At 46.8% G+C, this 144,179-nt stretch overlaps 1 protein-coding gene across 5 annotated transcripts; it reads left to right on the forward strand.

Annotated features, from left to right (window-relative positions):
• Positions 1–1,179: 1,179 nt before the first annotated feature.
• On the forward strand, positions 1,180–105,942 carry TXN2 (thioredoxin 2). 5 transcript variants are annotated; one of them, XM_075320911.1, is made up of 4 exons: positions 1,180–1,262; positions 39,475–39,740; positions 83,205–83,328; positions 105,605–105,942. In XM_075320911.1, the coding sequence occupies exons 2-4, from the start codon at positions 39,475–39,477 to the stop codon at positions 105,719–105,721; spliced, it is 507 nt and encodes a 168-aa protein (XP_075177026.1). In that variant the 5' UTR covers positions 1,180–1,262; the 3' UTR covers positions 105,722–105,942. The 5 variants fall into 5 exon arrangements, with proteins under 5 accessions (XP_075177026.1, XP_075177027.1, XP_075177028.1 ...); XM_075320912.1 differs by lacking the exon at positions 1,180–1,262 and adding an exon at positions 23,242–23,364; XM_075320913.1 differs by lacking the exons at positions 1,180–1,262; positions 105,605–105,942 and adding exons at positions 32,367–32,536; positions 101,944–102,014.
• Positions 105,943–144,179: the final 38,237 nt, after the last annotated feature.

The following is a 144,179-nucleotide window of genomic DNA, read 5'->3' on the forward strand; positions in this document are numbered from 1 at the left end:
TACAATTTAACGGAAATGTGAACCTAACCTAAAGGCCGCTTTACACGCTGCGATATCGTGACCGATATCGCTAGCGTGGGTACCTGCCCCCATCGGTTGTGTGACATGGGCAAATCGCTGCCCGTGGCGCACAACATCGCCCAGACCCGTTACACTACTTACCTGCCCTGCGATGTCACTGTGACGGCGAAACGCCTGCTTTCTTAGGGGGTGGTTCGTTCAGCGTCACAACGACGTCATAGCTGTGTCACTGAACCACCGCCCAATAGAAGCGGAGGGGCGGAGATGAGCGGGACGAACATCCCGCCCATCTCCTCCCTTCCGCATTGCGGGCGGGAGGCAGGTAAGGAGAGGTTCTTCATTCCTGCGGTGTCACACGGAGCGATGTGTGCTGCCGCAGCAACGAGGAACAACTTCGTTACTGCTGCAGCAACAATATTATAGAATGGACCCCCATGTCACCGATGAGCGATTTTGCACGTTTTTGCAACGATGCAAAATCGCTCAAAGGTGTCACACGCAACGGCATCGCTAATGCGGCTGGATGTGCGTCACAAATTCCGTGACCCCAACGAGATCGCTTGAGCGATGTCGCAGCGTGTAAAGCGGCCTTTAGTGGAACAGGAACAGGCTAAATCCCAGTGTGCAGAAGGACCTGATTATTTTTCCAACTACTTCATGTCATAAAAATATGGGGGAAAAAAAAAGAGCTGAAAATTGACAAGCGGTGAAAGGGTTAAAGCACTCATTGGGACCTGCATGGAAAAAATATGTGGTTGTGAAATCCAGAAAAATTACTAGTAGTAAATCAAATGGGCCAGGGATGTGATCGGTGCAGTGTATTGTAGAGATTGAAAACTCCAAGGTATAAATCGGTGATCAGACGTCAGATCTAGTCATATGCGAATAATAATGACAGGGATCTGATGTATCTATATACAATAAGTATCCTTCATCCCACTGGGACTTTCCATTGTTATATGGACAAAGCGACATCCCAGTGGCTACAAGGCCCTGGTCCCTCTGCCCACTGGGAAACAGCCGGCTCTGTATAGAGAAAGCTAAATCCCAGTGAAAGGAGGGACCAGGGCCTTGTAGCCGCTGGGATTTAGCCACAACCATTTCGTAGCCTTCACCTTTTTTTTTTTTTTTTTTTTTTTGTTTATTTATTACAGTCACGTTAAAATGACGTCACTGACGTGTTGTGTCACGTGCTGTACGTCATCAAGGTCCTTGTCTTCTAGGAAGCAGCGGCTCTCAAGGTGAGCGGGAGTGAGTGGTTGGGCTCTACGTGCAGCCGGCATCGTAAGGGATATGCCGTGCTCAGGGCCCGTGCGACAGGAGAAGCTGTGTTCCAGTGCCCGTGCGGCAGGAGAAGCTGTGCCCCGGCGCCCGTGCGGCAGGAGAAGCTGTGCCCCGGGGCCCGTGCGGCAGGAGAAGCTGTGCCCCGGCGCCCGTGCGGCAGGAGAAGCTGTGCCCCGGCGCCCGTGCGGCAGGAGAAGCTGTGCCCCGGGACCCGTGCGGCAGGAGAAGCTGTGCCTTAGGCTACTTTCACACATCCGGTTTGAGCCCTGCGGCTCAATCCGGCTGTGAAAACTATGCAACGGATGCGGTGAAAACACCGCATCCTTTTCATAAGTTTTTACATGCGGCCCGTCCGGTTTTTGCCGCTTGCGGCACACTACTGAGCATGCGCAGTGGCAAAAACCGCATGCGGCAGCTGGATGCGGTTATTGCCGCATCGCGCCGCATCCGGCCGCCATAGGCATGCATTGAAAAATGCGCCGCAGCGGCCGGATGCGGCGCGATGCGGTGTTTTTTGCCGGAGCAAAAAACGTTGCAGGGCACGTTCGATCCGGCCGCCGCATCGGCTAAATCTGCCGCAAGCGGCCAAAACCGGACCGGACGCAAGCCCCTGCGGCACAATACGGCACTAATGTAAGTCTATGCAAAAAAAAACCGCAACCGGCGTTACAAAAGCCGGTTGCGGTTTTTCTGCAGAACGCCGTATTGTGCCGCAGAGCAAAAATCCGGATGTGTGAAAGTAGCCTAAGCTGTGCCCCGGGGCCCGTGCGGCAGGGTAAGCTGTGCCCCGGGGCCCGTGCGGCAGGGTAAGCTGTGCCCCGGGGCCCGTGCGGCAGGGTAAGCTGTGCCCCGGGGCCCGTGCGGCAGGGTAAGCTGTGCCCCGGGGCCCGTGCGGCAGGGTAAGGCAACTTTCACACATCCGGATTTTTGCTCTGCGGCACAATACGGCGTTCTGCAGAAAAACCGCAACCAGCTTTTGTAACGCCGGTTGCGGTTTTTTTTTTGCATAGACTTACATTAGTGCCGTATTGTGCCGCAGGGGCTTGCGTTCGGTCCGGTTTTTGCCGCATGCGGCAGATTTAGCCGATGCCGCTGCCGGATCGAACGTTCCCTGCAACGATTTTTGCTCCGGCAAAAAACACCGCATCGCGCCGCATCCGGCCGCTGCGGCGCATTTTTCAATGCATACCTATGGAGGCCGGATGCGGCGCGATGCGGAAAAAACCACATCCGCTCGCCGCATGCGGTTTTTTCCACTGCGCATGCTCAGTAGCATGCCGCAACCGGAAAAAAACGAACGGGCCACATGTAAAAACTTATGCAAAGGATGCGGTGTTTTCGCCGCATCCGTTGCATAGTTTTCACAGCCGGATTGAGCCGCAGAGCTCAAACCGAATGTGTGAAAGTAGCCTAAGGCTAAGTTCACACTTCAGTTGTTTTGCATCAGTCACAATCCGTAGCCTTGAGGAATTATGGAATCCTGCAAAATATTTTGCAGGAATCCAGTATTTCCTCATAGACCTTCTATTAGTGACGGATTGCGACTGATGACCCTGCGTTGCATCCGCTGCGTCACGGTCCGTCGTTTTTGACTGACTGCCGAGCGGGGAGCAACGCAGAATGTAACGATTTCGGGCCGTCAAAATTAACGCGCTGCACAGGAATCCGTCGCCATCCGTCAAGCTTGTAATGTATGTCTATGGTGCTGGATTCCATCGTAATCCGTCTTACAACGGAATCCAGCGCAGGATTCCGTCGTGCTCTACTGAGCATGCCCAGCATGTTTGGCACGCCCACTGGGCTGTCCAAAACACAGACGGATCATGACTGATCCGTCAAAAAACGGACGCACAGCGGATGTAACGGATGCAACTGATCCGTTTTTTCACAGGATTCCTGCGAAAGGAATCCTGTGAAAAACACATCAGTTGCATCAGTTGACATCTAAAAAACAACTGATCCGTTGCTGACGGACCTGACGGATTGAAAACAACTGAAGTGTGAACTTAGCCTAAGCTGTGCCCCGGGGCCCGTGCGGCAGGGTAAGCTGTGCCCCGGGGCCCGTGCGGCAGGGTAAGAAGGTGTCTGAGACACCTTCCATGATTAATCTATAGTGAAAGTAAATAAACACATACACCGAAAAATCCTTTATTTGAAGTAAAGACAAAAAAACACCCTCTTTCATCACCTTATTAACCCCCAAATACCCCTCCAGGTCCGACGTAATCCACACGAGGTCCCACGACGCTTTCAGCTCTGCTACATGAAGCTGACAGGAGCGGCAGTAGAACACCATCACTCCTGTCAGCTTCACAGAGCAACTGAAGTGAGTCGCGCTGTCAACGGAGACGTCACTCATGTAGTGCCTGCGTGTGTGTGGTGATGATGGGAGCGGTAGTGCTTAGGTGTGTGCGGTGACGATGGTGGCAGTAGTGCCTGGGTGTGTGCAGTGATGATGGGGTCTCTCTCGAAAAAAGCAAAGAAAAACGGATCCGTTTTTTGCTAAAGCGTCGCATCAGTTTTTACACAATCTGCGACGGATCCATTGCATCAGGCACCAGCCGGATTATGCCTGACAGCAAAAAACGGATGTGTGAAAGTAGGCTAAGGCACAATCCGGCGCTTTGCTGAAAAACCGGATCCAGCGTCTGCTGCAGCCGCTTGTTTTTTTTTTCTTTCATAGACTTGCATTAGCGCCAGATTGTGCCGCTTGGCTCTGCTTTCTATCCGGTTTTCACCGGATCCGGCAAAATTTGCTTGTCTGGCGGCTGGAAAGAGCGCAGAATGAAACATTATTTTTTTTTTTGTCCCTGGCAAAAAAACGCATCGCGCCGGATTCAGCGCCATCCGGTGTGTTTTAAAATGAAAGCCAATTGGCGCCGGATCCATCTTAATGTGGCATACAACGTTTTCTAGGGACAGATTCCATTTTTTGCTACTGAGCATGCTCAGTAGCACAACGGATCCGTCCTAAAACTGAAGGAACTGATGGAAAAAACTGATGCGACGGATTCGTTTTTTTATTGCCGGATCCGTCACATCCGTTTTTTTTTCTAGTCCCTTCCACGACAGCATAGGAGGTTGTCTCTCCATGCCCTAATTGAGACAGGAAGCACAAGGGAAGTTAAACAGACCCTCCCACCTCCCATAGCCAGTGTCTTTCCTGTCCCCACGGGGCATGGAGAGGTTTTGTTTTTTCTCCTATACTGTGGTGGCCGGTGAATTACATTTTTTTTTTTTTTTTTTCCCTCCCCCTCTTACCTTAGCCGGGCAGTGTCGGTCAGGCCTTCGTCGCTCCTCCCCTACTGCTTCCCTCATATTGTGAGGGACCGCCGCTCCAGCCTTCTGGAGCACTTCTGGGGTGATGCAGTCTGTGCAGCTCCACGGCCGGCATCCTCCTTGAGTCGCCAGCCGCCTCCCGTATGCACGCTGCCGATGCGACCCAGAAGTGCTGCTGCTGGCGGGACTTCCGGTTCTCACATCCTTCCTGTGTGGGCGTTTCCGGTCGCGGAGTCAGCGTGTCGGACACGCCAACGAATCAGTGGCCTGTCATGGGACGGATACGGGAGGTGGGGAACGTTCCCTGCCACTGGGGGGGGGGGGGGGGGGGCAGGCCTTTTCACATAAAGGCTACCCTGAAGGAATCAGAACCACGGTAAGGATTCTTCTGTGCTGTGCTGTAATTTCTTCCCCTGCATCTGCAGAGCTCAGTGTTCCCCCTGCCACAGTGGACAAGCCGGCTAGGAAATATGAACAATCAGAATAATCTGAAAAATTCTTTAACGAGAAATCCGATGCATAGCAATATAAATACACATTTCTAAAGGGTGCTGCCACATGTAGTCAAGGATACTATTGCAAAGAAGAAAAGATACTACATATAAGGGGCAGCACACCCAATCATAGGTTAAAGGCAGTTTTATTGGAATTCATAACATTTAAAAACGTGTGTCCATATCAGGATATCTCCAAACCCCACACATGAAAAAACACAGTTTCATGACACATGCGGTAATCATATACCCATGTGCCTGGGTCAATACACCACCACTGTATATATCAAAATAAGAGCTCAGGCTATCATTAAGCAGAGGCACAGGCTGTTGTTAATACACAAATGGCAGAGTATCAAAATATGCATATATGTCCCTGATTACATAGCAGAGAGTCAGACAACATAAGACCTGCACCTTACACCTTTTTAAACAAGGTAAAAAACATTCAAAGATAGCCCATATGTATATAAAACCAGCTCCAGGTGGAGGGGGGGGGGAGAGGGGAGAGATCCTGGGATGTATCCCACGCGTATCACCGCAAGGCTTCGTCAGGGATAAGAGAAATAGGCGATACGCATGCGATATATCCCAGGATCTCTCTCCTCTCTCTCTCCCCCCCCCCCTCCACCTGGGGCTGGATTTATATACATAGGGGCTATCTTTGAATGTTTTTTACCTTGTTTAAGGTGTAAGGTGCAGGTCTTATGTTGTCTGACTCTCTGCTATGTAATCAGGGACATATATGCATATTTTGATACTCTGCCATTTGTGTATTAACAACAGCCTGTGCCTCTGCTTAATGATAGCCTGAGCTCTTATTTTGATATATACAGTTGTGGTGTATTGACCCAGGCACATGGGTATATGATTACCGCATGTGTCATGAAACTTTGTTTTTTCATGTGTGGGGTTTGGAAATATCCTGGTATGGACACACGTTTTTAATTGGTTTTAAATGTTATGAATTCCAATAAAACAGCCTTTAACCTATGATTGGGTGTGCTGCCCCTTATATGTAGTATCTTTTCTTCTTTGCAAAAGTCTGAAAAATCTAACAAATCTGAACAGACTGAGAAAATTAAAAAGTGCCCAGTCTGTTAGAAAGCTCCCTGCGGTCTGGGATAAGAAACTCTGCCAGCAGTGTACAGACCAGATTGTTAGGGCTGAACAACCATCCCTGGTAGACGAGCTGCGGTCCATAATGAAGCAGGAGATTCAGGCCTCACTAGCCTCCCTCCTTGCTGCTGGTCCTTCCCCCACTAAAAAGAGGACACTCCAGTCAGCACCGTCTGATCATGAGAGTGCCCCTGATTCCGCCTCAGATGGTCCCGATGAAGGTTCCTCCTCCGGGAGGCCTGACCGGTCTTTTCTTTTTTTCCTCAGAGGATTTGGGAGATCTTATTGGAGCAGTTAGGAGCACTATGGGGTTAGAAGACGAGCATGTCCTTGCTTCTGTTCAAGATGAAATGTTCGCTGGCCTGAAATCCACTAAACAGATAGGGTTTCCTGTCCATGCCAATATTCTGTATCTTATCTCTCAGAAATGGGAATTTCCTGAGAAACGATTCAGGAGCGACCCCAGACGCAGATTTCCCCTAGAGACTTCTGATTTGCATTGTGAGGTCCACAAAGTGGATGTGCAGGTGGCCAGGGTCGCTAAGAAAACGGCACTCCCCTTTGAGGATACTTCCCAGCTTAGGGATCATATGGATTGGAAGGTCGAGAGCCTCATGGAAAGATCCTGGGAGGCGTCGTCTTCTACCATTCAGGCCAACATTGCATCCACTTGTGTCTCCCGGTCCCTCCTTAAATGGCTCGACCAGTTGGAGGCTCATATTTCCCAGAGTACCCCTTGGGATGAGTTACTGAAATCTTTTCCCTTGCTTAGGAAGGCTACCAGTTTTTTGGCGGATACTTTGGTAGAGTCTGTCCACCTGGCAGCTAGGACCTCAGTCTTATCTAACTCTGCCAGACGAGCTTTGTGGCTTAACACTAGAAGTCCCAGGAATTTCGAGCTCCATAGGGTTCCAATGGTAGAAATGTCAAATGACCCCTCTCTGGGACTTCTAGTGTTAAAGCATGGAGTGGGGACTCCACTTCTAAGATGAGACTTTGCTCTCTTCTGTTTAAGGGGGACTTAGTATTTGGGCCTGCTCTGGATGACATTCTGGACAAGGCGACTGATCGTAAGGCCCTTCCAGATAAAAAAAAAAAAACAACCCAGTAATCGGTCCTTTAGTTCCTCGGTGCCTCAGACCTCCCAGCCCAGGGGGAAAGGGAAGTCAGGTCGGTGGAGCTACCGTAAAGGAAGAGGGAGAAATATTCTCATCCCTTCCCATCAACAACATCCTCAGCATGACAAACAGTGACTCGGCTCGGGTTGCGGGGCGACTCTCAACCTTCCTTCCCCAATGGCGGACCATCACCACCTTCCTGTGGGTCCTGAGGATCGTATCAGAGGGTTTATTAATAGAATTCAGCACCCCCCCCCCACCTCAACCAGGCCTCTGAGTCACTGCCCTGTCATCACAGGGTTCTCAGGATCTCCTGTACTCGAAGATACAAGAGTTAATGCATTCCGGGGTAGTTTCCCCAGTCCCAAGTCAGGAAGCAGGGGTAGGCCACTACTCCCGTCTCTTCCTTGTCAAAAAAAAAACGTCTTGAGACGTCCGGATTATCATCAATCTGAAACGTCTCAACCAACGGGTCCGATTCCGGCGTTTCAAGATGGAGTCCGTGAAATCTGCTATTCCATTGATAGGTCTACACCACCAGATGGCCTCAATAGACCTGAAAGACGCCTACTTCCATGTGCTCATCCATCCTCGTCACAGGCAGTACCTCAAATTTGCGATTCTGCACAAGGGGAACGTGCTTCATTTTTTCAGTTCAAAGTACTTCCCTCAGAATCTCCTCGGCTCCAAGAATCTTTTCAAAGATCATGAGAGAGGTAGTCGCCTTCATACGATTGCAAGGTGTCTGTCTGGTTCCATATTTGGACGACTTCCTTCTCATTGCTCCCTCCGCTCAGACCCTCAGGAGCCATGTGGAGAGGTCGTTGCACATTCTTCAGTCCTTGGGCTGGATCCCCAATCTTGAGAAACATGTGATGGTGTCTCCGTGGCATTCATGTTTTGCATATTTTCCCAGGAGGCCTTGTCACTGCGTTGAGAAACACGTGATGGTGTCTCCGGTGTTGGATGTTGATCTCCCCGAGGTCAACCATCCTTACCTATGTAGTCTTCTACTAGGTATTGCTCCCACTAGCCAGTTTCCTACGCCACACTGAGGAGGGGCAAATACCCCGAAACAGCTGTCTGTGGATGGATACCATGTTTTGGTATAGGCGGTTTCCTTGACTGGAGACTGCCCTTCCCGTGGTTGTTCCTTCCCGGTGAAATATCTGGCTAGTTTCCTGCCAGCATTGAGAAACATGTGATGGTGTCACCGCGGCATTCTTGTTTTGTTCCACAATCTCAAGAAGTCTCAGCTGCAACCCTCCTCCACTCGACAGTTTCTCGGGGTGCTGTTAGACTCCGACAGACAGGCATCATCAGAAGACCACAGGTTGACTCTTCTAACAAAAATCTCGACTCTTCATCGACAAGCACGTCCGACCCCTTGAGCGGCTATGTCTGCTCTGGGTTCCATGACGTCCTGCATTCCCGCAGGCCCACTCTCGTTGTCTCCAGGATTATATCCTGGCACATTGGGACAAACTCCCTTCTTCACTAAACAAACGGTTTCACCTCTCAGGAACTGTCTCTTCATCCCATCTCTGGTGGCTGCATCCCAACAACCTGATGGTAGGGGTCGCATGGACACTGACGACCGATGCCAGCCAGAGGGGGTGGGGGGGCTATGATTGCCAACGCATCGTTTCAAGGGGTCTGGAGTCCCTATATCGGCTCCCAATCCTCCAACTACCGGTAACTCAGGGCGGTCAGATAAGCCCTCCTTGCTGCTCAGGATCTCGTCCGGGACACTCACGTCCTGGTGTACTCTGACAATGTCACCATGGTAGCACATCTCCACAATCAGGGCAGTACAAGATCAGGCGCCCCGAAGTCCGTGTCCTCCCGTATTTTCCTCTGGGCAGAACAATCCCTGCTGTCCCTTTCTGCAGTCCATCTAAAGGGGTCCCTGAACCTTCAAACAGACTTCCTGAGTCGTCAGGATGTTCACACAGGAGAGTGGAGTCTGGACCAAGCGGTGTTCTGCTCCCTGGTGGCAAGGTGGGGTACTCCAGAGATAGACCTATTTGCTTCAGAGGGAAATCGCAAGGTCGCAACACTTTTCTCCCTGAACCCTCGGGACAATGCGTTGGGGGTGGACGCCTTCTTCCACAGTTGGTCCTTTCGTCTCGCAAACGCCTTCCCGCCTATTCCTCTTCTGGCACGGACCCTGCGGAAGATCAAAGAATACGGAACCACGACTATCCTGGTAGCTCCTCTGTGGCCACGGATGAGTTGGTACAGCCTGATCCTGACTCTCAGAATCGACGGACCGGTCCTCCTGGGTCTAGACCCCAGTTTACTGTCTCAGGGTTCGATATTCCATCCAGATCCCCAGAAACTCAAGTTGGATGCCTGGCTTCTGAGGCCTAGGCACGGAGGGCCCAGGGACTTTCTGACAGGGTCGTAGCTACTCTACAGAACAACCGTAAACCAGTGACTAATCGTATTTACAATAAAATCTGGATGAAATTTTCCTCCTGGTGTGGTTCTCGTCCTCCTGACCCGCTCCTACCTAACATTGCTCAAATACTCTACTTCCTTCAGAATGGATTGGACTTGGGCCTTAAGCCCAGCACCTTTTTAAAGGTGCAGGTCTCAGCACTCAGTGCAGTCTTTGATACGAATCTGGTGGATCATCGCTGGATCCGCCGATTCATAGTGTCTGCTAGTAGGATCTGCCCACGACAGAGGGTCCTGACGCCATCCTGGGATCTGAATGTGGTCTTTACCAGACTTTCTCAGTTGCCTTTTGAACCTCTGTCCTCCTGTGGCATCCGTTCTTTCTCTCACAAGACTGCCTTTCTTGTGGAAATTACCTCCGCTCGGAGAGTCAGGGAACGTCCAGCATTGTCCATCCGGGAGCCATACCTGACCGTCAGAGATGACAGCATTGTCTTTCAGCTGGACCCTTTCTTCCCAAGGTGGTTTTGGATTTTCATCGATCTCAATCCATTGTACTTCCTCCCTTCTGTCAGCATCCTCAGACTCCAGGGGAGGAAGTTTTCCATTCTTTGGATGTTCGCAGGACGGTGTTACACTACCTAGACCTTACGGCACCTTGGCGTCTTGATCAAAACTTATTTATCCAGCCCTTTGGTCGGAATAAGGGCAAGAAGGTGGCTAAGAGCACTATCGCCAACTGGATTGTTCGAGCCATTAGAGAAGCCTACCTCAACCAGCATCTGTCACCACCTACCGGATTTACGGCACACTCCACCAGAGCTACCTCTGTCTCCTGGGCTGAACAGGCAGGGGCTTCTCCCGAGCAGATCTGCAAGGCAGCTACGTGGTCTTCCCTCCATACTTTCACGAAGCATTATCTTCTGGATTTTGGCAGGAAAGTCCTCCAGGCTGTGCCCCCCCCCCCCCCCTCCTCCAAGGTATCAATTCATTGGTATTCCTCCTATGCTGTCGTGGAAGGGGCTAGAGAAATAAGAATTATTCTTACCGTTAATTCGGTTTTTAGGAACCTTCCACGACCGCACGTATTTCCCTCCCTAATCCTCGATATTCCTGGATGTGTTTATACTTCTCATGTGCTATGGGTTCTTTGTAAGACACTGGCTATGGGAGGTGGGAGGGTCCTTTTAACCTCTCTTGTGCTTCCTGTCCCAATTGGGGCGTGGAGAGACAACCTCCTATGCTGTCATGGAAGGTTTCTAGAAACCGAATTAACGGTAAGAATAATTCTTATTTCGCCGGATTGTGCCTGATGGTAAAAAACTGATGTGTGAAAGTAGCCTAAGGCCGGCTTCTCACTTGCGATTTTCTCGCAGTAGTGCAATGCGAGAATTTCTCGGACACATGTTAATCAATGAGGCAGCTCCCATCTGCTATTTTTTTTCTCTCAGTTCAAATCGGGCTGAGAAAAAAATTGCAGCATGCTGCGTTTTGGAGAGTTTCTCGCGTGAGTCTTTCCAATGCAACTTTATGGGAGCGGGTAAATAAACATATGTCACATGGACCGGCACTCACACCATCCTAGTGACCTTCGTTTTTCTAAATACATTTATCGCATGTTTCACAAAACACTGGAAATGTCTGTCGGTCTCTATTCTCTGTCTGTCGGCCTCTATTCTCTGTCTGTCGGCCTCTATTCTCTCTCTGTCCCTGTCGGTCTATTCCTTCCCCCCCCCCCCCCCTCTCATACTCACCGATCACCAGCGTGGCGCTGCACGGCGTTCACACTGCTCTGGCGGCTTCTCTTTTGAGAAAGCCGGCCGCTCATTATTCAATCTCGTATTCCCTGCTTTACCTACCATCCGACGCCTATGGTTGGTTGCAGTCAGACACGCCCCCACGATGAGTGACAGTTGTCTCACTGCAACCAATCACAGCTGCCGGTTGGCGGGTCTATATCATGCAGTAAAATAAATAATTTAAAAAAAATGTCGTGCGGTTTCCCCCCCCCCCCCACCCAATTTTAATACCAGCCAGGGTAAAGCCACACGGCTGAAGGCTAGTATTGTCAGGATGGGGAGCCCCATGTTATGGGGAGCCAACCACCCTAACAATATCAGCCAGCAGCCGCCCGGAATAGCCGCATCCATTAGATGCGACAGTCCCGGGACTGTACCCGGCCATCCCGAATTGCCCTGGTGCGGTGGCAATCGAGGTAATAAGGAGTTAATGGCAGCAGCCCATAGCTGCCACTAAGTCCTAGATTAATCATGGCAGGCGTCTCCCCGAGATACCTTCCATGATTAACCGGTAAGATTAAGAAAATGAAGACACACAGCAAAAAATCCTTTATTTGAAATAAAAAAACCCAACCCTCTTTAACCACTTTATTCAAGGCCACAAAAACCCTTCCATGTCCGATGTAATCCACAGAGGTCCCTCGACGCTGTTGGCTCTGCTACATTGGAAGCTGACAGAGAGCGGTCAGACCATGACCGCTCTCTGTGAGCTCCCTGCAGAGACTGAAGTGAGTATCGCTATCAGCAATGACGTCACTTAGGTTACCCGCGGCCACAGATCTCAGCAGGAGGACTTCTGCTGTGGCCACGGGTAACCTCAGTGACTGCACTGCTGATCGCGCGGCTCACTGCGGTCACTCAGGGGATTTGCAGTCACTGGTGACCGAAAATCGGGGCCATGCCACACAGACAGAGCATCAGGATAACAATGAAGTCGGGTGAAGTTCATCCAACTTCATTCTGATCATGCGGCTCTGTGTCTGCTGTCAGCGGCCATGTAGCAGAGCTGAATGGCAGATGACATAGTAAAAACGGATCCCATACGCATCAAACACGCATTGCGCATGCACTGCAATCATGAGAAAAATCCCAGGATCGCAGTGCAGCTGCATTGCACACTGATCATAAAGTGAACTGAAATCGCCCGACTTTTTTTTCCTGCCACTCAGACCGATTTTACACGCATAAATGTGTTTCCAGCCTTAGCTGTGCTCCGGTCCCATGCGGCAGCTGTGCTCAGAGAGAGCAGTGATGGGCCGGAATGTGTCCGCTACGGTCATCGTGTGCTCCTGTCAGGACTCATCACTGTCACCACCTCTCGAGCACGGTAGTTGGCTTGTGGTGCTATGTATGGCTCAGTGTGCATGATGTACCCACCATATGCCCATACAGGTACTGGCAGCCCAGCTGTGTTTACCTTTCACACAGGCTTTCCAGGAACCCTTGTAGTAATTCTCCCTTGGCGCAACCATTCAATAAGGAATCTTAAAAGGAACCTGACTGCAGTACTCTCCCATAAGTTAATGGTGGACAAATAATTTTCGCCAGGGGCAACACGAGAGGCCGTTGCTGGTGGGAGGGCCAAATCAGTAGGATGAAATTAATTCTGCTTAATATTAACATTACTTGTACACAATATAACATAATTATATCACTTAACCCCTTTAATTCTGCTCAATATTATCCGGCTTATTTTGCCCTTTTTTGTAATTTCAATATGGGGCTACATTGGGGCAGGTAAATAGATAGTGACTACTTACCTGCCATGCTGTCAGCCCCTCTCCCCCTGCTCAGATAGGTTATGTGACCTCTCCTGCTGTGCTTTTGCTGCTTCCTGTTATTTGTCAACAGGGGAAGGACCATGTTGACATGCAAAACAGCCACTGCATGTCGCTGCCCGGCTGGGCGGGTACCGTGTGGAGTCCCCGCCCCCCCCTTCCACCGCACCCTCCCACATTTCAGAGGCAGCAGCTGATGCATCTGAGGAAGCTGGAAAGTGCATACAGAGCTCGCGTCTGAGCAGCGCCTCAGAATCTGTTCTATCAGCTGCGGCCCCTGCAGCGGCAGCGCTCATCAAGGGGGTTGCAGCTGACAGCGCTTTATATCAGAGGACTGATTGCCCAGCGCTGCTCAGATGGGAGCTCTGTATACAGCTAATGCAATGATCAGCCGCTGGGCAATCAGAGGCAGCAGCTGATCACTGGAGAAGTTGCATAGAGAACTCTTTCTGCACAGCGCCCGGGAATCTGTCCTCTGATATCAAGCGCTGTCAGAAGCAGGACACCGAGGGAACAAGGACAGGTGAGAAGGATTTGTCTGTTGTTGTGTGTGTGTGTGTGGTTGTTGTGTGTTTTTTTTTTTTTTTTTTTTTTCTTCTTCCATGTGTGTGTGAAGTATGGTAGAATAGGGGACACTACTACATGACGAAAGTGGGGTAGGAAAGGGGCCATTACTATAGGATGAGCAGGATGGGCACAAGGATGGGGCATGGTACTATAGCATGGGCACAAGGATTGGGCACAGTACTACTTTTTCTCTGCCCTTCTGGAGACTGCTTTTCTTATCAAATTGTTTTGGATTAATATATTACCAGTTTATTTACATACTCATTCACAGTCTTCAGGCAGATTATTATCTCATGTTACACATTGTGTACATATAAAGTGGGTGTGATTTCCCACTGCATGAAGTCAGATTCATTTGTATGGAAGGCCTGTTACAGGAAGTTGTTTAGCACATCTATGCAGGTTGTTTTTAACTGCCTGTTTTTTCTTACCCCTTTCTTCCCCCTCCTCTTTTTATTGTCTTGTACATGCTTGTCATATTTATTTTATGCACTATGCACTTATGACTAGTATTTAACAAATAAAGAAAAAAATTATATTTCTTTATCGTTCCTTTGGGAGACCCAGACCTTGGGTGTTTAGCTTCTGCCTCCGGAGGACACACAAAGTACTACACTTAAAAGTGTAGCTCCTCCCTCTGAGCTTATACACCCCCTGGTGAGCCAGTCCCAGCCAGTTTATCGCTTTGTGTTCAGGAAGCATACATCCACACATGCATTCTCATGACTTTTTTCTTTGGAAGAGATTGAAGAAGTGCGGGTCCACGTCTGGACCCCCGGCATGTCCCTTCTCACCCCACTGTGTCGGCGGTGTTGTAAGGTTGATTTCCAAGGCTGGAGCCTTACATGCCGTGCTCCTTCACCATCCCTCCTGGGCTCTGGCTTGAAATGGGAGCCAGCACGGTCTCCATGCCTGGCAGGAGACCGGTCTCCATCCACAGCCCCTTGAGGATTCTGCTGGACCGGAGCACTAATCCCCAGGGACCTGGCCCTGCGTCTTAGCAGCTAAGTACCTGAGACGTTTATGTGTTGGGGGTCCCTGTTCTTTATTGTATGGGGAGAGTATGCTGAATGTATTTATTTTGGCATTTCCGGCGGGTTCTCTAGCCTTCGCCCGAGAACCGCGCCGATGGTGCCTGCGCGTCGGCCTCGCCGCTTAAATTTAGGCCCCGGCTTTGCCGGAGGCCTAGTTTCTGTTAACTACCCTCGCATGTCACTCATGCAGAGGGACAGGCACGGCTCCTCCCGGCGGCCGTCCTGCACAGGGGAGGGACACTCCCCACTGCTGGGGCGTGTCTCCTCCCCTGCAGGTCTCTATGGCCCTCCAGTTCCCGCTCTCCTACAGGAACGCCCCCAAGTCCTGCCCCCTCTCTTCGCTCCGGCGGCCATTTTCTTAGGCAGAGTTCACTCTGCGCTGGGCCTTTCTGCACTCTGCATCCCTGCTGAGGTGCTGTGCATTGGGGGTCCGGGCTTCGGGATCTGGAGGGCACACAACACCGCTTCCAGCGGTCTGGTAAGCCACAGCCGGTCTCTGGTTGTGGACCTCTGTATATTCTCCCTGGGGTTCATTCTCTTGCAGAGCCCCCACTCCAGCAGCATGTCTCACACGAGGAGCAAGGCTCCAAAGCTTTATACTGTATGCGCTGCATGTAAGCTCCTGCTGCCTGAGCCGAGCACCTATCCACATTGTGATGCCTGCTCCTAACTTGGCGGTGCCACAGCCTGGACTCTCACCCCCAGTGGTCTCTTCGGCTGCCTCTGCACCTGTGGCTGAACCCCCGGCCTGGGTAGAGTCCTTCTCTAGGTCTATTTCCCAGTCATTTGCTGAGTCCATGGGACTTTTGTCCTTGACTTTGATGAATATGCATCAGCCCTCCTCACAGGGTGCCTCTAATGCTCTTGCTAAGGGTTCTTTAGGATCCCTATCCTCTGACCTCCGTCCATCGGAGCTCACAGAGGATTCATCATCAGGTCCCAGACCCCGTCCTCCTAAGAGAAGGCGCAGGGTTTCCTCCCCCTCCTCCTCCCGTGGCTCTGATTCAAGAGCTGACTCGCAAGATGAGGAGGATGCCCTTACGGGGGGCTCGGAGGCTAACTCCATGTACCCCATCGATCTTTCCGAGGGTGACTCAGATCTTAGTGATTTGATTGCTTCTATTAATTCTGTACTGGATCTCAATCCGCCAGTATCAGAGGAGCAACCCTCTCTGGCAGAAAAGCACCAGTTTACCTCGCCTAAGAGAGTAAAGAGTGTGTTCTTAAACCACTCCAGTTTTCAGACCGCTGTGACCAAACCCAGGGCCTGTCCTGACAAACGCTTTCTAAAGCGTGGTTCTGATGACCGTTTTCCTTTTCCACCTGAGGTGGTCAAGGAGTGGTCTCACTCTCCAAAGGTAGACCCCCCCCCCCCAGTGTCTAGGCTCTCAGCCCGGACCGTTGTCGGTGGCTGACGGCACCTCACTTAAGGATTCCACTGACCGTCAGATTGACCTTCTGGCCAAATCTGTGTATGAAGCGGCGGGGGCCGCGTTTTCCCCGACTTTTGCAGCAGTGTGGGCTCTCAAAGCCATCTCTGCTTCTCTAGAGGAGATGCATTCCCTCACCAAGGAATCTATGCCTGAGATGGTTACCTTAACTTCTCAAGCTTCAGCTTTTTCATCTTATGCCATGTCTGCCATGCTAGAGGCTTCTCACCGCACTGCGGTGGCTTCAGCTAATTCCCTCGTTATCCGCAGGATCTTGTGGCTTCAAGAGTGGAAGGCAGATGCTTCTTCAAAGAAGTTCCTTGCTGGGCTCCCTTTTTCTGGTTCCCGGCTGTTCGGTGAACAGCTGGATGAAATTATTAAGGAAGTTACTGGCGGGAAGAGTACTTCCATGCCACAAACCAAGACCAGGAAACCCGCCGAGGGTAGGAATCAGTCGAGGTTTCGTTCCTTTCGTTCCTCCAACTGGTCGTCCTCTAAGCCCTCCGCCTCGTCCGCTAACTCAGCTAAGGACCAGAAATCCAACTGGCGCCCAAAAGCGCGTCCGCAGAAGACCGCAGGAGGTTCTGCCACTAAGGCAGCCTCCTCGTGACTCTCTGCCCGCTCCAGCAACGTCCTTAGTCGGTGGCAGGCTCTCCCACTTTGGCGACGCTTGGTTAAAACAAGTCTCCGATCAGTGGGTGAGAGATATCATATCTCACGGCTACAGGATAGAATTCTCTTCCAGCCCACCAAACAGATTTTTTCTCTCAACTCCCCCCCTGCTCCAAGGCCGCTGCCTTCTCACAGGCCGTGGCATCCTTGCAGGCAAACGGAGTAATTGTACCAGTTCCCGCTCGGGAACGGTTCAGAGGTTTTTACTCAAACCTCTTCCTAGTTCCCAAAAAGGACGGTATCTTCCGGCCCATCCTGGATCTCAAGCTTCTCAACAAGCATGTTCGGGTACGGCATTTTCGCATGGAGTCTCTGCGATCAGTCATTGCCTCAATGACCCAAGGGGATTTCCTGGCGTCCATCGACATCAGAGATGCCTATCTACATGTGCCAATTGCAGTTTCACACCAGCGTTGGTTACGTTTTGCAATAGGAGAGGATCATTTCCAATTCGTGGCTCTCCCGTTCGGGTTAGCCACGGCCCCTCGGGTATTCACCAAGGTCATTCCAGCAGTGATTGTGGTTCTGCACCTCCAGGGGTTGGCAGTGCTCCCTTACCTGGACGACCTTCTAGTCAAGGCTCCATCCAGCGCAGACTGTCAGCGGAGTGTCTCGCTCACTCTCGCCACTCTAGCCCAATTCGGGTGGCTTGTCAATCTTCCCAAATCCACTATGACTCCGACCCAGAGTCTCGCGTACCTAGGGATGCAGTTCGAGACTTTGCCGGCACTTGTGAAGTTGCCCTTAATCAAACAGCAGTCACTCCAGCTAGCGGTGCGCTCTCTGCTGAGGCCCCGCCGTTATACCCTCAGGCGTCTGATGCAGGTGCTGGGTCAAATGGTGGCGTCCATGGAGGCTGTTCCCTTTGCCCAGTTCCATCTGCGCCCCCTGCAGCTGGACATTCTCCGCTGTTGGGACAAGCGGCCTTCCTCCTTACACAGGTTAGTGGCTCTGTCGCCACGGACCAGGAGCTCTCTTCAGTGGTGGCTTCGGCCCCTCTCCCTGTCCCAAGGGCGCTCCTTCCTGGCCCTGTCCTGGGTGATTCTCACCACGGATGCCAGTCTATCCGGCTGGGGAGCGGTATGTCTCCACCACAGAGCGCAGGGCACTTGGACTCCGTCCGAGTCAGCCCTTTCAATCAATGTGCTGGAAACCAGAGCTGTGCTTCTAGCTCTGCTAGCTTTTCACCACCTGTTGGTGGGCAGGCACATTCGAGTCCAGTCAGACAACGCGACAGCGGTTGCCTATATCAATCACCAAGGCGGGACACGCAGCCGCCTGGCAATGATGGAGGTACAACGCATCCTTCAATGGGTGGAGGACTCTGGGTCCACATCCCAGGCGTGGAAAACTGGGAGGCAGATTATCTCAGCCGTCAAAGCGTGGACGGTGGCGAGTGGTCCCTGCAACCGGCAGTGTTTTCAGTCAATCTGCCGCAAATGGGGCACTCCGGACGTGGACCTAATGGCATCCCGTCACAACAACAAAGTTCCTGTGTACGTGGCTCGCTCCCACGATCCTCAGGCCTTCGCCGCGGACGCTCTGGTTCAAGACTGGTCCCAGTTTCGTCTGTCCTACGTGTTTTCCCCCTCTAGCTCTCTTGCCCAGAGTCCTGCGCAAGATCAGAATGGAGGGCCGTCGAGTCATCCTCATTGCACCGGACTGGCCCAGGCGAGCTTGGTATCCGGACCTGCTCCAACTGTCCGTGGAGATGCCGTGGCATCTCCCGGACCGTCCAGACCTACTCTCGCAAGGTCAGTTTTTCTGCCCAAATTCTGCGGCCCTCAAATTGACGGCGTGGCTCTTGAGTCCTGGATTTTGACGGCTTCTGGTATTCCTCCTGAAGTCATCTCCACTATGACTCGGGCCCGTAAGTCTTCCTCCGCTAAGATCTATCACAGGACTTGGAAAATTTTCCTGTCCTGGTGTCGCTCTACCGGCCATCCTCCTTGGCCATTCTCTTGCCGACCCTTCTGTCTTTTCTACAGTCCATTCTGCAGCTAGGACTGTCCCTCAACTCTCTCAAGGGACAAGTCTCAGCTCTATCAGTGCTGTTCCAGCGGCGTATCGCACGGCTGGCTCAGGTCCGCACCTTCATGCAAGGCGCGTCTCACATCATTCCGCCTTATCGGCGGCCCTTGGATCCCTGGGACCTTAACTTGGTCCTCACGGTATTGCAGAAACCCCCTTTTGAGCCTCTTAGGGAGGTTTCTTTGTATCGTCTTTCTCAGAAAGTGGCCTTTCTGGTTGCCATAACTTCTCTCAGGAGAGTCTCTGATTTGGCTGCGCTCTCCTCGGAGTCACCTTTTTTAGTTTTTCATCAAGACAAGGTGGTTCTCCGTCCGACTCCGGACTTTCTTCCTAAGGTGGTCTCTCCCTTCCACCTTAACCAGGACATTACCCTACCTTCCTTCTGTCTGGTCCCTGTTCATCGCTTTGAAAAAGCGCTGCATACTCTAGATCTGGTGCGTGCTCTCCGGATCTATGTGTCTCGCACCGCTGCGCTCAGGAGGTGCACCTCTCTTTTTGTGCTAACCACAGGTCGGCGCAAGAGCCTCCCTGCTTCTAAGCCGACCATAGCCCGTTGGATTAGATCGACAGTTTCGGACGACTACCAGAGTACTCGGGTGCCTCCCCTGCCGGGGATCAAGGCACACTCGACCAGAGCTGTCGGTGCCTCTTGGGCTTTTAGGCACCAGGCTACGGCTCAACAAGTCTTTCAGACTGCCACTTGGACTAGCCTGCATACCTTCTCGAAGCACTACCAAGTGCATGTTCATGCTTCGGCAGATGCGAGCTTGGGCAGACGCATCCTTCAGGCGGCTGTCGCCCATTTGTGAAGTTAGGTTCTGCCTACTTCTTAGTTTTTCTGTTTATTCCCACCCAGGGACTGCTTTGGAACGTCCCAAGGTCTGGGTCTCCCAAAGGAACGATAAAGAAAAAGATAATTTTGTTTACTTACTGTAAATTCTTTTTCTTATAGTTCCGTATTGGGAGACCCAGCACCCTCCCTGTTGCCTTTTGGCAATTTCTTGTTCCGCGTGTTATCACCGGCTGTTGTCGTGGACAGAGTCTCCGGTTGTTCCGGCTCTTGCTCTGTTCTACTTGTGGGTGGCTATTCTCCTTCAGCTTTTGCACTAAACTGGCTGGGACTGGCTCACCAGGGGGTGTATAAGCTCAGAGGGAGGAGCTACACTTTTAAGTGTAGTACTTTGTGTGTCCTCCGGAGGCAGAAGCTAAACCATGGTCTGAGTCTCCCAATACGGAACTATAAGAAAAAGAATTTACGGTAAGTAAACAAAATTCTCTTTTTTCAGCAATTTTGCTCATGTGTTTTTCTTGGTTTTAAATGACGGTAGAGGGGTAGGAAAGGGTCCATTACTATAGGATGGGCACAAGGATGGGGCACTGTACTATAGCATGGGCACAAGGATGAGGCACGGTACTATGGCATGGGCACAAGGAGGGGACACATTACAGGTTGGGCCCATTACTATACGATGAGCAGAAGGATGGGCATATTACTACACTATACCGTATTTTTCGGACTATAAGACGCACCGGACCATTAGACGCACCCTGGTTTTAGAGGAGAAAAATAGGAAAATAAAATTTTAAGCAAAAAATGTGGTCATGACACACTGTTATGGGGAGAGGATCTGCTGCTGACACTGTTATGGGGGTAATGTCTCCAAATTCTCTGCTAAGGTACCCCATCCTGGTAATGATCCTCCTGCCTTATATATGTACACCATCCTGGTATATGCCCTTAGCCTGCTATATACTGGCATCCTGGTATATATGCCCCCATCCTGGTATATATTCCCATCCTGGTATATATTCCCATCCTGATATATACCCCCATCCATCCTGCTATATACCTCCATCCTGCTAAATACCCCCATCCTGGTATATGGCATGTATTCTGTTTCACACACACAAAAAAAACAAAAACGTTTATACTCTCCTTTCCTCGCTCCATGCAGCATTACTTCTCCCTATGTCTGTGGCGGCGGCAGCAGCGCCGCTGGAGTGTTGAGCAGTCACCGATCACTTCCCTGCAGCATCGCGATGTCCTCCCATCTGCCGGTCAGCTGACCTGCGTGACTTGTGGTGCGCACAGCAATGACGTCATCGCTGTGCTCACCGCTCTCTACACAGATCAGCTGACCGGCACAGACAGGAGGACATCGCGGTGCTGCAGGGGAACGGTGAGTATGCCGTACTTATTCACTGCACCCCACGCTGATGATGATACGCGGGGGGCAGTGAATACAGCCGCACATGATCACTCCAGGCTGTAGTTGCCAGGGGTGATCACGGCCGGCTGTTTACCCCCCGCCTATCATCCCGCCCACCTGTCAGCGTCAGCGCTCATAGATGATGGGTGGGATCATGGGCGTGCATATGTAATGAGAGGGCCCACGTGGTCACGGCAGGCGCTGACACAGCCTACTCGTGCCGCCGATGACCCGCTCCACTGCAGCACCCTCATTCCCGGCCGCAGCCCTATATTCAGACCATTAGATGCGCCCCCCACTTTCCCTCAACATTTGGGGGAAAAAAACAGTGCGTCTTATGGTTTGAAAAATACGGTATGTGCCCATATTGTGCTGTCCTAGAGGTCTGTGCTGAGCAGAATACTGTCAGCCAATAGCTGGGCAGGGGGAGGGGCTGGACACTGAGGCTAGGCGGTGCTAGCTCTGACTGAGGTTTGGCAACCAAGGATAGCAACAAGTCATGTTTGCTTGAGCTGCATGTAAACAAAGAGGCTGCAGAGATAAAGGGATAATTCAAGAGGAACAAAAGTTTGAAAACAAAAAAAAAATAATAATGTAGGGGTGTTTTATGACAATACAGCAGAGATTAGCGTAAAACATTTTTTAGAGTATGTCGGATAATCCTTTAACTCTTTCCCGACCTTTGACGCACCATATGCGTCATGGTGGGTTTCCATTCCTGCAGCGCTGGTGACCGGGTATACTGAAATGTCACCAGCGCTGCAGGTACATAAGGACTTGTAGTTGATCCCAGGGGGGGTGGCTTTTCCCCCCCGTGGCTACGATCGCTCTGATTGGCTGTTTTCACATTCAATCAGAACGATTGTAATATTTCACCAATCAAACTTGGTGAAATATTACAATCCAGCCATGGCTGATGATGCAATATCATCAGCCATTGGCTGGAGCAGGGAGAGCTCCGTGTAATGCTCCCCCCCCCCCCCCCCATCTGATTGGGGGTAGTGTCCATGTGACGCTATCCCTCCAATTAGATGTGGAGGAGCGATGTGACCGGTGGGTGCCCTCCCCCTTCAGCTTCATCCTGACCGTGGACTGCGACGCTGAAGAGGAGGGTCACCTGTTGCCGCTGCCACCGCAATCTGATGCCACCGATCACCATCCGGTAAGTTTTTCTCCCCTCTTTGCTGTCTTTCCATTCGTTTCTGTGCTGTCTTCCCCCTCTCTTCTGTGCTGTTCCGCGCTCCCCCCCCCCCCCCGCTGTCTTCCGTTGCCCCCCCCACCGTTGTCCGATCCTACCACCACCCCGACCTCCGCTCCCCCCGCTGTCCGATTCTACCCCCCCAACCCACACTGACCTCCACTGCCTTCCCTGACCTCCGCTTTCTGTGATCACTCTCCGCCGGTGTCCTGCTTCTGACACCCAGCTGGTGTGAGTGACTGCTGCTGCTGCCAGTGATCAATCCCCCGCCCTGGTGATCACTGGGCAGCAGGGGGCCGATCACTGGGCAGCAGGGGGCCGATCACTGGGCAGCAGGGGGATGATCACCCGGACCCCCCTGCGATCTGCGCCCCTGCGATCTGCGCCCCTGCGATCTGCGCCCCTGCGATCTGCGCCCCTGCGATCTGCGTCCCCCTGTGCCCCGGTGATTACGCCCCTGTGATTATGCATCCCTGCGACTGCGCCCCTGTGATTGTATCCCCCTGTGATTGCGTCCCGGTGATTGCGCCCCAGTGATTACGGCTCCTGCATCTCCTCAGCCCTCTCCTGCAGTAGAAAGTTTCACCAAACACTTGCACATACACACGCACACTAAAATAAAGTTTAGGGTTTGGGGTTTTTTTTTTTTTTGCACACGCGCACACAAATGTCCTGCTCGTCCCTCCGTAGCTGATAGTGAGGGAGAGGGTCCCACTTTTCTCTCTTTCTCCCACTCTTCCTCCTCCAGTGACACAGACTTGACATCGCAGGACAAGAAATCGTCCGGAGGCCGGGAGGAGAAGAGCCGGAGGCCGGGAGGAGAAGAGCCGGAGGCCGGGAGGAGAAGAGCCGGAGGCCGGGAGGAGAAGAGCCGGAGGCCGGGAGGAGAAGAAGCCGGAGGCCATGGTGGAAGACCCACAGTAAAGTGTGAGTAACCCCCAACCTAGCGCTAGTGCACTAAACCACACACCCCAAACTGAAGTACATTACACCACACTAACCTGAAATACACTACGTTAGGTTGGTATGCGGTGTGGTATAGTGTACGTCAGGTGTGTGTGTGTGTGTGTGTGTGTGTGTGTGTGTTATACTACACTACACCACACATCAACCTGACACACACCTACCTGAGGTACACTATCCTATACCACACTGCACACCAACCTTACTTAGTGTATGTTAGATTGGTGTGTGGTGCATGTCAGGATGGTGTGTGTGTGGTGTATACTACACCACACATACCAACCTGACGTACACTAAACCACACACACACTTCAACCTGACCTACACTACACCACATACCAACCTGACGTAGTGTGTCAGGTTGGTGTTGGTGTGTGTGTCTGTGTGTGTGTGTGTGTGTGTGTGTGTGGTGTAGTGTACGACAGGTTGGTGTGTGTGGTGTAGTATACACCACACACACCATCCTGACATACACCAACCTAACATACACTAAGTCAGGTTGGTGTGTGGTGTGGGGTGTAGTGTATGTTAGTTTGTGGGGTGTAGAGTACGTCAGGTTGGTATGTGTGTGTGGTAAACACCACACACACCAACCTGATGTATACTACACTACACACACACACACACACACCAACCTGACATACACTACATATTCTCCATATGCCACATTATGTCCGTAAATAATTGGAGCTAATTTTCCATTCAAATTGTTAGCAGACTCCATGTCGCGTATGGAGAGCCCCTGTGTGCCTACACATTGCTCCCCCAAAAGTGACCCCCATTTTGGAAACTAGACCTCCCAAGGAACTTGTCTAGATGCAAAGTGAGTACTTTGAACCTCCAGGTGCTTCACAAATTGATCCGTAAAAATGAAAAAGTACTTCTTTTTTTTTCACAAATTTTCTTTTAGCCTCAATTTTTTTCATTTTCACATGGGCAATATGATAAAATGGATCCTAAAATTTGTTGGGCAATTTCTCCTGAGTACATAGATACCTCATGTGGTCATAAACCACTGTTTGAGTGCACGGAAGGGAAGGAGCGCCATTTGACTTTTTGAATGGAAAATTGGCTCCAAAAGTCAAATAGCGCTCCTTGCCTTCCGAGTCTTGCCGTGCACCCAAACACTTGATTTTCACCACATATGAGGTATCTGTGTACTCAGGAGAAATTACACAATACATTTTATGGTGTAATTTTTCCTGATACCTTTGTGAAAAAAAAGCTACCTGGTTGAAGTAACAATTTTGTGGTAAAAAAAAATATAAATATTTTCACTGCTCAACGTTATAAACTTCTGTGAAGCCCCCAGGGGTTCAAAGGGCTCACTAAGCCTCTAAAAAAAAAAATTCCATGATGGGTCTAGTTTCCAAAATGGGGTCACTTGTGCAGGAGTTCCATTGTTTAGGTACCTCAGGGGGTCTCCAAACGCAACATGGCATCCCCTTACGATTCCAGACAATTTTGCGTTTGAAAAGTTAAATAGTGCTCCTTGCCTTCCGAGCCTTGCCGTGCACCCAAACACTTGATTTCCACCACATATGAGGTATCTGTGTACTCAGTAGAAATTGCACAATAAATTTTATGGTGTAATTTTTCCTGATACCCTTGTGAAATGCTACATTTTATGGCTAAAGTAACATTTTTGTGTTTAAACAAAAAAACAAAAAAAAAAAGTAAATTTTCATTTTTTCCTTCCACATTGCTTTGATTCTTGTGAAGCACCTAAAGGGGTAATAAACTTCTTGGATGTGGTTTTGAGTAGCCGGAGCGGTACAGTTTTTAGAATGGGGTCACTTTTCGGTATTTTCTGTCACCTCGGCCTCTCAGTCGCTTCAAATGTGATGTGGTCCCTAAAAAATGTTTTTTTTGTACATTTTGTTGGAAAAATGAGAAATTGCTGATGAACTTTGACCCCTTCTAACTTCCTAACAAAAAAAAAAAATTGATTTGAAAATTGCGCTGGTGTAAAGTAGACACGTGGGAAATTTTATTTAGTAACTATTTTGTGTGACATATTTCTCAGATTTACGGGCATAAAATTTCAAATTTTGAAAATTGCGCAATCTTCTAAATTTTCACCAAATTTCTGACATTTTCAAAAATGAACGCAAAAAATATCGGCCTAAATCTACCACTTTCATGAAGTACAATATGTCACAAAAAAACAATGTCAGAATCGCCAGGATCCGTTGAAGCGTTCCAGAGTTATAACCTCATAAAGGGACACTGGTCAGAATTCCACAAAATGGCGAGGTCAGTAAGGTCAAAATAGGCTGGGGGCTGAAGGGGTTAAAGGGAACCTGTCAGGTGCAATATGCAGCCAGCACCAGAAGCAGTTCTAGGTGCATTTTACTAATCCCTGCCTAACCGTCCCTGTATACCCTAATATAGATAAAGGGATCTTTAGAAAGAGTATTTCTAAAGATCTTTCATCTTATGCTAATGAGCGCGGGGACTTGTCCCGAGGTGTTAGTTCCTGCGCTCATTCCGCCCTTTTAGCATGTTAGTACGCCCACAGGAGCGCGATAACATGCTATTCAATGCCCAGTGTCATCATTGGCAGAGACGCATGTATCTCTATGTATCGCGCCGCCTCAGAACGCCGGGCTTAGGGTCAGTGTGCCTGGATCAGAAGTCACCACACTTCTGGTCATGCACCTGACAGGTTCACTTTTAAGTGTGATGACATCCCCCTTTATACAGTGTGAGACCCCACACAGTCCTATATACCGTATGAGACTCCACATGGCTCAATACATACAGAATAAGTTCTCACATAGCCTCTATGTACAGTATGAGCTTTCACATAGCCCCTCTATATACAATGTGAGCCCCCATCTAGCCCCTATATATACAATGTGAGCCCCCACATAGCCCCTACATACAATATGAGCCCAACATAGCCCCATTATTCACTGCTTATTTAGCTTTTTTAGGGAGATATGTCGACTTGTGAACTGTTTCTCTGGCATTATTTATCTAGATTTATGAAATTCTTTATTAAACTGTAATATTTTGATAGCTTTGACTGTTCTGAGCTTTTTTTCCCACTTTAATTAAAGGGCAAGAAACCTAAAATGTTAGCAATTTTTTATTTTAAAAATATGAGCTTTTTAATTTTTTATGTTTTGTGAAACCCTTGCAGATCTGAGCCAAGACAGGTTTCCACTTATTTCCCATTGTTGATGGCGTCCTGTACGACTGTTGCTTGCCACCAGGAAATTTGCTCAAATCTATTTTAATGAATATCAGAGAGAACTGTAGAAAAAAGCGCACATAGGGTCTTATCCGATGATATATAACAACAGGACAGGTACTCACCTGCTATGGTTGTGACAGGCACAACTCCTGGAAAAGCAGAAACAAATGAATGTAAAAAATGCGGTAAGCTGCAGCCCCGATATAGCCATGGAGAAAAAACAAATAAGATAAAAGAATCTGGTTTGATGCTGCGCTAAAAACCACAATTTCACAAAGTTGTAAAAAGATTCTTTTCTTTATTTCCAAAGGTCAACGCGTTTTAAAGGCATGTCCGCCTTCTTCATCAGGACAAGGAGAATAAAAGAACAGCCTCTAGAAATTGTGGTTTTTAGCGCAGCATCAAACCCGATTCTTTTATCTTATTTATTTTAATGAATATGACAGGTGCACAATATTTCCCTCTCATGCATTTGTCCTGTCTGGCACCAGTCAATGGGACATTACTTACAGCAAAGATGGGCTCAGGTTGTAAATCGCCCAGGCCAAAAACTAGTACTCTAGCAGGATACAGCTAAGCCCTCATGCTTGTAGGTCCCTACACTAAATATAAAAATAGCATCTTTGCTGTAAATAATGCTTAATTTTTGGAGGATTTTTATTCCTCTTTATGTTGCTATTTTTATATTTAGTGTAGGGACATACAAGCATGAGGTTCCCGTGACGAGGGTTGTAGGCTTCCATTTTATGGTCATACCAACTAAAACCTCATATATTATTTATTTTTTTGTACAGGATACAGCCAGGCCCCTTTCTGTTAAGGCTTGCATATTAGAGTTCCTGTCCTTGTATGATGCACAGATGGAGTACTGCTTGGCAGCCCACCTGATCTAATAGTATGGGTGTTGCCTAATAGTCTGCGGGCTTGTGACTGTGCATCTGCATGTGTGATCAGTGTGCAGTTTTTTTCATCCAGCAATCGCCCCCTCCATTTTTTGGAAGTGTGTGTGTGTGTGTGATTTGCTCCTCCTGCACCTGTGATGCCTCCACTTAGTGGGGGCTTAGCTGCATCCTGCTAGAGTACTAGTTTTTGGCCTGGGCGATGTACAACTGCAGCCCATTTTTGTTGTAAGTAAAGGTACCGTCACACTAAGCGACGCTCCAGCGATCCCACCAGCAACCTGACCTGGCAGGGATCGCTGGAGCGTCGCTACACGGGTTGCTGGTGAGCTGTCACACAGGCAGATCTCACCAGTGACCAGCCCCCAGCCAGCAGCGACGCATGGAAGCGATGCTGCGCTTGGTAACTAAGGTAAATATCGGTTAACCAACCAGATATTTACCTTGGTTACCAGCGCACACCGCTTAGCGCTGGCTCCCTGCACTCCTAGCCAGAGTACAGATCGGGTTAATTACCCGATGTGTAGTCTGGCTATGTGTTCAGGGAACCGGCACTGACAACGTGAGAGCGGCGGACGCTGGTAACGAAGGTAAATATCGGGTAACCAAGGAAAGGGCTTCTTGGTTACCCGATATTTTACATTGGTTACTAGCGTCCGCAGAAGCCGGCTCCCTGCTCCGTGCACATTTAGTTTTTGCTCTCCCGCTGTGAAGCACACATCGCTGTGTGTGACAGCGAGAGAGCAACAACTAAAAAATGATCCAGGACGTTCAGCAACAACCAGCGACCTCACAGCAGGGGCCAGGTTGTTGCTGGATGTCACACACAGCAACATCGCTAGCAAGTCGTGCCTCAGCAGCGATGTTGCTAGCGATGTTGCTTAGTGAGACGTGGCCTTAATACTTAATTTTTGGAGTATTTTTATTCCTCTTTATGTTGCTATTTGCACCAGTCAATGGGACCTCACAAGTGCTGCTCACCTCATGATTCGGCTGCCTCCAGAGGTGATAACAGCTGATTAATGGTTTTGTGCTGGTTGTCAGAAGCAAGCTATTAAGTCTTCAATATAAAAGTTTTGGGCAATGCCTTTAACCTCTTAATGACTGACGATATGCATAAAAATGGCGGCCTTTAAGTGGTCTTATTTTTTCATTACCATTTTAAAACCGCAATTAGGAATAGGTAAATAACCAGCCTCCACGGCTGAAAATCCATCATGTGACAACTGTACGTTACAGCTAAAACCCGCGTGCGTCGGCCACGACTGGTTTTGGAATTGATGGGGGCCATTTAACCACCTTAATACTGCTGTTAATTGCAACAGCGGTATCTAAAGGGTTAAAGGGATGAAAAACCTCTTTGGCAGGATCGTCCCACATAATTGTAATCGCGGGTGCCGATTGTTACTATGGTATCCTAAGGTCACCTGATAAACCCAGGATACGGTGGCCTGTTAGACCCTGCTGTAAGCAGGGTCTGACAGGAAGTCAGTGAATCACTGACAGGTTTCGTACTGCTGTACACAATTACTACAATACATGATAACAGTGATCAAACTGAAAAATATTCATGTTTCGTAGTGGGACTAACTGGGGGAAAAAGAGCTAAAATATATATAAAAAAAAATAAGAAAAAGCGCACACCTCATGAAAGCCTGTTTCACCACTAAAAATGCAGCCTCTGTCTTAAAACAAAAATAGACCAAAAAAATACACATACTTGGTAATGCTGCGTCCAGAATGACTTGAACTATAAAACTGTAAAGTTATTTATTCCAAACTGCCAAAACCATAAAAATAAACAGTCCCAAAATGTCACCTTTCATCATACTGACACATAAAACTAATTGAATAAAAAGTGATTAAAAAGTCATATGTAAAAAACAAACAAAATGAAAATGAAAACTGCAAAGCGTTCCGCAAAAAACAAGCCCTAATATGGCTCATTTGGCATAAACATAAAAAAGATAACGCTCTAAGAATATGGCGATGCAAATGGAAATTTTTGTAAATTATTGTTTTTATTGTGGAAAAGTAGCAAAGCATAGAGAAAGCAATGTAAATATGGTATCTGTGTAACCATACTGACTCGAAAAATATATTGGTTTATATGTCGCAAAAAAATCAAACAATTTAATTTCTGGTTTTAATTAATTCTGTCTGAAAAATCTGAATTATTGAAAAAAGAAAAGAGGGTGTCCAATGAAGGAGATCACCAGAACAAATGGTAGCAAAAAAAATACACAAATTTTTATTGTTGAAAGAAGATACCAGTACAAATTTTAATAACATCTAAAAGACCTAAAGTCCAAAAAATTCCAGGGGTTTTCTATAATGCAGCACAAAACCCTTCAGGTATCCCCCTCAAAAATGTAGACCATGCACTGTGACCACTAATAACCTACAATAATACACTGCACAATGGTACAATCAAGGAAGGATCAGCCACTTACAAATGTATGCAAAAATGAGCATGCGGAGAAAAAACTCAAACTTGCCAGGATGGCAAAGCGGGGTTAGGCTATGTGCCCACAGGAGTTTGTTTCTGTGGATTTTGCCTCGGAAAACCTGCGGATTTTTCTGGATTTTCCAGATAAATCTGCAGGTTTTAGCATGTACAGTCACTCCCCATGTTATCCTATGGGACATGGGGAGTGCTGTGTCCACGCTGCGGAAAGTGCGGCTGCGGAACATGTTGCGGATGTCCCGCAGCCACACGTAACTGCATGTCAATTATTCATGCGGAATTACCTGCGGAAATACCGGCCCTCCGCTATGCAGATAGAGGCCGGGACGTCCGCAGGTAATTCGCATGAAAGTCCGCAGGTTTACCGCAGCTATATCGCTGGAATCCTGCAGCTAAAAATAGCTGCGGATGCCGGCGGGCAGCTGCGGGAAACATCCGCAGCTACAAACTCCCGTGGGCACATAGCCTTAAAGTGTATAAGAAATACCTATAGATGGAATGAAGCAGGCACGAGAACACAAAAAGGCATACAAAACGCTATGATCCTTACCAGGGTCACAAATAAGGAAGAAACGTGCAAAATGATTCCTAAGGCATGGAATAAAGTAGTGGAATGACAGGCATGGTGGAGGAGGAGACCCAGAAACGTACTCCCCTGACGCGTATCGCCATCCGAGGATGGCTTCCTCAGGTAAAAATGGGGTATTAACACATGCACAAAAGTGGTGCCTTATATATTGCACAATTTGAAATAATTAAAGAATATACACAACACCTGTTTGACTGTGACGTGACGGCAGATGATGATGCTTACATAGGATGTGTGCAGATCTTGCACAGATTCCGATCGGGACCAGGAAGTCTTGCAGCCGGAAGTGTGCTGCTCGTAATAATGTCCACTGCAGAAAATGTGTGACACGGAGGGTTCACGTCCCCAGTGCATGCGCAGACCGAAGGAACTCCCTTCATATCCCCTGCACGTTGTGAGCTGGAGATACACCCCCAGTAATGGAGCACGCATGCGGAGCAACTTTAAGAAGAAATACATGAAAAAGCTAAGTGCTATGGAAGCTCACCAGGCATAATAGCCTGGGGAGATCGAGTGGAGCAAATAATATTCCCCAGAGAATAATTTAGGTCTTTATCATACAGAATCCATATGGACTCACTACAGTAAATAGCACAGTTAAGTATAAATCACACCTATGTAAGAATATATATCAATTGAATATAAACATATACTTCAGCATATGTCAACTTAAGGAATGTTACTGATAAGACCATAGTAAAAACATAATAAGGTCAGCGGTATGATGAATGGTAATACATTGTGACGGTATTCCTATATAGAGAAATATGAGCAAGAACGATTTGTGTGATAATAATCACGACAAACCACAACAATACCCCCTATAACCACAGTATGTCACATTTTTGACGCAACTAAATAATGTATGTCTGGAACACCAATGGTGTGAACATGGTGCAAGACTCAAAAAAACATAACTATACAATAGGATAAAGAGTTGCACACAAGTCACAATGTATATGGGAATGATGAAAAGCAAAACTGTTATGGGAATACTAGACTGAAAAATACAATGAACTATCTGAAAAGTGTTTTTTTTCACTTTTTCAGATAGTTCATTGTATTTTTCAGTTTAGTATTCCCATAGCAGTTTTGCTTTTCATCATTCCCATATACATTGTGACTTGTGTGCAACTCTTTATCCTATTGTACATTTTTGACGTATGACCAAACTATGTCATGCTGGTGACAACGGAAGATATTTATACAATACACCTAAGTAAATGGACAAAGATTTAATCTAACAATTTACCAACCATGTAGCGAATTATTGTGGTCCCTGAAATTCCCTATATGGCCATGTACAAACATATAATGGTGTCTATATCTTTCCCAGGTCACGTACAAGGTCCCTTTTATTATAGCTCCAATAATGGAAAACGCATGTGCTAGATAATAATCCAGGTAGTGCTGTGCCAACCAACTCTCACCATGCAGGGGAGGAGCAGCAAATGTGCTCTAGATCGTCTAAAAGTATATGAAGGAGGAAAATTAACAGATATTAGCAATACAGTAAAAACGTACGTGACAATATAGAAGGACTGCTGGAGGGCCAATCTTCACACAGGAGATATGTGATCCATCTTGAGGTTGCAGAGTCAAGGCCAAAAGGGCACTGGGAGAAATAACTTGGATGTGCCTGGAGTCTTCAGCCAGTTCATAAGCCTCCTAAGTGGAAACTCAATGAAAAACTTATGGGAATAAAAGAACAATAGGATAAGAGAAAGTAAGTTATAAAGCACAAAAAATGCTTCACCTTTTACTCAATCATTTTTTTTTATAGAACCCTGTACATGAGTTCTTCATTGAGCTCATGAGGGGCCAGGCTCTTCAGTTCGTATATCCATCTGATTTTGCGCCTCAAGAGATCATCAGTAGCTCGTTTTCCCCTAATATCCGAAGACATTTTTTCCAGGATCAAAAGTCGCATGCACCGAGCAGATCCATTGTGTCAGTCCAAGAAATGGGCCACAACTGAAGTAAGTGTCTTACCTTGCAGTCTTTCCTTACGAGCTCTTGTGACGCAAGATACATGATGTTGGATACGTCGCCTAAAGTCCTGGCTTGTCTGACTCACATAGAACTTGGGACAGACACAGACCAAGAGGTACACCATTCTTCGTTCGACTTTAGTGAAAACCGTCCCTGGAGAGATAGAAACTGTTATATGATTATCAGCTAATATAAAAGTTAGACCTGGCTCGACTATATAATATATAAGGTGCTCGGAAAAACAAGTATCCAATAAATAGAAAAAATTCTGGCACACTAAAAATTCCACGGGAAAAAAAATATTTTTGTAAATGTTTTTTTATTTTTGTGTCAGTCTTGTGAGGGTATCAAAAACAAATTATTCAAGTCCAACGTTACGACCACAATCTTTGGTCTTTCTCAAGGACTATAATGTACAAAGAATCCTAAAGAAACAAAATTTGAGTATAACATGTATATTGTACAACATATACAAAGATCATTACAATGTAGGATGTATCCTCAATCATGAGGGGAGAAAAAAAAAAGTCCAAAATATGAAAATAAGAAAATCCTACACAAGTTCATACAATTTGTACATAAGTTTACATTCAAGAAAAAATTATATAAAAAAAATATCACGCTTGATCAACTGATCAATAAGTAAATATACTGTATGGTAGATGTACCTTATCACCCTCCTATTAGTGTTCAAAGTTGAGTATTTCTCTTATCTACTCTGTATATAGAGCTGTATGACATATAACGTACAGTGCCTACAAGTAGTATTCAACCCCCTGCAGATTTAGCAGGTTTGATAAGATGCAAATAAGTTAGAGCCTGCAAACTTCAAACAAGAGCAGGATTTATTAACAGATGCATAAATCTTACAAACCAACAAGTTACCGTATTTTTCGCTTTATAAGACGCACTTTTGTTCCCCCAAATTTTGGGGGAAAATAGGGGGTGCGTCTTATAATCCGAATATACGGGAGGGGGGGTATATAATATATATATGTATATGTATATGTATATGTATATATGTATATATATATATATATATATGTATATATGTATATATATATATATATGTATATATATATATATATATATATGTATATATATATATATATATATATATATATATATGTATATGTATATATATATATATATATATATATATATATATATATATATATATATATATATATATATATATATATATATATATACACACACTCCAGTGGAGGTGCGGGCAGCTCTGGAGCGGTGCTGGGGACTGCTTGGGGCTGGGAGCGGCAGCGTTTGATCCGCTCATATAATATGCACAGCCGCTGTCAATCAGAAGCGTGGTGCTGAAACTGCATCACGCTGATGGGCTGGGGGAGCTGTGCATATTATCTGCCTGTGCTTACCTTTGATTGCACAGGATCCCCCCTCCCCCTGTGTTAGATATGGCCTCCCATGCTGCCCATAGTAAAATAATAAACTCTTTACTCACCTCCTCCACCGTCTGCCCAGTCTCCCTCCTGCTGGCTGTGATTAGGCATGCAGAGATATCTCTCTCTGCTGTCCCATCACATGACCTTCACTAGAACTAGGAAGTAGGAAGTGCAGGAGACAGGAGGAGTTCAACCCCGAGGAGGGACACACAAGACAGGACTGTGCTGCAGAAGGTAAAGAGTTTATTATACTAAAAGCAGCAACATGGGGGCGATATGTAACAGAGGGTGATGTGTGCCTGCCACAGTGGCCCTGTCTGCCTGCCACAGTGGCCCTGTCTGCCTGCCACAGTGGCCCTGTCTGCCTGCCACAGTGGCCCTGTCTGCCTGCCACAGTGGCCCTGTCTGCCTGCCACAGTGGCCTTGTCTGCCTGCCACAGTGGCCTTGTCTGCCTGCCACAATGGGCCTGTCTGCCTGCCACAGTGGGCCTGTCTGCCTGCCACAGTGGGCCTGTCTGCCTGCCACAGTGGGCCTGTCTGCCTGCCACAGTGGGCCTGTCTGCATGCCACAGTGGCCCTGTCTGCCTGCCACAGTGGGCCTGTCTGCCTGCCACAGTGGGCCTGTCTGCCTGCCACAGTGGGCCTGTCTGCCTGCCACAGTGGGCCTGTCTGCCTGCCACAGTGGGCCTGTCTGCCTGCCACAGTGGCCCTGTCTGCCTGCCATAGAGGATGTGTGCCAGCCATAGGGGAAATGTGGCATCACTGGGGGACGTGTTCAATATAAGGTGGCCATATCCAGATTAAGGGGGCTAATTTTAGGATGAGGGGGCTATGAGGGACATATACCCTATATTATTTGTTAGACGGACACTGGCATTATAAGATGGACCCCATTTATTAAAAAATTCTCTATTCCTTCACCAAATTTGGGGGTGCGTCTTATAATCAGGTGCGTCTTATAAAGTGAAAAATACGGTATGTTGCTCAGTTAAATTTTAATAAATTTTCAACATAAAAGTGTGGGTCAATTATTATTCAACCCCTAGGTTTAATATTTTGTGGAATAACCCTTGTTTGCAATTACAGCTAATAATTGTCTTTTATAAGACCTGATCAGGCCGGCACAGGTCTCTGGAGTTATCTTGGCCCACTCCTCCATGCAGATCTTCTCCAAGTTATCTAGGTTCTTTGGGTGTCTCATGTGGACTTTAATCTCCTTCCACAAGTTTTCAATTGGGTTAAGGTCAGGAGACTGACTAGGCCACTGCAACACCTTGATTTTTTCCCTCTTGAACCAGGCCTTGGTTTTCTTGGCTGTGTGCTTTGGGTCGTTTTCTTGTTGGAAGATGAAATGACAACCCATCTTAAGATCCTTGATGGAGGAGCGGAGGTTCTTGGCCAAAATCTCCAGGTAGGCCGTGCTATCCATCTTCCCATGGATTCGGACCAGATGGCCAGGCCCCTTGGCTGAGAAACAGCCCCACAGCATGATGCTGCCACCACCATGCTTGACTGTAGGGATGGTATTTTTGGGGTCGTATGCAGTGCCATCCAGTCTCCAAACGTCACGTGTGTGGTTGGCACCAAAAATCTCGATCTTGGTCTCATCAGACCAGAGAACCTTGAACCAGTCTGTCTCAGAGTCCTCCAAGTGATCAAAAGCAAACTGTAGATGAGCCTGGACATGACGCTTTGAAAGTAAAGGTACCTTACGGGCTCGTCTGGAACGGAGACCATTGCGGTGGAGTACGTTACTTATGGTATTGACTGAAACCAATGTCCCCACTGCCATGAGATCTTCCCGGAGCTCCTTCCTTGTTGTCCTTGGGTTAGCCTTGACTCTTCGGACAAGCCTGGCCTTGGCACGGGTGGAAACTTTCAAAGGCTGTCCAGGCCGTGGAAGGCTAACAGTAGTTCCATAAGCCTTCCACTTCCGGATGATGCTTCCAACAGGGGAGACACGTAGGCCCAACTCCTTGGAAAGGGTTTTGTACCCCTTGCCAGCCTTGTGACCCTCCACGATCTTGTCTCTGATGGCCTTGGAATGCTCCTTTTGTCTTTCCCATGTTGACCATGTATGAGTTCTGTTCACAAGTTTGGGGAGGGTCTTAATTAGTCAGAAAAGGCTGGAAAAAGAGATAATTAATCCAAACATGTGAAGCTCATTGTTCTTTGTGCCTGAAATACTTCTTAATACTTTAGGGGAACCAAACAGAATTCTTGTGGTTTGAGGGGTTGAATAATAAATGACCCTCTGAATAAACTTTTCACAATTTAAAAAAAAAATAAAGAAATAACATTCTTTTTTGCTGCAGTGCATTTCACACTTCCAGGCTGATCTACAGTCCAAATGTCACAATGCCAAGTTAATTCCGAATGTGTAAACCTGCTAAATCTGCAGGGGGTTGAATACTACTTGTAGGCACTGTATGTGTCAATACCAAAAACCGGTAAGTGGAATATATATACACTACATTAGATCATATAGTATTGTTTGTGTCCAAAAATTGGAATATGCCTTGATCAGTTACAAACAAGAATTCCCTCTATACTCCTAGATCCGTATCTCCAATTTCTGTTTATTGTTTACTTATTTTTTTTTCGGTCTCGGGCTTATTATAAGAGAACATCTCTAGACAATTGCAATAGACCATTGCATGTGACACGTACAATCCTATAGTCCACCGTGGTAGGTTTGTTATTGTCGTAACGTTGGACTTGAATAATTTGTTTTTGATACCCTCACAAGAATGACACAAAAATAAAAACATTTACAAAAATATTTTTTTCCTGTGGAATTTTATTAATGTGCCGGAATTTTTTCAATATATATGATTAGAGTCAAGTGGGGACAGATGTTACAGTCCCCACAAGTAAAGGTGCCAACAAGTCTAGAACCTCTCCCCAACGGGATAACCGGTCTCCTGAAGTGACTCGTGGATAAAAGGTCTTTTAGGTTCTTGGTCCTTTTAGCAATCAGCTTAGGGCGATCGGAGATGAACTGGAAAAGACTGGACTCGCTGTGAAGGATGTACAAATTTTTACACATAAGTTTGTATACTTGTCCCCAATGATTATTAAAGGTGGTAATAACGTTGACCGTGGACATACCAGCCTTGACTCGTGGCTTCAGAGCTTCCCTTTTATCCACGTTCGACGTTATTTGGAAAGCATTGGAGATCACTCAACGAGGGTAATCCCTTGCAAGAAAACGTGACGCGAGTTGTTGGGCCTTCGTCTTGAAGGAACCCTCATGACTACAATTCCGGTGAACCATCATAAACTGACCTTTTGGGATACCATCACAAACGTGTTTGGGGTGGAAGCTCTCATAGTGCAGAATGCTGTTGGTAGCTGTATCCTTCCTGAAAAGTGAGGTAGTAACATGCTCCCCACCCAGTGTGATCCTAAATTCCAAGAAGTCAATCGTCATGGTGGAAATCCGTGAGGTCAGTGAGATGTTCCAAGGATTCTGATTTAGACCGGAAATGAAAAGTTCACACTCCACACTGCTGCCTAACCAAAAAAACAAGATATCGTCGATATACCTATACCAACGAAAGACACAAGTATTGAAGGATGTCAATGAGGCCACAGGTGTCCCCTCCCACCACCTCATAAAAAAGGTTGGCGTACAAGGGGGCACATAGAGCCCCCATAGCGGTGCCGGTGGTCTGCTTCTAGAACGTGCGGTCAAAAAGGAAATGGCTGTTATGAGGGACCTTACTCAAAAAGATCCAAAAGGAAAGATTTGTGCAATCTGGTACCAGAGGAGCGTGCATCCAAAGAATGGGCCACTGCCTTTAGCCCCAGATCATGCTGGATGCAAGTATATAGTGCCTCAACATCCATTGTGACAAGACATGTAAAATCTGAATAAAAGTGATCAAAAAATGTTAATCCCAAAATGGTACCAAAACAATGTTCAACTCATTGTGCAAACAATAAGCACCCATACAACGCTGGTCGTTGAAAAATAAAAAAAAAGTTATAGCTCTCAAAAGATGGTGACAATAAAACAATTTATTATAAAAAAAATAAGTTTTACTGATACCATAGCAGCAAGACATAAAATAAAACTAAGGGTAAATAACACTAGTGCCCGAGGGGACAATAGTTGAAAACCCAATAGCTAAAAAACCTTAGAACCTGCAGACAGGACACGGGTCCTGTGGGACGGCTTGTAAATCAGGTGCGGGTCCTGTGGGACGGCTTGCAAATCAGGCGCGGGTCCTGTGGGACGGCTTGTAAATCAGGCGCGGGTCCTGTGGGACGGCTTGTAAATCAGGCGCGGGTCCTGTGGGACGGCTTGTAAATCAGGCGCGGGTCCTGTGGGACAGCCTGTAAATCAGACGCGGGTCCTGTGGGACCTGTAAATCAGAATTTATAACAAAATAAGTTAATGGTGAGCCAATGGATTAAGGAGTGCAGATTTTTTTGGAATGCTTAACGAGAACTAGGTCTGTGTTTGTAGATTTTTCTGGATAGGATCTTTTAATTGTGCTCCTTTTTCCTTTCAATATTATTTACTAATTTTGCACTCAAATCCATTAGCACAGCAGCACAATTTATTTCTTTTATTAATAAAAAAATATATATTTATAAATCTGGTATTTTTTTTCAATGAACTGAAAATATTTAGATATATGTTTAAAGGGAACCAGTCAGGTGCAATATGCACCCAGAACCATGAGCAGTTCTGGGTACATATAGCTAATCCCTGCCTAACTGTCCCTGTATACACTAGTATAGATAAAGAGATCTTTAGAAAAAGTATTTTTAAAGATCCTTTATGATATGCTAATAAGCGAGGGGACTAGTCACAAGGTTGTTAGTTCCTGCGCTCATTCCGCCCTCTTAGCATGTTAGCATGCCTATGGGCGTGCTAACATCCTACCCATTGCCCAGCGTCATCAGCGGTGATGCACGTACCTGTGTCCATTGTCCCTGGCTGAAACACCAGGAAATGTACATGATCAGAAGTCCATGCGTACACCCAGCTTTATAGTGCGCATGATCATGTGCACTGACCCTAAGCCTGACGTCTGATGCGGTGATAACAGACACAAATATGTGCAGCACTGCTGATGATGCTGCTTTGAATAGCATGTTAGCACGCCCCTGTGGATGTGCTGCCATGCTAAGAGGGCGGAATGAGCACAGGAACTAACACCCTTGCGACTATTTCCTGCCCTCATTAGCATATCATAAAGGAGCTTTAGAAATACTTTTTCTAAAGATCCCTTTATCTATTCTAGTGTATACAGGGATTAGCAGTATGCACCCAGAACTGCTCATGGTTCTAGGGACAAATTGGACCCGACAGGTTCCCTTTAAACATTTTGGGGATTTGTATAGTTACATTTTAGCTGCCCTTTGCCTTTTCCTTTTTCTCCTCATTGTTTACTCCTTCTTACATACATTGTCTCACTTATGTGGAAAGATTAAAATTCAATCCCCGAATCTGCTTGCTGTAAATGTATTTCTTTTATTTCTCTTTCCAGATGGCGCAGAGGTTGATGCTAAGACGGCTTCTTTCTTCATTTGAGAGTATAACGGGCCCAGTACGACACTTTCGTAGCTGCTTTTCCCTCTGCATTCAAACACGTGGTCTGGTCTTTACATCCTCAGCAAAACCTTTCCTTACCGCTACTCGTACAGTTCATGTGTCACATACTTGTAGAGTGACATTCAATGTTCAGAATAAAAATGACTTTCAGGATCGAGTTGTTGGGAGTGAAACACCAGTTATAGTGGATTTCCATGCACAGTAAGTTAAAATATATTTTTTAGAAATCCAAAACAAACACTTTTTTCATAATAATGTTGGTCTTGACTGCATAGAAGATTCCTGTAATTATGGCTAAAATCTACGGTATAGTGGAAGCATGATGGTTTATTGGACTGTTTCTTTGCAGAGTTATACAATATTCTAAAATGTTGTGCAATTAGGAAAGGACTGCAATTTTGTTTTTTGACCCATCCTTAGATATCCAATACCACTAAAACGTTCTAGCGTGAAAAGAAAGCTACTATGTCTATGACAACTTTGCCAGTTCCCGACTTTTTAAACGCTGTTGTCAACTTCTGACAGCCATATTGAAAGTGCAAGGTCCGGGCAGCGTACCATTCTATGCACCTATTGACTCCCTTCTCCCCCAATATGATCGCAGATTGCTAATGGGTTCCTGTGTCTGCCGAAAAGTCCTATCAATATCATTGAAACATGTGTACGGCATTTTCCATTTTCCATACTGTAAGATTAAAAACAGCAGAATTGCTGTTCTTTGGTTGTTACATCTCAAAAAAAAAAAAATTCAATGCATTTCTTCCAAAATGGTATCAATAAAAAGTCAGCGTGACCAGCAAATAACAAGCTCTCAAACTTCTCAATTCACAAAATTAAAGAAGATTATAAGCATCTGAATAGGTAACATAAACCCTCCCCACAATCTTTTTTTTTTTTTTTTTGTATATACACTACAGTTCAAAAGTTTGGGGTCACCCAGACAATTTTGTCTTTTCATGAAAAATCATACTTTTATTTATCAAATGAGTTGCATAATGAATAGAATGAATATAGTCCAGACATTGACTTGGTTAGAAATAATAATTTCTTCATCGTTCCTTATGGGAGACCCAGACCATGGGGTGTATAGCTTCTGCCTCCGGAGGACACACAAAGTACTACACGCAAACGTGTAGCTCCTCCCTCCTAGCATATACACCCCCTGGTAGCCAGTCCTAGCCAGTTTCAATGCTTTGTGTTCAGGAGGTCTCACACACACATGCATTCTCTGATTTTTGATTTTTTGGATTTCAAAGATTTGGAAGAAAAGCGGGTCCAATCTGGACTCCCGGCATGTCCCTTCTCACCCCACTGTGTCGGCGGTGCTGTTAAGGTTGATTTCAGGGCTGGAGCCTTCACATGCCGCGCTCCTTCACCATCCCCTGGAGCTCTGGCTTGAAGTGGGAGCCATCACGGTTCTCACTGCTTTGCAGGAGACCGGTCTCCATCCGCAGCCCTTTTTCAGGATCCTGCCGGACGGAGCGTTTAACCCCCCCAGGGACCTGGGCCCTGCGTCTCAAAAGCTAAATATTGAGACGTTTTTACCACAGAAAGTGGTCTTTCCAGGAGTCCATTGTACTTTATTTATTGGGGGGAGTGTGTTATATGACTGTGGTAACATTTCCGGCCGGTTCTCCAGTTTTCACTGGAGAACCGCGCCGATGGTGCCTGCACGCTGGCCGCATGTTTAAATCTAGGCCCCGGCTTCGCCTGAGGCCTAGTTTCGGTTTCACTGCCCCTGCATGTTAGTCAGTGCAGAGGGACAGTGTGGCTCCGCCCAGCGGCTGTTCAGCACAGGGAACGGACACTCCTCACTGAGGAAAGATTCCCTCCCCTGTATACCTCATTTGCCCGCTCTCAGAGTAGGCCCCGCCCCCTCTCCTTGCTCCGGTCGCCATTTTCTCAGCGTTCTCAATGTCTTCATAGGCACAGAGATACCACATTGTGACAAATGGGGGCCTGGGCTGGGGGACTGGAGGGCACAGAAATGTATGTTAAACGGTCTGGCAAGCCACAACCTCCAGTTGTGCAGCTGCTTATATTCTCTGTTTATATACTCTGTTGGGGGTCATTCTGGAGATGCATTCCCTCACAGAGCCCCCACTTCTGCAGCATGTCTCACATCAGAGCAAGGCTGCAAGGCTGTTCTTAATATGCACTGCATGTAGACTCGTACTGCCTGTACTGAGCACATAAACACAGTGGTCCCTCAGCCTGGAGGCTCGTCAGTGGTCCCTCCAGCTGCTCCGGTGGTGCTGAGCATGCATTAGCCCCCTTCTCAGGGCGCTTCTGCTGCTACGGCTCGCTCAGCCAGCTCTCAGAGGACTCTTCATCTGGTCTCAGTCCCCGTCCTCCTAAAATGGAGACGCAGGGTCCCCTGTCCTTCCCCGTCCCGCAGCTCTGATTCACGAGCTGACTCACTGGACGAGGAGGATGTCTTTACTGGGGGCTCGGACGCTACTTAATGTACCATTGATCTGTCCAAAGGTGATGCTAATGATTTGATTGCGTCCATTATATTTGTACTGGACCTCAATCCGCCTGTATCAGGGGAGTATCCCCCTCTGGCAGAAAGGCATCAGTATACCTTAAAGAGAACAAGGAGTGTGTTCCTTAACCACTCCAGTTTTCAGCCCACTGGACCAAGCCCAGAGCCTGTCCTAACAGACGCTCCCAAAGCGTGGTTCTGATGACTGTTTCCCCCTTCCACCACAGGTGGTCAAGGAGTGGGCTCATTCACCAAGGGTGGTCCCTCCGGTGTCTAGTATTTCAGCCCGGATAGTTGTATCAGTGGCTGACGGCACCTCTCTAAGGATCCCACTGTACATTAATTCTGTACTGGACCTCAATCCGCCAGTATCAGAGGAGCAACCCTCTCTGGCAAAAAGGCACCAGTTTACCTTGCCTAAGAGAACAAGGAGTGTGTTCCTTAACCACTCCAGTTTTCAGGCCACTGTGACCAAGCCCAGGGTCTGCTCTGGCAAACGATTCCCAAAGCGTGGTTCTGATGGCAGTTTTCCCTTTCCACCAGAGGTGGTCAAGGAGTGGGCTCATTCACCAAGGGTGGTCCCTCCGGTGTTTAGACTCTCAGCCCTGACGTTGTATCAGTGGCTGATGGCTCCTCACTTACGGCTTTTCTGTCCGCCAGGTTGTCCTTCTGGCCAAATCTGTATGGAGGCGGCAGGGGCCTCATTCTCCCCAGCTTTTGCAGCAGTGCGGCTTTCAGAGCCATCTCTGCTTCTCTAGAGGAGATGCATTCCCTCACAGGGACTCTTTGCCCAAAATGGTTGCCTTAACTTCCAGACTTCAGTCTTTTCATCCTATGCCATGTCTGCCATGCTGGAGACTCTCACCGCACTGCGGTGGCCTCGGCTAATTTCCTCGCTATCCGCAGGCTCCTGTGGCTTCGGAAGTGGAAGGCGGATGCTTCTAAAGAAGTTCCTTGCTGGGCTCCCTTTTGCTGGGACCTGACTATTCGGGAACAACTGGATGAAATTAAGGAAGCTCTTGGCGGGAAGAGTTTCTTCCATGCCACAAACCTAAACCAGGAAACCTGTCCAGGGCAGGAATCAGTCGAGGTTTCGTTCTTTTTGTTCCTCCATCTGATCGGTCTCTAAGCCCTCGGCCTCGTCCACTGGCTCAGCCAAGGATCGTAAACCCAAATGGCGCACGAGAAGACCACAGGAGATGCTGCCACTAAGTCAGCCTCCTCCTGGCTATCTGGCCATGCCAGCAACGTCCTTGGTCGGTGTCAGGCTCTCCCACTTTGGCGACGTATGGTTTTAACACGTCTCCGATCAGTGGGTGCGAGATACCATCTCCCACGGCTACAGGATAGAATTCTATCCAGCCCGCCAAACAGATTTTTTCTGTCAACTCCCCCCTGCTCCAAGGCCGCCGCCTTCTCACAGGCTGTGGCATTCTTGCAGGCCACTGGAGTAATTGTACCGGTTCCCGACTGGGAACGGTTCTGAGATTTCTGCTTAAATCTATTCCTAGTACCCGAGGAGGGCGGTGCCTTCCGACCTGGATCTCAAGCTTCTCAAGCATGTTCAGGTGCGGCAGTTTCGCATGGAGTCTCTGCGATCAATCAATGACCCAAGGAGATTCCCTAGCATCCATCGACATCAGAGATGCCTATCTGCATGTGCCAATCGCAGTTTCACACCAGCTTTGGCTACGTTTTGCAATCAGAGTGGTCCAATTCGTGGCTCTTCCCTTGGGGTTAGCCACGGCCCCTCGAGTATTCTCAAGGTCGGGGCAGCTGTAATTGCGGTCCTGCACCTCTAGGGGTTGGCAGTGATCCTTTTGTCCTGGACAGCCTTCTAGTCTGGGCTTCATCCAGTGCAGACTGTTAGCGGAGTGCCTCGCTCACTCTCGCCACTCTAACCAATTCGGGTGGTTTGTCATTCTGTCCAACTCCACTCTGACTTCGACCCAGAAGTTCACATACCCAGGGACGCAATTCGAGACTCTGTCGGCACTTGTGAAGCTGCCCTTAGTCAAACAGCAGTCCCTCCGCTGGCGGTCGACGTTGTTCCATCAGGCACCTAATACAGGTGCTGGATCAGATGGTGGTGTCAATGGAAGCGATTCCCTTGCCCAGTTCCATCTGCGTCCTCTGCGGCTGGATATTTTCCGCTGTTGGAACAAAAGGACTTCCTCCTTCCACGGGGCGGTGGCTTCGCCACAGACCAGGGGCTCGTTTCAGTGGTGGCTTCGTCCCCTCTGTCTCAGGGACGCTCCTTCCTGGCTCCGTCCCGGGTGATCCTCACCAAGATGCTAGTCTATCCGGCTGGGGAGCAGTATATCTCCACCATGGAGCGCAGGGCACTTGGACTCTGTCCGAATCAGCCCTCTGGATCAATGTGCTGGAAATCAGAGCTGTGTTTCTAGCTCTCTAAGCCTTTCACCATCTGTTGGCGGCCAGGCACATTCGAGTCCAGTCACACAACGCTACAGCGTTTGCCTACATCAACCTCCAGGGCGGGACACTCAGCCGCCTGGCAATGTTGGAGGTTCATCGCATTCTTCAGTGGACGGAGGACTCCTAGTCCACCATATCCGCAGCCCACATCCCAGACGTGGAAGACTGGGAGGCAGATTGTCTCAGCCGTCAAACCGTGGCTCCACGATCCTCAGGTTTTTGCGGCAGACGCACTGGTTCAAGTTTGGTCCCAGCTTCGTCTGTCTTACGTGTTTCACCCTCTAGTTCTTGCCCAGAGTCCTGCGCAAGATCAGAAAGGAGGGCCGTCGGGTCATTCTCATTACTCCAGACTGACCCAGGCAAGCTTGGTATCCTGACCTGCTCCGTCTGTCCGTAGAGGTGCCATAGCATCTCCCGGACTGTCCAGACCTTCTCTCACGAGGTCCGTCCTTCCGCCAGAACCTGCGGCTCTCAGATTGACGGCGTGGCGTTTGAGTCATGGATCTTGACGACTTCTGGTATCCCTCCTGAAGTCATCTCCACTATGACTCGAGCTCGGAAGTATCCTTTGGCTTTTTGGCCTTGCCGACCCTCCTGTCCCTTCTACAGTCCGGTCTGCAGCTAGGACTATCCCTCAATTCCCTTAAGGGACAGGTCTCGGCTCTGTCAGTGTTGTGCCAGCGGCGTATCGCCCGGCTGGCCCAGGTGCGCTCCTTCATGCAGGGCGCATCTCACATCATTCCGCCTTACCGGCGGCCCTTGGAGCCCTGGGACCTTGATTCGGTCCTCACGGCTTCCGGAAACCCCCCTTTGAGCCTCTTAGGAAGGTTTCTTTGTTTAGTCTTTCACAGAAAGTGGTCTTTCTAGTGGCCATAACTTCCCTCAAGAGAGTCTCTGTTTTGGCTGCACTCTCTTCGGAGTCCTCCCTTCATCAAGACAAGGTGGTTCTCCGTCCGACTCCGGACTTTCTCCCTAAGGTGGTTGCTGTTTCCACCTTAACCGGGGCATTTTCCCTGCCTTCCTTTTGTCCGGCTCCTGTTCATCGCTTTGAAAGGGCGTTGCATACTCTGGATCTGGCGCGGGCGCTCCGGATCTATGTGTCTCGCACCGCTGTTCTTAGGCGGTGCACCTCTCTTTTGTGCTGACCGCTGGTCAGCGTAAGGGCCTTTCGGCATTTAAGTCGACCCTTGCTCGTTGGTTTAGGTCGGCCATTTCCGATACCTACCAGTGTACTCAAGTGCCTCTCCCGCCGGGGATCAAGGCACACTTGACCAGAGCTGTCGGTGCCTCTTAGGCTTTCAGGCCCAGGCTACGGCTCAGCAGGTCTGTCAGACTGCCACTTGGACTAGTCTGCATACCTTTTCGAAGCACTACTAAGTGCATGCTCTTGCTTCGGCAGATGCGAGCTTGGGCAGACGCATCCTTCAGGCGGCTGTCGCCCATTTGTGAAGTTAGGTTTCGCCTACTTCTCAGTTTTTCTGTTTATTCCCACCCATGGACTGCTTTAGAACATCCCATGGTCTGGGTCTCCCATAAGGAACGATGAAGAAAAAGAGAATTTTGTTACTTACCGTAAATTCTTTTTCTTATAGTTCCGACATGGGAGACCCAGCACCCTCCCTGTTGCCTGTCGGCAGGTTTCTTGTTCCGTGTGTTATCACCGGCTGTTGTTGTAGACAGAGGTTCCGGTTGTTCCGGGTTTTGCTCTGTCTCTACTTGTGGGTGGATGTCCTCCTTCAGCTTTTGCACTAAACTGGCTAGGACTGGCTACCAGGGGGTGTATATGCTAGGAGGGAGGAGCTACACGTTTGAGTGTAGTACTTTGTGTGTCCTCCGGAGGCAGAAGCTATACACCCCATGGTCTGGGTCTCCCATGTCGGAACTATAAGAAAAAGAATTTACGGTAAGTAACAAAATTCTCTTTTTTTACTTAAAATAATTTTCTCCTTCAAACTTTCCTCTGCAGACCTTTGGCATTCTAGCTGTTAATTTGCTGAGGTAATCTGGAGATATTTCACCCCATGCTTCCAGAAGCCCCTCCCACAAGTTGCATTGGCTTGATGGGCACTTTTTGCGTACCATACGGTCAAGCTGCTCCCACAACAGCTCAATAGGGTTGAGATCTGGTGACTGGGCTGGCCACTCCATTACAGATAGAATACCAGTTGGCTGCTTCTTCTCTAACTAGTTCATGCATAATTTGGAAGTCTGCTTTGGGTCATTGTTCTTTTGTAGAATGAAATTGGGTCCAATCAAGCGCTGTCCACAGGGTATGGCATGGCATTGCAAAATGGAGTGGCAGCCTTCTTTATTCAAAATCCCTTTTATTTTGTACAAATCTCCCACTTTACCAGCACCAAAGCAACCCCAGACAATCACATTACCTCCATTACCTCTTGACTTTTCCAGCATGTTTTCAGTTCTGCATCTCACAAATGTTCTGTGATCCAAACACCACAAACTTCGATTCGTCTGTCCATAACACTTTTTTCCAATCCTCCTCTGTCCAATGTTTGTGTTCTTTTGCCCATATTAATATTTCCCTTTTATTAGCCAGTCTCAGTGGCTTTTTCTTTGCCACTCTGTCCTGAAGGCCAGCATCCCGGAGTCGCCTCTTCACTGTAGAAGTTGACACTGGCGTTTTGCGGGTACTATTTAATGAAACTGCCATTTGAGGACCTATGAGGCGTTGATTTCTCAAACTAGTGACTCTAATGTACTTGTCTTGTTGCTCAGTTGTGCAGCCTCCAACTTCTCTTTCTACTCTGGTTAGAGCCTGTTTGTGCTCTCCTCTGAAGGGAGTAGTACTCACCGTTGTAGGAAATCTTCAGTTTCTTGGCAATTTCTCACATGGAATATCCTTCATTTTTAAGAACACGAAAAGACTGTCGAGTTTCACATGAAAGTTCTCTTTTTCTGGCCATTTTGAGAGTTTAATGGAACCAACAAATGTAATGCTCCAGATTTTCAACTAGCTCAAACAAAGGTCAGTTTTATAGCTTCTCTAATCAGCAAAACTGTTTTCAGCTGTGCTTACATACTTGCACAAGGGTTTTCAAGGAATTTCTAAACATCCAATTAGCCTTCTAACACAGCAAACACAGTGTACCATTAGAACACTGGAGTGATGGTTTTTGAAAATGGGCTTCTATACACCTATGTAGATATTGCATTAAAAACCAGACGTTTGCAGCTAGAATAGTAATTTACCACATTAACAATGTATAGGGTGTATTTCTGTTTAATTTAATGTTAGCTTCATTAAAAAAATGTGCTTTTCTTTCAAAAATGGGGAAATATCTAAATGACCCTAAACGTTTGAACTGTAGTGTATATAAATGTCCCTTTTTTTTTTTTATCAAAAAAATAATTAAAATAAAAAAACTGGACAAGTTTGGTATCACCGTAATCGTGACCTGGAGATCATGATCTTACTTTTACCATACAATGAATGGCGTAAAAACAAAACCCAAAATACGAATGTTTGAATTCCGTATTTTGTTTTTACAATTTCACTGTATTGTTTCCCTGTGGGCATGGTGATGAGCATGGCCAATCAAAGATATCATTCAAAACGGAAACTACCCCGTAGTAAACAAGCCTTCAATTATGTGGACAGAAAAATAAAAACGTCATAGCTCTTGAAAGAAAGGGAAGAAAAAAAAAATGAAAAATGATCTACGATCTAAATGAAACGATATGCTTTAGTGGATTTGTGCATGTGTTGTTTAACCCCTTCATGACCGGGCCACTTTTCGTTCTCATTTTCTTCTCCCCCTTCTTCAAAGAGCCGCTTGTTTTATTTTCATCCACATAACTGAATGCAGGACGAGTTGTGCTTTTGACACCATTCTATTACATAGTGTACTGGAAAATGGGAAAAAGATTCCAAGTGTGTTGACATAGCAAAAAAAAAAGCGCCATTCCACAATTTAAAAAAGTAATTTTGGCTTTTTTTTTTTTTTATCATTATGCCGTTTACGGGACTGATTCATATTATATTTTTATAGATCAGACTTTTACAAACTCAGCGATACCAAATGTGTGTTTTGTTTTTTTTTTTTTTTAAAGGGGCTATAGGTGGGTGATTTGCATCAGCACTGCTTTATACAGTGAAAATCACAGTCTCCTATGCATGCCAGCTAAATGCTGACCTTCACAGAAGACTTGCCATGATAAGCCAGGGGTTCTTCCGCAGACCCCCTGATGTCATGGAAATCCATCGGCACCCCATGCTTTTCTGATGGGCACATAGAATTATGTGGCCCCCTGCTGGTTGGTACACATGAAATGACACTGTCATAGATTGACACCAGCATTTAACAGGATAACCTCTGCGGACAGCTCCGCTCCACCTGTGGCTGTTAGAGGCAGATGATGTCTAAAATGATTCAGCCCTCATCTGTTTTTAAAGATGCGGGCTCTGAATGTATTAAAGTCAGGGACACAATGTATGACGTAACTGTACAGATGTCTTGAAGGGGTTAAAGAGACCTATCCCCATAAATCTTGCTTTATAAGAAAAAAATATACCATATAATTATATGTGAACCAGCTGCAGTACCCGGGCGTTGCCCGGGATAGTAACTGTTTCTCTGTCTCTGTCCCAGTCTGTCTGTGTGTCGCCGTCTGTCTCTCTGTCTGTCTTTCCTTGTCTGTCTGTGTCTATGTCTGTCTGTTTCTATCTCTCTGTCTGTATTTGTATCAGTCTGTCACCATCTCTGTATTTGTCTGTCTCTCTGAGTGTGTCTGTCTCTTTCTCCGGCTGTCTCTTTCTCCGGCTGTCTCTGTTTGCCCGGCTGTCTCTGTTTGCCCGGCTGTCTCTGTTTGCCCGGCTGTCTCTGTTTGCCCGGCTGTCTCTGTTTGCCCGGCTGTCTCTGTTTGCCCGGCTGTCTCTGTTTGCCCGGCTGTCTCTGTTTGCCCGGCTGTCTCTCTTTCTCCGGCTATCTCTCTTTCTCCGGCTGTCTCTTTGCCCGGCTGTCTCTCTTTGCCCGGCTGTCTCTGTCTCTCCACCGACATCTTATTACCTCACACACAAGCTTCTTATACTAACAGTTTGTTTTGTTCCTATAGCAATCACTGACAGTTGCTATTAATAGCCTGTAGCTTGCAGCTTCATTCAGTTTAATGGTGGCAGGATTTTTGGAGAGTAACTATAAAGTGCGAGGTTAAATTTTCCCTCCCAAACATAGTCTATGACCTTTCCCTGGGTCACATGAGTCGTCTGCAAAATTTCGTGATTGTAAATGCGACGGTGCGGATTCCTTTAGCGGACACACACACACACACACACACACACACACACACACTCTGATTTTATATATTAGATTTACTTAGTTTAGATACTGACTGCTTTCAAAGTCTGTATATATTGTGATGGGATTACTTACTCAGCTTGCTCCTTGAGGTAATGACGGGAACACTTTTTCTTAGGTCCAGCAGAGGTTTATTTACCAATTAGGGATGAGTGAGCATACTCGCCGGTACTCGATGCTCGCCCAAGCATCTCAGTGCTCGGTATACTCAGCGAGCTCCGAGTACTAGCGAGATGCTCGGGCAGATGCTCGGTTCCCCCTCACTGCATGTGGGCAGTATTTACAGAGTCAGCCCACATGCAGGGATTGGCTGTCACACACTGTAATGCCACAACCAACATGGCTGTGGCATTACAGTGATTGGCTGGCTGCACAGCGTCATCAGTTCTATATGACAGCTGATGGCGCTGTGCTCAGCACTGTGATTCACAGTCAGTTAGTGTAGGGGGAGGTGCTACTGAGCCAGGGACAGATTTAGTGTGTAGGTAGTGTAGGTACTAGGAGACGTAACATCACCGCTGCCACCGTTGCCATAGTAACCTACCAAGCTGGTTATTATAGCATTGGTGATCTCCGATGACCTGATTACTGGCTATACATTGGCTCCTGCAGGAGCCAACTCCCTGTTTACCGGCGTGACTATTCAGCGGCTTATGCAGGAGCTAGTGCATAGTGGCCCCGGGAATCGCCTGATTGGAGATCACCGTTGCTGTAGTAACCCGCTCAGTAGGTTACTGTGGCAGCGGTGACGTCGCCACCTACCAACCCGCCGCAGCCTCTGCTCGATTATACAGCACAGGGGAGGAGCAGCGTTCTTCCTCCATGTGCTGTGTGATATAGCAGAGCTGCATGGGTTGCAGAAAACATAAGACCAGGATCGTGGAGGGGTGAGGTGGAGTAATAAAGATGGAATCCCTAAGCGTGTCTGTGTATTTATTTATAATAAAGTACTTTTTCTCTGTGTGGTGTTTGTTTTTTTTAACCCTTTATTGGAGATTCTTAATGGCCAGGTCAAACTTGGCCTGACATTAAGAATCTCAGGCTTAGTATCAGCTGGTAAAACTAAGCTGGTGTTAACACCTTATTACCCAGCCTGCCACCCAGCACCAGGGCCGCTGGAGGAGTTGGTTACAGCGCCAGCAGATGGCGCTTCTATGAAAGCGCCATTTTCTGGGGAAGCTGTGGACTGCAATTCGCAGCGGGGGGGGGGGGCCCGAAAGCTTGGGCCAAACTGTGCTGTGGATTCCAGTCCCCAGCTGCCTAGTTGTACCTGGCTGGACACAAAAATTGGACGAAGACCACATAATTGTTTTTTAATTATTTCATGAAAGACAAAATTACTTACCGGTAATGTGATTTTCCGGAGTCCACGACAGCACCCACAAGAGAGGGATCCACCCCCTTCAGGACAGGAAACCTACAGATAAAAAAGGGGCGGTCCCCCTCTCTCATCAGTTGGTTTCAGAGTATGTGAGAGGAACTGCCATGGATTAGTAAAAATCAGAGAAAGCACCAGATGACACCGAAGAGTGAAAGAAAAAAAGAAGAGTAGGGGTGTAAATGGTGCTGTCGTGGAATCCGGAAAATCCTATTACCAGTAAGTAATTTAGTCTTTTCCATTCGCCACGACAGCATCCAAGAGAGACTTGGAGAGAAACAGACACTTAGGGAGGGATAACCATTTAAAGGACTGATCTCCCAAATGCAAGGTCTGAGGGAGAGGAAAAGTCCAACCTGTAGTGCTTGTAAAAAGTAGGGAGAGGACCTGGTAGCAGCCTTGCAAATACTGTCGATGGAGACGTCTGCAATTTCAGCCCAGGAGGAGGCCATCGCCCTAGTAGAATAAGCCCGTACTTTTATGATCCGGAACCATGGAAGACCACCACAAATCATTGGCAAAAGGTGACAAGAGCATTGGCAACTAATCTGGCCGCCATCCGCTTACTAACCATCACAACTAGAAGTAGCCGAGGGGTGAACTAACATCCTGTGCACCGCGAACCCAGCCGGAGAATTAACTATCCTAAAGGTAGGAAAGATGAATAACTCTCTGCCTCAGAAAATAGACAAGACTAGCTAGCCCCCCACATTCAAAGACTGCGGTGATATAGGAAAAACACAATACACAGGTAGATGACAGGATTAGCAAAAGGTGAGGCCCCCGCTGACTAAAATAGGAAAGGACAGGAAAGAGACTGATGGTGCCCAGAGAAAAACCCTGCAAAATACCAACTTCCTGATAGTACAAAAAGGCCCTTAGATCGCACGATCTGAACTCCGTCCTATACCAGGTGCCCTTTTCATACCAATGAACAGAAAACAAGAATCATAACAAAGTCAACAAGCCACAAACACATGGACCCAAAGGAGCTATACTCCACACAGAACTGCAGGGAGTTCCTCAACAATCCACTAAGGGGGAAAATCCCTGCAGCCAAATAAACTGAAACCAACCACAGCAAATGACAAACCCAGATAAACAAAAGAACCAGACAATAAATAAAGAGCAAGCACTTATCTGGGGAAGATGTGGTGTAGAGCAGGATTAAGCAGGCTGGAGATACAAAGAACTGACATCCGGCAACAGCCTGCAATCAGACCAGGATTTAAATAAGCAGAGAGTTAGCAAAGGAAACACCCATTGCACAACACACCTGGTCCAAGTCCAAACCATTCCTGGCCACCAGAGGGAGCCTCCCAGCAGCCAAAACATAACTAACATTCACAACACCGTACATTGGAAGCCAGTAGTTCTTGTTTAATCATGGAAATGGTGTCCCTCATCCATCGGGTTAAGGTAGGCTTCGTCACCTGGCGACCTCGTCTGGAACCCTTAAAGGCAATAAACAACGCCCTGTCTTGTCTCCAAGGGGCTGTCCTAGAAGTAGGTGAGAACGGCTTCCCTGACATCTAGGGTGTGAAAACGACATTCTTCCGGCGTGGAAGGGTCAGGAAAAAAGGAAGGGAGGATGACCTGACTTCGGTAAAATGGGGAAGCTACCTTAGGTAAATAAGCCGGGTCTGTCTTGAGAACGATCCTATCCGGAAATATTCTAAGGAATGGAGGATCTATGGACAGGGCCTGAATGTCGCTGATGCGACGGGCAGAAGTAAGGGCGACTAACAGGCAGGTTTTGAGAGATAGCAATTTATCTGAGGCCGAGGGGAGAGGTTCGAAGGGCGCAAGGGTAAGGGCATCCAGCACTACAGTGAGATCCCAGGGGGGTGGACTGGTTATACGGACTGGCTGGCTGTGGTCGCATGCCTTATTGAAATGCATGACCCATCGATTACCCGCTATATTGGTATTTTAGAGGGCACCCGGGGCAGAAACATGAACTTTTAGGGTACTGACTGAGAGACCCATATCCCGTCCAAACTGGAGAAACTCCAGAATAGAGGAGATCGGGACCACCGCTGGAGAGGAGTCAGGAAAAGAGGCAAGGAAATGCTTCCATATCTGGCCATACTGTCAGGTTGTGACTGGTTTTCTACTTCGCAGCAGGGTATCAATAAGACGGCTGGAAAAATCGTTGGCGGCTAGTAACTCCCTTTTAAATTCCACACCGTCAAGTGGAGACCCTTGATGCGTGGATGAAGGAAAGGACCCTGTGACAGGAGATCTGGTCTGGATGGGAGAACCCAGGGGTCTGTGACCGACATGTCCGTCAGGAGGGAGAACCAGGGTTGTCTGGGCCAAAAAGGAGCTATAAGGATGATCTGAGCTTGTTAGACCCTGATCTTCCGGAGGACCGTGGGTAGGAGAATCAGCGGAGGAAAGGCATAGGCTAGGCTGTACCGCCAAGGAACCTGAAGGGCATCTAGGACCGTCGGCCGATCCGCCCTGTTCAGGGACCCAAATTGTTTCAACCTCCTGTTGTCTCTGGTAGCAAATAAGTCTATAACCGGTTGGCCTCTCCAGTGGAGTATCTGAGCGAAAACATCCCGATGCAAAACCCATTCTCCCTGATGGAGTGTGTGCCGGCTGAGGAAATCTGCCTTCACGTTGTCCACCCCCCGGATGTGTATAGCGGAGAGGGACAAAAGATCTGTTTCGGCGAGTTCCAACACCTGTACCGCCATCTTCATGAGGGAACATGACAGTGTCCCCCATTGGTGGTTGACATAGGCGACCACCGTCCGATTGACCGTACGGAGTTGTACGTGGATGCCCCTGAGGGAGGGGAAGGAAGGACATCAGGGCTCGACCGACTGCCAGGAGTTCCTTTAGATTGGAGGAGGCATTCGTCTCTTGACTGGACCAGAGACCCTGAGACATGACATCCCCTAGGTGAGACCCCCACCCCCAGGGGTTGGCGTCGGTAGTGATCAGACTGGTAGGGTGAGCATGCCATTCCTTTCCACTTGTCAGGTTCGTGTCCGTCAGCCACCAGTTGAGGGAAGCACGAGTGGTGTTGGTCAGTGTCAGAGGACAATCGAGCGACCCCCGATTTTGACCTTGCAGCTGCCAGGATGTCCCACTGCAGTTGCCTGGTGTGAAGCTGGGTATACAGGAAGTCAGTGACCCTAGCAGAGACATGGCGGTCCGGAGGGAAAGTGACGAGTGACCTTGCGCGTGTCTTATGACTCCTTGTATCCTTGCGACTTTGTCTGGTGGTAGAAAACAACGCTGTTGTCGGGAATCCAGGAACATGCCTAGTAAAGACTGAAAGGTGCTAGGCGTGAGTCTAGATTTTTGCAGATTCAATATCCACCCGAGACATCGCAGGGTCAACATAGAATGACTGAGGCGGGATGAACATTGTGGTGCTGTGCTCCCCACCACTAGGAGGTCATCTAAATATGGGATGATTAAAGTCCGGTGTTCGCGAAGGTGAGCTGTGACTTCAGCCATGAGCTTGGTGAAAATCCGCGGGGCGAGGGAAACACCGAAGGGCATGGCCGTGAACTGAAAATGGTGAATGGAGTGGTTAATCATGAGTGCTACCCGGAGATATTGCTGATAACGCGGGTGGACAGGTATGTGATAATATGCATCCTTTAGATCGAGGACCGCCATGTAACAATCGGGGAAGAGCAGTTTCATAGTGGACAGGAGGGATTCCATCTTAAACGTCCGGTATCTCAGGAAGAGGTTACGTTTTTTCAGATTAATAATGGTTCTGTATGACCCATCAGGTTTCGCGACCAGGAAAAGGGGAGAGTAGAACCCCTGGCCTCTTTGATGTAGGGACCGGTGTTAGGACCTGTTTATCCACGAGAGTGAGAACCTCCGACACCAATGCGTAATGTTGTTCCGCTAATCTCTTGGTGGGTGTATTACAGAAGGACTGAGGAGGGAGGGACGCAAATTCCAGCCGGAGGTCCTCCGAGATCAGGTCCAGAATAAAGCAGCTGGAAGTGATGGTCTGCCATACATCCCTGAAAACAGAACAATAGAAGAAAATCGGGTTTTTATCAGCCGCGCCAATGATCACTTCTCAGGTATTCAGATTAATGGATCTTTTATTTTGCACAGGTCTACGCGTTTCTGGAGTCTCAGCTCCCTTCCTCGGGACCATCAGCCATAAGAACACATCAAATCTACCATAATGGAGACAAACACAGTTTAAATACATTTGATGACATCACAGGACCGCCCCTGATAGAAAAAAAAACGGCAGGAAAAGGGTGCATTGCAGTGAAGCATTACACAATACAATTAGTTTCATAAATGATGTGAAAAATAAAGTCAATTATAGTAGACATGACCCACATCATGTCTACTATAATTGACTTTATTTTTCACATCATTCATGAAACTAATTGTATTGTGTCATGCTTCACTGCAATGCACCCTTTTCCTGCCGTTTTTTTCTATCAGGGGCGGTCCTGTGATGTCATCAAATGTATTTAAATTGTGTTTGTCTCCATTATGGTAGATTTGATGTGTTCTTATGCATGATGGTCCTGAGGAAGGGAGCTGAGACTCCAGAAACGCGTAGACCTGTGCAAAATAAAAGATCCATTAATCTGAATACCTGGGAAGTGATCATTGGCGCGGCTGATAAAACCCGATTTTCTTCTATTGTTCTCTGTTATCTGCCGTTTGGGTTGCTGCTGCCGTGATCCCAGTTTTCCATGCCTATATAGAAGTTGTGACTTTCACAACTTCATTTGGTGAGTATTACTGCTCCCTGTCTTTACCCCCTGTGTTATTGGGGTAAAACCCTATTGCGCTTCTTTTCCACAGCTCTCTACTCATCATACATCCCTGAAAAAATGGAGCCTGCCTCCAACCGTAAAAAACGGATTATTGTTTGGGATACTTCCGACGGAAGGAAGGGTTGCCAAACAGGGCTCCCTTGGACCCCGAAGCAGGATGGTCAGATCTGTCCCTGCATTCAGGTCTGATGGGCTGGAAACGGCGCTTGTGAAACGGGTGCCTAGAGGGAGGAGTAAATGTGTTAGGGAACCCCTTCTTACTATCTCCAGCCTTGGTGAGGATGTCATCCATCTGGTGGCGAAATAGGAACTCACCCTCACACGGAAGCGCACACAGCCACGATTTTAGCCAGAGAGCTCTCCGGGCCGCATTAGAGGATTCTGCTGCCCGGGCTGCAAGGCGGACAGAATCAGCCCATGCATCTGCCAGATAATTTGCCGCATCCTTGAGCAGAGGTAGGGAGGATAAGATCTTATCCCTTGAGGTTCCTTACTTAAGTTGCCTCTCCAATTGGTCCAGCCAGATCGAGAGTGATCTGGCCGTACATGTAGCAGATATGGCCAGCTTCAGTGCCCCTGCAGAAGCTTCCCAGGTCCGCTGAAGAAAAGCATCCGATTTTCTATCTAGAGGATCTTTCAGAAATCCCATATCCTCAAACGGTAGGGCATATTTCTTGGATAACTATGCAATGGCCACATCCACCTTCGGTACTTTGCACCACTGCGAGAGGTCCTCATCATTAAAGGGGTATCGCCCTTTTGAGGATGATGGAAGGAAACCTCGGTGGTCTTGCTTCTGCCATTCCTTACGGATAAGGGATTTGAGGGCCTCATTCACTGGGAAAGATTTTCGCTTTCTCTGAGTCAGACCAGCGAACAATGTATGATCCGCAGACTTGGGTTTTTTTTCCTCTTCAATTCCCATAGTCGAGAGCACGGCTTTTACTAGGCCGTCCATCCCATCTAAGGAAAAGCATGCCTTCCCTGCGTCATCAGAGGAAGATGATGAAGAAGCTGAAGGCGAGTCACTGATGCTACAGTCTGAGTCAGAAGATGGGGGGAAGCTGGTTGCTGGTGATCCTTCTTGTGCTTCTTAGACCCTGTAAGGGACTTTAAAGAAGCCTGAATCTCATAGCAGATCAGTTCCCGTAGATCCGGAGGGGGATTTGCAGAAGCCGGAGCTTCTTCCCGTATAGCCTGTATGCAGGACCCACATAGGAGCTGTTTGTAGTCCTTTGAGAGGGTACGGGTGTACAGGGGGCATTCCTTATTATTTTGTTTAGCAGCGCATTTCCTAGGGGCCTATAACAGAAACCGGAAGGGGAACATCAGTATAGGGGAACATTCATGTAGTTCACTCACCCATACCAGGCAAAAGACGGATACCGGCTTCGGAGGTGGAGATGAGGGCTTCGTCTGGTGACCCTTAGAGGATGCAGAGCCGGTGCGGTCCTCCTTCCTTTTGCGACCCGCAGAGTCCCTGGAGCCGCTGGAGTCCTTATGGCCAGTATCCCTGGATGGAGAAGGGTCCCGGGATGGTGATGTATGTGGACTTCCCATAATGGAGAGGGCTGGAGCACGCTGCTGCAGGCTCCACTCCACATTTTAAGTAGTGGAGGATCCACAGCCCTCTCCAGGCCATCTCCTCCGGACCGTTTCCCCGGAAGCGCCCTGTGTACTTCCGGGTCACTGCAGTGGAGACCACATTCTGGTGCGGCAGGCTCCGGACTCGCCCCCTCCTGCGCGCACACACCGTGCAACCTGTAAGTGGCAGGCCCATGACACAGAGAGAGCCTCTGGCCCCACCACTCACAGTATACTCACCGGCGGTCTCCTGCAGGCATCATTTCCCTTGCGGCGCTATCCGGACCAAGGAAAAAGGGATGCGATGCACCAGGAGGATGGAGTCCATGAGGGGAGCTCCACCCACCGTGCTTCCGGATCCGAAGCTCCGCTGTTCCCCTGCAAACCGCACAAACGCTTACTGGACCCAGGTGCCTGTAGGTTCCGATCCATTCAGGATAGGAAACCAACTGATGAATGAGGGGGACCACCTCATTTTTATATGTAGGTTTCCTGTCCTGAAGGGGCGGATCCCTCTCTCGTGGGTGCTGTCGTGGCGAATGGAAAATTCATGAAATAATTTAAAAAAAGGGCTTCCCTATATTTTTGAGTCCCAGCTGGGTACAAATTGACAGCTGGGGGTTGGGGGCAGCCATTCCTGCCTGCTGTACCTGGCTAGCATACAAAAATATGGCGAAACCCACGTCATATATTTTTTTTTTTTTTTTTTTTTTTTTTTTTTTAGTTTTTTGAAAAAAATAAAAAAGGGCTTCCCTGGATTTTACATTGCCAGTGAAGATAACACAAAGCAGTGGGGGTTAACAGTCAGTAGCTGAATTAGAATTTCATGAAATAATATAAAAAAAAACCAAAAACGATGTGAGCTTTGACCAATTTTTGTGTCCAATTTTTGTGTCCAGTCAGGTACAACTAGGCAGCTGGGGATTGGCATCCATAGTGCAGATTGGCCCAAGCTTTCTGGGCCCCCCCCTGCTGCGAATTGCAGTCCGCAGCCACCCCGAAAATGGCGCGTTCATAGAAGTGCCATCTTCTGGCGCTGTATCCAACTCTTCCAGTGGCCCTGGTGCTGGGTGGCTCGCTGGGTAATAATGCGGTTAGGGCCAGCTGTGTATTATCAGATGGCAATAGCAGGGACTAAAACTTAACATTTAGTTACAAATATTTAAAATGAAATAGTACTAAAGTGCAGTGCATAATACAAACAACAAGGTGCCAAAGAGACAACAAGGAAAAATCTCACCTGATCTTTCTCCACAGGCAAGGAAAGGCACCAATCAGATAAGAGCGGAAACACGGGCTGGAATAACCAGGGTCAGCAGTCATGTAGTTATGTAGGAGTCTGTCGTGCCCCGTAATAACTTCCACCCTGACAAGGGCAGCGCCCTAGTAAGCGGTCTGCCCCGCAACCTCATCAAAAAAGAAACGCCCTTCCAACGCGTTTCCCTCTCAGTACAGAGCGTTCATCAGGGGAGCGAAAAATATATCTCAACCTGCAGTGGCAGGGATTGGTACAGTTGGTACAAGTTAAAAAAAACCCTGTGTGTGCAAGGATAAATGGTGGTACACTGATGCTTGGTCCACCCCTAGTTTTATACCTAAAAAGCAATTAGTAATTACCTACACATGTCCGGTGCCAGGCGCTTCCACATACAATCTATGGCGCCGATCAACTGACACTATCGCGTCTGAGATAACGTCCGGTATTTCAGACGTCAGTCTTCTGCGTCTCACTGTGGAACGCACGAAGTCACACTGTCCACGTTAACAGACCGGGTCACATGATGGTGATGCGTCCAAGGCCACGGCCAGTGTCCCAGATGACAGACTTCCGTGTCTCATGATGGAGCACACGAAGTGACGTGGTCAGAATACGCAGTCTCGGTCGCATGATGATGACACGTCCGAGATCACACGCGGTGTCTCAGATGTAAAACGTCCGCGTTCCACATTGAAATGCCCGGATACACATGGTAACACTTTGTTTATGGGAACCATGACAACGGGCGCTTGTATAACGTGGGACGCAATAATACACAGATTGCTGCGCATGCGCAAAACGAATTCAAACCACGCCTGCAATTAAAAGTCTGATCAAGATGATAAATGTATAAAGATAATTAACAGGCAAAGCAAGCAAGAATCCGTAGCGCTGATAGCGCCTAACAGATAAACATTAGACCAAAATATTCACCATGCACCCAAATATAAATAATGTATCTATCAAAGGAAGGTGCCGTGAAGGGGCGCTGGGTTTGTATTACAATGGCCATTTTAATATTCTAAATACCTCCAAAAATATGTATTAGGTAGAATTTATTGTGGTTTTTAATAGTGTGCGACTGTTCCTTTTTATATATCTATAATATATATCTCATTGCACATTGTTGCTAATATTCATGTTTATATATATTATTCTATCATCATTTTTTTATTTCTTCATCGTTCCTTATGGGAGACCCAGACCATGGGGTGTATAGCTTCTGCCTCCGGAGGACACACAAAGTACTACACTCAAACGTGTAGCTCCTCCCTCCTAGCATATACACCCCCTGGTAGCCAGTCCTAGCCAGTTTCAATGCTTTGTGTTCAGGAGGTCACACACACATGCATTCTCTGATTTTTGATTTTTGAATTTTTGGATTTCAAAGATTTGGAAGAAAAGTGGGTCCAATCTGGACTCCCGGCATGTCTCTTCTCACCCCACTGTGTCGGCGGTGCTGTTAAGGTTGATTTTACAAGGCTGGAGCCTTCACATGCCGCGCTCCTTCGCCATCCCCTGGGGCTCTGGCTTGAAGTGGGAGCCATCACGGTTCTCACTGCTTTGCAGGAGACCGGTCTCCATCCGCAGCCCTGTTCAGGATTCTGCCGGACGGAGCGTTTAACATCCCCCCAGGGACATGGCCCTGCGTCTCAAAAGCTAAGTATTGAGACGTTTTTACCACAGAAAGTGGTCTTTCCAGGGGTCCCTTGTACTTTATTTATTGGGGGGAGTGTGTTATATGACTGTGGTAACATTTCCGGACGGTTCTCCAGTTTTCACTGGAGAACCGCGCCGATGGTGCCTGCACGCTGGCCGCATGTTTAAATCTAGGCCCCGGCTTCGCCTGAGGCCTAGTTTCGGTTTCACTGCCCCTGCATATTAGTTATGCAGAGGGACAGTGTGGCTCCGCCCAGCGGCTGTGCAGCACAGGGAACGGACACTCCTCACTGAGGAAGGATTCCCTCCCCTGTATACCTCATTTGCCCGCTCTCAGAGTAGGCCCCGCCCCCTCTCCTCGCTCCGGTCGCCATTTTCTCAGCGTTCTCAATGTCTTCATAGGCACAGAGATACCACATTGTGACAAATGGGGGCCTGGGCTGGGGGACTGGAGGGCACAGAAATGTATGTTAAACGGTCTGGCAAGCCACAACCTCCAGTTGTGCAGCTGCTTATATTCTCTGTTTATATACTCTGTTGGGGGTCATTCTGGAGATGCATTCCCTCACAGAGCCCCCACTTCTGCAGCATGTCTCACATCAGAGCAAGGCTGCAAGGCTGTTCTTAATATGCACTGCATGTAGACTCGTACTGCCTGTACTGAGCACATAAACACAGTGGTCCCTCAGCCTGGAGGCTCATCAGTGGTCCCTCCAGCTGCTGTGGTGCTGAGCATGCATTAGCCCTCTTCTCAGGGCGCTTCTGCTGCTACGGCTCGCTCAGCCAGCTCTCAGAGGACTCTTCATCTGGTCTCAGTCCCCGTCCTCCTAAAATGGAGACGCAGGGTCCCCTGTCCTTCCCCGTCCCGCAGCTCTGATTCACGAGCTGACTCACTGGACGAGGAGGATGTCTTTACTGGGGGCTCGGACGCTACTTAATGTACCATTGATCTGTCCAAAGGTGATGCTAATGATTTGATTGCGTCCATTATATTTGTACTGGACCTCAATCCGCCTGTATCAGGGGAGTATCCCCCTCTGGCAGAAAGGCATCAGTATACCTTAAAGAGAACAAGGAGTGTGTTCCTTAACCACTCCAGTTTTCAGCCCACTGGACCAAGCCCAGAGCCTGTCCTGACAGACGCTCCCAAAGCGTGGTTCTGATGACTGTTTCCCCCTTCCACCACAGGTGGTCAAGGAGTGGGCTCATTCACCAAGGGTGGTCCCTCCGGTGTCTAGTATTTCAGCCCGGATAGTTGTATCAGTGGCTGACGGCACCTCTCTAAGGATCCCACTGTACATTAATTCTGTACTGGACCTCAATCCGCCAGTATCAGAGGAGCAACCCTCTCTGGCAAAAAGGCACCAGTTTACCTTGCCTAAGAGAACAAAGAGTGTGTTCTTTAACCACTCCAGTTTTCAGGCCACTGTGACCAAGCCCAGGGTCTGCTCTGGCAAACGCTTCCCAAAGCGTGGTTCTGATGGCAGTTTTCCCTTTCCACCAGAGGTGGTCAAGGAGTGGGCTCATTCACCAAGGGTGGTCCCTCCGGTGTTTAGACTCTCAGCCCTGACGTTGTATCAGTGGCTGATGGCTCCTCACTTACGGCTTTGCCAGGTTGTCCTTCTGGCCAAATCTGTATGGAGGCGGCAGGGGCCTCGTTCTCCCCAGCTCTTGCAGCAGTGCGGCTTTCAAAGCCATCTCTGCTTCTCTAGAGGAGATGCATTCCCTCACAGGGACTCTTTGCCCGAAATGGTTGCCTTAACTTCCAGACTTCAGTCTTTTCATCCTATGCCATGTCTGCCATGCTGGAGACTCTCACCGCACTGCGGTGGCCTCGGCTAATTTCCTCGCTATCCGCAAGCTCCGGTGGCTTCGGAAGTGGAGGGCGGATGCTTCTAAAGAAGTTCCTTGCTGGGCTCCCTTTTGCTGGGACCAGACTATTCGGGAACAACTGGATGAAATTATTAAGGAAGCTCTTGGCGGGAAGAGTTCTTCCATGCAGCAAACCTAAACCAGGAAACCTGTCCAGGGCAGTAATCAGTCGAGGTTTCGTTCTTTTCGTTCCTCCATCTGATCGTTCTCTAAGCCCTCGGCCTCGTCCACTGGCTCAGCCAAGGATCGTAAACCCAAATGGCGCACGAGAAGACCGCAGGAGATGCTGCCAGTAAGTCAGCCTCCTCCTGGCTATCTGGCCACGCCAGCAACGTCCTTGGTCGGTGGCAGGCGCTCCCACTTTGGCGACGTATGGTTTTAACACGTCTCCGATCAGTGGGTGCGAGATACCATCTCCCACGGCTACAGGATAGAATTCTATCCAGCCCGCCAAACAGATTTTTTCTGCAACTCCCCCCTGCTCCAAGGCCGCCGCCTTCTCACAGGCTGTGGCATTCTTGCAGGCTACTGGAGTAATTGTACCGGTTCCCGACTGGGAACGGTTCTGAGATTTCTGCTTAAATCTATTCCTAGTACCCGAAGAGGGCGATGCCTTCCGACCTGGATCTCAAGCTTCTCAAGCATGTTCAGGTGCGGCATTCTCGCATGGAGTCTCTGCGATCAATCAATGACCCAAGGAGATTCCCTAGCATCCATCGACATCAGAGATGCCTATCTGCATGTGCCAATCGCAGTTTCACACCAGCTTTGGCTACGTTTTGCAATCAGAGTGGTCCAATTCGTGGCTCTTCCCTTGGGGTTAGCCACGGCCCCTCGAGTATTCTCAAGGTCGGGGCAGCTGTAATTGCGGTCCTGCACCTCTAGGGGTTGGCAGTGATCCTTTTGTCCTGGACAGCCTTCTAGTCTGGGCTTCATCCAGTGCAAACTGTTAGCGGAGTGCCTCGCTCACTCTCGCCACTCTAACCAATTCGGGTGGTTTGTCATTCTGTCCAAGCCCACTCTGACTTCGACCCAGAAGTTCATATTCCCAGGGACGCAATTCGAGACTCTGTCGGCACTTGTGAAGCTGCCCTTAGTCAAACAGCAGTCCCTCCGATGGCGGTCGACGTTGTTCCATCAGGCACCTAATACAGGTGCTGGATCAGATGGTGGTGTCAATGGAAGCGATTCCCTTGCCCAGTTCCATCTGCGTCCTCTGCGGCTGGATATTTTCCGCTGTTGGAACAAGCGGACTTCCTCCTTCCATGGGGTGGTGGCTTCGCCACAGACCAGGTACTCGTTTCAGTGGTGGCTTCGGCCCCTCTGTCTCAGGGACGCTCCTTCCTGGCTCCGTCCCGGGTGATCCTCACCAAGATGCTAGTCTATCCGGCTGGGGAGCAGTATATCTCCACCATGGAGCGCAGGGCACTTGGACTCTGTCCGAATTAGCCCTCTGGATCAACGTGCTGGAAATCAGAGCTGTGTTTCTAGCTCTCTAAGCCTTTCGCCATCTGTTAGCGGCCAGGCACATTCGAGTCCAGTCAGACAACGCTACAGCGTTTGCCTACATCAACCTCCAGGGCGGGACACTCAGCCGCCTGGCAATGTTGGAGGTTCATCGCATTCTTCAGTGGACGGAGGACTCCTAGTCCACCATATCTGCAGCCCACATCCCAGACGTGGAAAACTGGGAGGCAGATTGTCTCAGCCGTCAAACCGTGGCTCCACGATCCTCAGGTTTTTGCGGCAGACGCACTGGTTCAAGTTTGGTCCCAGCTTCGTCTGTCTTACGTGTTTCACTCTCTAGTTCTTGCCCAGAGTCCTGCGCAAGATCAGAAAGGAGGGCCGTCGGGTCATTCTCATTACTCCAGACTGACCCAGGCAAGCTTGGTACCCTGACCTGCTCCGTCTGTCCGTAGAGATGCCATAGCATCTCCCGGACTGTCCAGACCTTCTCTCACGAGGTCCGTCTTTCCGCCAGAACCTGCGGCTCTCAGATTGACGGCGTGGCGTTTGAGTCATGGATCTTGACGACTTCTGGTATCCCTCCTGAAGTCATCTCCACTATGACTCGAGCTCGGAAGTATCCTTTGGCTTTTTGGCCTTGCCGACCCTCCTGTCCCTTCTACAGTCCGGTCTGCAGCTAGGACTATCCCTCAATTCCCTTAAGGGACAGGTCTCGGCTCTGTCAGTGTTGTGCCAGCGGCGTATCGCCCGGCTGGCCCAGGTGCGCTCCTTCATGCAGGGCGCATCTCACATCATTCCGCCTTACCGGCGGCCCTTGGAGCCCTGGGACCTTGATTCGGTCCTCACGGCTTCCGGAAACCCCCCTTTGAGCCTCTTAGGAAGGTTTCTTTGTTTAGTCTCATGAGAAAGCTATGTGGCACCTTTCTCATGAGCCAGATCAGACACCCCCATACTTTGCACTGACGAGGGGCAAGCACCCCGAAACACCGTGTCTGCAAATTGGGATTCTGATCTGGCTTATATATCCTGAGTCATATTGCAAAGGATTGTCAAAAATCCACTTGTGACTTTTAGGATCGCTACTTCCAATAGGTGGCGCTGTGCTAGAGTTTGTCTCCTTTACTGGAGAGACAATTTGAATATTTCCCAGAGGGGCATTGCAGCTATAAGTCCCCTTACCTGGCAGCCAGACTGGCTTGCAAAGTCTCCTTAAGGAGAATAGTGTTCCCCCGTGGAATTTTAGGGGCATTGCAGCTATAAGTCCCCTTACCTGGCAGCCAGACTGGCTTGCAAAGTCTCCTTAAGGAGAATAGTGTTCCCCCGTGGTCCCCACATAGCTTTCTCATGAGCCAGATCAGACACCCCCATACTTTGCACTGACGAGGGGCAAGCACCCCGAAACACCGTGTCTGCAAATTGGGATTCTGATCTGGCTTATATATCCTGAGTCATATTGCAAAGGATTGTCAAAAATCCACTTGTGACTTTTAGGATCGCTACTTCCAATAGGTGGCGCTGTGCTAGAGTTTGTCTCCTTTACTGGAGAGACAATTTGACCATGGTATAGAGAATGTTTAGTGATAGTGTAAAGAGGAATAAAAAGAGAAAAGAAGGTAGTGAAAGAAGAGAAAGTAGAGGTTAACAAAGGAAGAAAAGTGTTAACCCGTGGGTTAGTTCAAGAAAATTTCTCAAACAACTGTATTGACTTTTGTCAAGTACAGCAAAACGCTGCAGCCCTAGGAGAGGTGAGAGAAGCCTCCAGCAACAGGGTGGAGCTCCCGCCTCCCCGACTAATGCACATACTATGGGGTATCCAAAACTCCCCCCGCCCAGGCACATTGTGGATGAGAAGGCCCGAGACACCCCAATTTGAAACTGTATGAAACACAGAGACTAATAGAACATCCTAATATAACAAAATATCGATCAGGAAACATAGCATCTTGAAAATAAGAGCTCAAATATTGATTGGTACTAAATTCTGATATAGTATGAGCTCTCAATAGCCAGAAATAGGCAGATGTATTAAGTATTATCTGTCTATTGGAGACACAAACAACATGTGTGAGGTCGACATCGGTGAGCATAGTGCGGAAAAAATAAGAGGAGGGCCCTGATCCCCCTTTTCAACTCCATCATCCAAACTCGGCCGCGCCAGTCACATCAGCGATAGCCAGACTGTGAGGATCTTCTGCCTTTTTTGGTTTGAACTTGATTCTACTGCTCTCTAGGTGGAAGAGGTGCCGGTGTTTTCGGTGTTGGCCAGTCTGGCAGATTAATCATGGGCAGCTCAAAAGTCCCCGAAAAATTTGGGAGATCTCTCAGGCCCTTGAGAGTTGCCGTTTTCCCATTTTTTTCTTGCTGTCAACTGGAATGGGTACCCCCATCTGTATGGGATATCATTATCTCGTAGAGCGGAAAGCAATGGTCTCAGGGCCCTGCGCAGCTGTAAGGTTCTGTATGCCAGATCTGGGAGGACCAGCAGGGGAGTCCCTTTATGTGAGTCCGCCTCATTGTCCCTGCAGCTTTTGATAATAGCTTCTTTCTCTTTATAAAAATGGATTCTACAAATTACATCTCTTGGGCGTGCAGGGTCGGACGGTTTAGGGCCCAGTGCCCTGTGGATCCGATCTATATTGATGTGCTGCCCCGGTTTTCTCTGGAGGAGATTGTTGAAGTATTTTTGAGCCCACTCCTCTAGCTATGCTGCTTCCACTGATTCCTTTAGCCCCCTTATGCGTAGATTGTTACGACAGTGGCGATTTTCTATGTCATCCAAGTGGGTTAGAATGTCCTGTATTTGTAAGGAATGATCTTACAACACTTGGTGATGAGCATCTATTTGGGAGAGTATTTGCTCTTGTGTTTCTTCTATTTCAGTCATCCTCTGACCCACTTGCTTAATTTCTGACTGCAAATTGTACATATCCTGTTTGTGTGAGGCTTTCAGCTCTCCCAGCAGGGAATCCATCTCCCTCCTTGTTGGTATAGCTCTTATGTGTTCTTTCCAGTCCCAGGGTTCATCCTCTTCCTGGGTTACATTCAGGACTGGGCTCCCATTCCCTCCCTTTTGCATGTCGCTGAGGTTGGGGCCCCCCTCCAGGACTCTGCTGTGCCATGCTATTTTGTGATTGCTTATGAGAAAGTTCTGCAGCAGCAGTGACACTCCTCCTCCCCCCTGCATTTGCAGCCCCTGGAGCTTTTGTGCTGGGATTCTGGCCTTCCCTGTCTGGAGTGTTTTGTGAGGCTTGTCCTACCAGTTTACTGGTCTCCCTGTGGGTCTCCGTTTGGTGGATTTGGGGCTCCAGTGGTCAGGGGCACAGTATCCCTACCAGCATTGGTGTCCAGGTCCTGTGAGGCCTCCATATCCTCCTGCAGCTGTGTGTGTCTCCCAGCCGCAGCCATCTTGATTAGGGGACTGCTGGTCTGCTGCTCAGTCTGGGAGCTGAAATAACGGGGAATTCCCACTTCTTCTGCCTCCGTTGCTGCTGCCTCCGCTGTCTGCCCTCTCCTGCGCACCATCGCCTGTCTCCTGCTCCTTATGGTCGGTCTCTGTGTCTCCTTGTATTGTCAGGTAAGCAGGAGCTCCGTCTCCCTGCTTCTTATCTTGCCATCGGCTAGCTCCGCCCCCCTGTGGTTAATTTTTTAACTCCAGAGATCTCCATGCTTGTTGGGGCTCTGCATGTAGAATCTGTGTCATTTTTTGTTCTTGAGAATCTGATGTCAGCAGTGGTATTGGGCATGCCATGGCTGCGCAAACATGACCTGGTCATAGACTGGCACCAGGTTGAGATTGTGCGCTGGAGCCCTGAGTGTCAGGAGACTTGTATGTCTTTATCTGTTAAACTGACTAGAGCTAATCCTATCTTCATACCTTATGCATTCAGGGAATTTGCTGATGTGTTTTCTGTATCTGAATCTGAAAAATTACCTCCACACAGAGATTATTACTGCCCCATAGATTTGGTCCCCAATTCCCGACTCCCCAAGGGTAAAATGTATAATCTTTCTGGTCCGGAGCGTCAGGCCATGAAAGATTATATAGCAGACAGTCAGCAGAGAGGGTTTATCAGACCATCCAGGTCACCAGTCGGCGCTGGATTCTTTTTTGTTGATAAAAAAGATGGTGGTCTCAGACCTTGTATTGACTACCGTGAACTTAATGCTATTACTGTAAAGAATCAGTACCCTCTGCCACTCATCTCCGATCTGATCCGATCTGATGGTCTTTCAGAACTTTGTTAATGACATTTTCAGAGATATTTGTGGTCAATATGTGGTGGTCTATCTGGATGACATCCTGATTTATTCTCCTGATGCTACGTCACATGTCCAACATGTATGCACTGTACTCCAGAGACTCAGGGAGAACTCCCTATTTGCTAAATATGAGAAATGTGTTTTGTTTTGAGGCAGAGGTTAATTTCCTGGGTTATATTTTGTCTGCAGAAGGCTTCTGCATGGATCCCTCTAAGCTTCAACCGATTAAGGAGTGGGTATAACCCAAGTCTCTGAAAGCCTTGCAGCGTTTCCTTGGGTTTGCGAATTATTATCGCAAATTTATTATAGATTTTTCCAAAATTGCCAAACTCCTCACCGATTTGACTAAAAAGGGAGCTGATGTGGTTAATTGGAAGCCAGAGGCGATCCATACCTTCTCTACATTAAAAAAATGTTTCTCCTCAGACCTGATTCTGGTTCAGCCTAACCTTATGCGTCCGTTTATTGTAGAAGTCGATGCATCCGAGGTTGGAGTGGGAGCGGTGCTATCACAAGGTACTCCGTCTCTCACTCAGCTTCGTCCTTGTGCCTTCTTTTCCCGCAAGTTTTCTCCCACAGAGAAAAATTATGACATTGGTAATCGTGAGCTGTTGGCAATTAAATGGGCCTTCGAGGAATGGCTCCACTTCCTCGAAGGCGCCAAACATAAGGTCACAGTCATCACAGATCATAAGAACCTCACTTATCTGGAATCTGCTAAGAGACTCAATCCTAGGCAAGCTAGGTGGGCATTGTTCTTCTCCAGATTTGATTTTGTGGTAACATTGCGGCCCGGTACCAAGAACACAAAAGCTGATGCACTTTCCCGTAGCTTCTGTCCCTCTAAGTCTGAAAACTCTGAACCCGTTCATATTTTAGCTAAAGGCATTATTATGTCATCTGTTTCCTTAGATTTGATAGAAGAGGTCCATAATACCAAAGACCTAGCTCCTGAAACCACTCCTGACCATAAACTGTTTGTCGCCCTCTCACTTCGCCTACGGGTACTCCAGGAATCCCACAATTCTGTGCTTGCAGGTCACCCTGGTATAGGCAATACCCTCTGACTAGTAACCAGGAATTTTTGGTGGCCAACCGTAGCGAAAGATTGTAAGGAATATGTACTGGCTTGTAAAACTTGTGCTCGAGCCACGGCACCCCGTACCCGCCCTGTCGGATTTCTCCAGTCCCTACCGACTTCAGTAAGCCCTTGGACACCTCTCTCCATAGACTTCATCACTGACCTTCCACCCTCAGAAGGGAAGACTCGTATGTGGGTAGTAATGGATAGATTCAGCAAACAGTGTCAGTTTGTTCCTCTGTCCGGATTACCCAATTCTGAAACTCTTAACAAGTTGTTTATTAGGCATATTGTGCGGTTCCACGGGGTTCCGGAAAATATTGTTTCTGACCGAGGAACACAGTTCGTCTCGAAATTCTGGAAGGCGTTTTGTAAAAAGATCAATATAGAGCTATCTTTTTCATCTGCCTACCACCCAGAGACCAATGGTCAGACTGAACGTTCCAATCAAACCCTTGAACAATATCTCCGGTGTTATGTGTCTGACCGTCAGTCTGACTGGGTAGAATTTCTGCCGCTAGCTGAGTTCGCCATCAATAATCGCAGGAATCCATCCAGACTACCCCCTTTTTCTGCAATTTAGGGTTGCATCCACGTTTTTGTTCTTTTTCTTCTGCTGTGGTGGATACTCCTGAGGCTGAAACAACTGTGGACAAACTGAAGGCTATCTGGTTTGAGGTGAAAGAGAACTTGAAGAAGGCAAAGGTTGGTCAAGCCTCCTCTGCTAATAAGAGACGTTCCAAGGGCCCTAGCCTTGGAGTTGGGGAAAAGATATGGTTATCAACACGGAATATTAAACTCAAGGTCCCTTCTGCTAAGCTGGGTCCGAGATTTATTGGACCGTACGAAATAATCGAGGTAATTAATCCAACAGCTTTCCGCCTGCAACTCCCCCCGTTCTTTAAGATATCGAATGTGTTCCATAAGTCCCTCCTCAAGTTATATCGTGTCCCCATTCACCCAGTCAGTGCCCCCCTCCTCCTGTTTTGGTTGAAGGTAACTTGGAGTATGAGGTACAGAGAATACTTGATTCCCGTATTGTCAGAGGGGCGGTACAGTATTTGGTGCATTGGAGGGGTTACGGCCCTGAGGAGAGGTCATGGGTCCCTGCAAGCGATATTCATGCTAAGGGTCTGGTCCGGCGGTTTCACCTCCAATTTCCTGGCAAGCCGGGTTTTGAGGGTCCGGAGGCCCCTCATGGAGGAAGGGGGTATTGTTACGTCACCACCGGAGTCCGCTCCAGCGACTTCTGCTCCGATCGCCAGGCGACGCAGTGTTCCTGTTGTGGATGGTGCTGGTGATGGGAGAGGAGTCAATGCCAGCGGCACCGGTGGGCGCAGGCTCTGATCATCCACTGGAATGGGTTATCTTGGGATCTGCAGTACCACTGACTGACTGTGGGTGGTGTGTAGCTTCCAGCTGAAGTTGCCAGCGTTCTGCTACAGCCAATGGGAAGACACCACACCCTTCTTAGTTCCCCTCCTGTCTGCTGTCCTCTGCCAGAGATAGTTCTGATTTCCTGGCTCCTGGTCCACCCTATTCTGTTTTGTGATTCCTGTGTGCTGACCTGCGTGTTTTCTGACTACCCTTCTTCCTGCTGTTTTTGTACCTCGCTGCCCGATCCGGATTTGACCTCTGCTACGTTTTCTGATTACGTCCTTGTCTGCCGATTCTGTCCCTGTTCTGCTATTCCTGGTTTGACCCTGCCTGACGACTACTCTCATCGGACTGCAGCCTTCCACAGGTAGTTATCTCCCTGGCCCTGTGTAATTCCAAATCCCTGTATAGGGGTTAAAGGGTTTCATGGTTCTGGGGGTCCTGCTTGGTGAGTGGCTTCCCTCTAGCCTCTCCATTACATCCCATCTGAGTCTGTTGATCCAGGCAGGCGTTAAAAGTTCTTTGTTTTAATATTTATTGATCTATATTATATAATTACCTAGATACCTGTTGCATATTTAATTATTCTTAATCATATATTGTGTTTTATATTGCTGTGTCGAGCTCATCTTGGTGTTGTCATTTTTCCTTCCTATAAAAAATTGTTTTTAATGAAGTATGATCTAATAAAATATGTGCTAATTAACTATTTTTCCTTTAGGCTATTACTTGTGTATCGTTTTTTTTTTTTTGTTTGTTTGCTTTTTTATATTAGAAGGGTTCAGTCTATTGTCCAATACAGTACTATTGTGACAGACAGCGAATGGGCATTGGCCTCGCTGGAGGGGGCCAAGGCATTTGACTCTCATAGTGGAACTTCCTGGTGGCCTGCCTTTAGAACTTCGGATTTGGTCCTCGATTCTCTGCTTGGATCTGAATGTTATATCGGGCCCCAAAGGCCAGAATGGGGATTAATGGGATCTCATGTGAACCTTTCCAAGAAAGGGGGACCCGCCAGGGGTGTCCCTTGTCCCTGGCCCTCTTTGCCATAGCCATCGAAGCTTTAGTAATTAAGATACGTTCTGACAGGCTGATCAAGGGTATCCGGATTGCTGAAGTATACTAAACAAGGGTATCCGGATTGCTGACTGGGCGGACACGATCGGCCTGTATGCAGACAAAATGGTTATTTTTATGGATTATGCGGTGTGGTCACTACCCCGGGTTGTCAAGGTTATAGATGGCTTTACTAAATATTCTGGATTAGGCATAAATTGGGATAAGTCAAATTTGATGTCCCTCTCCCAGGGTCGCACTCCCCATTTATAGACTCTATCCCCTTTGCGTTTAGTCTCTAGCTTTAAATATTTTGGAATCATTATACAAAAAGATAGCAGACAAGACCTCCTGTCCAAAATATACTCTCTGTAAGAACTGGCCAAGCAAAACTTTTCTACTATGGAGCAAGCTCCCCTTATCAGTCCTGGAACATATTAATGTAATAAAGATGATCTTGCACCCTAAAATTAACTATTTCCTCCAACATAGTACAGCAATAGTCCCTAAATCTTTTTTTTCGTCCTTAAATGCGCTAATAACTCAGTTCGTATGGGGCATTGCTAGACCCAAATTAAAACTGACTACCCTACATAGGACTAACCAAATGGTGGGGTCGGGGCTACAAGATATTTTCTATTATTATCTAGCAGGTCAGCTAAAGGCAATATCCTTATGGATGCCAGGATCTTGCTTGCCTAACTCGGAGAGCCAGATAGCCCATGCGGTAAGGACAAGTTATTTACTCGATCTCCTCGAAATAGGGGGACTGGGTTTGCAGAAATTGCTCCCCCTTCACAGACTAGCGTGGTAGGTATGGAGGCAGACAAAAAGTTAGTGCATTTCTATGATGTTATTGCTGAAATGTCCCTATGGCAAAATGTATATGTTTCTACGCTGTTGGACCACCCATCTTCCATAGTCTGGAGTTCGCATGGTGTTTTCTTTGTGAGATTTACGAGCAAAATGTTCTGTTATGCTTTGACCAGATACAGTCCCGGATTAATGTGGGTAGATGTCACTTCTTGAGAGATTTCCGGCTTAGGGTGGCGCTCCAGCGCCACATGAGAGAAACTCACGGGACTGCTCTAATATCCTCCTTTTCTTTAAAAGAGATACTTCAGCCTCAGGGTCCGAAAGGGCTCTCTGTACACATACCTGTTATCCGTGGGGAATGAATCCTAACCTTTGCTAGTTAAAGGGAAGTGGGGGCTGCTGATACCGAATATACAGGGGGAGGATTGGGAGGTCTCCCCGTCAATCAATAATAAAATGATCAAAATCTACATAATACAACAAGCGTATCTTACCCCACTGAGACTACATCGTGTGCAGAATTATTAGGTAAGTTGTATTTTAGAGGATTTTTTTTATTATTGATCAACAACTATGTTCTCAATGAACCCAAAAGACTCATAAATATCAAAGCTTAATATTTTTGGAAGTTGGAGTGTTTTGGGTTTTTTTTAGATTTGGCTATCTTAGGAGGATATTTGTTTGTGCAGGTAACTATTACTGTGCAGAATTATTAGGCAACTTAATAAAAATAGACCCAGAGTGCTACCTTAAATTAAATAGTATAAAAACAATTTTTATTGAAATTCATTAAAAATTCAAAATTCCACCTGTGAAAATTATAAAACACATACAAATAATACCAGGACCATAGGAAAGATTCACACAGTCTCGACGCGTTTCTCCCCATATAATTAGTTAGGGTTCATCAGGAGACAATGAAAGATGACTGGCCCAATCACCTAATAGCTGTTAAGGGGGCTACTCATTCAGCAGCACACACCTCTCCATGTGGATGTATACAGATTGTATACATCCACATGGAGAGGTGTGTGCTGCTGAATGAGTAGCCCCCTTAACAGCTATTAGGTGATTGGGCCAGTCAACTTTCATTGTCTCCTGATGAACCCTAACTAATTATATGGGGAGAAACGCGTCGAGACTGTGTGAATCTGTATTATTGGGTTGAGGACCATGGAAAGCTCGGTTGCCTGTACGGTTTGAAAAAGGATTGCTAAGGGATTAATTCTGACTCAAACATCTCTCAGATAAGTTTATTTTCCCTATCTTTCCTGACTAATAATGGTATAACCCTTAGACCTCATTTTGATCACGAGGGAGATTAGGGATATCCTAGGAGGGAAAGCCGCCGAGGAATGGGGGCACCTTTTTACATTTAGGGTGTGTTGTGACTTCATGTTGCAGCTCCATTGGCAGGTAGAGGAAAGAGAGAGTAAGGGTCATCTAGATACTGTACCTTTGGCAGGATTATTAATACGATTATCTATGGAATAATTCTGTTGTTCCTTTGGGCGGATATATTGGAGCTTTCCTATGGTCCTGGTATTATTTGTATGTGTTTTTATAATTTTCACAGGTGGAATTTTGAATTTTTAATGAATTTCAATAAAAATTGTTTTTATACTATTTAATTTAAGGTAGCACTATGGGTCTATATTGAATTACTACCTTTTGCAATAGGTTTTTTCAAGTGGTAAAAGCAACTTAATAAAAGCCAAATATATTCCCATCTCACTTGTTTATTTCCACCAGGTAACCAATATAACTGCACAAAATTTAGAAATAAACTTTTCTGACATGCAAAAACAAAACCTCCAAAAATTATATAAGAATGAAGGCACTCACCGGTTCTTGCTGTGCAGGAATTTCTTTATTAATACGTGGAGGTTACATACTTGGGCTAGCGGGGAGGGGGAGAACCACCCGACACATCAGACGACGGCCGTTTCGCACTTTCTCGAAGTGCTTTAGCTGGTCTGAGGGCGTGTGACATCACATCCTAATTTTAAACCCACGAATCACGTGATTGACGTCACTAATTAAAATATACTAAAAACAATATATTACAAACTCCTACTGGAGCGGCAACAGTTAACAGAAAAAATTAACAGGATATTTATCCCAGGAACACACTCAAATAATTTTTCTCATTTAGTCCTAGTGGACTTGTAGCATTATATCTCGTGATATATTGTGCTTCTTTTATAAGCAATAATTTATGCGTGCCTCCACCTCTTGCTGCAGGTTCCACTAGTTCTAAACCAGCAAAAGATTATACATTGCAGTCAGCATTATGTTTTTTTTTCACATTATTAATCATTCTTGTTGCTCCTATACCACTAGCAATCGGATTTCTATGCTCTCTGAATCTTATAAAAAGCGGCCTAATGGTCTTTCCTATATAAAAATGTCTGCACGGACAAAAAATCACAAAGAACCATTTTGGTCCTACAGGTAATCAACTGCCGTGTAATATGCCAATTTCCCCCTATTTTGAGGGTTTTGTCAGTGATGTGAAAATCGCCTATGTTTTTACAGCGTCTGTATGTGACAAGAGTTTATGCATAGCCATTTCCCTAAGCTCTTTTTCATTTTCAATTATATGCCAATTCTTGTTGATAACGGTTTTGATCATCTGATCTATAGGGCCATATTTAAAATCGAAGACAAAATGCTTTGATTTTTTTATTACTCCTATTAAAATTTTTCTTATACATCCTATCCTCAGACAATATTTTATCCTCAGCTTGTTTTTGTGCTTCATCAATTATTTTCATTGGATAACCTCGTTCAAAGAACCTCTGTCTTAAATCAATTGTCTGTTCTTTTAACCTTTCAGAATCCTCTGTTCTATTCAATCTTAAAAACTGGCCAAAGGGTATCAATTTCAATACATGTTTAAGGTGAGCACTTTCATAATGTAACAACATATTAACAGTAGTGGGTTTTCTGTAGAGCTCCCGTTTGATCTTCCCATCCTGAGCTATCAATCTAACATCCAGAATTTCAATACTTTTTATCTCAAAGGAATGTGTGAATAACATATTGTAATTATTCCTTGTGTTCAAATACGACACAACGGACATGAATTCCTGCTTTCCTCCATCCCATATACCGTATTTTTCGGACCATAAGATGCACTTTTTTTCCCCCAAATGTTGGGGGAAAGTGGGGGGTGCGTCTTATGGTCTGAATGTGGCTGCGGGGAAGGAGGGTGCTGCAGTGCAGCGGGTCATCGGGGGCACGAGCAAGCTGTTGCCGCCTGCCGTGACCACGTGGACCCGCTCATTTAATATACACGCCCATCCCCCGCCCATCATCCCTCAGCGCTGAAGCAGGCGCTGACAGGTGGGCGGGATGATGGGCGGAGGATAAACAGCGGGCCGCATGATCACCCCTGGCAACTACGGCCTGGAGTGATCATGTGCAGCTGTATTCACTGCTCCCCGCACATCATCATCAGCACGGAGAGCAGTGAATCAGTGTACAGTACTCACCGTTCCCCTGCAGCATCGCGATGTCCTCCCGTCTGGGTCAGTGGCGTCGCCGCTGAGTGGAGCCGTCCCCGTTACCCTGCTGCATCGCGATCATCTCCTGTGTATATGCCGGCGGCTGGGTGGAGACTAGTGGCACGCACAGCGATGACGTCATCGCTGTGCGCACGTGTCCACACGCAGCCGCCGGCACACTGGCACAGACACAGGAGATGATCGCGTGATCGCGATGCAGCAGGGTAACTGGGATGGCTCCACTCAGCGGCGCTTGCACTGACACAGACGGGAGGACGAGCGATGCTGCAGGGAGTGAGGTAAGGTGAGGTGAGTATGAACGTTTATTTTTTTTATGTGCCACAGGATGCGGCCACACACCAGGATGGGGGTATATTATGAGCAGGATGGGGTCATATCAGCTGGATGGGGTCATATCAGCAGGATGGGGTCATAGCAGGATGGGGGCATATGAGCAGGATGGGGGCATATGAGCAGGATGGGGGCATATGAGCAGGATGGGCTTATATTATGAGCAGGATGGGCTTATATTATGAGCAGGATGGGGTATATTATGAGCAGGATGGGGGTATATTATGAGCAGGATGGGGGTATTTTATGAGCAGGATGGGGGTATATTATGAGCAGGATGGGGTTATATGAGCAGGATGGGGCCATATGCCATGATGGGCTATATAGCAGGATGCGGCCATATGCCAGTATATAGCAGGATGTGGCCATATGGCAGGATGATGGTATATAGCAGGATGAGGGACATATACTGTATATACAAGGCAGGAGGATCATTACCAGGATGCGGCACCTTAGTAGAGAATTTGGGGACATTATCCCCATAACAGTGTCAGCAGCAGATCCTCGCCCCATAACAGTGTGTCATGACCACATTTTTTGCTTAAAATTTTATTTTCCTATTTTCCTCCTCTAAAACCAGGCTGCGTCTTATAGTCCGGTGCGTCTTATAGTCCGAAAAATACGGTAACCAATACATCGTCCACAAAGCGCATGTACTTTTTTATATATTTTATGAAAGGATTCACTGAGCTATATACCAGCTTATCTTCAACCTGCGCTAAAAAGAGATTTGCCAGAGTGCAGGCCACCGGTGTCCCCTTTGCTACTCCACTGTGTTGTAAATACCAGGATTGCCCAAATTTGAAAGCATTATGGGTTAAAACAAAAGATAGGGCTTCTTCAATGAAATTAATCAACGGACCATCTTCACCCGTCTTCCTCAACATATCTGTTATGGTGTCTAGCCCTAATTTTTGTGGTATTCTGGTGAAAAGGCTCTCCACATTCAAAGATGCCTAGCAAAAAGTATCTTGCCACTCAAAATCTTCCAGCTGTTTCACCAGATCTCCCGTGTCTTGTACGTATGAAAGAACTGATTTTAGTAGGGGATGTAGTAACCAATCAAGATATTCTGACAAAGATTCTGTTAAGGAGCCTACCCCTGAAACAATGGGTCGTCCCGGTGGCCTGGACTCTGACTTATGTATTTTCGGTAACCAATACCAATGAGGTCTATTTGGGAACATTGGTAGAAGTTTCTCTGCCCTATTTTTAGATATTAGACCATATTAGATTTTTTTTGTCCGTGTTGACATTTTTATATAGAAAAGACCATTAGGCCGCTTTTTAATAAGATTCAGAGCATAGAAATTTGATTGCTACTGGTATAGGAACAACAAGAATGATTAATCATGTGAAAGAAAAACGTAATGCTGACTGCAATGTATAATCCTTTGCCGGTTTAGAACTAGTGGAACCTGCAGTAAGAGGTGGAGACACGCAGAAATTATTGCTTAGAAAAGAAGTGCAATATATCATGAGATATAATGCTACAGGTCCACTAGGACTAAATGAGAAAAATGATTTGAGTGTGTTCTTGGGATGAATATCCTGTTAATTTTTTCTGTTAACTGTTGACGTTCCAGTAGGAGTTTGTAATATATTGTTTTAGTATATTTTAATTAAGTGACGTCAACCACGTGATTCGTGGGTTTAAAATTAGGATGTGATGTCACACGCCCTCAGACCAGCTGAGGCACTGAGAGAAAGTGCGAAACGGCCATCGTCTGACGTGTCTGGTGGTTATCCCCCTCCCCGCTAGCCCAAGTATGTAACCTCCACGTGTTAATAAAGAAATTCCTGCACAGCAAGAACCGGTGAGTGCCTTCATTCTTATATATTTTTACCTGGATATGTCTTTCCTTGAATGAGCACCCCGGAGCGGCATGGAAGCTTGCCTGGTTACTGAAGTCAAATAGACACCGATTGTATGATAGCAGCACAATAGCATTTGGAGCAGTGCCCCAGATTCTTCCTTGCTTGTGAAACTGCAAAAACTTTGACCAATATAGCCACCTGTCTTTATGATGACACTCAACAGCCTACCATCCATAGATTCTGTCAGTTGCTTGATCTGTTTACGATCAACATTGTGTGCAGCAGCCACTACAGCCTCCCAGACACTGTTCCGAGAGGTGTACTGTTTTCCCTCCCTGTAGAGCTCTCACATATTGAGGGACCACAGGTTGTCTATGGGTTCAGATCAGATGAACAAGGGTGCCATGTCATTATTTTTTTTCATCTTTCAGACCTTTACTGGCCAGCCACGCTGTGGAGTAGTTGGATGCATGTGATGGAGTATTGTCCTGCATGGAAATCATGTTTTTCTTGAATGATACCGACTTCTTCCTGTACCACTGCTTGAAGAAGTTGTCTTCCAGAAACTGGCAGTAGGTCTGGGAGTTGAGCTTCACTCCACTCCATCCTCAACCCGAAAAGGTTTCACAAGTTCATCTTTGATGATACCAGCCCATACCAGTACCCCACCTAGACCTTGCTGGCGTCTGAGTTGGAGTGGAGCTCTCTGCCCTTTACTGATCCAGCCTCTGGCCCATCAAGAGTCACTCTCATCTCATCACCACAACAATTTTCCCTTTTTATGGCCAGGAAGCTCATTGACCTGAAATGGATGGTTGGTTCACCCCCGACCATATGTGCATGGATAGATCTCGTAAACGCAATGCTAGCCTATGAGTGGACGGTGTATCATAATAGAGGATGCCCCGAGAAATATAACAAGGTCTGGGAAATGTGGAATTCCTCTCCCTTGACATTTCCAGCTTCAACGTGATTGCTGTATGAGCTGTTTATTCTCTGCTGTATTATCATAAGGATATTAAGGACTGGTACTTAATTGTTATATACTTGAAGGTTGAAGTCAGAGTGGAAGTGGTCACTGTGTACTTATGTTATGTTTGTTGTTCCTCTTATTTTTTATATTTTGTTCAGGTGTCTTTACATCCCAGGTATTTGGAATATGTGCTTCACTAATGTTGAACCATAACCTAATTCTGTAACCATATAGTATATCTGTTCCATTGCGTACCTGGTAAATTACTGTTATTTAATAAAAAATTGTTTAAAGGAACTGAGAGTCCTCAGTGGTTGATACCTTTTAATGGCTAACTGAAAAGATGGTAATAATAGCAAGCTTCCGAGACTACTCAGTTCTCTTCATCAGGCATGGTATTGGTATTTAATAAACAAATTTATGAAAAGTTCACAGCCAGGGTGTGGTAGCAAAATTGTCTTTATGCTACATGCTACCATGCAAAGGCTGCCACACTCATCAGGAGGGCTTTAAACTAGAAGAAGAGGGGATGGGAGAAAAAACAGCAGACAAGAACATGCAGCAGAAGGACAAACTCATCAAGGATACTAGATGCCGTAAAGAGGACCCAAGACAGGGTACTAAGAAGGAAGCTAAGAAAAGGGGAGCAAAACTTCTTTCCTGCATGCTGACCAATGCAAGAAGCCTGACCAATAAGATGGAAGAACTGGAGCTGGTAATGTATGAGGAAAAATACGACATAGTAGGAATAACTGAGACATGGTTAGATGACAGTTTTGACTGGGCGGCTAACCTGCAAGGATATGAATTGTTTAGGAGGGATCTTAAAAAAAGGAAAGGGGGTGGAGTCTGTCTATATATAAAGTCCAGTTTAAAGCCCAGACTAAGAGAAGATATTCAAGAGGGAAATGAAGAGGTGGAGTCTCTATGGGTGGAGATACAAGGAGGGAAAACTAATAAAATCCTCATAGGGGTTTGTTATAAGCCACCAAATATAACAGAAACCACTGAAAATGTATTATTGAAACAGACAAAGCAGCAAATCACAATGAGGTGATTATTATGGGGGACTTCAACTACCCCGATATAGACTGGGAAACTGAAACCTGCGTATCTCAGAAAGGAAACCGGCTTCTGTCAGTAACTAAGGATAATTATCTGTCCCAACTTGTGCCGGGCCCAACTAGAGGATCAGCCCTTCTCGACTTAATTTTAAGCAACAGGCCAGATAGAATAACAGACGTACGAGTGGATGGGCACCTAGGGAATAGTGACCACAATATAATACAATTCCACTTGTCCTTCAGTAAGGTGCCTTGGAGGGGGGTTACAAAAACGCTGAATTTCAGGAAAGCAAAATTTGATCAGCTTAGAGAAGACCTTCGCCAAATTGATTGGGACAATGTCCTCAAAAATGGGAGCACAGAAAATAAGTGGGAAATTTTTAAATCGGTATTAAACACCCACTGCGAGCAAGCCATACCATATGGAAATAAAAGGGCTAGGAACAGGAGAAAACCAATGTGGCTACATAAGGATGTAAAAGGGGCAATGAATAATAAGAAAAAGGCATTTAAAAAGCTAAAACAAGAAGGCAGCGAAGAAGCATTAAAAATATATAGAGAAAAAAATAAAATGTGTAAAAAAACAAATACATTTAGCAAAAGTAGAAACTGAGAGACTCATTGCTAAGGAAAGCAAAACAAATCCCAAACTATTCTTTAATTATATAAACAGAAAAAAGATTAAAATTGATGGTGTTGGCCCTTTAAAGAATAATGAGGGTAAAATCATAGAAAGCGGTGGGAAAAGCAAATGTTTTAAATACTTTTTTCTCAACTGTGTTCACACAGGAAAAGCATATGCCATGGGAAATGCAGAGTGATCATGTAAACGCTTCATTAAGTATGACCTGCCTAACCCAGGAAGAAGTGCAGAACCGACTTAGTAACATTAAAATTGACAAATCACCAGGCCCTGATGGCATTCACCCTCGGGTATTAAGGGAGTTAAGTAATGTGATAGACAGGCCTCTATTCCTTATATTTAAAGACTCTATAGAAACTGGGTCTGTTCCACTGGATTGGCGGCTAGCAAATGTGGTACCAATATTCAAAAAAGGGTGTAAAAGGGAACCTGGAAACTATAGGCCGGTAAGCTTAACATCTGCTGTTGGTAAAATGTTTGAGGGGTTTTTAAGGGATACTATTATGGAATGTCTCAATGTTAATAACTGTTTAACTCCATATCAACATGGATTTATGAAGGATCGCTCCTGTCAAACTAACCTGATCAGCTTCTATGAGGATGTAAGCTCTCACATGGACCCCCTACTATTTAATATATTTATTAATGATCTGGTGGATGGTTTACAGAGTAAAATATCAGTATTTGCAGATGATACAAAACTATGTAAGGTAGTTAACACAAAGGAGGCCAGTTTGCAACTACAGATGGATTTGAGTAAATTGGAGAATTGGGCTGAAAAATGGCAAATGAGGTTTAACACAGATAAGTGTAAGGTTAGGCACATGGGAAGGAGAAACAGATGCTACGATTACTTACTAAATGGGAAACCGCTGGGGAAATCAGACATGGAAAAAGACTTGGGCATCTTAGTCAATAAGAATCTAAATTGGAGTGCCCAGTGTCAGGCAGCAGCCACCAAAGCAAATAGGGTGATGGGATGCATTAGAAGAGGTCTGGGGGCACGAGATGAAAACATCATTCTCCCTCTGTACAAATCACTCTTCAGACCACACTTGGAGTATTGTGTGCAATTTTGGACACGGGTGCTCAAGAAAGACATTACTAAACTTGAAAGGGTTCAGAGGCGGGCTAATAAAATAATAAATGGAGTGGGTGCATTACAATACACGGAAAGGTTATCAAAATTAGGTCTATTTACTCTAGAAAAGAGAAGACTTAGGGGAGACCTAATAAATATGTACAAATATATCAGAGGGCCATATAGAGATCTCTCCCATGATCTGTTTGTACCAAGGACAATGACAAGAACAAGGGGGCATTCTCTTCGATTGGAGGAAAGAAAATTCCTACATCAGCATGAAGAGGGTTCTTCACGGTATGAGCAGTGAGGCTCTGGAACTCTCTTCCTGAGGAAGTGGTGATGGCCAACTCACTGAATGAATTTAAGAGAGGAATGGATGCTTTTCTTGATAGCAAAAGTATAGAAGGTTATAAATAGCATAATCTTACAGGTAGATAGAAGAGCGACCTAGATTATTAGAGGAATGGGTGGGCTGCAACACAAAGACAGGTTATTAAACTTGGGGTTATTTAGTTTGGAAAAACAAAGGCTTAGGGGGTTCTAATCACAATGTATAAACATATGAGGGGACAGTACAGAGACCTTTCCAAAGATCTCTTTACACCTAGGCCTGTGACTGAAACATGGGAGCATCCGCTACGTCTCGAGGAAAGGAGGTTTAATCATAACCACAGACGAGGATTCTTTACTGTACGAGCAGTGAGACTATGGAACTCTCTGCCGCATGGTGTTGTAATGAGTGATTCACTACTAACATTTAAGCAGAGCCTGGACGCCTTTCTTGAAAAATATAATATTACCAGTTATGTATATTAGATTTTATGATGGGGTGTTGATCCAGGGAACTAGTCTGATTGCCGTATGTAGAGTCAGGAAGGATTTTTCTTTTCCCCATTGGAGCTTATTTGACACATTGGGGTTTTTTTTGCCTTCCTTTGGATCAACATGTTAGGCTACAGGTTGAACTAGATGGACTTAGAGTCTCCCTTCAACCTTAAAAACTATGAAACTATGAAACTTTGACATGTCAAATTCAAAGCTGAATGGCGCTTTTACTTTTTCCATTGTGCGTTTTCCCGAAGAAGAAGCCAGTAGGCTTTGAAACACATAGTAGAAAAAATAAACGCTTTCATATACTGATGTGCCCTGGATCCTTCCTATAGTGGTCTCTTAACGTCTGTACGTACTTTCTTCAACTGCTGATAAGGTGACACTGGTCAGATTTGTAAAATTTGGTTTGGTCAGGAAGGTGAAAACCAGGCTGAGTGGTGAAGGGGTTAAGTCCTGATGTGTGGTGAGAAATTAGTTATTAACTTGCAGTAGTCTTTTTTTTTTTTTTTTTGTTTTTTCGTAAATCAATAGTATGTATTATTTTTTATGTCTTAGATGGTGTGGTCCGTGCAAGATTTTGGGAACTCGAATGGAAAAGGTGGTTGCTAAACAACAAGGAAAAATCTTGATAGCCAAAGTTGACATAGATGACCATACTGATCTTGCGCTTGAATATCAGGTAAGTTTGCACAATTAGGCTATGTGCACACGTTGCTTTTTTTTCAGCGCGGAAAAAAACGCACCCTCTGGCAGAGGGGAGAATTGTAAACAATGCTTTTTGAGAAAAACGCATCGAAAACGCATGCGTTTTTCATGCGGTTTTTATGCGTTTTTTTAGGTGCGTTTTTTCAAGACTTGTCAGTGTTAATAAAGTTGGTTGAACACAGACCTTTGGAAAAAAAAACCTGTGATGTCATTTCCTTCTCCACATTCTGTTTGGATAAATGGGAGGGCTTGGAATGGAAGGAGCACCATTTAAATTTTGGAAAAGTTGAAATAAACTTCGCGCACCATGTCACATTAGCAGGGCCCCTTGGGTACCTATACGTCAGAAAACCCCCACAAGTGACCCCATTTTGGAATCTGCACCCCTCAAGGATTTTATTCAGGAGTATATTAAGCATTTTGAATCCACAGCTACTTCCCCCAAAATGTTGCTGTAGCAACAATATTCTCACTTTTAGGCCCGTTTCACACGTCAGTGAAAAACACTGACGTTTTTCACTGGCGTGTAAAACACGCACATGTCCCTGCTTGTGCCGTGAATCACGGCACACGTGGGTTGTCTAAGTGCAATCCGGTCTCCGTTCTCCGTGGCCCGTGATTGCACTCAGTAATCATCTCACCTGCGCCCGCTCCCGCTCTCCATGGTGCTGATCGCTCCCGCGGTGCAGCATCCGGCTGGTGCTGACCCCCGCAGCAGCTGCTTCCGGGTCGGCTGTGTCGCGCATCATGAATATGCGCGACAATAATGAGCCGGCTCAGAAGCAGCAAGCTGCACGGGCTGCAGAGGACATCGCTGAAGCCGGGTGAGTTAAAATGATTTTTATTTTAAAAGCACGTTTTTTTCTGGCACGTGTTTCACGGACCACACCACTGCGTGGTCCGTGGAACATCAGTGATGCCAGAAAAAAATGGACATGTCTCCGTGCGGCAATCACGCACACACGGGTACGCCGCACGGAGACACGTGCAGTGAAAAATCACTGACGTGTGAGCAGACCCATTCATTATAATGGGTCTGCGTATCTCAGTGATTCTGGTACGTTTAAAAAAAAGCACAAACGTACCAGAATCACTGACATGTGAAAGAGGCCTAAGGCTATGTGGCCATGATCCAGCGACACGGCGTCTAGTACACAGTGTCAGCCTTCCTGCAGCTGCCCATGCCCACGATTTGGGTTCAGGCTGCTGTGGAGCTCTATGCTACCTGGAGAGAACACTCTCGTCTCCGCAGCATAAATTGACATGCTGAGGCTCGGGAAGCCGCGCCACCGGTCAGTTTATGCTGCGGAGAAAAGAAGCACAGTGGGCATGGGATCTCCAAAAATCCTTCCACTGTGCTTCTACTGCACAACGCAGCGTTATGGACGCAGGGAAAACACTCAGCGCCCATAACGCTGCAAACCCTGATTGTGGGCACACAGCCTAAAAAGCGTCAATGGATGAATGGATGTCAAATATATATAACGTCCCACCCCCGCCTGCATATTCTAAGCTGGCACCTTTAGTACCTTTCATCTGGCACTAAAGGGTGCCTAGCTTAGTATTTATCCAAAAAAACAAAACAAAAAACAATGAAAAAATGGCGTGGGGTCCCCCCTATTTTTGATAGCCAGTCAGGGTAAAGCAGACAGCTGTAGCCTGCAAACCACAGCTGGCAGCTTCATCTTGGCTGGTGATCAATTTGGAGGGCTCCCCAGGCTTTTTTTTTTATTTATAAATAAAGAATTAAAAAAAAAAATAACGTGGGGTCCCCCCAAATGAGATCACCAGCCAAGGTGAAGCTGACAGCTGTGGTCTGGTATTCTCAGGGTGGGAAGAGCCATGGTTATTGGACTCTTCCCAGCCTAAAAATAGCAGGCCGCAGCCGCCCCAGAAGTGGCGCATCCATTAGATGCGCCAATCCTGGCGCTTCGCCCCAACTCATCCCGCGCCCTGGTGCGTTGGCAAACGGGGTAATAAATGGGGTTGATACCAGATGTGTAATGTCACCTGGCATCAAGCCCAGCAATTAGTGATGTCACGGCGTCTATCAGATACCAGACATAACTAATTGACAGTAAACAAAAGCAAAAAAAAATGACAAAAAATTTTTTATTAGAAAAAACACTCCCCAAATCATTCCCTTGTTCTCCAATTTAATCAAAAAATTTGAAAAAAATGGGTCCGCAGAAATCCATTTGGACGTCCCACGTCGCCTCTGAACCTTCTAGAATATGGGGGCACGTTCAGGGAACGTATCCCCCATTTTCTAGGAGGGCAGACCCTCCATTTGAGGAGAGTGGGTGCCAAAAATCTGCACCCACTCTCCCCGGTTCACAGCTGCAGAGTGCCGAGCAGCCAGCACAGCTCTCTGAACACAGTGCTGGCTGTCAGCTGCTCTGCACATGTGACCGGTCAGCGTGCACTGTGAAGGAGGAGGGGGCCGCGGGGGATCAGCGCTGCGATCGGACAGGTAAGGGGGAATACCGGGGGGAATAGGGGGTGACCAGGCAGGCCCTGGGGGGCATTTTTCTGTCGCATGTCTCAAGGCACATGCAACAGAAATCATAGGAGCAGAGCGGCCGATGCGCTGCTGTGCGCGCGGTCATGTTGGATTTTCGGGAGGGGGGTCGGGGGTCAGGGCGGGCACTTTGGCGACACCGGGGGCTTTCCAGGACTTTGCCAGGAAGTGAGGTCAACAGGAAACCTCTTGACCTCACTTCCAGGTAAATGCCTGCGTTCTGGCATGCCGACAAAGCCCGCGGACCGCAAAAAAAAAGCAGCTCACTGCGGTGTAGCTGCGTTCTGACCCATATCATTGATTCAATGGGGCAGCCACACACGCAGCCACACCGCACAAAAGAAGTGACATGCTGCTTTTCTTTCCGCACCGATTTTTGGCATCCAAAACGCTGCGTTTAGAAATGCAGCGTGTGCACTGATTTTTCGGTTTTCTCATACACTTTGCTGGGAAAGCTGAACGCATGCAATTTGCCACTGAAACGCTGCGGTTCTAAACGCAGCGTTTCCGCGGTAAAAAACGCAACGTGTGCACACAGTCTTAGTCAAATCAAGTTAATGGTTTCACTATCTTAGAACACTCTTATCTTTAAGCCGTATAAGGGTATATGATTTTTTTATACATAATTCCAATAAGGAGATTCATTGATAGATTTTGTTTTTCGCATAGACAAAGTGAACAGTTATTACAATTTGAAATCTGCTAGTATGATAATATAGCAAAAATACTCTATCTTAACAAAATGTCTGTGTGTATGTTTTCATGCACTGCTGTACATAAGTACTGCAGTGCATGAGACCAGCAATAAACTTGTAGAATATTCAGGTCCCCTAGTAGTACTAAATAAGAATAAAACAAAATACAATATGTAAAGACAGAAAGAAACACTTAAAAAATCATATCAAAATGTTAAAACTTGAGTTACTAGTGTTATATGTAACACTAAGGCTACGTTCACACGCTGCATCTTTTACTGCGTTTCTGGTGCATTTTTGACATCACAAAAATGTAGCCAAATGCGTGTGTTTCCTTCTCTCTGCAAAGTCTGAGATTTCTATTTTGCTGTCTGCACAGTGCATCTTTTTTTGGCTTCATCTTGGCTGCGTTTTTGAAGACACAGCCAAGATGCAGCATGTCAATTCCTTTTGTGTCTTGTCCGTGTGTTTCAGAGGACTGGCAGATCAGTCCCCAGCTGATTCGAGGCTGGCGGGGGATTGATCCCTGGTATCTGACTAGATGCTGGTTCCCATAGAGTCAATGGGGACCAGAATCTGGCGCAAAGGGGTAGGCGCAAGCGCTTCATACTTACCGAATCACCGGCACGGCTGTCACACTGCTCCCACGGCCGGTCATTCTCTTCCCGAGCCGCTCATTACCTTCATTGAATATGCACTGCTTGCCCCACCCACCAATGGCCGTGATTGGTTGCAGTCAGACGCGCCCCCATGCTGAGTGACAGCTGTCTGACTGCAACCAATCACAGCTGCCGGTGGGCGGGTCTATAATAGTACAATAAATCATTTAAAAAAAAAACAAAACAAATGACGTGCGTTCCCCCCCCAATTTTGATACTCAGCCAAGATAAAGTGTCACAGCTGAGGGCTGGTATTCTCAGGCTGGGGAGATCAACGTTATTGGGAGCCCCCAGCCTAAATATATCAGCCAGCAGCCGCCCGGAATTGCCGTATCCATTAGATGCGACAGTCCCTGGATTTTACCCGGTTCATCCCAATTGCCCTTTTTAGGTGGCAATTGGGGTAATAAGGAGTTAATGGCAGCCCATAGCTGCCACTAAGGTTTAGATTAGTAATGGCAGGTGTCTACCCGAGACATCCTCCATGACTAACCTGTAAGTGAAATGAACACAAACACCCAAATAATGCTTTATTTGGAATAAAAAACAAAAAATAACCCTCTTTAACCACTTTATTAACCCCAACACAACCCTCCAGTTCTGACGTAATCCACACAAGCTCACGTTTTATTCCAGCAAACGTTGCACTCCTTCCCTGCTGAGTTTGCTATGTGGCCAAACAGTAGCCGTTTTTGCTGTTTGGCACCTCAGGGAATCTGTAAATGCAATATCGTGTGTGCAATTTGGTCCAACAATATTTGCACTCCTTCACTTTTGGCTCTCCCATATGCCTAAACAGCAAATTTTAACCATATATGGGATAACAAATTATGGGGTCCATCTGCAAGACGAAAATTTTTTGTGGAAAAAAAAAAATGTCCTTTTTCATTTTTGCATACAAGTGCTATAAACTTTTATGAAGCACCTGTGGGTCAGAAATGATCACTGCACCCCTTAATGAATTCCTCAGCGGTATTGATTCCACATTGGGGTCTTTAATGGGTATTTTCAATTTACAGGTGCTCTTTAAAACGAACATGCCTCTTACAATTTATTCCAGTCAGTGATAAGAAGGGGAGACTGTGGAACAAATAGTGCAATAGGGTCTTATCCGATGCAATAGGGTGTAAAAAATATATGGGTACACACACTTGTCAGGGTTGTGAGAGTCACAACACCTGTGTAGATGTAGTCAAAGGTGAATAGCCGCAGCCCCGCAGAATCGGGAACAATATAAGTGGAGAACGGGTCTAGAGCTGCGCTTATCACCACTAGAAAGCCAGAACTTTGATCCATGCCATCTTTGATTATCCTGTCATTTATCATTTTGGTCCTGAGGAAGGGGTCTGTGTACCCTGAAACGCGTAGACCTGGTTTTAACCCTTGAATCAAGGCATGGGTTAAACTTCTGGCTTTCTACTGGCTTCAGACCCGTACTCCACTTATAAAATTTCTCTCCAAAAATCAATTGCTGCTCCTTCTCTTCTAAGCCCTGCCGCATGCCAAAACAGTAGTTTTCAACCACATATAAGCTATTTCCGCAATTAAAATAATTGGTTAATAAATTGTGGGGTTCATGTTCCCTTATTACTACTTGTGAAAATGAAAAATTAGGGCGAAAGCGATATTTAAGAAGGAAAAAAAACAACTTTTTACTCCACTTTGTTTTAATTCTTGTGAAGGACTTAAAGGGTTAAACCAACTTTCTGACAGCAGTTTTGAATATATTAATAGGTGCAATTTTTAAAATGGTATCACTTTTGAGGATTTTCCAATGACTAGCCCCTTTAAAATCAATTAAAACCTTAATAGTAAAAGAATTGGATTTGTAAGTTTTCTTGAAAAATCTAAATTTGCTGGTAAACTTTGAACCCTTTTGATATCCTAACAAAATAAATAAAAGATCAGTAGAAAAATAATGCTGCAGACCCAGGGAGACAGCAGCATGAACCAAGGATGGGTCAGCCACCTAAGGATGACTGGGCAGGTGAGTGAAGTAATGTCCCCGCCGGGAAGGTGGTGGCGGTGGTAGTGCCTGTATTAATTACTTTATTTTTCCACTAAAATATTGGTTTAGCCACAATTTTTTCAATTGCACAAGGACTAATAGGATAAAAGGGACCCCATAATTTCTTGCTGCATTCACATGAAATTAAGTAATACCCCAAATGTTGCTGATATCTACTCTTTGGGCACACGGCAGTGCTTGGTAGAGAAGGCGTTTTACTTCACTTTTGGAAAACAAATTTGGCTGGAATATGTTAGACTGAGGACACCCCTAAGTCTTCTCTTTGGCCAAACTGAATAACCCCAAGTTTACCTGTCTTGGTATTACAGTTCGCTCATTCTCCTAATAACATTGGTTGCTCTTCACTGTATCTGCTCTAGTTCAGCTATGTTTTTCTTATACACCAGAGACCAAAATTGTACACAGTATTCTAAGTGTGGCCACACTAGTGGCTTGTATACAGGCAAATCGATGTTGTCATGTAACGCTCGCCGTCGCAGATGGTACACCAGCAAGCAGAAGTAGTCCCACTGGACTACAGGGGGACCTCGGGCTTACCCTTTAGTGGGAGGGACTTGACTAAGCGCCTATCACGAGACAGACGCCAGGTACCACTCCCAGGGCAGTGATTGGGACTGTGACAGCTGACTCCTAAGGTAGGGACGGACATAGGTGACAAGCGGATGCAGTCTTTAGTATAGTAAGGATCTGCGGGGTAAGTGAGGCTGGTGACCTGGCCTGGATGGACAGGCACAGTCTTTAGTGTAGCAAGGACCTCCGGGGTAACTGAGGCTGGTGGCATGGCCGAGGAAGATTGACACAGGGTACTGACAAAACCTGAAATGGGCAAGGGCACTGTACACTGAAGCACAGCGGACAAGGGGACCTGAGAACTATCTGGATAGGGGACAGAATCACTAACTAACTGAACACGTTGATGGGCATCTCCTCTAGTGGATGAGTGCCTTAATTACAGAGTGCCTCTCGGCGATAGGCTGAGAGGCACTTCCTGGGAGTGTCATTTTGGCCCTTAAAGAGAAGGACAGCAGTGCTCGCCCATGCCCTGGGAGCACTACCTGTGCCTTGCGTACAGGCCCCAGGAGAGGGAAATAGGAAGCACTCACGTGGTGCACAACAAGGACGCTGGGTAGCGAAGTGAGAGCCAACCGCGGTAGTAAGTGCTTGTCCCTGCGGGAGGAGTAGTGAGGGTGCAGGGATGCCAGTGCTACAGTACCCCTTTTACGCCCCCTCTATACCACGCCAAAAGGAGATTGCTTATCCGAGATGTCCTCAGAATCAATGGAAAAAAGGGCTAGGTTGGATGGTCTTTGTTTAGATGACTGCCTCTTGGACACAGAACCGGTAACCAGGACTGACCTCACAGAGGATTCAGGAACACCTTAAAATTCTTCTTTCCTCCTGACAAAGTCAATGGTAACCAGCAGACAGGCAGGAGACAGGACCGGATGGCAAGATGGTACCTCCGAGGACCTGGATGGATGGACTTTAACCAGAGACTTCTCGGGACACCTCACCATATTTCAAGTCCAGAATGGGCTCATGGGCATGGAGCAAAGGCAGACCTAAAAGAAATGGATAGGCCAAATTGGGAAGAACAAGGAAGGAGATCTTCTCCGAATGCGCTTCTTCTTCACGTAGTTCCACAGGCTCTGAGATGAAGCATATGGGTTTAGACAGGAGCATTACATAAAAAGCATGACACCGACAAAGGCTTCTAAATGCGTCAGATGGGAATCTGGAAACGCTCCACCATAGTTCACAGAATGAAGCTTCCCGCAGAACCAGAGTCCAGATGAGCCATTTCAGAGAACTGTATTCCTCTATACGATATGAACACATAACAGGCCAACGGAGAAGTAGAACTGGTCTCACTGAAGGCGACCCCTCCTACTGAGCCAATGTAAGAGGGTTCTGGTTCCAAAGGACAGGCCTGGATGAAGTGCTCAGATACTTCACAGTAGAAGAACAACCCCAATGCTCAGTGATGACCTTGTTGCTGTTCACACGTCTTGATATCCTCTACTTGCATAGATTTAAGAACAGGGGCGGAAGCTGGAGGTTGCAGCACTTACGGTCTCTGGAAGGCTGGACCCAGATGCTTAGATCTCCTTTCACGGGCGGCTTCCTTGGATTAGTCATGGAACCTACAATCGGCCCATGTGACTAAGGAGATATCTGCATATTGACCCACAGTCTGGACTCCTTGGCGCACCTGTAGAAGAGAAGACGCAGCAGACACAACATGGCCCTACCAAGGTGCGATATCAAGAACGCCACTTTGGAGCAGCCTGAAGAAACCTGGTGGGCCAGCAGTTCAAAGTGCAGGGTACACTGGTTGATGAAACCTCGGCATTGCTTGGGGGGTCACCATCAAAGGTAAGTGGGGCAGACAAGTGGTACCGATATAAGCGGAGTAGGAGCTTTAGCGTTCAGGCGAACATTCACTGGCCATTGATGGACCAGAATTTGATTTTGCTGTTCCCGCATCTGTGACACCGCTTGGTATATTTCCGACAGAGGTGGATAGCCAGAGTCAGCGAAGTTCATGGCCTGATTAAACTGTAACACTCACTGCCAGAGATGGTAAAGCGATGTGCAGAAGTGGACTCACTGGATCATAAGGGGACCCCTGGTTTATCCTTTAGTGGGAGGGGCTTGACTAAGTGCCCACCGGTAGGCAGATGACAGTTGCCACTCCCAGGGCAGTAATCGGGACTGTGGCAGCTGACTTCTAGGGCAGGGACTGACACGGGGAACAAGCGGACACAGTCACTAGTGTAGCAAGCATCCCCGGGGTAGCTGAGGCTGGTGGCATGGCAATGGTGGACAGGCACAGTCTCTAGTAAATCAAGGATCTCCGGGGCAGCTGAGGCTCGTTGTTTGGCCAAGCAGGATGGACACAAGGTACCAACAGGATCGGGAGACAGGCAAGGGCACTGTGCATTGTAGCACAGCGGACAAGGGGACCTGATACCTAGCTGGCTGGGGCACAAAACCTCTAACTGAACACGTTGGTCATGCACCTCCTCTAGTTGGAGAGTGCCTTAAGTATCCAGTGCTCTTAGAGATGTGGTATGATCAGACTGTTACATAGTTACTTAGGTTGAAAAAAGACCTAGGTCCATCTATTTCAACCTTCCTCCACCAGTTCTACATTTAGTCACTAAGTCATTTATAACCAACAATGTTTTGTGTACTGAGGAAATCATCCAGCCCTTTTTTAAAAGCTGTTATAGTATCTGCCATTACTACCTCTTGTGGTAGGGCATTCCACAGTCTGACTGCTCTAACTGTAAAGAACCCTTTCCTATTTAGCTGTTGGAATCGCTTTTCTTCCACTCACAGTGAGTGCCCCCTGGTCCTTAGTACTGTCTTTGGAAGAAATAAGTCATGTGCCAGTCCTTTATATTGACCACACATGTATTTATACATATAAATGAGATCTCCTCTGAGACGTCTTTTTTCTAAGCTAAACATATCTAACTTTTTCAACCTGTCATCATATGGGAGGCCTTCCATTCCTTGTAATAGTCTAGTTGCCCGCCTTTGAACTGACTCTAACTTCTGAATGTCCTTTTTAAAATGTGGAGCCCAAAACTGGATCCCGTATTCCAGATGTGGCCTTACAAGTGATTTATAGAGGGGTAACAATACGTTGGGATCACGGGATCTAATCTCTCTTTTTATACACCCTAAAATCTTGTTTGCTTTAGCAGCTGCTGCTTGACATTGAGTGCTGCTGCTCAGCTTATTTGTAATGAGAATACCCAAGTCCTTCTCCTGTTCTGTAGTCCCAAGTTTACTTCCATTTAATGTATACGCAGCTATAGGATTACTCCGTCCTAGGTGCATTACTTTACATTTATCAACATTAAATCTCATTTGCCAAGTATCTGCCCATTCTGACCTCTTATCCAGATCTTTTTGTAATATTGTACTATCCAGGTCAGTTTTTAATATCCTACATAGTTTGGTGTCATCGGCAAAGACTGACACTGTACTATCAATCCCATCCACAAGGTCATTAATAAAGAGATTAAAAAAATCGGTCCAAGCACAGATCCCTGCGGCACCCCACTGCTGACTATAGCCCATTTAGAGAATGTACCATTTATGACTACTCTTTGTTTCCTATCTTTTAGCCAATTCCTTACCCAGTTGCATATTGTGTCCCCTAGTCCTTGCTTCTGGAGCTTTAGTATAAGGCTATTATGTGGTACAGTATCAATGCCTTTGAAAAGTCCAAATAAATCACATCAGCTGCATTACCAATATCCAGGTTTGAACTTACCCCCTCATAGAACCCCAACAGGTTGGTTAGACACGACTTATCTTTCATGAATCCATGCTGTTTGTCAGTTATCATATTATTTTCTGCAATATATTTTTGCATGTCATCCCTTAAAATGCCCTCAAAAACTTTGCATACTACTGATGTCAGGCTTACTGGACGGTAGTTGCCTGGATCTACCCTCTTACCTTTCTTAAATATCGGTACCACATCAGCAATCCTCCAATCCTGAGGCACCATCCCTGTTACAAGTGAGTCTAAAAAGATGAGATACAGCGGTCTGTCGATTACGGAGCTCAATTCCCTCAATATTCGTGGATGAATGCCATCTGGCACTGGGGATTTGTCAATGTTTAATTTACTCAGACGTAGGCGTACTTCATCTTGTGTTAAATTAATTATATCGGGTGGTGAACTTTGATTTTTCACTTGTTGAATGATCCCTGGTACAGTCAGTTCCTTGGTGAATACAGATGAGAAATGCCTATTTAATATCTCAGTCTTTTGTTTGTCCTCTATAACTAACTTGTTATTATATTTTAAGGGGCCGATACTATCCTTTGTTTTCCTTTTGGCATTTATGTATTTATAAAAGATTTTGGGATTTATTTTAATGTCATTGGCGATTTTTGTTTCAGTAGCTAATTTTGCTTGTTTGATTTCTTTTTTACATTTCCTATTGATATCTTTATACTTCTGAAATGCTATTTCTGTATTCTCAGCCTTTAAGATTTTAAATGCCCTTTGTTTTTGTTTTATTATACTTTGTACAGTCTTATTTATCCATAGTGGTTTCTTTTTATTCCTGGACATTTTATTACCAGAGGGTATACGTTTTTTACAGGACTCTAGTAGTATATCCTTAAACTTACCCCATTTATGTTCGGTATCCCCAGTTATTATGACTTTGTCCCAATCTACACATTTAAGCTCTTCCCTTAATTTGTTGAAATCAGCTTTCCTAAAATTCCAGGTTTTAGCATTCCCCCTTTGAAATGTTCTATTGAATATTATGTTGAAGCTTACCATATTATGATCGCTGGTGCCCAAGTGCTCCCGGACCTGTAGATCTGAAATTGTATCCGGTCTATTTGACAGGACCAGATCTAGCAAATTATCTCCCCTGGTCGGTTCACCTACCATCTGAGAGAGGAAATGGTCTTGAATAGTAGATAAGAACTTACAGATTTTAGCAGAACCAGAAGATTCCATGTCCCACTGAATGTCTGGATAGTTGAAATCCCCCATAATAAGAACCCGATGATTATTATTATTATTATTAGCTGCCTTTTCAATTTGTTCCAGCATTTCACCCTCTATTTGTTGAGGTATGTTAGGAGGCTTATAGCAAACTCCAATTAGCATTTTTCCATTATTCCCCTCCCCATGTACATTTACCCATACTGACTCTACATTGTTGCTGTTCCCCTCAATGTCATCATACAACACAGGTTTTAGGTTAGATTTAATAAATATACACACCCCACCACCTTTTTGGCCTTTCCTGTCCTTCCTAAATGTACTATAACCCTGTATGTTTGTCACCCAGTCATGGCTTTCATCCAGCCAGGTTTCCGTAATGCCCACCACATCATAATCCATGGTTGACATAAGAGTCTCCAATTCATTCATTTTGTTTGCAAGACTTCTTGCATTTGCCAGTAGACATTTAATCCTATTAACACCTTTATTACTCCTAGCCTCCCTACGTTCCTTGTATGTCCCATCCCCCCCTAATCCTTCATTGACCCCTACCGTCTCACTGTCTCTATCTGCTCTATCTCTCCCCTTATTTGCTCCACTACCCTCCCTCCCGATCCTAGTTTAAAAGCTCCTCCATCCGGCTGACCATTTTCTCCCCCAGCACAGCTGCACCTTCCCCATTGAGGTGCAGCCCGTCCCTACCGTAGAGCCTGTAGCCGACTGAGAAGTCGGCCCAGTTCTCCATGAACCCGAACCCTTCCTTCCTGCACCAATTTCTAAGCCACATATTTATCTCCCTAAGCTCCCGCTGTCTTTCTAGTGACGCTCGTGGCACCGGTAGTATTTCTGAAAACACCACCTTGGAGGTCCTGGACTTCAGCTTCTCTCCTAGTTCCCTGTAATCATTTTTAAGGACCTTCCACCTGCCTCTAACTTCGTCATTAGTACCAATGTGCACCATGACCGCTGGGTTTTCCCCAGCCCCACCCAGCAATCTGTCTATCCGATCCGCAATATGCCGAACCCGAGCACCCGGCAGACAACACACTGTTCGGCATTCACGGTCTCGGCGACAGATGACCCTGTCTGTCTGCCTAATTATAGAGTCCCCTACCACCAACATCTGTCTGGGCTTTGCTGCACTCCTATTTCCCTCCTTCCTACAGCAGTTGTTTTCCTGGTTGCTAGGAGCAACATCATGCTGTAGTGACCCTAGTCCAGGCCCTTCATTCCTAATATCAGCCAAACAGGCATATTTACTAGGTTGTGCCAGGTCTGGACTAGGCTCCCTGACACTTTTCCCCCTACCTCTTCTTCTAACTGTTACCCAGCTACCTACCTCTGGGTCCTGATCTTCCCCACCTCCACCCTCCTCCATATCACTGGCCCCAGCCAGAGAAAGCTCAGTGAGCTCTAAACTCCTCTCCAGGTTTGCAATGCCCTTTAGTGTTGCAAGCTGCTTATTTAGATCAGTTACCTTGGCTTCCAAATACGCAACATGCTTGCATCGAGTGCAGACATAGTCACCCTCGAACGGCTGCTCAAGGCATGCATACATCTGACAAGATACACACCTGGTAGCATTGTCCATGGAGCACCTATTAAATGGGGATAAACGTTAAAGTAGTAAAACAAAGAGAATAAAACAATGGAAAACGTATAAGGATAAATTCAAACTATGTTCTTGTGTCAAACTATGTAATTGTGTTGATACTATGCACTTATCTTAAATTCAGCACTTTACTTCAGTTCAGCACCTCGCACGCTGTGTTCCGTGCACAGTCAGAAACAGCTATTACACGGTACATAGCAGGGGCAATTTTATATAAGATTATCTCATCATTGGAACATTTTTTTTAAAATACATCCATATGTATACATTTTTTTTTATTCTAAGATCTATTGATTAAAATTATATTTGTTCGTGGGAAAACCACTTTAAGCCAAATCACACTTGAGAACAAATAAATAATTTGCAAGATCTTTCATACTTTTTTTTTTTTTTTAAATACAGTTTTTTACTCCATTAGCTGCAATACAACCTGCAAGTCACTACAATGTCTGGGAAGAGGATCTTATGGGTTTTAAGTGGCAGCACCCTCTTTCTGTTAACCTTCTAGATCCAACTTTCTCTGTTGATATGCAATTAATCAATGCAGCAAAGTGCCAAGGCAAACTCTGTCTGACTGCCGACTCAGATATTCCCTGTAAGAACACAGTGATCTCTGTGAGGGACCAAAGCTGATCATGTAGCATGTTACAGGTGTCCAGTGCAATAGTTTTCATAAACTTTCATTTTCATTAAACTCTCACATTTTTTAAGGGGTTCACCTACATACACAGCTCTGGCAAACATTAAGAGACCACTTCCAAATTGTCAGTTTTTCTGATTTTTCTCTTTATTTTTAAGTAAAATATACATTGTTGTTTTATTCTATAAACTACTGACTTACCAAGCAATTAATTTTGCATTTATTTTCTGAAAATGAGAAATGGTCAGAATAACAAAAACAGTATTGCTTTCAGACCTCAAATAATGCAAAGAAAACAAGTTCATAATCATTTAGAAACAACAATACTCAGGAAGAGTTCAGAAATCAATATTTTGTGGAATAACCATGACTTTTAATCACAGCTTTCATGCGTCTTGGCATGCTTGCCACCAGTCTTTCACACTGCTTTTGGGTGGACTTATGCCATTCCTGGTGCAAAAATAACAGGGTTTTGATCTGGTGGTCCTTCATCCACACATTGATTTGACCTAGCTGTGTGGCATGGCGCATTGTCCTTTTCAGCGTTGCCCAACACTTGGTCATCTTATGGTTAAACGGAGACCTGGAGAGGCGTACAAGCCACAGTGTCTTGCACGCACTGTGAAATGTGGTGGAGGACCCTTGATGATCTGGGGATGTTTCAGCAAGGCTGAAATTGGGCACATTAAACTTTGCGAAGGATGTATGAATCAAGCTGCATACAAGGTTATCCTGGAAAAACAGTTGCTTCCTTCTGCTCAGGCAATGTTCCCCAACTCTTGAGGACTGTTTTTTCCAGCAGGACAATGTGCCATGCCACACAGCTAGGTCAATCAATGTGTGGATGAAGGACCACCAGATCAAAACCCTGTCATGGCCAGCCCAATCTCCAGACCTGAACCCCATTGAAAACCTCTGGAATGTAATCAAGAAGAAGATAGATAGTCACAATCCATCAATCAAAGAACTGCTTAAATTTATGCACCAGGAGTGACATAAGGAGTGAATAAAAACCATGGTTATTCCACAAAATATTGATTTCTGAACTCTTCCTGGGGTAAAACATTACTATTGTTGTTTCTAAATGAATATGAACCTGTTTTCTTTGCATTATCTGAGGTCTGAAAGCAATACATTTTTTTTGTTATTTTGACCATTTCTCATTTTCAGAAAATAAATGCAAAATTAATTGCTTGGAAATTCGGAGACATGTCAGTAGTTTCTAGAATAAAAGAACAATTCACATTTTACTCAAAAGTATACCTATAAAGAGAAAATCTGAAAAACTGTAAATTTTGCAGTGGTCTCTTCATTTTTACCAGAGCTGTATGCTGAAATATGCAATGCTATCGCATTCCCTGATGTACATGTATGTCGTATTGTGTTACGGCAGTGTTTCTTAACTCCAGTCCTCAAGACCCACCAACAGATCATATTTTCAGGTTTTCATCAATCAGGTTTTCAGGATTTCGTTAATGTTGCACAGGTGATGGAATTATCCCCTGTCTAATATTGAGGAAAACCTGAAAACATGATATGTTGGTGGGTCTTGAGGACTGGAGTTGAGAATCACTGTGTTACGGGGTTAGAATATACATACTTTTTTTTTTTTTTTTTTTTTTTTTTTTTATATATCTGACAGAGTACTTCAGATAGATGGAGGTTCCAGGTATTGAGAATCTCACATATCACTCAAAACATTTATCATGTGCTTGGCTCGGGATGCAGGATGCATAAGCGCATGCAAACGAGTATTAATACAACAAAATCCTATGACAGATGAAATCAAGGATACCATAAATTCCCCATTAAATGTCACCTACTGAACCCAGCATGAAGTATGGGGCTGCCTCAAGATTACTAAAGTTTTTAACATCCCAGGCCTGGATGGCATATACTCCGGAGTACTGCAGGAATTAAGTACGGTGATGGACGGACCATTAATTTTAGGGTACATGTGCACGCTGCAGTTTTTTGCACACAAACTGCAACCAAAACTGCACCTTGTCAGACAGAGCTTGGAAATGTTTAAAAAAAAAAACCTCTTGTAATGTAGGTGCGGTTTTGGTGCGTTTTTGTTATTGCGTTTTTTTTAAAGGAGAAACAAAATGTGATAGAATAGGATAATGGATAGATAGCTAGATTAGATGATAGATAATTAGAGCATATAAATTAGATAATACGAAAGAACCCATAGAATGAAATAACAGAATACTGTAGCTAGATAGAGGGATAGCCAGCTTGGTTAGCTGTTTTTTTTTTTTTTTTTTAATTTTTGGGGGGTAAAAAAATGATGTGGGGTTCCCCCCTTTTTCATATCAAGCACAGGAACAGCAGCAGCTGCAGGCTGCAACCCTCAGCTGTCTGCTGTACCTTGGCTGGTTATGAAAAATAGAGGGGATCCCATGCTTTTTTTTTTTTTTTAAATTATTTGATTTATTAAAAAAAATAAAGACATGGGGTCTCTACATTTTTCTAATACCAGCCAAAGTGCAGCAGACAACTGAGGGCTGATATTGTTAGGCTGGAAAGGGCTGAATAACGATGGCCCTTCCCACCCTAACAATAGCAGCCCATAGCTGTCCCAGAAGTGGCGCATCCATAAGGTGCGTCATTTCTGGCGCTCGACCCGGCTCTTACCGTTGTCCTGGTGCGGTGGCAATCGGGGTAATAAGGGGTTAATGGCAGCCCATAGCTGCCACTAAGCCCTAGGTTAGTGAAGTTAGGCATCTATGAGACACCCCACATCATCAAATCTGTAAGTGAAAGTAAATAACCACAAACAGCCAAAAAATCCTTTATTTGAAATAAATTAAAAAACACCCTCTTTCACCACTTTATTAACCCCCCAAAACACCCCTCCAGGTCCGAAGTAATCCACACGACATCCCACGACGCTTCCAGCTCTGCAACATCCCAGTCCTGTCACAGCCAGCTGTGAGTGCGGACAGAGCCGCAGCGACTAGCATGAACTGGGGTGAACTCCTGACGCCACAGCTACGGGTCCCGCAGTACGGCGGGTGTCGCAGCAGTGACGTCACGGATTCACTGATGTTCAGGCTGCTACTGAAGTGAGCCGCGCGATCGGCGGTGCCGTCACTCACGTGAGTCCTCCAGCTGCGGCTCACTTCAGTCGCGGCCTGATGTGCGCTCACAGCTGGAGGACTCCAGCTGTCACAGCAAACCACCCAAGTGACTGAAGTGAGCCACGCGATCAGCGGTGCCGTAACTCAGCTGTTTGCTGTCACAGCTCGAGTCCTCCACCGCTGATAGAGCGCCTCTCTTCAGTGCTATATGATGTAAACACGCCCACCACCGGCTGTGATTGGTTGAAGTCAGACACCTGTCACTCAGCATGAGGGCTCGTCTGACTACAACCAATCACAGATGGGGGAGGAGTCAATATGTATGAGGCTAATGAGCGGGTCTGAAAGAATTCTGGAACTAAGTTGATGAGCTGCGTTTTTATTGACAAAACCGCAGGTAAAACACTTGCAAAATGCATGCCAAACGCACCAATTTGATAGCATGCATTTTTCCTTGCGTTTTTGATGCACTCATTGATTTCAATAGGTGACAAATGTTGACAAAAACGCAAAAAAGAATGAACATGCTGCTTCTTTTTTGTCACAAACTTTTGACAAAAAAACCGCTGACAAACTGCAGTGTGCGCATAGCAAATCTGACTTTTCAGAAACTTTGCTGGGAAGTCAAATGTCAGAAAGTTCTAACAACAAAACCAACAAAAAATGTGACAAAAACGCGGAAAAAAAACGCAGCGTGCACATGTAGCCTTAAGCTTCAGAGATTCTATAATAACAGGGCCTATACTACATGACTGGCGCATAGCAAATGTAGCGCCAATATTCAAAAAATTATAGACCAGTACGTTTAACCTCTTCTGTGGGTAAAAACCTTGAGGAGTTTTTAAAAGATGCCATCTTGGAGTATCTCAAGAAGAATAACCTCGTGATCCAACATCAACATGGGTTTATGAGGGATCGATCCTGTCAAACTAATCCGATTAGCTTCTATGAGGCGGTAAGTTCCAGACTGGACCAGGGAAATGCAATGGTTGTTGTCCATATGGATTTTTCAAAGGCATTTGATACAGTGCCACACAAAAGGGTTGATACAGAAAATGGGAATAGGAGAAGATATGTATAACTGGGTTAAGAATTGGCTTAGTGATAGGAAACAAAGGGTGGTTATTAATGGAACACACTCTGACTAGGTCACAGTTGGTTACCACAGGGATCAGTATGGGCACTCTTCTTTTTAAAATCTTTATTAATGACCTTGTAGGGGGCATACAGAGTAGAATTTCAATATTTGCAGATGTTACTAAACTATGCAAGGTAATTAATAGAGGAGGATAATTTAATATTGCAGAGGGATTTGTGTAGGCTGGAGTCTTGAGCTGAGAAATGACAATTGAAGTTTTAATGTGGAGAAATGTAAGGTCATGCACTTGGGGAGAGGAAATAAAACATAATTATGTACTCAATTGTAAAACACTGGGCAAAACGTTCACTGAAAAAGACTTGAGTGTATGGGTGGACGACAAACTCAATTTTACTGACCAGTGTCTGGTAGCTGCTACTAAGGCTAATAAAATAATGGAATGCATTAAAAGAGGCATGGCTGCTCATGAGAAGAACATAGTTTTCCCCTATACAAGTCACTAGTGCGACCACACTTAGACTACTGTGTACAATTTTGGTCTCCAGTATATAAAAAGGGCATAGATGAACAAGAGTGGGTGCACAGAAGAGCAACTAAGGTTACTAAAGGAATGGGTGGCATGCAATACCAAGACAGGTTATAAAATTTAGGATTATTCAGTTTGGAAAAATGAAGGCTTAGGGGCGATCTTATTACAATGTACAAATATATGAGGGGACAGTAAAGACCTCTCTCATGATCTTTTTACACTTAGGCCTGCAACGTGGACAAGGGGGCATACACTTCGTCTAGAGGAAAGAAGTTTTAATCATAATCACAGATGCAGATTCTTTACTGTAAGAGCAATGAGAGTATGGAACTCTCTGCCACTTAATGTTGTAATTGTTGATCACTACTAAAATTTAAGACAGCAAACAGAAAACCAAAAAAGTCTTTACATTTGCCCACATAACATCACATCTCCAAACCAGAATTGATTGGGAAAAAAAGCAGCAGTATCAAGGTAAAGAAAGCATATGTGGTTATTAAATATCAAAAAAGGTGCAAGAAGATGGAAAATACATGTTATACATATAATAAATAAACAGGACAAACAACAGATCCCCCGAGGAAGCGTTAACATGCAAAACATGTGTAGGGTCTTTCGTTCCCTACACCTACCCTGGCCTTGGTAACCACTTGGTAAGCTCTGGATATGGTTGTATTGCCCTAATAATGTGATGTAGTATGACATTGGATTTTTTGTTCCCCCAGTTTGGTCCCTATTTGACTATTAGTTACATCCCTGTTGGGAGGCACTGTGGGGTTATCTGGTTGAATGTCCTTTGTACTTTGTAAGATATATTTACTTGCTGACAATAACATACCTAAGCTCTATATGGCTGTATTATCTGGGTAGATGAGTGGAGCTATTACACCCTCATCTGTCGATTGTCCTGTTTATTTATTATATGTATTACATGTATTTTCTATCTCCTTGCACCTTTTTTGATATGTAATAATAACATATGCTTTTTATACCTTGATGCTTTTTTCCGATCAATTCTGATTTGGAGATGTGATGTTATGTGGGCAAATATAAAGACTTTTTTGTTCTCTGTTTGCATGCTTAGTGTAGTTGTTGCCCTGAATCAATGCAATGAAGTCCATTGATGCCTTTAATTTGTTTATAAAATTTGAGAGGTCTGGATGCCATTCTTGAAAAATATATTATTACTGGTTATGTGCACTATATTCTGTAGTGGGGTGTTGATTTAGGGAACTAGTCTAATTTCTGTATGTGGAGCCCGTGACCTGAAATTGGCCCGTGACGGCTGCCCACTGTGTCTGCGATTTCACTTTCCTCATTCCCAGCACGGGCTGCCCGGTCACCAAGCAGCTGAAGGCGGCAGGGGGCCCACACTGTTTGTACAGCTGTAGTTCACCGCAACACAGAGAAGCAGACACGCCCACACTGCACACCGTGCGGCATCTGCTGAAGAGGAGGGAGTGGACGACAGGCAGCATCTTCTTCCAATCAGAGAGGTGTAAGAGATGCCAGGAGGAGAACAGCCAATCAGGAGAGGGGGCGGAGCTTGTTCACTACAGCGCGGCAGATTGATTATATGGAGCTATTAAGGAGCAGAGACCTGAGCTTTGCAAGCAGAAAAAAAGAGTTAGATTGAGCAGAGAAAACGAGAAGGGAGAACAGAAAGAATAGAAGGAAAAACCAAAGGACAGGATCTGAGCACAGCCAGGAAAACTAACAGGAAGTGCAGCATGAGGCCAGAGGCTGCCACTCACAGCACAGGAGCAGGTGAGTATTATAATGTACAAATGTCTGCCTGTAACACTACAGAAACTGCTCTGTCACATCCCTGTGTGTTAACCCTGTACTGTCACATCGCTGTGTGTTAACCCTGTACTGTCACATCACTGTGTGTGTTAACCCTGTACTGTCACACCACTGTGTGTTAACCCTGTACTGTGACATCACTGTGTGTGTGTTAACCCTGTACTGTGACATCACTGTGTGTGTTAACCATGTATTGTGACATCACTGTGTATGTTAACCATGTACTGTGACCTCACTGTGGGTATGTTAACCCTGTACTGTGACCTCACTGTATGTGTGTTAACCCTGTACTGTGACATCACTGTGTGTGTGTTAATCCTGTACTGTGACATCACTGTGTATGTTAACCCTGTACTGTGACATGACTGTGTGTATGTTAACCCTGTACTGTGACATCACTGTGTGTTAACCCTGTACTGTGACCTCACTGTGTGTGTGTTAACCCTGTACTGTGACATCACTGTGTGTATGTTAACCCTGTACTGTGACATCACTGTGTGTGTTAACCCTGTACTGTGACATCACTGTGTGTTAACCCTGTACTGTGACATCATTGTGTGTTAACCCTGTACTGTGACATCACTGTGTGTATTATTCCTGTGCTGCGACATCACTGTGTATATTATCCCTGTACTGTGACATCAGTGTTTATTATCACTGTACTCTGACATCACGGTGTGTATTATTCCTGTACTGTGACATCACTGCGTGTGTTAACCCTGTACTGTGACATGGCTGTCTGTATTATCCTTGTACTGTGATATTACTGTGTGTGTTATCACTGTACTGTGACATCACTGTGTGTATTATTCCCGTGCTGTGACATCACTGTGTATTATCCCTGTGCTGTGCAGTGATGTATTATGGTAACTAAGGCTATAAAGAAGGTCCTAATCGTTACTATTATATGGGAGAGACATCTGAAAATTTATATTGTGTGTGTGTGTGTGTGTGTGTGTGGGGGGGGGGTGAGGGGCACGAAGGAGGACATCGCTACTTTAGGCCAAGTTCACATACTGCAGATTTTTTTGGGGGATTTGCGGTGTGAACCCCCTGGTCTTTGTGCAGTGGACTTTGCTCAGTAACAGGACGGTGGTTAGTGGTTATATTCAGACTCAATGTGGTGATATTTGGTCATGGTGTGGCGGCATTATTTTGCAATGTATAATAGTATTATTGGTCTTGGTATGGTGGGTGCTGTTCAGTAACACTATATAGTATGTGTTATTTGGTAATTGTATTACTATTTTGTCGCAGGATTACTCAGCGAGCGTCAGGCCCTGCGGTGCTCAGTGCATCACACACAGTCACAAGACAGGAGCACAGGCACACAGCACTGCCTAGACTGGTCTTGTGCGGACGGAGCCGCGCCCAGTAATAGTCTACTTACTGGACTGACAGATGTATAGCCTGGCTAGGATAAAGATTAATTCATAATGTGTATATGCGCCCCCAGTCACTTTTGTACCCCCCACTGGCTTCCCAGTAACTTGTATGGCCCCCCAATAACATATGTGCTGTTTATTATATTAATATTTTTTTGCATTTTTATTTTTTTTATTTCTTCGTGGGGGGGCCCATTCAGACTTTTGCTATCGGGCCCCATGATTTCTATGTACGCACCTGTCTGAGGATGTATGAAAGACCTATTTGAACGGTTTTGTTTGTGTTTTTCCTTATACCGGAGAAAGACTGTGTTTTTTGTTCCCTGGAAGTTTATGGACTTTAAATAAATCTTCCTGGTTTTGATATAAATCACTCTGCCTGTGCTTACCTCAACTGCTGCTGGTGACTGATTTCCTTACAAAAGGTATATGTAGACTTTTTAATATCAACAGTATATGTGTTTTATCCTGCAGCTCTAGTTTAGTATTTACAATCAAATAGTATTGCTATGTAATACTACAATAAATCTGGTTATCCACAGCCTTAATCTGGCAGGTTTCAGATGGAGGAATGCACAACAGTGTGAACTCTAATATTAAAAGGTTTTACCATCTTAAGTCATTGCAAAATGTGATGTGAGCATAATTCTTAAAAAATCATTCTTACATTTTTTTATTCTTTATTCATTGTACAGGTATCTGCTGTGCCCACGGTATTTGCTATGAAGAATGGCACAATTATTGATCAGTTTGTGGGCATCAAAGAGGAAGATCAGTTGGAAGCTTTTCTTAAGAAACTCATTGCACCATAATTTAATTACAGATCCAAAATGTACCCAGAACTGTGATTTTTTTTTTTTTTTTCTTTTTTAAACAAGAAAAAAAAGGAAATTCAGTTTTTGTTGTTTTTTTTTTTTTCTAAACCTTTCTTTCTGTTTCCATTGTCTTTTCGTACTTTAGTTTTGCCTTTTTTCATATTATCAAGATGTAATAATAGAAGTTAATATATAAAATTGATGTTTCCCCAATGCAATTTGAGAATTTCTTTCCAGTCATGTTTTCTTTGTCATTATTCCTCTTAATAGAGAATTATAATGCCTCCTGCATTATATGACACTCTCATAGTAACTATCCACGAGTCTCTATATTCAGTGCTTTTGTTTGTTGAATATACAGCGGATTTAAATAAGTCTGTATACACCTTTTTAAACTACCAGATTTTTGTAAAAAATCATACCAAAAAGAATCCATTCCGAATTTTTTTCTACCATTACCTTTACCCATTATCTGTACAAATCTATTGAGAAACAAACCACAATCAATTTGAGGGGGAAATAAAACTAAAATAATGTGGTTGTATGTGTAAACAAGTTCTTATAATTTGGGATGTGGTTACGTACAGAATTAGCTAATCACATTTAAACCCTTCACCCCCAGGCCTGAAAACACCTTCATGATTGGGTCATTTTTTATTATTCTGACCAGTGTTATAACTCTGAAACACTTTAACAGTTCCCAGTGTTATTTTAGGCTGATATTTTTTGCATTTATTTGTGAACATTTTCTGAAATTTGGCAAAAATTTCACAATTTTCAAACTTTTAAAGCCCATAAATCCGAGTTATGTCACACAAAATAATTACTAAGTAACATTTCTCACATGTCTGCTTTACACCAGCGCAATTTTTTAAGCCTAATTTTTTTTTGTTAGAAAGAAGTTTTGGTTCAAAGTTCATTAGCAATTTTTCTCATTTTGCCAACAAAATTTACAAAACCATTTTATTTAGGGACCACATAACATTTTAAGTGACTTTGAGAGGCCTAGGTGACAGAAAATACCCAAAAGTGACAACATTCTAAAAACTGCACACCCCACCCTGCTCAAAACCACATCCACAAAGTTTATTAACTCTAAGTTCTTCACAGGAACCAATGCAGTGTGGAAGGAAAAAAGGAACATGTTACTTTTTTTTTTTTTTTACACAAAAATGTTACTTTAGCCATAAAATTTTGCATTTTCATAAGGCTATCAGGAAAAAATGCTTCATAAAATGCATTGTGCAATTTGTCCTGAGTATGCTGATACCTCATGTGGTGAAAATCAATTGTTTGGGCGCACGGTAGGGCTCGGAAGGAAAGGAGCACCATTTGAATTTTTGAAAGCAAAATTAGCTGGAATCATTAGCGGATGCCATGTCACGTTTGTAGACCCCCTGAGGTGCCTAAATAATGGAGCTCCCCCACATGTGACCCCATTTTGGAAACTAGATCCTTCAAGGAATTTATTTAGATGTCTGGTGAGATCCTTGAACCCCTGAGGGCTTCACAGAAGTTTATAATGTTGAGCCGTGAAAATAAAATCAGGAAAAAATACAGCATAAAATATATTATGCAATATCTCCTGAGGGCGCAGATACCTCATGTGGTGGAAATCAATTGTTTGGGTGCATGGCAGGGCTCGGAAGGGAAGGAGTGTCATTTGAATTTTTGAAAGCAAAATCAGCAGGAATCATTAGTGGATGCCATGTCGCGTTTTTAGAGACCCTTGGGGTGCCTAAACAGTTTAGCTGCCCCACAAGTTACCCAATTTTGCAAACTAGATCCCTCAAGGAGTTAATCTAGATGTTTGGTGTGCACATTGAACCCCCGGGGACTTCGCAGAAGTTTATAACGTTGACCCGTGAAAATATATTAGTTTTCAAATCGGTAGCTTTTTTATTTTTTTATTTTTTTTTTTTTACAAGGATATCAGGAAAAAATGCACTATAAAATGTATTGTGCAATTTGTCCTGAGTACACAGATGCTTCATATGTGATGGAAATCAATTGTTTGTGTGCACAGCAGTACTTGGATGGGAAGGAGCGCCGTTTAAATTTTTTAAAGCAAAATTAGCTTGAATCATTAACGGATGCCATGTAGCATTTGGAGACCCCTTGAAGTGCCTAAACAGTGGAGCTCCCTCACAAGTGACCCCATTTTGGAAACTAGACCCGTGAAAGAATTTATGTTTTAAAAAGGCCAAGGTTTCAAACTAACTGCTCTTAGGTAATCATTCTGTAATAATTATAAGAATACATACCCACGGGAATATGGTCTCCAAATATGGAATGCAAACAAAAAAAGGTTGGAGATTTAAGCATATATAATAATAAATCTTTATTAGCAAAATACAAAAACAGTTACTAAAAATTACAAGAGTTGAAGGAAGGGACGGAAATTGAGCACTATGCCACTGCTAAGCCAATAGGAATATAAAGATTAACTTTATCAAAAAGACATTAGCATTTATCTAAATAGGCAATGACAAAGTGCAGCTGTGCATATAAGGTGCAATTAAGTGAAATTACCACAGGAGGTCGCCAGTATGCTAATAATGAATTCTATTTGGAACAGTTAATCCTATTTAGAACATAAACATGGTGTTCATGTGGGATGCTTCAAAGCATGCTATACACTAATCGTTCACAAACTGCAGCATTGTCTTACCTAGTGATTGGCAAAGGGTTAGCAGCGCACAAGGCCAAGGACCAAGGTGAGGAGCCTGACATCCATTTCACGGGCAAGCTGCCCTCTTCTTCTTATAGGCGTGTGATAGTCTCATTGGCCCTGAAGGACCTTATAAAAGGACCTGCAAGATGTCATGTGAGCTATTACATCATGTGCGTCACCCCACATGCGCACATCACTCTGATATAAAATAAAATAGAGATGCATGAAAGGGCGTGGCTTCGCGGTGCTGGCATCATGGACGATTCGATCACAGGGGGGTGGGGACTTAGGCCTGGTTTGATACCACTCTGATCGCACATCTCAGGCAGCCTCTGGAGAGGAGCAGAGGAATGCGTCACCTCCGCATACAGAAGCAGCCTCAAGGAGGAAAGCGGTCAAAGAGATACATGGAGGACAGGCAGTGCATGGTATATTATCATTGCGGGACCGCTGCATGAATTCAGTAATAATCAAAGTACATATTCATCAAAAATCACAATAATACAAGCATTGTGAAATAATAATTATATCTAGAACAAGATTATATAATTAGCATATTAAACACGCACTTTATCAAAAAGATATTACCATTGATCTAAATAGGCAATGACAAAGTGCAACTGTGCATGTGGGATGGATGAAAAAACATCATTGACTGCTGAATTCCTTATGAATTATTCCACTGGATTTGCGTGTTTTTTGGTTTTTTTTAAATTCTTTATTTATACAACAGACTCTTGCAAACCATAAAGCAGTCAGTTGACATAACAGACAAAATCAGTTCAACAGAGTTTGGAAGAATACATCTCAATACAAAATCACTTACAACTGTGCCAACCCCACAAATTGACAAACGGGTCCGTTCTTTTTCAATTTTTATCAAAGACAAGAAGAGAAGTACAGAAAAGGAGGCAAGAGTGCCTAAAGATGACTTAGACAACTCTGAGCAGTGAAGGTTCGCACCAGCTGAGAAAAAAGAAAAGGGGGGAATATAAAGGAAGAGTGGAAAGGGAAGGGGATAAGGCAGAGCGGAAGGAAGGTGGGAAAGGAGGAAGAGAGAGGAAAAGGAAAGGGAAAAAGGGGGATAAGGTGAGAGAAGGGGAGAAGGAGGGGATAGAGTATGGGGAGGGGAGGGGAGAGAGAAAGAAAAAAAAAAAAAAGAAAAACCCCAACCCCCCTTTTAATTTGAGGGGGTGGGTTTTCCAGGGGGAAGGGCCAGCGACAGAGGGGGTACGCTCGTCCTACGCATCACACAGCAGGAGGTCGTATTCACTAGAAAACTTAAATTGCAACCAGGGAAGCCAGATCCCGCGGAAGCGCTCATACCGATCATGCAGGGAGGAGGTCAAGTCCTCCATCTATAGAAGCTCATTGACCCTGGAGGCCCAGAGGGACAGAGTAGGGGGGGCGTCCGACTTCCACTTCAAGGGGATGCATGACCTGGCCGCCATCACTAGAAAGTGCAGAAGCGACTGTTTGTATGCAGAGACGGACATCTCAGTCAGTTGAAGAAGGAACAACTCCGGACCCAGGGTCTGCGTTGTTCCAGTCACGTGTTTGATCACCTCCCCCACTCCGCTCCAGAACCCTCGGAGGGCCGGACACGACCAGAATATGTGCACAAAGTCCCCCTCAGCCGTCCCACATCTCCAACAGCGAGGGTCTACGCCAGGAAACATCTTGTGTACCCTGGTTGGGACCCTATACCACCTCGACAGGAGTTTGTAATTGGATTCCTGAAGTCTGGAGCTTATTGAGGTCTTATAGGCAAGCGTCAAAATTTTGTTCCTTTGCGTATCTGTCAAGATGAGGCCCAGGTCTTGTTCCCAGTGTGCGAGAAATGTGGGGGGGGGAGGTCGCCAGGGTCCGTCAGCATCCTGTACACCAGGGACAGAGAGTGCCGAAGCACTCCCTCCCGGGTACACACCGCTTCAAACTCCGTGGGGCGAGCTGTATATAGCAAGTGGTCAGGGAGAGAGCTGATGTAGTGTCTGAGTTGCATGGACCTCCAGGCTCCCAACTGTCTCGGGGTCTCGCATTCTGTAAGTGCCCCGAGTGAGGGCCAGCCCCCGTCAGTTAGTAGGTGACATGCCCGAAAGCGCCCCCCCTCTATCCAGCGACGAAAGACAGGGTCCGTCAGACTCGGATAAAAATCTGGGGAGCCAATTATGGGTGAGAGAGGAGAGGGGACTGGAAGTAGTAATCTGCGGACCTGTCTCAGGGAACAGCACTCCAGGGTGGCGCCAATTGTGGGATGGTGTCTCAGACTAGCGGGAAGAGGGCTCGATATCCAAGGGGCTGCGGAAAGACTGATCGCAGAGAAACTTTGTTCCAATGCCACACAGGGTTTCGTCTTGGCGTGACGACACCAGTCGATAACTCTGACCATATGTGAAGCCCAGCAGTATACCTTCAGGTCTGGGATTCCCATCCCCCCCTCCTCTTGGGTCTACACAGTAAGGAGCGGGAGATTCGAGCTGGCTTGTTGTCCCAGATGAACTTGGTTTGTAGAGCAGCCAGCTCCTTAAAAAAGGAGCTGGGAATCCGTATCGGAAGAGCCTGGAGAAGGTAAAGGATGCGAGGGAGGACATTCATTTTAAAGATGTCACATCTACCAAACCAAGTGAACCAGCCTTTCGCCCATCTCGTACAATCCTCTCTGATAGTCCCAAGGAGGGGAAGAAAGTTCAATTTGAATAGCGAGTTACTGTCAGCCGCCAACCGAACCCCCAGGTACCCAAGAGAACCAGAGGCCCATTTAAAGCTAAAAGATGATTGGAGTGAAGTAACCGTGCCCGGAGGCAGGTTCACGTTCAGAGCTTCAGACTTGGTCATATTTATTTTAAAATTGGATAGGCAGGAATAAGTCTCGAATTCCCGGAGCAGGTTGGGCAGGGAGACCAAGGGGTTCGTGAGGAAAAATAGGAGATCATCTGCGTAGGCTGCAATTTTGAATTTGTGAACCTCAGTGAGAGGGCCAGTAATGTCGCGGTTTCTTCTAATATGACACAGAAGGGGCTCCAGGGTCAAAACAAATATTAAAGGAGACAGGGGGCATCCCTGCCTGGTCCCATTATTAATCGGGAACCTGTCGGAAAGAAGACCGTTCACCCTGACCACTGCGATAGGACCACTGTAGAGAGAGCCAATCCAGTTCAACATAGACCCGCCCAACCCAATCGCTCTCAAGGCCTCCGTCATGAAAACCCAGTTAACACGATCGAAGGCCTTTTCGGCGTCTGTGGAGTGGAGCATCAGCGGCTGCTTCTCCAGACGGGCTTTATGAATCAGGTTTAGCGCTTTGGTCGTGTTGTCCCTGGCCTCTCTCCCTCCCAGAAACCCAACCTGGTCCGGGTGAATAAGGCCTCCCATCAGAGGTGAGAGCCTGTCCGCCAGGATCTTCGCAAAGAGCTTTAAGTCCGTATTTAACTGGGAGATGGGTCGGTAACTCGCGCACTGAGAAGGGTCCTTACCCTCTTTCGGGATGACCACTATGGTAGCCGACAGAGTGTCTCTAGGGATGGGGGACAAGCCGCTTGTTGCAACGTTATTAAAGGCCTGAAGAAAGGGGGTATTTAGCGTTGATCCCAACTTTTTATAATAGGCTAGGGGAAGGCCGTCGGGGCCCGGGGCCTTACCCGTTGGGGAGTTTTTGATAGCCTTGAGCAATTCTAGTTCTGTAATGGGTCTCTCCAGGCCTTCTGCATCCTCCGCTCGGAGCCCTTGCATTCCTGAATTACTAATATATTTCCTGATCCGCAGGCGTAAGTCTGCTCGGGCAGAATTGGTTTTATCTCCATCAATGGAATAAAGGGAAGCATAGAAGTTACCAAAGGCCGTGGCGATATCCCTGGGCAAAGTCGCTAGCCTCCCACCCGGATTTTGGACCCGCTGGACATAACCCCGCGTTCTTTGTAAACGTAGCGCTCTGGCCAAGGTTCTGCCACTCTTATTTCCGAACTCATAGAAATGTCTCCTGCATTTAACCATGGCACTCTTTGCCTTGTGAGTCAATAGGGTGCGCAGCTCTTCTCGTTTTTGGGTCAGACGAGATCTGGACCCAGGGTCACAGGATCTCTTATGCAGGACCTCTAGTTGGTGAATTTCGGAAAGAAGAGCAGCCACCTCCGCCGCCCGCGCTTTTTTCAGACGCGAACCATGCTTGATAAAAAGCCCCCGCGCGACGCATTTGTGAGCTTCCCATACCATATTGGGTGACACCTCCCCAGCTGCATTTTGCCCAAAATATTCCGACAAAGCCGATTGGATCTCATCCATGACTGTCGGATCATTTAGTAGTGAGTTGTTCAAGGTCCATTGACACTGCCGGGATAGTCCAAGGCAAGTGAGATCGTAATCAACGCATGGTCAGAGAAATGAATGCTTTCAATTGTCGCTGCCAGCAGGGCGTGGAGGTCCCTGTGGCGGACGAAGAGGTGGTCGAGGCGGGAGTAACTATCATGAACTGCAGAGTAGAATGAATAGTCCTTGTCTGAAGGATGGAGAAGCCTCCAAGTGTCTATCAGCTGAAATTCAAGCAGCCCTCGTTTGATACGTTGTGTTGCCCTTTGTGGTAGACAAGAAACTCCCCCAGAGTTTAGGGTCTAGAGTGAAATTGAAGTCCCCTCCTATCACTAAAGTGCCTTCAGCAAAGTCATCTATTATGTCAAGGAAGCGTAAGAACGTTGTGCATTGTCCTGTGTTTGGTAGGTATATGGCCGCAAATGTGTATAATTGGGAGGCGATGCGCCCCTTCACCAGTAGAAGTCTCCCCTCCCCTTCAGTCCTTGACTCCAGTGTCTCCCATTGCAGTGAACCTGCTATTAGTATACTGGTTCCCCTGGATCTGGGGTCAGGAGAGGGGGAGTGAAACACAACCGGGTACCTTTTGTCCGAGAGCTTATATGGTTTCTCTAGGCTGTAGTGAGTCTCCTGCAGGAAAGCAACTTGTATGCGGCTCCTCCACAGGAGGTTCAGGAGAATTGAGCGCTTACCGGGATCATGCAGTCCCCTCACATTCAATGAGCCAATGCGTAACTCGGAGCACGTCTTTTTCATCACTGTCTGACCTTAGCCCCTGGGGGGAAAAAAGGGAGGATAAAGAAGAGAAAAAAAAAGGGGGGGGGGATGGGGAGAAGGAGGAGTAGATTTGGATGAAGGAGAGTGAGCAAGGATTTAGGGAGGGGGTAGAAGGGGGGAGAGTGAGTCCGCCCTGCTAGAGGGAGAAACGTGAACTAACGAGGAGTCAGGGGGTGGAGAGAAACAGAAGTACAGCCAAGACAAGGGAAAAAGAGAAAAGAGAAAGATGGAGAGAGAAACACACAGGGTATAGAAGCTCACACAAAGCTCGCAGACCTGGGACCAGCCACGGGTCCACAAGGAAATATGAAAGCGGGTACGAGTCTGGAGTCACGGAGGGACCAAAGTCCGGGCCCAGCTATAGAAAGACCGGACTTTACATCCCGGCGCTCCAACTGGCGCCAGGAAAAGTCCCCCCCCCCCCCCTGGCCGCACACAACACGAAGATAATGACATATGAGAGAAGCGACCTGAAACTTTGAACCCTACAGCACCTAGAAAGTGGGCATTGTGCATATGTCGACATACAATACTGTATAGGTGCCAAGGGGCTCTATGATCAAGCGGGATCAGCCCCGCTCATCCGACGAGGAGGAAGGGCCGCCCCCCCCGCCCCTCTCCCTCCGCCTCACAGGGGTCGGGGGGTCCCAGGCGAGCCAGTCCGGGACAGACATCTCGTCGATCCCCAGGAATGTAAACAGACCCGTTAGATCTGAGGGTCTCCTCAGAAAATAGACGGCAGTCCCTTTGCGGGCTATAAGATGGAAGGGGTGTCCCCAGCGGTAGGTGGCGCCCGCCTCTTTGATTCGGAGTAAGAGCGGTTGAAGCAGCCTCCTCATATATAGGGTGCGACTGGAGACATCTGGAAACAACGACACAAGTGTACCATCCATCTCCATTGGGCCATGTGCCCATGCCCCTTGGAGAATCCGCTCCTTATCTCCATAATAGTGGAGACGGCAAAGAACGTCTCTGGTGTTGGAGGATGCCCTAGTGATCGGGCGAGCCACCCTGTGGATCCTGTCGAAGAGATAGGTCGCGTCAGGAGGTCTGCCTGTGACAATATTAAAGATAGCCAGAACGTTGGAGCGTAGGAGTTCAGGTGACCAGTCCTCTGGAATGCCTTTTAGTCGGACATTGTTTCTCCTGCTTCTGTTTTCTTGGTCATCCAGAAGCAGGGCCATGTCTCTGATACGTAAGGTAGAAGCTTCCCAGCCTTTCTCCAGACGCTCCAGCCTGCCCTCCATTGATCCCTGGACCTGCTCAGTGGCCGTGATCCTGTCCTCCACAACCCCATCTCCTCCCTCACTGAGGACAGTGCTGCCAGCTGGGCCTGTTCTATTCTGGAGGCCACCTCATCCAAATCCTTTTTGCTGGGGAGGGCTGCAATGAGCTCCCTCAGGGTCTGAGTGTCCAACATGTCAGAGGGGGCATCCAGGTTCCCAGAGTCACCGACCCTCAGGCTGGGGGCACTAAGGGGCCTGGAAGTGGCCTGCGGCTCCATTATGAGGGTGCCTCCCGGGGTCTGCTCCCCCTCTTTTCTCTGTGGGGGCCCCGCTGAGTTAGAAGTGGCAGGGCTCCCTGTATGAGCGGCATTGCTTCCAGCCACCTCCTCCCCTCTCTCCCCTTCACTTAACTGGCGCTGCAGCCGCGCCGCTTGCGGGGACTTTCCCTCCACCACGCTCCCAGCTCCAGCCGCCGCCATCTTGCCTGTACTCGCGCTGAGAGGAGCCGCTGCTGATGAGGAGAGAAATCTTGCCAGGCCTCCGGAGGGTCGTCTGTCAGGTGCCGGATCCGATGCTGTAGGTGGTCGCTTCTTTGGGGGCATTGTGTCAGCGTGCAGCCGGAGGAGGAGAGTATGTGAGATTTTGGGCCCAGGAGCTCCGGCTATGAGCGTCCTCACTCTTCCATGTCCAGGACACGCCCCCTGGATTTGCGTGTTTAATATGCTAATTATATAATGTTGTTCTAGATATAATTATTATTTCACAATGCTTGTATTATTGTGATTTTTGATGAATATGTACTTTGATTATTACTGAATTTCCCTCCCTTCCTTCAGCTCTTGTACTTTTTAATAATTGTTTTTGTATTTTGCTAATAAAGATTTATTATTATCCTGCACGCTTAAATCTCCAACGCTTTTTCGTTTGCATCCCTCAAGGAATTTACCTAGATGGTTAGAAAGCACCTGGAACCCCTGGGGGCTTCTCAAAATTTTATAATGTTGAGCTGTGAAAATGAAAAAATAAATGTTTAACTACAAAATTTTGCTTTATTGCCAAATTTGTCAAATTCACTAGGGCTACAGGAGATAATGAACCATACAATTTGTTGTGCAAGTCCTGAGTACACAGTACCCAGGGCCAGATTAAGGTTGGTGGGGGCCCCTGGGCAGAAAATCTGGTGGGGGCCCCATAACGTTAACATTTTTAGCCGTAACAGTAGAGCACGAACCGTAGCATTTAGATATAAATCCAATGAGCATGGATCGTATCCTGTTCTGCCACATTCAGATTTACACTTATACACAGAAAATAAAGTTACTCACATTTTTTTATTGATCCCAATGTTAAGACAGCCAAGTAATAGTAAAAATAAAGGGAAAGTTCTCACTGGCAGCAATGGTTGCTGAAAATCACAATGTGCTCTCTATTGTATTGTCTCCGGAGTAGTACATAGCAGCTGATGTCTGTACACGGTATGCCATACACAGTATCAGAGGTGGATCTAGGTTTTCCTGTCCATGCAGTAGGAGTTCAGTTTGGCGCCCCCTTCTATACACGGCTTATGCGGTTTGAGTAGTTGTCAGGTGACCGCTCATACGCTATTTTCACACTTGCCACGTGCTGATGAGCTGCTCTTCCTAATTCTCTCGATGTTCAGTGAAATACTACAGCCCATAAAGAGAAGCAGGAAGAGAAGCTAATTGTGACTCAAAGTATTAAAATGACCTGCAAGTGGTCATGTGACCACTTCTAAAATTACCAAGCAGAGCTAAATCCTTACATTGAGTATATTACAGGTTGTTGGATTGGGCATGCTACGGGGCTTACTTTTATTATTAAAGGGGTTGTCCAGCTCAACAAGGAAAATTTGTAGTTATATGACTGCAGACTTCTGAATTCTCACAGCTTGCGGACTGCACACTGTCATGATTTTCCCGTGCCATGAGCAAGTAGTCATGGGACTGCAAGTATGCGATTTGCTTACTTCCGGCCACATTCAAATTAGGACGTCTGCAGCCTCACTCAATAGTTACATGCCCTCAAGCTCTCACTGCTGGCATCGGAGAGTCCTGACAGTGTGCAGTGTGCACACTGAGGATTCAGAAGTCTGCAGTCACATAGAAACTTTCATCACAAACCTGGACAACCCCTTTAATGCTACTAACAATGTAGAAACCCTTGCGGTCATGTAATTTTACAAATCATGGCTTGCTACATGTGTACAGGATCAGAATCAGTAAAATGTACATAAATACACTGTGTGCAGAATTATTAGACAAATGAGTATTTGGTCACATGATACTTTTATACATGTTGTCCTACTCCAAGCTGTATAGGCTGAGAGCCAACTACCAATTAAGTAAATCAGGTGATGTGCCTCTCGGTAATGAGGAGGGGTGCGGTGTAATGACATCAACACCTTATATAAGGCGTGCTTAATTATTAGGCAACTTCCTTTCCTTTGGCAAAATGGGTCAGAAGAGAGATTTGACGGGCTCTGAAAAGTCCAAAATTGTGAGATGTCTTGCAGAGGGATGCAGCAGTCTTGAAATTGCCAAACTTTTGAAGCGTGATCACCGAACAATCAAGCGTTTCATGGCAAATAGCTAACAGGGTCGCAAGAAGTGTGTTGGGCAAAAAAGGCGCAAAATAACTGCCCATAAACTGAGAAAAATCAAGCATGAAGCTGCCAAGATGCCATTTGCCACCAGTTTGGACATATTTCAGAGCTGCAACATTACTAGAGTATCAAAAAGCACAAGGTGTGCCATACTCAGGGACAGGCCAAGGTAAGGAAGGCGGAAAAACCACCACCTCTGACCAAGAGACATAAGATAAAACCTCAAGACTGGGCCAAGAAATATCTGAAGACTGATGTTTCACAGGTTTTATGGACTGATGAAATGAGAGTGAATCTTGATGGGCAGATGGATGGGCCAGAGGCTGGATCAGTAAAGGGCAGAGAGCTCCACTCCGACTCAGACGCCAGCAAGGTGGAGGTGGGCACTGGTATGGGCTTGGATCAGCAAAGATCAACTTGTGGGACCTTTTCTGGTTGAGGATGGAGTGAAGCTCAACTCCCAGACCTACTGCCAGTTTCTGGAAGACAACTTCTTCAAGCAGTGGTAGAGGAAGAAGTCGGTATCGTTCAAGAAAAACATGATTTTCATGCAGGACAATGCTCCATCACGTGCATCCAACTACTCCACAGCGTGGCTGGCCAGTAAAGGTCTAAAAGATGAAAAAATAATGACATGGCCCCCTTGTTCACCTGATCTGAACCCCATAGAGAACCTGTGGTCCCTCATAAAATGTGAGATCTACAGGAAGGGAAAACAGTCACCTCTGGGAGCAGTGTCTGGAGGCTGTGGTGGCTGCTGCACGCAATGTGGATCGTAAACAGATCAAGCACTGACAGAATCTATGGATGGTCGGCTGCTGAGTGTCATCAGAAAGAAAGGGGGCGATATTGGGCACTCATTTTTTGGGGTTTTGTTTTTGCATGTCAGAAATGTTTATTTCTAAATTTTGTGCAGTTATATTGGTTTACCTGGTGAAAATAAACAAGTGAGATGGGAATAGATTTGCTTTTTATTAAGTTGCCTAATAATTCTGCACAGTAATAGTTACCTGCACAGACAGATATCCTCCTAAGATAGCCAAATCTAAAAAAAAACCCACCCCAACTTCCAAAAATATTAAGATTTGATATTTATGAGTCTTTTGGGCTAATTGAGAACATAGTTGTTGATCAATAATAAAAAAAATCCTCTAAAATACAAAATGCCTAATAATTATGCACACGGTGTACAGCACCAGAACCAAAAGCAATACCAAAATACATCACTAGCACCCTCATCAGTAAACGAATATATCACCAGAACCACCAATACATGACTACAGTACCAAATTTACTACAACAATATATTGTAATGTCACATCCCCATATACATTTGTATCACATGAATTAACAACTCCCAGTATGTCCTTAACAATTGTAAGAAAATGCTGGGAATTGTTATCAGTATTCATCAGACTTTGGACCATACAGGAACCACAGTCCTGAGGAGAAGCATTGAGTATCACACACAACATTCAGGTACCTTCTAGGTGACATCTTCCCTGATCGGAGTCATCTTATTCTTTCTTCTCCATCTTGTCCAGACGTCATGATGACTATTCACATCCACAGCTCCTCTCTGCAGACCTCCAGGGTCTTCTGCAGCACATCTCGACATTATGCCCTTAAAATAAATAGCAGAATGATTATAATGCTCCTAAATATAAATATATGACCTACGCTGTGTGTCTGAATAAATAATTGCCCCTCACTGCGCTCCCTGCACAAAATGACCCACACAATGTCATTCTTATGGTACATGGCCTCTTCTTTCAGTTCTGGGCCCCCTCTTCACACCGTCCTCTACATTGTGTACCCACTATACTTCCAAATGTCTATACTGTGCCCCCTCCTCACACTCCCCCTCCTGAGCTGTGCCCTCACACTGTCCCCCATGCTATCCCCTCTCTATACTGCCCTCACCCTCAGTACCAAAATCACTGAAAGTGCAACTCAATCTCACATTCCCCCTCTTCAGCATACTGTGCCCTCCATACTGTGCCCTCACACTGCTCACCATGCTGCCCCTTCTCTATACTGCCTACCTCCTTCACTATACAGTCACTATACCGCACCTCAGTCTCACATTCCCCCTCCTCAGCATACTGTGTCCTCACACTGGCCACCATGCCGCCCCTTCTCTATACTGCCTACCTCCTTCACTATACAGTCACTATACCGCACCTCGCTCTCACATTCCCCCTCCTCAGCATACTGTGCCCTCCATACTGTGCCCTCACACTGGCCACCATGCTGCCCCTTCTCTATACTGTCTACCTCCTTCACTATACAGTCACTATACCGCACCTCAGTCTCACATCCCCCCTCCTCAGCATACTGTGCCCTCCATACTGTGCCCTCACACTGGCCACCATGCTGCCCCTTCTCTATACTGCCTACCTCCTTCACTATACAGTCACTATACCGCACCTCGCTCTCACATTCCCCCTCCTCAGCATACTGTGCCCTCCATACTGTGCCCTCACACTGGCCACCATGCCGCCCCTTCTCTATACTGCCTACCTCCTTCACTATACAGTCACTATACCGCACCTCGCTCTCACATTCCCCCTCCTCAGCATACTGTGCCCTCCATACTGTGCCCTCACACTGGCCACCATGCTGCCCCTTCTCTATACTGTCTACCTCCTTCACTATACAGTCACTATACCGCACCTCAGTCTCACATCCCCCCTCCTCAGCATACTGTGCCCTCACACTGGCCACCATACTGCTCCTTCTCTATACTGTCTACCTCCTTCACTATACAGTCACTATACCGCACCTCAGTCTCACATCCCCCCTCCTCAGGATACTGTGCCTCCATACTGTGCCCTCACACTGGCCACCATGCCGCCCCTTCTCTATACTGCCTACCTGCTTCACTATACAGTCACTATACCGCACCTCAGTCTCACATTCCCCCTCTTCAGCATACTGTGCCCTCCATACTGTGCCCTCACACTGGCCACCATGCCGCCCCTTCTCTATACTGCCTACCTCCTTCACTATACAGTCACTATACCGCACCTCGGTCTCACATTCCCCCTCCTCAGCATACTGTGCCTCCATACTGTGCCCTCACACTGGCCACCATGCTGCCCCTTCTCTATACTGCCTACCTCCTTCACTATACAGTCACTATACCGCACGTCAGTCTCACATTCCCCCTCCTCAGCATACTGTGCCCTCCATACTGTGCCCTCACACTGGCCACCATGCTGCCCCTTCTCTATACTGCCTACCTCCTTCACTATACAGTCACTATACCGCACCTCAGTCTCACATTCCCCCTCCTCAGCATACTGTGCCCTCCATACTGTGCCCTCACACTGGCCACCATGCTGCCCCTTCTCTATACTGCCTACCTCCTTCACTATACAGTCACTATACAGCACCTCAGTCTCACATTCCCCCTCCTCAGCATACTGTGCCCTCCATACTGTGCCCTCACACTGGCCACCATGCTGCCCCTTCTCTATACTGCCTACCTCCTTCACTATACAGTCACTATACCGCACCTCAGTCTCACATTCCCCCTCCTCAGCATACTGTGCCTCCATACTGTGCCCTCACACTGGCCACCATGCTGCCCCTTCTCTATACTGCCTACCTCCTTCACTATACAGTCACTATACCGCACCTCAGTCTCACATTTCCCCCTCCTCAGCATACTGTGCCCTCCATACTGTGCCCTCACACTGGCCACCATGCTGCCCCTTCTCTATACTGCCTACCTCCTTCACTATACAGTCACTATACCGCACCTCAGTCTCACATTCCCCCTCCTCAGCATACTGTGCCCTCCATACTGTGCCCTCACACTGGCTACCATGCTGCCCCTTCTCTATACTGCCTACCTGCTTCACTATACAGTCACTATACCGCACCTCAGTCTCACATTTCCCCCTCCTCAGCATACTGTGCCCTCCATACTGTGACCTCACACTGCCCACCATGCTGCCCCTTCTCTATACTGCCGATCTCCTTCACTATACAGTCACTATACTGCACCTCAGTCTCACATTCCCCCTCCTCAGCATACTGTGCCCTCCATACTGTGCCCTCACACTGCCCACCATGCCGCCCCTTCTCTATACTGCCTACCTCCTTCACTATACAGTCACTATACTGCACCTCAGTCTCACATTCCCCCTCCTCAGCATACTGTGCCCTCCATACTGTGCCCTCACACTGCCCACCATGCCGCCCCTTCTCTATACTGCCTACCTCCTTCACTATACAGTCACTATACCGCACCTCAGTCTCACATTCCCCCTCCTCAGCATACTGTGCCCTCCATACTGTGCCCTCACACTGGCCACCATGCTGCCCCTTCTCTATACTGCCTACCTCCTTCACTATACAGTCACTATACTGTACCTCCGTCTCACATTCCCCCTCCTCAGCATACTGTGCCCTCCATACTGTGCCCTCACACTGCCCACCATGCTGCCCCTTATCTATACTGCCTACCTCCTTCACTATACAGTCACTATACCGCACCTCAGTCTCACATTCCCCCTCCTCAGCATACTGTGCCCTCCATACTGTGCCCTCACACTGCCCACCATGCTGCCCCTTCTCTATACTGCCTACCTCCTTCACTATACAGTCACTATACCGCACCTCAGTCTCACATTCCCCCTCCTCAGCATACTGTGCCTCCATACTGTGCCCTCACACTGGCTACCATGCTGCCCCTTCTCTATACTGCCTACCTGCTTCACTATACAGTCACTATACCGCACCTCAGTCTCACATTCCCCCTCCTCAGCATACTGTGCCTCCATACTGTGCCCTCACACTGGCTACCATGCTGACCCTTCTCTATACTGCCTACCTCCTTCACTATACAGTCACTATACCGCACCTCAGTCTCACATTCCCCCTCCTCAGCATACTGTGCCCTCCATACTGTGCCCTCACACTGCCCACCATGCTGCCCCTTCTCTATACTGCCTACCTCCTTCACTATACAGTCACTATACCGCACCTCAGTCTCACATTCCCCCTCCTCAGCATACTGTGTCCTCACACTGGCCACCATGCTGCCCCTTCTCTATACTGCTTATGTTCCCCACTACCCAGTCTCTATACTATGCCCCTCACACTTTTCTCCACTTACAATATTCTCCCACCATACTGCTGCCTCACACTTTTTAATGGTGCCCCCCTGATTGCCGTGCAGGGGAACATATGCCGCATGCCCCCCAAAGGTACGCCCCTGTACAGTGTACAGGAGAATACATGACTGGTACACAATATACTGTGATACAGACATCAGAGGTTATACAATATACACATTATTATATACCATCTGATGTGTGTACACAGTGTATCACACTACTCTCTCTGTACGCTGGATGTGGTATACCATGTGCACAGATATACAATCCCCTGCACTGATCACACCTGGGCCTACAGGACAGGATGTAACATATTCTATATGTAATATGGGCCATATAGTATAATGTGTGCTGCAGGCTCAGATGTGACCAGTGCAGGATTCTGTGTAGTGATGTCTGTGCTGGAGATCAGTGTGAGTTATTGCAGGGGAGGGATGAGGCCGATGACCCGGCACTGACAGCCCGACCTGATCTGCTGCAGTTCAGACTGCGGCGACCGGCAATAACTCACACTGATAGCAGAGCTGCCGCTGACACTATGGAACCGGTCTGGAGTTATCAGCGGCGTCTGCTCCCTCCTCACTGCAGTCTCCTGCCCGGCCGGCACCATGATTAATGACCTCATACTTACCGGAATCCACTGAGACCTCCGGTCCTCCCACAAGCTCCTCTACGGCAGGAAGAAACAGCAGCGCGGTGACGTCATCCTGGCAGACGCAGCCCACACAGCGTGCAGTGGGCGTGTCTGCAGCACAGTGATGGCCGGGATTGAAATACCTTAAAGGTACAGTGCGGTCTTGAACCACTGCGGCATTAATAAAATGGTGGACACACAGATGGTGGTGGGGGCCCCCTTAGAGGCTCTTGTGGTGGGGGCCCCTGGGCTGAAGCCCCGTCTGCCCCGCCTATAATCCGGCCCTGACAGTACCCCATATGTGGTTGGTTGAAAACTACTTTTGAGGCACAGTACAAAATGAAGAAGGGAAGGAGCTCCATATGTCACGTTGGCAGAGCCCCTAAGGTGCCAGAACAGCAGAAACCCCCAACAAATGACCTCATTTTACAAACTGCACCCCTCAATGCATTCATCCAGTGGATCAGTGAGCATATTGACACCACAGGTGTGTCACAAAATTTTATGCTATTGGGCCGTGAACAAAAAATAATTACACTTTTACCACTAAAATGTTTTAACCCCAGATTTCCAATTTTCCCAAAGGAAATAGATAAAAAAGGCCCCATAAAATGTTACAGAATTTCTCCTGAACGTGGCATACCCTACGTGTGACCATACAGTACTGTTTGGCTGCACCACAGGACACAGATTTTCCTAGCATTGTTTGTGGACTCAATTTGCAGAGCCCCTAAGTGCCAGAACAAAAAAAAATCCCCCTCAAGTGACCAAATTTTGGAAATTACACCCCTCTGGGAATTCATCTATGGGTGTAGTGATTATTTAGTCTATGGAAAACACCCATGGTGTCAAACACAGTGAGTGTTACAGAATTAAAAATTGCAAATAAGCCCTTGTGCCCAGTACATCATAGTGCCTGTACATTGGGGATTAAGAAGTTTCGCCCCAAAGTACATTTCGCCCCCACACATTTCGCCCCCAGGATGATTCGCCCCCAGTATTTCGCCCCCAGGAATGTTCGCCCCCGGATGTTTCGCTCTCAGCCCATTTCCCACATTTCACCCCCGTATGTTTTGCCCGCAGATGTTTCGCTCCTGATGTTTTGCACCCACCTCTTGACCCCAGATGTATTGCCTCCAGATCTTTTGCTCCCCACATTTCACCCGACGGGTCCTTAACTGTGCAGCTCCTCATCGCCTGGCTACTTCAGGAATTCTATCAAGATTGTAGGTGAAGATGATTGTAGATGAAGGTGGGATTGTGAGCAACTCCATGGCCTCGTTCACATGTGTGTCTGCACATATATCATAGGTACACATGAGGTTAAAAAAAAATAATGAAAGAGTATTGCATACCCCTATATTGTAATTTCATGCACATTTTCGCATATCTGTTATATACATGCAGACATGTGTGCACAAGGCCTCAAATCTGAACATTTTCTTACCTTTACCTGACCCAGTACTGACCTGTATTTGTTTGCAACTTTTCTAACAATTAGCATATCAGGTGTCCTGCAAGTTCTTCGATGAGTTTTTATTTCATCTGTACATCAGAATATAGTAGTGTCTAGGACACCAGCACAGAAAAGCAGGCACCTTGCACAACCTTTATCATTCAACTATGGATTCAGTTTTATCCAATCGTGGGAAGAAGTTGGTCTATGAAAATCATATTTATTTTCTAAACAAACGGCTGACAACGTGCATGCTATTTGGGTGTGTGAAAAACGTTTGACTTGCAAGGGATGTGTGTGGACCATCGGAATGTCTGGTGAAGTTGTGAGAGTGATCAATCCCCACAACCATGCAGCACAAGCAGCAAGACCTGAAGCAATCCGAATTGTCAATCGAGCGGTCACTAGGGCAAGGAGAACGCAGGAGACCCCACAACAGATTTTTGCAGAAGTTATTTCAGGAGCTCATTGTAATGTTCTCGCTCTTCTCTGTGAGGAAAGAGTTAACTTTAGTTGGATAGAAATTCACAGAACTTCATGCTGCTTGCATAAGAGCACAAGTAGACTCTACATTCCAGGCGATGAGAAAGAATCAAGGACGCTGAAAGTTATGTCTTGCAGAAGACAGATCAGACTTGTGCCTAGCCAAGGAAGGACTTAGTTATGAGAAATTAACTTTACTTATACTTTTTGCTGAGAAATAAAGTTAGAGGTAAAATCCACGCTTATGACGAGAATCGAAACTAATGAATATGCATACGATATAGCTACACCCAAATTAGCTTGATAAACCCTGTATGTGTGAAAAATAAACTAGTTGTTCAGAGAGCACACTCTTTGCCTTATGTGCAGATACCATTGTCTGTCTGTATCTTATTAAGGTCCGGAGAAGCCGGGGGGGGTGACCGGGACCCCCTCTGCATTTGGTCATCGCTGGCAGCAGTTGTGATCCATCCAGGGGTCACCTTAACATTTCTGGCGCCCAAACAGGGACCAGTTTCTATCCCAGGACCCAGTGGACCGTCTTGCCATCCTGAGGACGTGGGGACCAAAAACACCTGGCCAGTTAAGAGTTGAAAGCTTTCTGCTCTTTTGCTCCCTATCTCTGTCCTCCTCTTACCTCACCGCTGCAAGAGGAAAACTCAAAACCAATCTGAGAGTCAGGAAAAGAAGACTGCCTGACTTGCGGCAGCACGGGATAGGGATGCCAGAGGTCCGTTTATTCACGTCCCCCTTCAAATTGGTAGCAAGGAAATAAGGGTTCTGGTGGACTCGGGAGCCTCACGCTCCGTACTCCCCAGGGACCTGGTGCCCGAAGGCTCCATCTCATCCGAGTCCACTATAGTCTCTGGTTTTGATGGACAAGCCCAGATAATCCCGATAACACATCCATTAAAGGTGAAACTGGGACCACACATATTCGTGTCCAAATTCTTAGTGTCCCCCTGGGTGGAGATGCCCTAATGGGAGCAGATGTACTATCAAGATTACAAGCTCAGATTGTCTACAACGAAGATGGATCTGCTGTCCTGCAAATTCCGGAAGATATTCCTTAAGAAATCCTGTGCACCATTCAGATGATCGAAAATCGACCAGAATTTGATGCCACATAGGAAGCAAACATGGACCCAGTACTTCTACAAGTTCCTGCAAAACTCTGGTCCACGTCGATAACTGATCTCGGCACACTACCCGTGCCCCCCGTAAAAGTTTCAGTCAAACCTGGAATTACACCACCGCAGCTAAGACAATATCCTCTTAATGCTCAACAGGAAGCTGCTCTGGATCACCAAATAAAAGAACTAGTGAAGTCGGGAGCTCTCAGAACCACTAAGTCTCCATACAATACTCCGCTATTTCCTGTCAAGAAAGAACAAGTGAAGAAAGGTGATCCAATCACGTACCGCATGGTACACGATTTGAGAGCAGTGAACTCAATACTGGAGCCGCTCACTCCTTTGTTCCCAACCCACATACTCTGCTCACACAGGTACTGGCAACATCTACCCATTATATGGTCATAGACCTTTCTAACGCTTTTTTCTCGGTACCACTGGACCCAGCATGTCAAGACCTATTTGCATTCACGCACAAGCAGAACTAATATGCATGGGCAAGGCTGCCACAAGGGATGCAGCATTCCCCTACTCTATATACTCAGGCTATGAGTAGTGTCCTTCAAGGCTGGCAGCTCCCTGACCACTGTGTTCTTCTCCAGTACGCGGATGACCTACTACTTTGCTGTCCAAGTGAAGAATGCAAAAAGGCTTCAATAAGTCTTCTAATCTTCCTAGCGGAATCAGGATACAAAGGAAATAAGGATAAGTTGCAATTCTGCAAGACAAAGGTCACGTTCCTGGGTCATTGTCTCTCTGCAGGACAAAAACATCTCAGCCCGGACAGACAAGAAGTGATCAGGAAAGCAAGCATCCCTAGGAACCTCAAACAACTCAGAGGATTTTTAGGACTGATATCATTCTGCAGACAATGGATTCCCAATGCGTCATTACTTATGCAACCATTATATGATTGCACCAAGAATGTTCCATTCTTCCTTACAGAAGAAGCTCGACAAAGCTTCCAAAAGCTCAAGGAACTAGTGATCGATGCTCCGGCTTTGGCACTACCAAACTACGATCTCAACTTTTACCTGTTCGTAGCAGAGCTTCAAGGATTTGCCGTAGGAGTACTCACACAGAAGACTGAGAAACATCATATAATCGGGTACTACTCCTCTCAACTCGACAACGTCACCAAAGCAGCACCAACTTGTGTCCGTGCTGTCACAGCAGTTTCAAACATACTGAAGAAAGCATCTGAAATCTCACTAGATTTCCTGACCACCATCCTTACCAGCCATGATATCTATGCTGTTCTCAACCAAGTGCAGCTGAAACACCTCTCCATGGCAAGACAAGTCAGACTTCAATGCACGCTGTTGCTACCCCCAAACATCTCATTTGCTCGAGTTACCAGTCTAAACCTTGCTGATCTTCTGATCTTCACCAGTTTAGAAGGGGGGACAGAGGAAGAGAGTAACAATGCACCATTGGACCATGATTGCAAGGAACTCATCCAACATGAGGCGAAGCCCCTGCACAATATTCAAACAACACCACTGGCAAATCCAGACTTCGAACTTTTTGTGGATTGGTAGTAGATTTGCCGACGAAACAGGAAAATTCCACACCGGATTTGCGGTAGTAACCCTACATGAAGTCAACCAAGCAACCACTACCTCCGCATATATCTGCCCAAGAAGCAGAACTTCTTGCCCTTATCTGGGCAATTGAGTTTCTGGAAGAATGAACAGCAAACATCTACACGGACTCAGCCTATGCACACGGCATTGTGCACGATTTTGGCACTATCTGGCAAACTAGAGGATTTCTCACAGTGACAGGAAATACCATCAGGCATGGAGCCTCAGTGAAAAAACTAATGGAAGTAGCCTTGAAACCAAAGCAGTTGGCAATCATAAAGGTTGCTGCCCACACCAAGGCCCAAACACCCGAGGATAGGGGAAATCACTTGGCCGACTAAACCGCAAAACAAGCAGCCTTACTCCCTTTGAAGGAGACGGAAACAGTGTCAACGACGGAGGAAGAAACGCAGAACCTCTCTGAGACACAAGAAAACGCCTCTGAGGAAGAAAAGGCCGGATGGCGGCCCAAGGGGGCACAAAAAGTGGAGGGGATTTGGCGCCTAAACGGACTTTCCGTCCTGCCACGCAGTTAGTTCCCTGCCATTTTCCAAATACTCCACTACCCTACGCATGGTAGCACAAATTCAATCATGAACCAGATACAACCTCATTGGGTAGCCCCCGGGTTCAGACAATACGCCTCCCATAGAAGAAAAGATTGTCACATCTGTCAACAACATAATTCAGGCCCACTAACGAAGACCCCGCAAAGACACATGCCAAAGACGTTTGCCCCATTCCAAAGAGTACAAATAGACTATATCCAGCTGCCAAGACATGGCATCTACGAATTTGTTCTTGTCTGTGTAGACCTCTTCTCAGGATGGCCAGAGGCCTACCCTGTCAGCTCAGCCACGGCCAAAATCACAGCAAAGAAATTGGCTTGTGAGCTGGTACCCCGGTTTGGACTCCCCGAAGTCATAGAGTCAGACCGAGGTACCCATTTCACTGGACAAATTTTCCAGAATACCTGTTCCCTGTTAGGCATTCAGTCAGCCTTACACACACCTTACCACCTGCAGTCAGCAGGGAAAGTGGAAAGGTTAAATGGGACTCTAAAGCTCAAACTAGCCAAGGCAGTGGAGGAGACTGGTAGAACTTGGATAGAATGTGTCCCCATAGCTCTTTTCTCTATAAGGACCACCCCGCAGGGAAAGCACAGGCTCTCACCATTCGAAATACTTTTTGGAAGTGCACCCAGGTTAGGATACTATTTCCCACAGGAATTACACCTGCAATGTGATAGCCTAACATCTTATGTTATCTTCCTGCAGCAGAGATTAACTGAGACCCACCAAAGGGTTTATTCTTCTCTACCCGATCCTGATGCCGTTCCAGGAACCCACTCCCTAAAGCCTGGTGACCGGTTCTACCTGAAGAAGCAAGTGAGAAAGACTCTCGAGCCACGATTCGAAGGACCTTTGACTGTCCAGCTGACCACACCAACCTCCGTTAAACTAGAGGGGAGATCGACATGGGTCCATGACAGTCACTGCAAGAAGGCCTAATACTGCTGATGAGTATTTCTATGTGTACAGTGGTACCTCGCTTAACGAGTAACCCTCTTAACGAGAATTTCGCTATACAAGCAAAGCTTTCTGTAAATTTGTAACCCGCTTTGCGAGAAAGCTTTGCTCTACGAGCGAAATTCTCACCGCACACACTTCCGGTTTCGTCTGTCCACCACACTCTGACCCGCACTTGGAACGGAAGGTAAGGTGAGCATATAATATGTGTGTGTGCGCATGCGTGCATGTGTGTGTTTGTGTGTGTTTGTGCATGTGTGGAATGATAGAATAGGGGACTAGGATTGGACATTTTAGAAGTTGTGGAACGGATCGTCAGCATTGCAATGATTTCCTATGGGAAATCTTGCTCTGCTGAACGAGTACCTTGATTAACAAGCACAGTCCCAGAACGGATTGTTTTCGTTAAGCAAGGTACCACTGTACTTCATTTCTGGGGCCTTCGACACCAAGGCAGAATTTATTTGAGACCCACCATGAAGTATTAGCAGAAAAACTTGAGATCACAGACTGCTGGATATGTACACACGCACCTGTGACAGCCTCCTCCATGCCTTACTTAGCTATACCAGTCCCAATAAACGAGGTGTTCCAATGGGGAGGCTGTTTCAATAGACTATCAGTCAATGACAAAAAGTATCAAAAATTGTGGAACACTAGTGTACCCATACCGATAGTAGGATGGGTAGATTTCCCCTGGTGGCAAGGCAACCTTACTACCGGGCTTCACGGAACCCAGCAATACTTAGCTTTTGAGGGAAACAGCTGGGTACCCCGTAATTTCACAAAAACACCTATTATCGGCAATATTCCAATGGAGGGAATTAAGATATGTTTTGGGCGAACCTCTGACAGCACAGATGCATTTAAACCCTTGTTGTTAGAGAGACATCTGCATGACCACAGGTGGGCATACAATTCATTGTTTCCAGAAGGCACAAATGATACTTGTTACTCCAAACCCGGAAACTTATGGTGCAATGATTCAGACCCGTATGTGCCTGGCCGAGAAACCTGTGGTGAACAGTACGCAGGGTATTGTAGTCCCCTAGGCCAACTTCCCGGATGGTGTATGCTGAGAAGCATATCGGCAGTGGCGTAACTACCGCGACCGGGCCCGGGAGGTTAGGGGCCCGGCGGCCGCCAGGCTGATCAGCAGCCAGCTCCTGTCAGTGCGAGAGGAGCTGCGCTGATCTGTCACAGACCTCGCGGCCGCTATTTGACCCGCTGCCGCCGGGGCCCCCTGCCTGGTGTCAGCGACTGCAGCGTCTCCCCCGTCACCGCGCACAGTACTGATGAAGCATAGCGCGGCCGGTGCCGCGCTATGCATCACCATTCTCCCCCTGTGCGATGACGTCACTCCCGAGCGACTGCTGTGCTGAGTGCACAGAGTGCAGGACAGGAGGACGCCGACCGCAGCACCGGGAGAACGAGCAGCGGTGGAAGGAAGAGAGAAGGTGAGTACTTGTTTTTTTTTTTTAATATAAGTGAGTAAATGGTGGCCAGAGGCTTGGGAAGGCAGTTCTGGGGAAGCTGCATTATTGTATATGGAAGCCTGGAGGCTGCTTTATACATGGAAGTCTGAGGAGGCTGCATTATATGTGGAGGTCTGGGGTAGCTGCATTATTATACATGGAGGCCTGGAGAGGCTGCTTTATACATGGAGGTCTGAGGAGGCTGCATTATATATGGAGGCCTGTTGAGGATGCTTTATACATGGAGGTCTGGGGAGGCTGCATTATATATGGAGGTCTGGGGTGGCTGGATTATTATACATGGAGGCCTGGAGAGGCTGCTTTATACATGGAGGTCTGGGGAAGCTGCATTATTATACATGGAGACCTGGAGATACTGCATTATACATGGAGGCCTAGAGATACTGCATTATACATGGAGGCCTGAGGAGGCTGGGTGCATTGTTATACATGGAGGCCTGGAGAGGCTGGCTGCTATATTATACATGGAGGCCTGAGGAGACTGGGTGCATTGTTATACATGGAGGTGGCCTGGAGAGACTGGGTGCTATATTATACATGGAGGCCTGAGGAGGCTGGGTGCATTGTTATACATGGAGGCCTGGAGAAGCTGGCTGCTACATTATACATGGAGGCCTGAGGAGGCTGGCTGCATTATTATACATGGAGGCCTGGAGAGGCTGGCTGCATTATTATATATGGAGGTCTTGGGGGGCTGCATAATACAAAATGAAGGACACCTTATACATGGAATATAGGGGTGCCTTATGCATGGAGGAGTATGGGGATGCATAATGCAATATGAAGTTTTATGGGGTTGCGTTATAATACATATAGGACTATGGGGGCTACATTATACTATATGGAGGACTATGGAGGCTACCTTATACATGGACTATGGGGGTGCATTATAAAACATTGGGGACTATGTGGTGCAGTATAATATATGGAGAACTATGGGGTGAATTATAATATACGGAGAACTATGAGAAATTCATTATAATAATTGGAGGGCTACTTTATACAAGGAGGACTATAGGGCTGCATTATAATATATGGAGGCCTATGTGGTGCAGTATAATACATGGAGAACTATGGGGTGAAATATAATACATAGAGAACTATGAGAAATTCAAGATAATAATTGAAGGGCTACTTTATACATGGAGGATTATGGGGGTGCATTATAATATATGGAGGACTATGTGGTGCAGTATTATATATTGAGTACTATGGGGTGAATTATAATGCATGGAGAACTATGGGAAATGCATTATAATACATGGAGGACTATGGAAGTGTATTCTAATATATGAAGGGTTATGTGGGACCCTTTATACTATTTGGGAAGGCTATGTGGGTGCCATTATTGTATTTGGAGAACTATATACAAGGGGGGACAAAGATACAAGCAGGGGATGGGAACGTTTTGTGCTGAGGGAAAAAGGCTCTTTTCCCTCAGCACTCAGCTTTCCCATACTCTGCTATACATCTTCTCTCAGCACCCAGCTTTTCCATGCTCTGCTATACATCATGTCTCAGCACCCAGCTTTCCCATGCTCTGATATGGGAAAGCTGGGTGCTGAGGGAAAGATGTATAGCAGAGCATGGGGAAGCAGTGTGCCGAGGACAAGATGGATATCAGAAAATAGGAAAGCTAGGTGCTGATAGAGGGATTTCAGATCATGGGAAATCTGGGTGCTGTGGGTAAGAGCCAAGTGTCAGCATCATTATCCTGTACCCCGAGTGTCAGTGTCATTATCCTGTACCCTAAATGTCGATGAACGTGGAGGGGGGGCCCAGGTCTGAACTTTGCTCCGGGGCCCATCAAACTCTAGTTACGCCCCTGCATATCGGCCTTTATAGATATAGTACTCATACTACAACATTCTGCTATCTGGGATCTCCCGCCGCAAACCTGCTGGGTTTGTGGCTACAATGCCTACAAATGGCTACCAGTAGGAGTAAATGGCACCTGCACTCTAGCCCGTTTGACGCCTGCCACCTTCATTATCAATACTACTGCTATACCGGCAGGAAAATGCCTCTCCACCTATTGGTTAAGAGAGTGGCAGATAACAAAGACAGGCCTAGTGGCCGACCCCATGTGGTTCAAATGAGCCACGTCAACAAATTTTTTCAGTACCCTCTTTCTCTACCCTATAGTAATGCAGATGTATGATAAGTTGGTGGAAAGCATCGACTATCTTGATGTTCAAATTTTTGAGGTTCTCCAAGCAGCAAATAGTACCATTGCCATACAGAGACAATTGATCATTGTAACCAACCAACATACTTTGGTACTGGATTACTTCACAGCGGCCCAAGGAGGGATGTGCCAGATAATAGGTCCCAGCTGTTGTCACTACATAGATCCAAAAGGGACCCTAAAAGCGCAAGCCAGTTTAACTGAGATACAAAAACTGAGGAAAAAACATGATGAGGAGGTACTCAGGAGCTCAGATGCTTGGTGGAGCAATACCTCTCAATGTTCAACCCTGCAAACTGGTTTAAGGGAATAGGAGGATGGTTAATGGGGATACTGCAATCAGTATTCCAAGTGCTACTCTGTCCACTAGCAGCTTATGTAGTGTTTAAATTGTTAATGGCCTTATTTTCCTGCTGCTTGAAGAAATGCAAATACAGTGATTATTCAGCACCAATATGAAATTTCTAACATATATACTTTTCTTCTGCTCTTTCCTAGAATCACCTTGGCGTATTATGATGTGACTCTTGTCGGGAGGTATGCAGGCTCAGTACCCGGAGGACGGATGTGAATTTGAAGACTTCACCTCCCCAGGCAACCCGCGGCTTGGACAGCATCTGGTGACCAGCCTGCTATTTCAGCTTCTCAATAGGACCCAGTCCCATCACGCAAGCCAAAAGGGGGATTGTGAGGAAAGAGTTAACTTTAGTTGGATAGAAATTCACAGAACTTCATGCTGCTTGCATAAGAGCACAAGTAGACTCTACATTCCAGGCGATGAGAAAGAATCAAGGACGCTGAAAGTTATGTCTTGCAGAAGACAGATCAGACTTGTGCCTAGCCAAGGACGGACTTAATTATGAGAAATGAACTTTAGTTATGCTTTTTGCTGAGAAATAAAGTTAGAGGTAAAATCCACGCTTATGATGAGAATCAAAACTAATGAATATGCATACGACATAGCTACGCCCAAATTAGCTTGATAAACCCTGTATGTGTGAAAAATAAACTAGTTGTTCAGTGCGCATACTCTTTGCCTTATGTGCAGATACCATTTTCCGTCTGTATTTCATTAAGGACCGGAGAAGCCGGGGGGTGACCGGGACCCCCTCCGCATTTGGTCATTGCTGGCAACAGTTGTGATCCATCCAGGGGTCACCTTAACATCTCCCAAAAAAGACTCAATAAAGAGAACGATAAGATTATCAAGGCAACTGGGTAATATCCCAAGGTTGCCTTAAACCCTTGATCAGCTTGTTATCCCCCAGGAGTTCCAGGAGATCAATATTAATGCAATCCAGCAGCAGTACCTTCTACATGACTCAGGTAGGCAACTTTTAACATTCTATAAAAGCAATTTCATTAAAGAAGCAGTATCACCCCCTATATGCCCCATAAACTGAGTTATGAGGCGTATAGGGGGTGATACGGGGTCAATTGTCAGCAGGGCTGGACTGGGACTAAAAAGCAGCCCTGGCAAATAAACCCCTGCAGCTCACATACAAAGTTTCATGATCCTCACAATCCTCAGGCCGTTCACACAAACATATTTTTTAAAATACATCTGCGCACTATTTTTGTTGATCAATTCACATCTATGGAGCCTCAAAAAATACGGATGGAGCAAAAACTGCTCTCAATGGTACGGAGCGGCACGGATGTCCTTGAAGGTTCTCACAATACAACACTGCCTGCTGCCCAATAGCAGATAGTGTTTGTTAGAGCTACGGCGGGTAGAGCGAGACGCCGGCCAATTACAGGCAATGTCTCATACACACCGCCCTTCAGACTAGATTTTGATTCAGTTTTAGGTTTCTGTTATGAAATCAGAAAATCTGACGCAAAATGAATTTTTTATTCCTTGTGAGATTTGGACAATGGATTCTTCTAATTAGGAAATCTAATGTGAATTTGCCCCAAAATTTTGTGCCTGCTGCGAGTTACATTATTTTTTGTGTCTCAATAGTTACTGTATTCATACTTTTATTTTTAATCAGGAAATGAACATGGATGTATCTTGATATTTGGAGCAAGAGACAACCTCCATATGCTGGAACAGAGCCGGGAGTGGGTTGCTGACGGAATGTTTTACACTATCCCAGCCTTGTTTAAGCAACTTTACACAATCCATGCAGTCCACAGCGGCCTTGTTGTTCCTGTAGTGTACGCCTTGCTGACAGACAAGAGCCGTTCAACCTACCAGAAGTTGCTACAAGAGCTGAAGAACATGCAGCCTGCACTGCAGCCACAGAACCTGATGATAGATTTTGAAGTCGCTGTAATCCAAGCATTTGAGAATAAGTTCCCCAACCTTGAGAAGACCGGCTGCTTTTTCCATCTATCGCAGTCAGTTTGGCGTAAAGTTCAAAATGAAGGACTCCAGGTGGAATATCAAGGAAACCATGAGTTTGCTCGCTGGATACGCATGATACCTGCTCTTGCATTTCTACTACCACAGAATGTGGTGCAATCATTTGAAGAGCTGGTGGAAAATCCGGACTTTCCACAAGAAGCATTACCTATTGCCAACTACTTTGAAGACACTTATATCGGGTGAATGACTCGCAGAGGACGTCAAACACCTTTGTTTCCGGTTCAACTCTGGAATGTGTATGAACGAACGTTGATCGATCAACATCGAACAAATAATGATGTTGAAGGATGGCACCGAAGCTTTCAAGAAACATGTGGTACCCATTTCCCAAACATATGCCGGTTCATTAACTGTATAAAACATCAGCAGGAGCTCCACGGGTTAGAAATTAATCAAATCATAGCAGGAAATACCACCACTGCGAGAAACAAAAAATATGCCGCAGTTTCTTCAAGGGTTAAACGCATTGTACAGGACTTTGACAATAGAAACTTGGTAGATTATCTGAGAGGTATTGCCTACTGTTTTGAATTCTAGCATCCAGTCACATATTGGATGTTTTGAGAGCTGTGTTTTTAGCTGCAAAATTATCTATGTATTAAAACCTGTAACTTGATCAAATCTAAGACTCAAAAGTCACTTTAATATACTTGACACTTTATATAGGATTTGTTGTGTAATGGATGACAAAAGTGGGGGGAGAAACATTGGGGGGTGAAATATGGGGGGCAAAATGTGGGGGCGAAAAGTCGGGGGCAAAAAAAAATATTGAGAGCAAAAATCCGGAGGTGAAATGTGGAAGACAAAATGTTGAAAATGAAACATCCAGGGGCAAAATTGTGTGTGTGTGGGGTTGCGACACATCCAAGGGCAAACTGTGGGGGCCGAAATGTGGTGGGCAAAACATCTGGGAGAGAAATATCCGGATGGGAAATATTGGGGGGGAGGGAAGTGTGGGGGGTTAAATATGGGGCGCGAAATGCTGGGAGCAAAACATCCGGGGGCGAAATGCTGAGGCCGAAACATCCGGGGGCGAACATTACTGGGGGCGAATCATCCTGGGGGCAAAATGTGCGGGGGTGAAATGTGCAGGGGCGAAATGCTGGGGGTGAAACTTCCTAGAACCGTACATTGTGCCCAGCTTGTGCTTTTGTAAGTGGGCTCTCCTCATTACAACAAAGCCAAACATGTGGACGCTAAGGCTATGTGCGCACTTGGCGTAGTATCTATGCTTTAAATTCTGCAGCAATTTGGGCAGTGCATGTGTGCTTCAAATCGCTGCAGAAATACTGCTTAATGGATTCAGTGTGTCTGCAGAATAGATGCCGATTTCATGCGCTCAGGATGCTGCTTCTCCCATAGACCGAGTGGGAGAAGCATCCAAAGCGCACAAAAGAAGTGACATGCTGCATTTTTAAACGCAGAGATTTTGTCAAATTTTTGACTCTCAAGTCGCTGCGTTTAAAAAAGCATCGTGAGCATGGATTATGCACAATCTTCATAGATTGTGCAGGGAACACAGGACGCATGCATTTACGCTGCAATGCTAAACGCAGCGTAAATGCATGAAATTCCACAACGTGCGCACATAGCCTAACTGTGGTTTAGGCATAGGCTCAAAAGAGAGAGGGGCATTTGGATTGGGAGCGCAGATTTTACTGGATTTCTTTTTTTGAGGGGTGGAGCCATAGTGTTTTTCGAGGGCTTTTGTGCTACTTGTACCGTGGAAGCGCTCTATATTTCCGTTAGCCGATGACTAACCTGAGCGGGGACTTGATCGCGTTTTATTCCACTTTTTTGTGAGCAGTATGTTGAAAAGACAGTTTTTGCTATGTGTTTTATTTATTTTACTGTGTTCACTGAAGGGGTTCACTAGTGTGACAGTTTTATAGCTCGGATTGTTACAATATGTTGCTGCAATACCAAATATGTGTACTTTTTTTGTTTGTTATTTTTTTTACACAAATATAACTATTGGAAATTTTATTTTTATTTTTTTTGTTCTTCTGATTTTTTTTTTAATATTTTTACTTTTTTTTACTTTTTTAGCTTTTTCACATAGCGCCTTTATGGGACAGCGCCCCACAGTGCTCTGATCGCAGCTGCAATGTTCTGCAGTGCTCGATCACTACAGGATATCGCAGCTGTCAGCACTTAACTGAGGGAGTCCATGTGATCATGCTGCAGGCATGATCACACAGGCTCTCCGTAGTCAGGTGACCCAAAAGTCATCATGACGACCTCGGGTCACCATGACACCTCGGCCCACACAATTACATCGGGGAATCCCAATGAGAGGGGAGAGAAAGTGCGATCCCTCTCCCAATCCCCTAGATGTTACGATTTGCATTGATCGCAGCAATTAGAGGGTTAAACGTCCCTGGTTGTGAGGGCAGGTGCTCGGCTGTCTGGTAAGCCAAGTTCCGGGATGCGATCGGGGTACATCCCGCGGTCATGAAGGAGTTAAATTCATGTTAAATAGTAGTCAGTGCACAGCTGCCATCATTTTAAGTGATTTTGTTTAACTCCATATTAAGTTTGTTTTAGTAGCATTTTCTTAGTTGCATTTTACAGCAAAACCATGTTTTTTAAACAGCTTACAACATAGCAAAGGGTTCTCATTGTTCTAAGTTATTAGTCAGGAGAATAGTACAACACAAAGTTTCCAAGGTGTTAGTTATACCATGAACACTATCAAGACAGTCAATAAAAAGTGTCTTAAATTTAGCACAAAAGTACATAAAAGCCTAAAAGTAGGCTTCAACATATGGATAACATACTTAAAAGTCACAACTGGGTTTTTGGCTCTGGACCTGATCCTTCATCAAGTCAACAGTGAGTGCGCTGGGAGCTGTTTACACCCATTTTTTCTGGAGAGGACGTTAAAAATTATATATAAATTTATATTATCAATTTTCACCAAATATATAAAATAGTGTATTTAAAAGCATGTGTATATGTATGTCTATTCAAATATATAAAAATTGATCAAATAATCGATTAAATTCACATAAAAGAATACATACAAGTTACATATATAATATGATCGATCACTAATTTACTTATCTACCGTATATGCTTGAGTCTAAGCTGACCCGAGTATAAGCCGAAGCACCTAAATTTACATAACATACTGGGTAAACTTATTGATTTGAGTATAAGCCTAGGATTGTTAGACGCACCCCAAATTTAGAAATTAAAAATTGGAAAATATAATTTTTAATGTTAAAATAGGGGTCTTTCTTATAATCTTGGTGTCTTATATTGGCTCACCAGGATGGCTTAGGAGGCTGAGTCATCGATGCTGTGGGCTCAGAGGACAAGGGTGTTCGCGGCTTGGGAGGGTCACAGCTTTGAAGGTTGGCAATATTTATGGATTGGGGGTGTCGCGGTTCAGGAGGGTCAGCAATACTTCGGTACCAGGGGTGTCACGACAGGCGCCATTGAGCCTACCGGCCGACTGCACATTCCATTGAGCAAGCTGGCGGTTGACACGATAGACTTCAAGAAAATGGCAGTGGACGCGGCGTGTGCACAGATTGAGATGTCAGCTCTCCGACATCTCAATCTGCGCATGCACTGCTCCCGCTGCCATTTTTATGAACTCTATCACGTCATCCGCCAGCCGGCTCAGCGGAGCCTGCCGGTAGGTTCAATTGGGTCGACCGATGTGAGGCAAACCCTGGGATATGAAGATGAATTATGACTTCCAGTCATAATCGCTCTCATCACTCCATGGCAGTGCCCCCTCCCTTCTTGTTCTCAGATGTCCAGCATCTGTGAAGGTGTCACATCCTAGCAACACATCCCATGGCCATCTCCTGTGATATGGAGATTAGGTGATGTGGGAACAATGGACACAGGATGACTCCCTGCCGTGACCCTGTAGTAGGGGCTGCTATCTAGTTAGCAAGCTTGGAAGTATCCAGACAGGACGACTCCAGTAAAAAAATGGTTCATATCTCGCAAGCCATATTTCCGATAAATATGGCAACCATAAAAATGGTGTCTCCGCATGCGGACGATGCTGGCACACCCTTTTTATGGGAGCAGGACCTGGGGAAATACCCCAGGCGTGATATCAGCCAATGGGGAACTAGTAGACAAGTCATGAGTCCTCTCGTTCTGTAGCTAAATTCATAGCTGTCACAATGAGAGCGTCGGCGTCCGCCTACGACGCTCCCAGGCCAAGTTATGGCCGTATTCCATGTTGTGGATTTTGTCCATAACTCCAGCCAGGGGTGGAGCAGTGCTCCCTCTGAGGTCACTAAGGTAGGAGGGGACCTGGATTTGCCCAGGTTGATAACCCTACTTCGGCCATTTTCCAGTGTTCTTCTGCTCGGGGGCCTGGTTGGGAAAGACCTGTGAGGGAGTTCCTGGAAACCTGGTCTACAGCGCCCCCCTGTGGCCAGATGCACAAGGTAACTGCTGGAACTGTGTATGCCTGTTTGTAACCCATGCTTTGCTTGTAACTGTACTCTGACATATGTATATTCTGTAGATTCCCTATTGTATATATTGTAGTTTCTAGTGTGGCTTTAGGCCGATTAAATTATATAATTAATCTTGGGCTGTTCTGTTATCTCGATCTTGAATCTCACGTCTGTGTGTTCGGCTAATAGTTACCGTGAAGCGGTTGGTGGCAGCGAGTTGTGCCAAGGATTATTGTGGGGAGGCCAGTGAGATTCGGGGAGGTTTTATATATTCCGCCCGCGGAGGTCGGGGGAATATATACCCTACTCTCACCGGGGACCCTTCAATAATCGGCATAAGTAGTATAGCGGCCTCCTTGCTTATTGTCGGGCAATTCCATAATTGGCCTGACTATAAGAGGGGCGCTAGAGAGCGCGTCACGTGCTCTGTCTGTCGGTCGGGAGGTATAAAGGAGGGGTGACCCCCACTTGTTACCCCCCGATTGTGACGTACTGGTAGCCAGCGCGGGGGATTTCTGAGTGACCCCCCCGGTGGTTCGTGACATATTGGTGGCAAGCGGTGGGATCGAGATAATAGTGTGTGTGAGTGTGAGACCCATACTCCCAGACACTAAAGACTGCCTGCAGCAGCTGTGGCTGCTGGGGTCTTCAGACTAGCTCAACACTAGAGTGTCAGAGTGCAGATACTGTAAGGTGTGTGGAGGCATCAGGTGTCAGTTCTGTGTCAGTGACCAAAAGTCTGCAAGAATGGCTGATGGCACCAGGAGCAGAGCTATGCAACTGGCCAATGCTAAAGCAGGAGCCGAAGAGAGGGAGGACGGTGCTGTGGACAGTAATGAGGAGGTTGCCCACGAGTCCTCCAGGAGCTCGACGCCAGAAAACCGTTCTGCAGAGGACAGCGCACAACCTGGCAATTATGGACAAGATGAGGAGCAGCTCACCCAAGGGTCCTCAACGAGCCAGATGCCAGCCCTCCGCTCTGCAATGGACAGTGAATCACCAGGCTCCGCAGCGGGCCGCAGATCACCACGTGCCATTCCACCGAGCCTGGGAGGCTCGGATAGCCTTCTTCAAATGGCTATGGCCCTTCTCCAGGCTGGAGACCAGGAGGGCTACAAGGAACTCCTGGCAGAGCGCAGGGCAGAGCGGCAGGCAGCGCGTGAAGAGCGCCAGGCAGAGCGTGAGGCTGCGGAGCGACGGCAACAGGCAGACCGTGACCACCAGCTGCAGCTAGCTCAGCTCCGGCCCTCATCAGCCACACGTGACCTTCAAGACACCAAACTTCCAAAGGTCCGTGTTGAGGACTTCCCAGTGCTGGAGAAGGATGGAGACTTGGACTCTTTCCTGACTGCTTTTGAACGGACTTGCTTGCAGCACCATCTGGACAAGGATCAGTGGGCCAAATACCTGACCCCCCGTCTAAGGGGTAAGGCCCTGGATATCCTTGGGGACTTGCCTGCTGAGGCAGATCAGGGCTACGACACCATCAAGCGGGCCCTGATCCAACAGTACAACCTCACTCCAGAGTCCTACCGCAAGAAGTTCCGGAGCCTACAGAAGGGACCAAAGGACTCCTGGGCTGACCACCGGAGGGCACTTGCCCGAGCTGCCGACCACTGGACCCAAGGCCTGCAGCTTTCCATCGGACCGGAGATCCTGGACTTGTTCATCACGGAGCAACTCTTGTGGAACTGCCCTGAGGATCTCCGCCAGTTCATCCGAGACCAGAAGCCAAAGGGGTCCACGGCTACAGCTGCCCTGGCCGATGACTACACCAACAATCGGGCTCCTGAGGCCAGGAGAGCAGCCACCAGCAGCACCTGGAGAGGGGGTAAGATGAACTCTGCGACTGCCCCACCTGCCCCTAGACTGCAGGGGGTGTCCCCCTCACCTCCCCTCTCCAGGCCCGTGGCAGAACCAAGACGGTGCCACCAGTGCAACTTACCTGGACACTTCAAGGCCATGTGCCCTCAGCGTCCCAAGGCCCCGGCTCCGTCCCCGTCCCAAGGGCCGCCCAAGGTGTATTGTGTGGGTGGGGGTGGTGGTAGGTCCCTGGACAGCTTCCAACCTGTCACCGTCGGCCGGTCTGTGACCATAGGACTGCGAGACAGCGCCTCGGAGGTGACTCTGGTGCGGCCTGAGATGGTGTCCCCCCAAGACTTGATCCCGGGAAAAACCCTCGCTGTCTCCGGGATTGGAGGCATTGACCCGGCGCTGCCTGTTGCTGACATTTATGTGGACTGGGGCGCAGGGCGAGGGGTGAGAGAGGTGGGGGTAACTGATCGGATCCCTGCAAACGTGCTACTTGGGACAGATTTGGGGCAGATAACCTCCCAGTTTGGGCCCCCCCCAAGGGCTGAACCTTCAGCCAGTACTGACGTGCCTCCGGACAATGTTAATGTGTTATCTATGAATGATGTGAGAGAGGGGGGAGTGAACTCTGATATTTCTGCTTGCATAGACACCATAGACACACACTCAGCTGCAGCTGTGACAGGGGAGGGGGTCAGAGAAAGGTGTGACAATGCCTCTACAAGTAACCAGCCAGTGAGCTGGGATCTGTTGCCCTCTGCAGGGATAAGCAGAGAGCAGGGTGCTGCAGGGGGAGGACCAGTGTGTGGGGTGGGGGCTACCACAGCAAATGTGGGGTCCCCAGAGATTTCACAGCGGGGTTCTGTTGCTGCAGGAGGGGAACAGGCAGGTGAGATTGGGGCCGGTCCAGGAGCGGAAGTGCTCCCAGGTAAGATCTCGGTGCATGGTTCCCCCACAACCGGGGTGTCAGGAAGCCAGGTAGGTCTGCCTGAACCGGCGACTTGGTCAGGAACGGAGGAGGAGCAGGCACGACCCACGGTCGCAGCGGCTGTGGCCGCTGTCACCCGCAGTGGGAGTGCTGGAAGCCCAGGGGCCTCCCGGAGGTCCGATAGCTCTTCCCCTTCTGACCAAGTGGCAGCCGAGTCAGGTGGAGGCCAGGACACAGGTCCCGGGGTACTGACTGAAGATGTGACAGTCTCGTCGATTCTGGCCACATCTAGTCAGGGGTTTCAGGCAGCGTTAGAAGCTGACGACAGCCTGAAAGCTCTTAAGGAGCAGGCGGCACAGCCTCCCTCGGACTCGGACCCGGAGCGAGTGGTCTGGGACCAAGGACGGCTGTACCGGGCCACGGTCCAGCAGGGTTCACCGGAGGCGTGGCCCAGGGACCGACAGTTGGTGGTGCCCTATCCGTTCCGGACGGAGTTGTTGCGGATCGCACATGAGATTCCGATGGCCGGACACCTAGGGATCGCTAAGACCAAGGCCAGGTTAAACCAGCATTTCTACTGGCCAAAAATGGGGGCCGATGTGGCTGCCTACTGCCGTTCGTGTGAAACCTGTCAGAGAGTGGGGAAGGCGGGGCCACACCCCAAAGCCCCACTAGTATCTCTGCCAATCATCGATGAGCCTTTCAGGAGGGTGGCTGTGGATCTGGTCGGCCCGCTGGCCATCCCCAGCAGCTCCGGGAAACGCTTCATACTGACGGTAGTGGACTATGCCACCCGGTACCCAGAAGCAGTGGCCTTGTCGTCCATTCGGGCTGACAAGGTGGCCACCGCATTGCTGGAGATTTTCTCCCGAGTGGGTTTTCCCCAGGAAATGCTCACTGACCGGGGGACCCAATTCATGTCCCAGCTGATGGAGGCCCTCTGTAAGCAAGTCCAGGTGCGACATCTGGTGGCCAGCCCGTACCATCCACAGACTAATGGCCTGTGCGAGCGGTTTAATGGCACCTTAAAGCAGATGCTTAAGATGTTGGTCGACTCCCATGGGCGTGACTGGGAGCGGTATCTCCCACACCTGTTATTTGCTTACCGGGAGGTTCCACAGGCCTCAACAGGATTCTCACCGTTTGAGCTCCTGTACGGGCGACGTGTGCGGGGCCCCCTGGCTCTGGTGAAAGAGGCTTGGGAAGGGGATTTGGCCACCCCTGGAGTGTCGGTTATCGAGTATGTCATGCGCTTCCGGGACAAAATGCAGGCCTTGACGCAACTGGTACACGACAATATGGCTCAAGCCCAGGCCGATCAGAAGCGTTGGTACGACCAGAACGCTTGTGAGAGGACCTACCAAGTGGGTCAAAAGGTGTGGGTACTGGTCCCCGTACCACAGGACAAGCTTCAGGCAGCCTGGGAAGGCCCATACCTCGTGTACCAGCAGCTCAACCCTGTGACGTACCTGGTCACCCTGGACCCTGCCCGTGGAAGGCGGAAGCCCTTCCATGTGAACATGATGAAGGCACATCATGAGCGGGAGGCATGTGCGCTCCCCGTGTGCAACCTGCCCGAGGAGGGAGAAGCGGAAACCCTCTTGGATATGCTAGCCCAGGTTAGGGCAGGCGGATCCATTGAGGATGTGGAGGTTGGCCACCAGCTCTTGGA

The sequence above is a fragment of the Anomaloglossus baeobatrachus genome, chromosome 8 (assembly GCF_048569485.1).
Source record: "Anomaloglossus baeobatrachus isolate aAnoBae1 chromosome 8, aAnoBae1.hap1, whole genome shotgun sequence".
In the NCBI taxonomy this organism is placed as follows: domain Eukaryota; kingdom Metazoa; phylum Chordata; class Amphibia; order Anura; family Aromobatidae; genus Anomaloglossus; species Anomaloglossus baeobatrachus.

Excerpts from the sequence above, each read along its gene's own strand:
- TXN2 (XM_075320909.1), top strand. The coding sequence starts at position 32,486 with ATGCACCGAGCAGATCCATTGTGTCAGTCCAAGAAATGGGCCACAACT. Across the intron at positions 39,741-83,204 it reads ATAGTGGATTTCCATGCACA|ATGGTGTGGTCCGTGCAAGA; the intron begins GTAAGTTAAAAT and ends TTTATGTCTTAG. Across the intron at positions 83,329-105,604 it reads ATCTTGCGCTTGAATATCAG|GTATCTGCTGTGCCCACGGT; the intron begins GTAAGTTTGCAC and ends TTCATTGTACAG.